This window comes from Phocoena sinus, chromosome X (genome assembly GCF_008692025.1).
Source record: "Phocoena sinus isolate mPhoSin1 chromosome X, mPhoSin1.pri, whole genome shotgun sequence".
Classification (NCBI taxonomy): domain Eukaryota; kingdom Metazoa; phylum Chordata; class Mammalia; order Artiodactyla; family Phocoenidae; genus Phocoena; species Phocoena sinus.
The window spans coordinates 63,545,844-63,690,022 of NC_045784.1; the positions used below are offsets into that span (position 1 = coordinate 63,545,844).

The 144,179-nt window shown below is 36.9% G+C and overlaps 2 long non-coding RNA genes and 1 pseudogene across 3 annotated transcripts; all 3 read left to right on the top strand.

Moving 5' to 3' along the window:
- Nucleotides 1-5,336: 5,336 nt before the first annotated feature.
- LOC116748070 lies at nt 5,337-66,388 on the top strand. Of its 2 annotated transcripts, XR_004348164.1 has the most exons (4): nt 5,337-5,454; nt 37,815-37,871; nt 45,860-45,917; nt 65,948-66,388. It is a non-coding gene; the product is annotated as an uncharacterized LOC116748070 (long non-coding RNA). The 2 variants fall into 2 exon arrangements; XR_004348163.1 differs by lacking the exon at nt 45,860-45,917.
- A 1,333-nt stretch (nt 66,389-67,721) lies between these two features.
- LOC116747900 lies at nt 67,722-101,318 on the top strand. The gene is made up of 4 exons (XR_004348134.1): nt 67,722-68,009; nt 69,376-69,433; nt 94,461-94,601; nt 100,897-101,318. It is a non-coding gene; the product is annotated as an uncharacterized LOC116747900 (long non-coding RNA).
- An 11,393-nt stretch (nt 101,319-112,711) lies between these two features.
- LOC116748076 lies at nt 112,712-119,921 on the top strand (annotated as a pseudogene).
- Nucleotides 119,922-144,179: the final 24,258 nt, after the last annotated feature.

Genomic DNA, 144,179 nt, shown 5'->3' on the forward strand with positions numbered 1-144,179 from the left:
GTGTAAATCTTCATGCCCTCAGGTTAGACAATGGTTTCTTTTTTTGGGGGGGGGGTACGCGGGCCTCTCACTGTTGTGGCCTCTCCCGTTGCGGAGCACAGGCTCCGGACGCGCAGGCTCAGCGGCCATGGCTCACGGGCCCAGTTGCTCCACGGTATGAGGGATCTGCCTGGACTGGGGCACGAACCTGTGTCCCCTGCATCAGCAGGGGGACTCTCAACCACTGCGCCACCAGGGAAGCCCCAACAATGGTTTCTTAAATACGTCATCAAAAGCCCAAGGATCAATAACACATACCAAAAAAACCAGATAAATTATACTTAATCAAAATTAAAATTTTTTGTCCTCTAGAGGACATATCAAGAAATTGAAAAACCCATAGAATCAGATTAAGTATTTGCAAACCATATAGCTGATAATGGACATGTATCCAGAATATATACAAAACTCTTATGACTCAATGGTAAAAGATCAATAACCTGATCGAAAAATGGGCAATGTATTTGAATAGACATTTCTCAGAAAAAGATATACAAATGACCAATAAGCACATAAAAATATGTTCTACATTATTAGCCGTCAGGGAAATGCAAATCAAAACTACAATGAGATGCTACTTCACACCTACTAGGCTGGCTATAATTAAAATGAAAAGGGCTTCCCTGGTGGCGCAGTGGCTGAGCGTCCGCCTGCCGATGCAGGGAACGCGGGTTCGTGCCCCGGTCCGGGAAGATCCCACATGCCGCGGAGCGGCTGGGCCCATGAGCCATGGCCGCTGAGCCTGCGCGTCCAGAGCCTGTGCTCCGCAACGGGAGAGGCCACAGCAGTGAGAGGCCCGCGTACCGCAAAAAAAAAAAAAAAAAAAAAAAAAAAAAATGAAAAATGTTAGCGAGGATATGGAAAAACTGGAACACTGTTCCATTGCTGGTGGGAATGTAAAATGATGCAGTACCTTGGAAAACAGTTTGGCAATTCTTCAAAGGGTTCAACATAGTGTTTCCATATTACCCAGCAGTTCCACTCCTAGGTATATTCCCTAGAGAATTGAAAATATATATCCACACAAAAACTCATACGTGAATGTTCATAGCAGCATTATTCATAATAGCTAAGAAGTAGAAACAACTCAAATATACATATTACTATGCTAAGTAAAAGAAGTCAGGCACAAAATGCCACCTATTGTATGATTTAATTTATATGAAATATTTGGCAGGGGTAAATCCATACAGACAGAAAAAAAATTAGTATTTGCCAGGGACTTGTTTTGGGAAAGAGGGAATAATTGATAATGGTTACGGAATTTCCTTTTGGGGTGATGAAAGTGTTTTGAAATTAGATAGTGGTAAGGATTACACAAGTCTATGAGTATACTAACAACCGCTGAATCATACTCTTTGAAATGTGAATTTTATGGTGTTTGAATTATATCTCAATAAAAAAGGAGTTTCAAATCATTAATCATCAGGGAAATGCAAATCAAAATCACAGTGAGATATCCCCTCACACCTGTCAGATGGCTTTTGTCCAAAAGATAACAAATAACAAGTGCTGGCAAGGATGTGGAGAAAAGGGAACCCTAGTACACTGTTGGTGGGAATGTAAATTGGTACAACTGCCATGGAAAACAGTATGGAGATTACTCAAAAAATTAAAAATAGAACTACCATACAATCCAGCAATTCCACTCCTGGTTATTTAGCCAAAGAAAATGAAAACACTAATTCAAAGAGATACATGCACCCCAAAGTTCATAGCAGCATTATTTACAATAGCCAAGATACGGAAGCAACCAGAGTGTCCATCAACAGATTAATGGATAGAGAAGATGTGGTATATATTTACAATGGACTATCACTCAGCCATAAAATGAAATGAAATCTTACCATTTGTGACAACATGGATGAACTTGGAGGATATTATGATTAGTGAAATAAGTCAGACAGGGAAAGATAAATACTGTGTGTTTTCACTTATATGTGGAATCTAAAAAATAAAACAAATGAACAAAAGTCACAAAACAGAAACAGACTCACAGATACAGAGAACAGACTGGTGGTTGCCACAAGGGAGAGAGGTGGGGGGAGGGGCAAAATGGGTGAGAGTGATTAAGAGGTACAAACTACTAGATATAAAATAGATATGTTACAAGGATGTAAAGCACAGCACAGGGAATGTAGCCAATATTTTATAATAACTTTTATGGAGTACAATCTATAAAAATATCGATTACTATGCTGTACACCTGAAACTAATATAATATTGTAAGTCAACTATATTTCAATTAAAAAAAATTTTAAAGCGCTTCAGGATAGGTCGACTTTACACATAACGTAAATAGTGTGATTTTTAGATGTCTCATGATATATTTTCCTTCTAATATATTGCCCTCATTGGTTTGCAGTATATTCATAGATTTCTTTTTGTTGTTGTTCTTCCCATTCGCTACATCACTTAGTACAGCCTTGCAAAATGTATGACTTTATAAATCGTCTTAGGTGTTGAAATGTGTGTATTAAATACTTTTCATCTCCTTGAGTCCCCTAATAAAAATATTACCCAACCTTCAGGTTTTATTTTTCCCCACTAGTCTGTATATTCCCTGAGGCTAACACACTCAAGCCTCACTTTTATTCCCACCTTGTACCTAGTACGGTGCCTGATACAAAGATACTGCTTATAATTCTTTAGAACTCCTCTTATTTTCCCCTCCCCAACTTGAATCTAATCTCCTTGAGGACCAATACTTGGTTTCATTCATATTTGTACTCTCTACTATCCTCTTGTGTAGCCCTATTCTTTACATGTAAGTTCTTAATGAATGAACTGTTATATCTGCTCTCCCATTTGCCACAACAAATTGTACTTTTTCCCAACTCATGTTTCAAATGAATGTATTCAAATCAAATGCAGAGTCTAACTTTGCATGCATCAATTATTTTGATTGTCATTTATAGATCCATTATTCATTTATTTGCCTTAGATTATGAATGCAAAGGTAACAGAAACTATTGTCCCAGAGGTCTGTGCAATTATCTTTGTAAATTCTCCAGCTTAGAGCCCTTTATAGGTAAGTGCCTGCTAAATGTGGCTGGATGATGGTGAAACCCCAACCCTTCTTTTGCCTATTTGGATTTTATATCCTTGCAGGAGACAGTTTTATTACTTTTGGAACAATTACTTATGAAAGAGGAAAATTGGCCTCTCATAGAGAATGGAACAGGTACTGACTGCACCAGTAGAGTCCAGGAAGCTAAGAGGATCAGCCTTGAGGAGCAAACAAATTTCTGTCTCTGGTGGAATTTTTCTTGGGTTGGAATCAAGGCAGGCAGACTAGGGGAAATGTGAGTGGGTGGAGGCAGGGCTATGAAGCTTCCACTTTGGCTGTAAATTAATAGGGCTTTTCTGCTCCTAGGTCTCTGGGTCCAGCACCTTTCAATTTGAAACACCACTAAATAAAACCAGTGCATCAGGGTTTTTTCCCCCTAAAATTGACTAGCAGTTTTACAAGCCTATTGTTCTACTAATGCTTCCTGCTGATTATTTATTTATATATATATTTCTTTAAATCCAGTCATTCTTCCAGACAGAAAACATCCTGAGAGTCATCAGCAAAACTGTAATAGGTTTCACTTATTTTTCTCCACCTTTCTACTTACCATTAAATCACTGCAGAGAGATGTTGTATACCTAGCTTAAAATAAATATATTTTGTAGTACAACCAAGAGATATGCCACTTGATGGGAAAAGATAGTTGAAGTCACAGATCTCCTGTAATACCCAGAATTGTCCCTCCATTTACAACCAGTTTCCAAACTGTGCTCAAACATGTATAAACCCCAGGAAATGTCATACTTTAAGCTAAGCTAAGTCCTTTTCACCTCACTACACAGATTACTGACAATACAGGTCGGCTCTATGCAGTATTTTACATAAAAATGGCCACACATCAAGGCCCAGATGTTTATACAATTCTCTACCATTACCTCCTATTTGAGGGTGACAATATCAACATAAAGAAAGAGAAAGTAATGATGTAAATGAATAGAATAAGAGGTGTTCTATGCTGGGTTCTTGTAGAAAACTAATGATAACTTTAGAATGTAGAAACTATTCCTTTGGAAAGGAATTAAGACCTCTAAATTGTCTTTTCCTTAACTGTGCAGCACGAACCTTCCCCCACTAACCTTCCACACCATTCACATGTAATTTTGCACAAACAAGTTTGAGTCTCAGTTTAAAAAAATGTTTTGGGGGCTGGCATCCAGCTAGTGTATTTTTCCTTACGGAGAGGGACCAGAAAAGATACACGTTTTGATTAATATAGAGGCTTCTTAGAGGAGTCAGAAGTTGAGCGAAGTCTAAAAGAAGGAATTTTGGGCTGGAGAGGAGCACCCCAACCACTCTTTTTTTTTTTTTTTTTTTTTGGTACACGGGCCTCTCACTGTTGTGGCCTCTCCTGTTGCGGAGCACAGGCTCTGGACGTGCAGGGTCAGCGGCCATGGCCCATGGGCCCAGCCGCTTCGCGACATATGGGATTTTCCTGAACCGGGGCACGAACCCGTGTCCCCTGCCTTGGCAGGCGGACTCTCAACCACTAGCGCCAACAGGGCAAGCCCCACCCAAACCCTTTTTAAAGACGCTTTCTGTTACAGAATTAAACAAGGAAGCATCTTGTTTTGAATCCAGTTTTGTCATTGACTTATTGTATGAATTTAGGCCTAAACCCTTCCCATCTCTGTACAGTTTTCTCATCTTTTCAATTATCTGGTTGAAGTAGACCATGATCTATAGGAGCACGGAGCTCAGTGGAATGAAAAGAATTAGGTTTTGTACACTCTAACACTCACTAGCTGTTGCAGCTTTTGGAAAATTGGTTCATCTTTCTAAGCCTTAGTTTCCTCATCTATAAAACAGGGAACATCAGTTCCCAGCTTACCTTATAATGTTGTGATAATTTGGTAAAATAACAGAAAGATAGGTTTGTCTATTAAAAAATGCTATACACATGTGAGGTAAATGAAAGTTGACTAGAACAAGAGATATCTAGAAATGTGGAAAGGAGTCGGGGCAAAGATAAAAGCAATTTGGTATGGAAAAAGAAGAAAGAAATGAAGGGAAAGAAAATGGGAAATAACGAGGGAATTTCAGCGGAGGTAAACGCTGTAACAGGAAGCGCAATTGGGCAGGAACACTGCGGGGGGGCCGCAGGGCGCCTGGGTCACGTTGCTGGGGGAGCCATTTGGGCAGTGCACGGCGGTTGGGCGCCGGCGCTATTTGGCTGTGACGCTCAACTCAGGTTTCTATCGCCCTATCCCTTAGGGCTCATCTAAGACCTAAGATGGCGGCGTTTCCATGGCGTGTAAGCGCTGCAGGCGTACCAGATATGGAAAGGCGGCCAAAGGACGAATCTACTAAGGAGTGTCCAAGAACTCGCCGATATTTGTGTTGTGGTGAGTGCTGAACCTCACATCGGGTAAAAGAGTGACCGTTAGCAAGGTTACACACTTCGGGATCGCGTGGCCTGCCTGAGTGGGGGAGGAGCCGGCCTGCATTTCATCTTTCTCTCTCTCCTCTCTTCAAAATATCGGAGAATAATTTCTCTCTCCTTAATCACCTTACTGTCACGGATGAGGATGGGTGGTTGCACAAACTAGGTCCTAGGAGCGATCCTGGGTCGTTTTCCTCTTTGTTTTACTTTTTTAAATGGGTTTTTATTGACACCATGACGCCCTAAAATGAAAGATTCTGTCTCCCTCGAGCGCTTTCAGGAACTGCCTAACCTGTTAGGCCTACCCGTCCTTAATTCCTTCGGGCTGCCTTTCATGTGCAAACTTAGTAGCTTTGATAAACCAGTCAGTTTGTAACATATTCATTGTGGGCTAGATTAAAATTTTTTTTTCTATGCCCTTTATATATACCCCAAATAAGGACTTTTGGGCATATAATACTTAACATTTGTTCTGGAAGCATGTCAGAGGTAGAGGTGTGTGTGTGTGTTTGTGTGTGTGTGTATAGATAATATTTGTGGAAGTTGCTACGTTATTTTGTGGATTGTTAGTTTGATTACTCACTGAGTAAGAAAAGAGCTAAATTTCCCGTGTTCAGATCTCTTGGTGAAAATAAATTTATGTTAAGCATAATATCATAACATGTTTACTATATGGGGAAGACAGTAAAACTGAATTTGATCTATTAAATGCTTATGTGGTTAAAAGAAATTGCACTCAAGAAATGCCCATATCTCACGCATACATTGCTGGAGAGTATGAATTGCTGTAACCTTTTGAAAAAATAATCTGCCAGTGTTTAGGGAAATAAAAAATACAGGTACCACTTGACTAAATACTGGAACCTAATAGTCTGACTTTTAAGAATACATCCTACAGAAATAAATGTACCATTGTATAAGGACATATGAACAAGGATGCCTTTGTAGCTTTGTGTTTGTGACAGGTAACTGGAAACAGCCTGTATATCCATCAATAGGAGGATGTTTGAATAAATTGTGGGACATTTGTATTATGAAATATTTTGAAGCTGTGGAAACAGATTTACCTCTTTACACTCTTTTGATTTAGAGAATGCTATAATGTATTATATTATGTGAGGAAAGTAAGTTGTAGAATACTCTGTCTAGTATGATTTAGTGTTTTTGTTTTTGGTGGTGATAGTGAGTGGTGAAGGAATGTTAGATTAACTTTCTTTTCTTTGTCTTTTTTGGGGGGCTTTCTATATATGTTATGAAATACTTAAGGCATATACAAACATATAAAGAATAATACAGTGAATCTCTTTTCTCACCAACCAAACATAAAAAATTAAACATTATCATTATAGTTGAAGTCCTCTGTGTACCCATCCCTGATTGCATCTCTCACCTCTTCCCCAGAGGTAACCATTATTTTAAAGTGATTCTTTTTCCCATGCATTTCTGAAACTTTTGTGACATAATGAACTTTTTCTAGCATGGGTTATTTTTTATACATTTTGAAGAGAAAATTTTAAAAGTCAATAAAAAAGATGAATTTTTAAGTGCCTGTTATCTGGGTAACAGTAACAGGGGCCAAGTGAAATTTCTTCTAAACTGAGGACACAGTCTAATTTATTAAAAAACCAAAACCAGGAAACAAGTGTTGGCAAGGAAATAGAGAAATTGGAACTCTCATACATTGTTGCTGGGATATAAAATGGTGCAGCCACTGTGGAAAACAGTTTGACAATTTCTCTATAAGTTAAACATAGAATTACCGTACCTCCTTGCCAACACTTGTTATCTCCTGTTTTTGTTTGTTTGTTTGCTTAATTTTAAAATTACAACCATTCTAGTGTGTTTGAGGTTATATGTCATTGTGGTTTAGATTTGCATTTCCCTAATCACTAATGATTTTGGGCATCTTCACGTACTTGTTGGCCATTTGTATATTTTCTTTGCAGAGATGTCTATTCAAGCCCTTTGCCCGTTTTTAAATTTGGGTGTTTGTTGTTGAGTTATACTTTATATATTACGGATAGTAGACTGATCATATATATAATTTGCAAATTTTTCCCCATTCTGTATACGTTTTTTACACGTTCTTGGTAATGTCCTTTGGTGTACAGATTTTTAAAGTCTGAAGTCCACTTAGTCTATTTTTTTTTCTTTTGTTGCTTGTACTTTTGGTGTCAAATCTAAGAATTCTTTGCCAAATTCAAGGTCATGAAGATTTATCCCTATTTATTCTTCTAAGTGTTCTATGGTTTTAGCTCTTATATTTATGTCATAGATCCATTTTAAGTTAATTTTTATATGTGATATGAGGTCCAACTTCGTTCTTTTACATGTGCATAGCCAATTGTCCCAGCACCATATGTTGAAGAGACTGTTCATTCCCCCATTGAATGGTCTTGGCACCCTTGTTGAAATCAGTTGGCCATAGATGTATGGGTTTGTTTTTGGTCTTTCAGACCCCACCTGTTTCTATCCTTATTCCAGTGCCACTTTTTTTTTTTTTTTTTTTTTTTTGCGGTACACGGGCCCCTCACCGCTGTGGCCTCTCCCGCCGCGGAGCACAGTCTCTGGATGCGCAGGCCCAGCAGCCATGGCCCACGGGCCCAGCCGCCCCGTGGCATGTGGGATCCTCCTGGACCAGGGCATGAACCCACGGACCCTCAACCGCTGCGCCACCAGGGAAGCCCTCAGTGCCACTCTTTTGATTGATGTAGATTGTGCTAATTTTTAAAATTGAGAAGTGTCAGTCCTCCAACTTTGTTCTTTTTTAATATTGTTTTGGCTATTCAGGGCCTCTTGCAATTCCATATGAATTTTAGAATCAGCCTGTCCATTTGTTTTTAAATCATATAGAAAAAAATAAGAGTTACAAACCAAAAGTACAATAATACTGGCTTTTATATTTACCTATGTAGTTACCTTTACCCATGTTCTTTAGTTTTTCATATACTTTTGAGTTACTGTCTACTATCCTTTCATTTTAGCCTGAAGAACTCCCTTTGGCAATTCTTGTAGGGTAAGTCTGTTAGCAGTGAACTCCCTAAGCTTTTGTTTATCTGAGAATGTCTTAATTTTTCCTTCAGTTCTCTTTTGACAGATTTATTGAAGTATAATTCATAGCATACAATCACCCATAGCATACAATCACCCATTTAAAGTATACAATTCAATAGTTTTTAGTATATGTGCAACCATCACCACAGTCAACTTTAGAACATTTTCATCACTCCAAGAGGAAGTCCATATGCTTTAGCCATAAACCCATACCCCCTTCAACCCCACCTGCCCATCCCTAGGTAACCACCAATCTACTTTTTATCTCTATAATTTCCCAGTTTTGAGCATTTCATATGAATAGAATCATATAATAAATGGCCTTTTGTGATTGGCTTTTTTCACTTAGCATAATGCTTCAAAGTTCATCCATGTTGTAGCATGTATCAGTACTTCATCCCATTTATGGCTGAATAATGTTCCATTCATAGTATGGATATACTACATTTTGTTTATCTGTTCATCCATCTGTGGACATTTGGGTTGTTTCCACCTTTAGGCTATCAAGAATAATTCTGCTAAAACGTTTGTGTACAAGTTTCTGTGTAGATACATGTTTTCATTTTTCTAGGTGTATACTTAAGAGTGTTATTGCTGGATCATTTGTTAACTCTGTGTTTAATAGTTTGAGACACTGTCAGACTTTTTTCCAAAGTGGCTGCATCATTTTACACTCATACCGGCAGTATGAGGGCTCTAACTTGTCCACATTCTCACCAACACTTGTCATTATCTGACTTTATCCAATTCTGGCCATCCTAGAGGGTGTGAAGTGGTATCTCATTGTAGTCTCCTTTCCCACAAGGTTAGTTCCCTGATGTTGCTCCTTGGGGAGGTGCAATTTGAATATACCCACCACCACCCTAGGATGATGGGTTTTGTTAGAGCTGACTGTCTCTGACCACACCCAGCAGCCACCCTCCACTTACTGTGAACTGATTGTTTAATTGTTTTCCATAATGCCCTAGGGCATAAACTATTCTGAAAACTAAGTCAGTCAAATAGTGGGTCATTTGAAGAAATAGTTGCTGAAGTTAGTGTTTGATATTTGTTCTGGCTGTAGGAGGGTTCCTCCCATTTGCCTTATTGCCCAGTTCTCACCTGCAAACTAGCTGACCTACAGTTTAGCCTATATTTTGAATCTTCTCCCAATTGCCTTTCTTTACAACCTCACTGTTTTTTCAGGGCTCCTCTAGGCTTGACTTTCTCCATGGTCTTGCAAATTAAGTCAGTTCAGTTCCTTTGAGAAGAGAATAGGTGCTCCGTTTTAATGTCTGCTTCTTCCCTCAAGCAAAAGCTCTGAGTCTGGTCTCTGGAGGTGGGGGTACGGACAATGGCAAGTTTCTCTCTGAGAGACAATTCTGCTCGGTTAGCTGAGCGCTTAGTGGAGGGGAGGGTGCCACCAGAGGTCCTCTCAGTTTGCCTTTCTCTCACAGCCCAGGGCAAGGATGTTCAGGGTCCCAGTAGTCTCCATGTACCACACCCAATTAGAGTCTACATTCCACCACCTGGGGTTAGGTGGCAGAAGGGAACCTGTTCCTCTAAACCACACTTGCTCAGGACTCAGCCCTAGCAACAGGCAGCTGGTGGCTGGATGGGAAACTCCAATGTCCTGTTCTTCCAGGGAAGAAAGCTCTCTAAATGGGACTGGGGGAGGGTGGAGAGGGAGCCCTGTGTTCTTGGCTTCAGGAGTCTTGAGTAGTCTCCCGTTCCTTGAGCTGGGATGGGAGAAGAAGGGTGGAAGGGAGAAAGTAGGCTTGGTTCAAATACCGTAGGCTTACCTTTCTTAGTGAATTTTAAAAGATGTTCTTGAATAGATGTTTCTTCATTTGTTGTTTGTCCTTAGAACCATTTCCAGAGGCTTTAAATGGTTGGGTTTCTTTTTTTAACAGTTTTCGTCAGTTTCAGCGGGGAGCAGGACAGTCAAGCTCCTCACGCTGTCATGCCATAAGTTGATTTCTTGCCCTTCTTTGTGAAAGATTGTTTTGTCAGAAATAGATTTGTTGATTCAGAGCTTTTTTTTTCTTTCTGGCTTCTTTTTTACTTTATTTATTATTATTATTTTTTTATTGGGGTTTAGCTGTTTTACAATGTTGTGTTAGTTTCTACTGTACAGTGAAGTGGAGTTCCCTGTGTTATACAGCAGGTTCTCATTAGTTATCTGTTTTATACATACTAGTGTATATATGTCAATCCCAATTCATCCCACCGCCCCCCTCCCCTCCTTGGTGTTTGGTGTCCATACATTTGTTCTCTACATCTGTGTCTCTTATTTCTGCCTTGAAAACTGGTTCATCTGTACCATTCAGAACTTTTTTTTTTGTTCCAGCATTTAAAATATGTCATTCCACTGCCTCTGGCCTTCATGGTTTCTGATGATGAGTTACTTCTATTTTCTTGCTTTTTTTTTTTGCTGCATCGGGTCTTAGTTGCGGCATGCGGGGTCTTTGTTGAGGCGTGCAGGATCTTTCGTTGTGGCGCGCGGGCTTCTCTCTAGTTGTGGTGTGTGGGTTTTCGCTCTCTAGTTGTGGCTCACGGGCTCCAGGGCACGTGGGCTCTATAGTTGTGGCGCGCAGGCTCCAGAGTGTGTGGGCTCTGTAGTTGTGGCACGTGGGCTCGCTTGTTGAGGCACGTGAGCTCAGTAGTTGTGGTGTGTGGGCTTAGTTGCCCCATGGCATGTGGGATCTTAGTTCCCCGACCAGGGATCGAACCCATGTCCCCTGCGTTGGAAGGCGGATTCTTTCCCACTGGGCCACCAGGAAAGTCCAAAAAGAGAATCTTAAAAGCAAGAAAGGAGGGACTTCCAATGCAGGGGACATGTGTTCGATCCCTGGTCCGAGAAGATCCCACATGCCATGGAGCAACTAAGCCCATGCACCACAACTACTGAGCCCACGCACCACAACTACAGAAGCCTGCATGCCTAGAGCCTGTGCTCCGCAACAAGAGAAGCAACCACAATGAGAAGCCTGTGCAACGCAGTGAAGAGTAGCTTCCGCTCGCCACAACTAGAGAAAGCCGGCGTGCAGCAATGAAGACCCAGTACAGCCAAAAATAAATAAATAAATGCATAAATTAAGAAAAAATGGGGGCTTCACTGGTGGCGCAGTGGTTGAGAATCCACCTGCCAATGCAGGGGACACGGATTTGAGCCCTGGTCTGGGAAGATCCCACATGCAGCAGAGCAACTAAGCCCGTGTGCCACAACTACTGAGCCTGCGTTCTAGAGCCTGTGCGCCACAACTACGGAAGCCTGTGTGCCTATAACCTGTGCTCCGCAACAAGAGAAGCCACCGCAGTGAGAAGCCCGCGCACCACAGTGAAGAGTAGCTCCTGCTCTCAGTAACTAGAGAAAGCCTGCACACAGCCGTGAAGACCCAATGCAGCCAAAAATAAATTAAAAAAAAAAAAAAGATTCTCTCTTTTTCTTGGGTTTCAAAATTTTGATTATACTACAGCTCAGTGTGGATCTTTTTTGAGTTTCTTCTATTTGGGATTCATTGAATTTCTTATGCTATGTAGATTGGGCATTCTTTCATCAAATATTCTTTTTTTGTAATTACCCTTTATTCATATTTGAAAACTGAATGGAAGGCATAGGGAATATTGCTTCCTTAGTTTTGGTCTGCATTATGGATAGCAAAATAGTATACAAAATATAATTTGGGGACCTGTGAAGAATATTGAAGGATTGGAGAGAACAGCTTTCATTAGAATAAATAAAGAGATTTCTGTTACCTTTTCACAGATTGATAGATTGAAGACAAAGATAACTGATATTTGGAGATCACTGAGAAAATTGAGAGGGGTCAGGCTGGGCCCGTCTTTCAATAAAGAAGTCTCGTGGCCCTCTGGCTTGTGCTTCTGAATTGTATTGATATGTCTTATACCTTATAATGAACACCTGAGTTGTACAGAGATGAGAGAGGTTACAACTGCAGATCCCAAGTTATATATGAAGCCTGTTTAGTCCTGCAGGATTCTGAGCATTGCTTCAAGGTTCTCTGTCATTTTAATAAAAATAGATCTACCACTTCTATTTATTTAGTATTTGGTACATAGGACGTACTTTACTCATCAACTCATTGGAACTTAAAAGTTCTAAATAAGTGTTGCTTAAAAGTTCTGAATAATTGTTAAACCATTTCACAGATGAGGAACTTGAGGTTTATATGGGGACTGATCCACCCATAGTCATGGTTGAATATTGACAGCTCAAGGATATTGTTTGCTTTATGATGTATCTGTAGGTGTATTTGAAATGGATGGGGAAGACAGTTTTGTTAATATGTTCTCAAAATTTATAACCTGTCTGGAAGTGAGAATTATGACTTGATTTGAACATTTCCAGGTTATTTTACACCATACCTCATGTGATATTTCTTTTCAGTAAATGTTGTTGTTCAGAATGTGTATATATCCCTGATTATGTCTAAAGGGCACTTGGAAAGTCAGCAGAGAGACACATATGCCTGAAACACCAAACTCTATACATATAGTCCCCTTCTCCAGCGCTGTCATGTCAACTACCCTCCCTTGGAACTTCTCCGGGAAGCTCTCTTGGAAGCAGAGTATCCATGATGTTTTAGAAAGCAGTGACCGGGGCTTCCCTGGTGGCGCGGTGGTTGAGAGTCGCCTGCCGATGCAGGGGACACGGGTTCGTGCCCCGGTCGGGAAGATCCCACATGCTGTGGAGTGACTAGGCCCATGAGCCATGGCTGCTGAGCCTGTGCGTCCGGAGCCTGTGCTCCGCAACGGGAGAGGCCACAGCAGTGAGAGGCCCGCGTACCGCAAAAAAAAAAAAAAAAAAAAAAAAGGAAAATTTAAATTAAAAAATAAAAGTTCTATATGCATATAGTAGAGTTGTGTAGTTTTATAAGTTTGTTTTTAAAAACCCCATGTCTTATTTCCCTTACTCCTTAATTTTCCATTCTCAAAGGTAACTAAATCACTTTGAACTTTGATTTTTCTGTTACTTAGATCCATATATCTAAATAATATGCTAGTATACCTTTTGTTTTCTTTTCTTTTTTTTTTTTTTTTTTGCGGTAGGCGGGCCTCTCACTGTTGTGGCCTTTCCCGTTGCGGAGCACAGGCTCCGGACGTGCAGGCTCAGCGGCCATGGCTCACGGGCCTAGCCGCTCCGCGGCATGTGGGATCTTCCCGGACTGGGGCACGAACCTGTGTCCCCTGCATTGGCAGGCAGACTCCCAACCACTGCGCCATCAGGGAAGCCCTAGTATAGCTTTTTTATTTTTAAGTTTTAGCCATTATCTATTGATTGTCCATCCTAGATGATGAGGATTTAACTCTCCTTCGTATATATACCTTTCTCACCCCCACCCTGAATTCAGGTATGTTATATACATACTCACTGATGGTCCTTTCCGTTATCTTAATATATCATGAGTTTGATTTTCTCACTATGTAGTGTCTGGTTTTTAAAATTTTTATTTAGGTTTTTTGAAGTGTAATTTAAATAATGTAAAATTCACTTTCTTTAGTTTACAGTTCTATGAGTTTTCACATTCCATAGTATAGACATCACTACAGTCAAAATATGGAATTGTTTCGTAACCTAAAACGTTTGCCGTATGCTCTTTTGAAGTCAGCCCATTCCTTCATCCTCTAATAATTCCAATACTGTTTTGTTGAATATATGTATGGGTTTATTTCTACATACCCTGTTCTGTTCCACTGAGCCACATGTCAGTCATTTTGCTGATACTGCATAATAAGTCTTGAAGTAAACCTTGAAAACAGGTGGTATGAGTGCTCCAGCTTTAACCTTTTTTTTCTTTTTTCTCAAATATTCTGGTTTCTTGGTTTTTCTACAACTGCCCTAAAAATCCTCTCTGCTCTGCCAGTTCATACTTCTTTCCCCTTTAGCCTCTGGCAACCATTGATCTTTTTACTGTCTCCATGGTTTTGTCTATTCCAGAATCTTAGATGTTGGAATCATACAATATGTAACCTCTTCATATTAGCTTCTTTCACTTAATAATATGCATTTAAGGTTCCTGCTTATCTTTTCATGGTTTGATAGCTCATTTCTTTTTAGCACTGAATAAGATTCCATTGTCTTATTCATTCATTCACTTACAAAGGGGCATCTTGGTTGCTTCCAAGTTTTGGCAATTAATGAATAAAACTGCTACAGACATCTGTGTGCAGGTTTTTGTGAGTATAAGTTTTCAACTCCTTTGGGTAAATACCAAGAAATGTGATTGCTGGATCATATTGTAAGAGTATGCTTAGTTTTGTAAAAGTCTACCAAACTCTTTTGCAAAGTGGCTGTATCATTTTACATTCCCACTAGCAGTGAATGAAAGTTGCTGTTGCTCTACATCCTTGCTAGCATTTGGTGTTATCAGTGTTCTGGATTTTGATCATTCTGATAGGTATATAGTGGTTTCTCATCATTAATTTAATTTGCATTTCCCTAATGACAAATGATGTGGAACATCTTTTTATATGCTTATTTGCCATCTGTATATCTTTGGTGAGGTGTGTCTGTTCGGGCATTTGCCCATTTTTAAAATTGGGTTGTTTCCTTATTGTTGAGTTTTAAGCATATTTGTATATTTTGGATGACAATCTTTTATCATATGTGTCTTTTATAAATATTTTCCTTCAGTCTGTATCTTCTCTCTTTTTGTGACAGTGTCTTTTGCAGAGCAGAAGTTTTTAATTTTAACGATGTCCAACTTACCAATTATTTTTGCATGAATCTTACCTGTGGTATTGTATCTAGGAGGTCATCACCATACCCAAGATCATCTAGATTCTCTCGTATGTTATCTTCTAAGAATTTCATAGTTTTGTATTTTACATTTATGTCTGTGATCCATTTTGAGTTAATTTTTGTAAAGGGTGTAAAGTCTGTGTCTAGATTCATTTTATTGCATGTGGGTGTCCAATTGTTCCATCACCATTTGTTGATTAAGACTGTCTTTTTTTTTCCCTATTATATTGTCTTTGCTTCTTTGTCAAAGATCAGTTGACTGTATTTATGGGGGTCTGTTTCTGGGCTTATGCTCTGTATTCTGTTCTACTGACCTGTTTGTCTATTCTTTCATCAATAGTACAGTGTCTTGATTACTATAGCTTTATAGTAAGTCTTGAAGTCAGAGAGTATCAGTCCCATGATGTTTTTCTTCAGTATTGTGCTGGCTGTTCTGGAATTTTGCCTCTCCATATAAAACTTAGAATCGGTTTTTGATATCCACAAAATAATTTGCTGGGATTTTAATTAGGATTGCATTGAGTCTATTGATTGAGTTTGGAAGAACTGACATGTTGACAGTATTTACTCTTCCTCTCCGTGAACATGGAATATATCTCTGCTTATTTAGTTATTTAATTTCTGTCATCAGAGTTTTGTAGTTTTCCTCATATAGATCTTGTACATATTTAGATTTATATCATCATTTTGGGAGGTGCAAATGTAAATAGTAGTATGTTTTTAACTTCAAATTCCACTTGTTTATTGCTGGTATATAGGAAAGCAGTTGACTTTTGTATATTCACCTTGTATCCTGCAACCTTGGTATAATTATTAGTTCCAAGTTTTTTTTGTTTTTGTTTTGGGGGGTCAATTCTTTAGGATTTTCTACAATGGTTGGGCATGTTATCTCTGAACAGAGACAGTTATATTTCTTCCTTCCCAATCTGTATTCCGTTTACTTCCTTTTCTTTATGTTTTCTTGCATTAACTAGGACTGTCAGTGCATTGTTGAAAAGGAATGGTGAGAGGAGCCATCTTTGCTGCCTTCTTGATCATTGTGTGAATTCTTCTAGTTTCTGACATTAACTATGTTAGTTGTATTCTTTTTGGTAGATGCTCTTTATCAAGTTGAGGAAGTTCCCCTATGTTCCTAGTTTGCTGAGAGTTTTTAGCATGAATGGGTTATTGGATTTTGTCAGATGCTTTTTCTGCATCTATTGATATGATCATGTGATTTTTCTTCTTTAGTTATTGATGCAGTGGTTAACATTTATTGATTTTCTAGTTGAACTAGCCTTGCATACTTGGAATAAACCCCACTTTGTCATGGTGTATAATTTGTTTCTTATATTGTTGGATTCAGATTGCTAATTTGTTGAGGATTTGTGTATCTATGTTAATGAGAGGTATTGGTGTATAGTTTTCTTGTAATGTCTTTGGTTTTGGTATCAGGGTAATGTTGGCCTCATAGAATTGAGGAAGTACTCCCTCTGCTTCTGTCTTCTGGAAAATATTGTAGAGAATTGTTAAAATATCTTAAATATTTGCTAGAATTCACTAGTGAACCCATCTGTGCTTGGTGCTTTCTGTTTTGGAAGATTATTAATTATTGATTCCATTTCTTTAATAGATATAGTCCTAATGAGATTGTCTGTTTCTCATTGTATGAGTTTTGGTAAATTGTTTCTTTCAAGAAATTGATCTATTTCATTTAGATTATCAAGTTTGTAGGCATAGTTACTCATAGTATTCCTCTATTATCCTTTTAATGTCCATGGAGTCTATACTGCCCCCTCATTCATTTCTGATATTAGTAATTTGTGTCTTCTCTTTGTTTAATTCATAGTTATCCTTGCTAGAGGCTTTTTGATTTTATTGCTATTTTGAAAGAATCAGCTTTAGGTTTTACTGATTTTGTCTATTTGCTGTTTTTAATTTGACTTCTGCTGTGGTTTTATTTTTTTTTTTTTTCAGCTTAATTTTGATTTAATTTGCTCTTCTTTTCTAGTTTCCTAAGGTGGAAGCTTAAGTTTTTGATTTGACTTTTATTCTCTTCTGATATATGTGTTCAATGTATAAATTTCCCTTTAAGCACTGCTTTCATTGTGTCCTGCAACTTTTGGCAAGTTGTATTTTCATTTAGCTCAAAATTTATTTTAAATTCTCTTGAGATTTCTTCTTTGATCCATGTGCTAGTTAGAAGTGTGTTATTTAAAATGCAAGTATTTCAGAATTTCCCAGTTATCTTTTTGTTGTTGATCTAGTTTAATTCCACTGTAATCTGAGAACATACAGACCTCAGGAGGGCTCTTCTATCTGTCTCTTTCTCTGGTCTCTGGTAAACTTCTAACTGGTGTTCCTTTAGTTTGTTGCTCTCGTGTAGTTACCAGTGTCCTCTTAATTGTTTACCACCAAAATTTCTGTTCTTTTTGGGAGTAGTTTTAGGATTGAACTTTCCCCAGTGTGTTCCAGATTAAGTTGGTTCCCTTGGGGATACCTCTGAGCTCTCTGTTATTACAGCCTACCTTTGCCCCTTGGCAAAACCTCTGCACTGCTGATCTGGAGCTGAGGGTAGAGGAAGTGGCTCGCATTTCTCAGAGTGACACCGCTTCTTAGTGAGCAGGGTTGCTGACCTAGGGTAGTAGCCTCTGGTTTTCCTAAGTGACTATGTCACCCTCAGGTTAAGTCTTCCCTTTGTGCTGTATCTCTGGAGAAGCTCTCTTCCCATTTTATTGTCCCACTCTTATCTGCAAAAATATCTTCTAAAAATCCACAAAAAGAGGTTGCTGAGATTTTGATTGGGATGGCTTTGAATCTATAGATGAGATTGGGGAGATTTAATATCTTACTGAATCTTCTGATTCATAGACATGGTATTTTTCCTATTTAGATCTTCTTTGGTTATTTCATTAATATTTTGTTGTTTCTAGCATATAGATGCTGCTTTGTTAGATTTATATATAAGAACTTAATTTTGGGGGATGTTATTATAAATTGAATTATTTTTATTGTTTAATTTCAAGCTCCAATTATTTGTAACTCTGTATAAGAATATGGTTGACTTTTGTTTATTGACCTTATATTCTGCAACCTTGCTAAACTCACTTTTTAGTTATAAGCGTTTTTTTTTTTTTTTTTTGGTAGATTGAGATTTTCCAGATGGACAATTATGTATTCTGCAAATAAAGGCCTTTAAAATTTATTTCTTCCCAACATGTGTGCCTTATAATTTTTTTTCTTGCTTTATTGAACTGGTAGGCCTTCCAATACAGTGTTGAGTAGGGTAGAGAGGGAGGGCATACTTTCCTTCTTTCCAGTATCTGTTACCTATAGGTCTTATATAGGTGCTCTGTATTAGGTTAAGCACTTCCCATTCTGTTTATAGTTTTGTGAGAGTTTTTACCATGAAAGTATGAATTTTTCAAGTTCCTTTTTCTAAATCTATTGAGATGACTGTGTGGTCTTTCTTATTTAAATTGTTGATATGGAATTTCATTGATTTTTGAATGTGGAACTAACCTTATATTCCTTAGATGAACTTGATTGTAATACAGTTTTTAAAATATTACTGGATTTGATTTGCTAACACTTTGTGGCAATTTTTACATCTATTATATTCATTAGATATATTGATTTGTAATTTTCTGGTAGTGTTTCTCTCTGGATTTGTGAGCAGGATAATACCGGTTTCATATTTGGACCATGTTCACTACTTTTCTTTTTAATGGAATTGATTGTATAGAATTGGTATTATTTCTTCCTTGATTGTTTGGTAGAATTTACCAGTGAAACCATCTAGGCTTGCAGTTTTCAGCTTTAGTAGGTTAGTAACATCCCAGTCCAATTTATTTAAAAGATATAGGGCTATTTGGGTTTTCTTGAGCAAGTTTTGGTAGTTAGTCTACGTCTTTTAAATAATTATTCCATTTCATGTAATTTATCAAGTTCATAAGCATAAAGTTGTTTGTAGTATTCCTTCATTTTCCTCTTGAAGTCTTTGGCATTATTTGTGATACTGATGATTTATAGTTTCTTTCTCTTCTGTGGGTTTTTGTTGTTGTTTGCTTGCTTTGGTCAGCCAACCCTAGGCACAGTTGAAAATCCATGTATAACTAACTTATAGACGGACTGTCTATATCCACAGGTCCTCCATATCTGTGGATTCAACCAACCGTGGATCATGTAGTATTGTAGTATTTACTATTGAGAAAAAAAAAAAAAAACTTTGTATAAGTGGAGCCATGCAGTTCAAACCTGTGTTGTTCAGTGTTTTCAATGTACCAAGTTTTGGTTTTATTGATTTTCTTGGTTTTTTTTTGTTTTGATATCTGTTCTAGATCTTCTTATTTCCTTCCTTTTGCTTGCTTTATTTGCTCTTCTTTCTCTAGTTTCTTTAATGCAAGCTTCGGTTACTGATTTTAGGTCTTTATTATTTTCCAATATAGTTATTTAGTGCTATAAATTTCCCCATTAGCACTGCTTTAGCTGCATCCCACAGATTTTGATGTATTATATTTTCTTTGTCTTTTAGTTCAGTGTCTTTAATTTTAATTTCCCTTTAGACTTTCTCTTTGATCTCTGCTATTTAGACATTTGTTGTTTACTTTTCAGTTATTTGGGAATTTTCCAGATATCTCTGTTATTGATTTCTAGTTTAATTTTATATTTTAGAGTGCACTTTATATTATTATTTTTTAAACTCAGTGAGATTTGTTTTATAGACCAGAACATGATCTGTCTTGGTAGTGTTACACATGTGTATTTTAGAAGAATATGTATTTTATTGTTATTGTTTGGTGTGTTCTATAATTATATCAAGTTGGTTGATAGTGTTGTTCATGCCTTCCATATTTGTTCTGGTTTTCTGACTGTATTATTAACTTTTTAGAGAGCAGTGTTGAAATCTCAAACTACTTTTGAATTTGCCTATATATCCTTTCACATCTATGATTTATTTATTTCACATCTATATATCCTTTCACACCTATGATTTATTATTAACTTTTTAGAGAGCAGTGTTGAAATCTCGAACTACTTTTGAATTTGCCTATATGTCCTTTCACATCTATGATTTATTTATTTCACATCTATATATCCTTTCACACCTATGATTTATTATTAACTTTTTAGAGAGCAGTGTTGAAATCTCGAACTACTTTTGAATTTGCCTATATGTCCTTTCACATCTATGATTTATTTATTTCACATCTATATATCCTTTCACACCTATGATTTATTATTAACTTTTTAGAGAGCAGTGTTGAAATCTCGAACTATTTTTGAATTTGCCTATATGTCTTTTCACATCTATGGTTTATTGTCTTCTGTATTTTGAGAATCTGTTGTCAGGTGCATATGCATATGGGATTATTATATCTTTTGGGGGCTGTCACCCCTTTATCTTTTCATAATGTTCCTCTTTATTCTCTGATAATCCTTCTTGTTCTGTTGTTTGATTCAAATTAGTATAGATTCTCATCTTTTTTCTTTGGTTAGTATTTCATGCTATGTCTTTCTTCATGTTTTACTTTTAATGTTTTTGTATATGTAAAGTTTGTGTGGCTGTGTGTTTCACAGTAAGTAGGTTGGTGGTTGGGTTTTTAGGTCAAATAGTTAGAGTAAATAGATAGGTGGGTTGGCTTGTGTTTTATCCCATATGACAATGTCTGTCTTCTTTTGGTGTTGTTTAGACCATTCCAATTTTAAAAATCAACTGTTTTTCAGATAAAACTTACATACCATTTAATTTGCTCATTTAAAGTATACAATTAAATAATTTTTAGTAAATTTAATGAGTTCTGCAACCATTACCATAATCCCGTTTTATAACATTTTCACTATCCCGGTAACATCCCTCATACTAGTTTACATTTAATCTCCATTTCCACCTTTAACCCCAGGCAAACACTAATCTACTTTTGCTTCTACAGATTTGCCTTTTCTGGATCTTTCATACAATTGGAATCATATAACTTGTAGTCTTTGTGTTTGATTTCTTTTACATAGGTTAATTATTTTGAAGTATTTCATTCAGTATCTCATTTGTTTGCACATAATGTTCAGTTGTATGAGTATACCAGTTTTTGTTTCTGTATTAAACACTTGAGAGTTTGGGTTGTTTCTGTTTTATTGGCTATTATAAATTATGCTTCTGTGAACGTTCACATGGAAATCTTTGTGTGAGTATGTTTTCATTTCTCTTATGTGTAAATTGTAGGATCATTTGGTAATTTATGTTTAACTTTCTAAGAAATTTCCAAATTCTCTTTCAAAGTAACTTTAGCATACTATATTCCCACCAGCAATGTAGGAGGGTTAATGATTTTTACATTTCTGTCTACATGTTACTGCATTCTATTGGAGTAAAATTGCATCTCATTGTGGTTTCAATTTGCATTTCCTTAATGACTAATGAATTAGGGAATTTTTCCTGTTTTTTTTTTTTTTTTTTTTGTCTGCGCCCTGTGGCTTGCAGGATATTAGTTCCCGGATCAGGGATTGAACCCACACACTCGGCAGTGAAAGCGTGGAGTCCTAACCACTGCACCGCCAGGAAATTCCCTCCATGTTTTTTTATTAGCTTTTCATATATCTGTTTTGATGAAATGTCTATTTAAATATTTTGTCTGATTTTTAAGTGGATGTTTGCCTTCTCATTATTGAGTTATAACAGCTTTTGGTGTATTCTGGACACGAGTCTCTTACCAGATACATGATTGGCAAGTACAGTTGACCCTTGAACAGTGCAAGAGTTAGGAGCACCAATCCTCCAGGCAGTCAAAAATCCACATATTAAACTTTTGACTCCTCAAGAACTTAACCAGAAGACTTACCAATAAAATAAATAGTTGATTAACACATGTCTTATGTGATATATGTATTATATACTGTATTTTTATAATAAAGTAAGCTAGAGAAAAGAAAATGTTACTAGGAAAATCATAAGAAAAATACATTTACAGTACTCTACTGGATTTATCGAGATCATAAGCTTATGTCATCTGTTTACTAGATGTCTATCAGTACCTCCATCAGTATTATATGATACAAAGCATGTAGATGTTATACATATTACTAACACTAGATACCAGAAATGAAAAGATAATGTGAAAAAAGAAATTAACATATAGTTACAGATGTAATCATTTACGCATTGACAATGAAGAAGCAGCAATATGATTGCATTATGGTAGCCTAGTGTAATCAATATGATAGCCTATACAATACTGAATGAAGTGTTATAAAAATTTTATGGCATATAGTATTACAGTCATATTCATTATACAGTATTTTTTTCATAATACAGTATTGGAAACATCGTTGCATTAAAAAAAACACCTGTGATGACAAACTGATGCACAGTTTCTCTAATTACAAGAGAGAGGTATTCCGTACGGTGATGTAGTTCTTTAAAAGCAGAGTTAGAAAACAGTAAGAAAAGTAACCCCAAAATCTAGAACTAATAAGCAAGGATAAGAAGGATGCAGGATACATTTAGAATATACAAAAGTCAATTATTTTCTTTTTTCTCTTTTTTCCTTTAAACCTTGTTTTGTTTTTTTAATTCTATTTTTTTAATATATAGCATGTTCTTATTAGTTATTTTATATATATTAGTGTATATGTGTCAATCCCAAGCTCCCAATTCATCCCACCACCACCATCACCACCCCTGCTTTTCCCCCTTGGCATCTATACATTTGTTCTCTACATCTGTGTCTCTAGCCTTGTAAACCAGTTGATCTGTACCATTTTTCTAGATTCCACATACATGCATTAATATACAATATTTGTTTTACTCTTTCTGACTTACTTCACTCTGTATGGCAGTCTCTAGGTCCATCCACGTCTCTACAAATGACCCAATTTTGTTCTTTTTTATGGCTGAGTAACATTCCATTGTATATATATACCACATCTTCTTTATCCATTCATCTGTCGATGGGCATTTAGGTTGCTTCCATGACCTGGCTATTGTAAATAGTGCTGCAGTGAACATTGGGGTGCATGTGTCTTTTTTTTTTTTTTTTTGCGATATGCGGGCCTCTCACTGTTGTGGCCTCTCCCGCCGCGGAGCACAGGCTCCAGACGCGCAGGCTCAGCGGCCATGGCTCACGGGTCCAGCCACTCCATGGCATGTGGGATCTTCCCGGACCGGGGCACGAACCCGCGTCCCCTGCATCGGCAGGCGGACTCTCAACCACTGCGCCACCAGGGAAGCCCACATGTGTCTTTTTGAATTATGGCTTTCTCTGGGTATATGCCCAGGCGTGGGATTGCTGGGTCATATGGTAATTCTATTTTTAGTTTTTTAAGGAACCTCCATACTGTTCTCCATAGTGGCTGTATCAATTTACATTCCCCCCAACGGTGCAGGAGGGTTCCCTATTCTCCACATGCTCTCCAGCATTTGTTGTTTGTAGATTTTCTGATGATGTCCATTCTAACTGGTGTGAGGTGATACCTCATTGTAGTTTTGATTTGCATTTCTCTAATAATTAGTTATGTTGAGCAGCTTTTCATGTGCCTCTTACAATTATTTTCTTATATGCCAGCAATGAACAATTGGAATTCGTAATAAAAAAAAAATACCATTTCCAGTTGCACCAAACGAAAATGAAGTACTTAGGTGTAAATTTAACAAAATAAGTACAGGGTCTGTTGATGAAAAATATGTACAGGGTCTGTTGAGGTCAAAGAAGATCTAAATAAATGGAGAGATACTTTCTGTTCATGGATTGGAAAGCTCAAGATTGTTAAAATGTCAAATTTTCCTACCTTGAGCTGTAGATTCAATGCAATTTACATCAAAATTCCACCAGAATATTTTGTCGATATTCATAAGCTGATTCTAAACCTTTTATGGAAAGGCAAATTATCTATAACAAGTAACAGTGCAGAAGAAGCACAGAGTTGGAGGGCTTATACCACTTGGTTTCAAGACTTACTGTAAAGCTATAGTTATGACAACAGCATGCTACTGGTAAAAGGATAGGCATATAGATCAATGGAACAGAATAGAGTTGAGAAACAACCCATACAAATATAGCAAACTAACCTTTGACAAAGGCAGAAAGGCTGTACAATGGTAAAAGGATAGTCTTTTCAACAAATGGTGCTAGAACAATTGTATGTCCACAGGTTAAAAAGTGAACCTATTTTGAGGCCCTCACCCTTCACAAAAATGAACTGAAAGTGGAACACAGACCTAAGTAGAAAATGGAAAACCGTAAGACTTCTAAAAGAAAATACGGGAGAATATGTGAATTCGGGTTTGGTGATGAGTTTTAGATATGACATCAAAAAAGAAATTGATAAGTAGGACTTTATTAAAATTAAAAATGTTTGCTCTGGAATTCCCTGGTGGTCCAGTGGTTAGGACTTGCACTTCCACTGCACGGGGCCTGGGTTCGATCCCTGGTCAGGGAACTAAGATCCCATAAGCCGTGCAGCGTGTCCCAAAAATTTAAAAAAATGTTTGCGCTCATAAAACACTGTCAAGAGAATGAAAAGACAAAAACCATAGACTAGGAGAAAATTTTGCAAACCCCATATCTAATAAAGGACTTTAATATACAAAGAGCTCTTAAAACTCAACAATAAGAAAACAAAAAAAACAATTAAAAATTGGCCAGAAGATCTGAACAAACACCTCACCAAAGAAAATACAGAGATGACAAATGAGCAAATGAAAAGATGCTCATTTGCAATTAGAGAAATTAAATGAAAAAAAAAAGATATCCCTATACCCATAATAGAATGATTAAAAAAATTTTAAACCTATAAATACCAATTGCTGGCAAGAGGAAACTCATTTTTAGTGTATTTTTTAGTTTATTTTAAAATTGTTGCTCAAGAGATTATAATATGCATATTAACTTGAAATCATCTACTTCAGATTAATACTAAGTTATGTCCAACATTGTATGGAATCTTCCAATAATTCTTTTTTTGCACGCTCTCTCCTTTGTGCTGTAGCCATACAAATGAGGCCTTTACATGTTGTAACCCAACAATGCTGTTTTATACTTGTTTTGTATTTGTATCTTTTATGCACTTCTCATTTTTTTTTAGCATCTTTATTGGAGTATAGTTGCTCCACAATGGTGTGTTAGTTTCTGCTTTATAACAAAGTGAATCAGTTATACATATACATATGTTCCCGTATCTCTTCCCTCTTGTGTTTCCCTCCCTCCCACCCTCCCTATCCCACCCCTCTGGGTGGTCACAAAGCACTGAGCTGATCTCCTTGTATGCATTTCTCTTTTAAATCATTTTAGAAGAAAAGGGTAAAAAATATATTCTATCATTTATATTTACCCATGTAATAAGTTTTCCTGGCCCTGTTTATTTCTTTGTATGGATTTGAGTTAGTCATTATTTTAAACAGACTTTACCTTTTTAGTGGAGTTTTAGGTTCATAGGAAAATTGAAAACAAGGTACAGAGATTTACCATATACCCCTTCCCCTACACATGCAATGTTTCCCCCATTATCAACATTTCCCACCAAAGTGGTACTTTTGCTACAACTGATGAACCTACATTAACACATCATCATCCAGGGACTTCCCTGGTCACACAGTGGTTAAGAATCTGCTTGCCAACGCAGGAGACACAGGTTCAAGCCCTGGTCCAGGAAGATCCCACGTGCCATGGAGCAACTAAGCCTGTGCACACAACTACTGAGCCTGTGCTCTAGAGTCTGTGAGCCACAACTATTGAGCCTACGTGCCACAAGTACTGAAGCCTGTGCACCTAGGGCCCATGCTCCACAACAAGAGAAACCTCCGCCATGAGAAGCCCGTGCACTGCAATGAAGAGTAGTAGCCCTCACTCGCCACAACTAGAGAAAGCCCGTGTGTAGCAATGAAGACTGAATGCAGCCAAAAATAAATAAATAATAAATTTATTAGGAAAAAAACCACATCATCATCCAAATCCATAGTTTACATTGGGATTCAGTGTACTGTTGTACATTATATGGGTTTGCACAAACTTATAATGACAATACATCCAAGATTAAACTACTATACAGAATCTCTGCCCTAAAAATCCACTGTACTTTCCCTGTTTATCTCTCCCATCCCCTAACCTCTGGCCACCACTGATCTTTTTACTGTCTCTATAGTTTTGTCTTGAATGATGGTTTTTTTCCCTTAGTTTTCCACCTTACTTTGGAGTTTCTGTCAACCTATGTTCGAGTTTCCTGATTAGTCATTTGTGTTGAGTCTACTTATGAGTCCATTAAAGGCATTCTTTGGGCTTCCCTGGTGGCTCAGTGGTTGAGAGTCCGCCTGCTGATGCAGGGGACATGGGTTCGTGCCCCGGTCCAGGAAGATCCCACATGCCGCGGAGTGGCTGGGCCCATGAGCCATGGCCGCTGAGCCTGCGTGTCCGGAGCCTGTGCGCCACAACGGAAGAGGCCACAACAGTGAGAGGCCCGTGTACTGCAAAAACAAACAAAAACAAATAAGCAAAAGGCATTCTTCATTTCTGCGTTTTAAATTTCTACCATTTTTATATGATTCCTTCTTATAGTTTCTATCTGTCTTCTGACATTACCTATGTGATCTCGTCTGTTGCCTACGTTTCAAACGTATTATCCTAGTTATTTAAAATTCTCTGTTAGTTCCCACATCTCATATCTGAGTCTGGTTTTGAAGATTGCACTTTTTCAGACTGTTTTTTATCACTTTATTTTTGTTTACATTATAATTTTTGTTGATAGACGTTATATAAGATAGTAGATGCTGAAGTATATATTTTTTATTCTTTGAGAAAAACATACCTTTCTTTTGTCTAGGCTATTAATGTGGAATTTTGTATCCAATTAGTGAGAATTGGGTTGGTTTTGAAGCTTGTTACTATGGTTTCCCTCAGTGCACCAGAGATTTTGAACCATGTAATGATACTTTGTTTTCATGTCCCTGCTTGGCTTTGGGTTTCTTTCTTTGCAATGCTTCCCAGAGAGGGTCTGTCTCCTTCAGTTTTCCCCTGTGTATTATTTTAATTTTAAGCCGGCACTGTGATTCTGGGTCTTAGAGTATGGCCTTCACAAGTCTTCTTGCACCTTCATATTTAATGCTGTTCCCAGCTTGTATTCCTGTTCCTCCTCCAGGGCTAAAGCTTTGTTTTTTCTCCCTTACCCAGATGTATTTGGTTTCCACCACTGGGTTTCCCCACGTTGTGCATTTAGGCTTTTGTTCCTTAGGGGAGATAGTCCTGGTATTAATTTTTGTCTGCCCTCTATTCCTCTACCCAGTTCTTCAGGCCACAAGTTTTAGTGATCTTACTTTGAGATTAAGTACTTTTTCTTTGGTAAGAGAGATAGGAGAGATGCTTCTGGGCAGGATTTCAGCCATAGTTGCTGCTCCCCTTCCCCAGATAGCACAGAGGGAATCTTTCTCTCTGATCTTCCTTGTGGCCATCTGTTGATAAAACTGCAGGCCAGTACAGCCTGACCCTTGTTTTTGAAACCTTGAGGGGCTTCTCCTTCTTGTGGAATCCCGTACTTGGCCATTAGCAGTTTATTATAATTTTTAGTTTAATATTCCTACCTGCTTTTATATGACTTTCTGTGGCATTCGTTCCAGTAATCAATTGCTCATTCTATCTTTCCCTGTAGGCACCTTCCTTTCTCTAAATTTCTTTATAATTCTTTGCCACAATGGCTTAACTTCTGAGGTCAAGAAAATCAAGTTGTCAAGATTTTGTCTTCTCTTAAGGAACATAGTGATGCTTTTTCTAACTTCCTACATGTCTGAGCTTTGTTGTCTTTGTTAATTTTGTTTGTTGATGTTTTTCATTTTTTTCTTTTGCATTATTTGACCATTTTTTTTAGTATTGCATTTTAAAGTTCTTTTTTAAACTTTTGGTTGCATCTCTTAAATTTGCTTTGCTGTTGTGGTTGCTGTAGGGATTACACTATACATACCTAGCAATCACCTAACAGTTTGTATAGATTTTATGTTTTACCACTTCAAGTAAAACACAGAAGCCTTAACATTCATATAGATCTCTTTATACTCCCCCAGTGGTTTTTTTAATAGTTGCCATGTGTCTTACATTTATATATTTTGAAGGCCCACCAGACTGTGTTATGATTCCTTTCGTATTTTAGAGTCTTACATATTTTAAAGAATTTAGGAGGAGAAAAATAATCTGTTAGTTATTTACCAGTTCCATTGTTCTTCCTTCATTCCTAAAGATCCTAGCTCCCTCTGGACATTATTTACCTTCAAGAGTAAATAGCTCTCTATCATTTCATCTCAATGCTGCTTGAGATGAATTCTCTTCATTTTCTTGCATCTAAGGATGTGTTCATTTCACCTTCATTCCTAAAGGACGTTTTCACTGGATAAAGAGGTGTTAGATAATGAAACCATTATTTACTTCTTCTTTCAGCACTTTAAATAAAGATGTTTTTCTACTATGTCCTCCATCGTTTCTGAAGAGAAATTTGCAGTTGTTTGAATCATTGTTTCCCCATAAGGAATGTGTTGTTTTTTGTAGCTGCTTGGAAATTTTTTCTTTATTTTTTAGCAGTTTGACTAATATTTTTGGGTGTGTTTTTCTTTCGGTTTATCTTGTTTGGGTTTGCTGAGGTGGTTGAATATGTGGATTTATCTTTCATCAAATTTGGAAAGTTTTTGGCTGATATTCCTATGAACATTATTTGCCTGCACAATATTTATCTCTTTCTGGCATTCTGAAGACTTGTATGCTAGGCATTTTTATAGTGCCCTATAGGTCCTGAGTGTATGTTTTGTTTCAACCTTTTTTGTTGTTGTTCTGTTGCTCAGAACAGTAATTTCTGTTGATCTGTCTTCAAATTCAGATTCAGTGACATTTTCTTCCTGTCTCTATTCTGCTATTGAGATCTCAAGTGAATTTTTTTTATTGTAGATGATGTATTTTTTAGTTAAAAATTTTCAATTTGTTTCTTTTTAAGCATTATTGAGGTATTATATCATACCATAAAAATTATTCATTGCATTTGCACAATTTACTTATTTTCAGTAAATTTGTATAGTGTGCAGCTGTCACCACAATCCAGCTTTAGGACATTTCACTGTTTCAAAAAATTCCCTCAAGCCTGTTTATATTCAGTCCTGTTCCTGTCCTCAGCCCCAGGCTACCACTGATCTGTCTAAAATTAACCTTTTCTGGATATTTCATATAAGTGAAATCATATAATATTTATTATACTGAGTTTGATCCCCCTTCACTTATTAAAATCTCTCTTCTTTTTTTTTGGCCGCGCTGCACAGCTTGCAAGGTCTTAGTTCCCCAACACCAGGGATTGAACCTGGGACCATGACAGTGAAAGCGCCGAGTCCTAACCACTGGACCACCAGGGAATTCCCAAAATCTTTCTGAGGTTTATCCTTGTGGTAGCATATATCAGTATTTTAGTCCTTTTTTAGAGCTGAATATTATTCAATTTTATAAATATACTACATTTTTATTTTTCCATTTAGCACTTGACAGAAAGTTAAATTGTTTCCCCTTTTTGTTTTTCTTTTGACTATTAATAAATGCTGCTGTGAACATTGATGTACATATTCTTGTATGTTTTCATTTCTCTTGTGTAGATTTTTTGGAGTGGATTACCTGGGTCATAGGGTAAGTATTTATTTAGCTTTTAAAGAAACTGCCAAATTGTTTTCCACAGTGGCTGTGCTATTTTACATTCCCACCTATAATATATGAGAGTTCACATTTCTCCACATCCTCATCGTCACTTGTTGCTCCCTGTCTTTTTGGTTATAGCCATTTTAGTTTGTGTGAAGTGGTATTTTGTTGTGGTTTTATTTTGCATTTCCTTAAACTCTAATGAGGTTGAGCATCTTTTCATTTGCTTATTGCTCATTCATATGTATTTGAAGGAATAACATTTAAATCTTTTCCATTTCTAATGTTTTTCTTATTGCATTGTAAGAGTTCTTTATATCTACAGAGTTTGGACACAAAGTTATCAAAAATATGATTTTCAAGTATTTTCTCCCACTGGGTGGCTTGTCTTTTCATTTCCTATAGTGTCTATCTGAAGCACTAAAATTTTTAATTTTGATGAAGTCCAATATATCAGTTATTTTCTGTATCTAATCTTTTATCAGTGTTGTACTGTCTTGATTACTGTAAATTTAAAGTAAGTTTTAAAATCTGGTAATGAAAGACCTAATACTTTTGTTTTTCAAAATTGTTTCTGGTATTCTGAATTCTTTGCCTTTAGGATCATTTGCCATTTTCCACACACACACACACACACACACACACACACACACAAAAGCCTGTTGGTATTTTGATATAGATTGCATTGACTTTATAGATCAGTGTGATGAGTGTTGTCTTCATAATAATATTGCATGTTCCAATCCATGAATGTAGATTTCCATAAATTTCTTTCCATTTATATATCTCAATTTCTCCAAGAAGTGTTTTGTAGTTTTTAATGTATAAATCTTTTCTTTTGTTAAATGTATTCCTAAATGTTTTATTCTTTTTGATGCTATTCAGAATGGAGGTCTCTTAATTTCATTTTTGGATGGTTTATTGTAGTGTAGAAATACAATTGATTTTTGGGTTTAAATCCTGTATCCTATTGCTTCCTAAACTTCTTTGTTAGTTGTGTAGTTTTATTATGGATTCCTTAGGATTTTCTACATATAGGATTATTTCACCTGCAAATAAGGGCAGTTTTACTTCTTTCTTTCTAATCTCATCTTCTTTAATTTTTTTCCCCTTATTTACTGCCTAGAACTCCCAATACAGTGTTGAATAGAAGTAGTAGGAATGGGCATTCAGTCTTTCACCATTAAGCATGGTAGTAACTATAGGTTTTTGTTTTGTAGATTTCCTTTATTAGGTTAAATCAGTTTCTTTTCATTCTTAGTTTTTTGAGTTTTAAAGTCTTGAATGAGCTTGGAATTTAGTCAAGTGCTATTTTTGTGTTCATTGAGATGATTATGTGGTTTTTCTTTTGGAATTCAATGTATTTAACTACATTTATTTTTGAATTATGAAACAGGCTTGTATTTCTGGGATAAACCTTTGTCAAGATACATTACCCTGTTTATATGTTGTTAGATTAGATTTGCTAAAATTTTGTTAATTGTTGCATTTACTTTCATGAGGGATATTAGTTTGTAGTTTTCTTATGTCTTTGTGAGGTTTTAGTATCAGCCTGATTGTGGCCTAATTCATTAAACTGAGTTGGAGTGTAATACTTCTTCAGTTTTCTGAAATAATGTTTGAAGAATCCATATTATTTCATCCTTACATGTTTAGTAGAATTCACCAGTGAATTCATCTTAGCCTGATGTTTTCTTTTGGGGAAGATTTTTAACATTTATTGTAATATCTTTAGGTTATATACATATATTTGAGTGAGCTTTGATAGTGTGCATCTTTTAAAGAATATGCCCATTTCACTTCAGTCATTGAATTTATTGACATGAAGTTCATAAAATTCACTTATCATTTTTTTATATCTATGTAACCGGGTGATGTCACCTTTCTCATTTGTGGTAATGCTGTCCTGCCTTCTCTTTTTCTCTCTGTTTTCTCATCAGCCTGGCTAGAGGTTTATCAATTTTATTAATCTTCTCAAAGATCTACATTTTGGCTTCATTTATTTTCTTTATTTTGTGTTATCAGTTTCATTGATTTTTATTTTTTTAGGCTGGTTTTTTTTTTTTTCCTGCTTATTACCTTTAGTTTAATTTGCTCTTTTTCTAGTTTCTTAAGGTCAGGTCACTGAGTCAAGACTTTTCTCTCTCACATAGGGATTTTATGCTGTTTTCTCCTATGTACATCTTTGGTGACTTCCCACAAATTTTGATATATTGTTTTAATTTTTATTATGTTCAAAATACTTTCTAATTTCCATATTGAATTCTTCTTCTTTTATCCATGAGTGTGCTATTTAGTTTGCATACATTTGGGAGATATTGGGGGATATTCCAGAGATCTTTCTGGATTATTATCTATTTTAATTCTCTTATAGTCAAAGAATTTGCTTTATATGATTTGCATTATTTTAAATTTACTTAAGATTGTTTTATGGCCCTGGTTATGATTTATCTTAAAAATGCTCAGTGTGTGCTTAAAAAAGAATGTGTGTCCGCTGTTGGCTGAAGTGTTATATAAACATCAGCCAGGTCAAGTTAGTTGATTGAGTTGTTCAGTCTCTATCTTTACTGATTTTCTATCCACTTTTTCTACCAATTATGGTGAGAAATATATTGAAATCTTTAAATATAATTGCAGTCAATCTGTTTCTCCTTGAAGTTCTATTAATTTTTGCTGAATTTATTTTGAGGCTCTGCATAGACTTTTGGCATTATGTCTTTCTTAACCCTTTTATCATTACAAGATGAACTTCATCTGTGGTAATATTCTTTGGTCAGAAATCTGCTTTGTCTGCCCCAAAAGGCCTTGGTTTATAGCAAATTAAGCCATGAAGAAAAAAAAACTTGGAGAAAATGAGAATATGATCCAAATGATTGTTGACACTAAACTTGTTCAGGCGAGGTTAAGAGTGCAAGAAGTAGGAGAGTTGATGAAAATGTGAGGACTTTAAATTTTTTAATATCTCTGAAAATTCACTTTCTTTTCACTTGAGAAAATTACAGCCTCCAACTAAGGCAGAAACTTTTGAATTCTTTTTAAAGATAAATTTAAGTTTTAAAATAACTTTTATGGTAAAATACACCACAAACAGAATTTGAAAGAAAACTAATTTGTATTGCACACAAAAGGTAAAGGGTTTCTATCTCTGCTATTCCAGAGAGTTAGTAAGAAAAATAGTAGATTAATGGATAAAAGATATGAATAGATAATTCCATGGAAATGCCTATCCGAATCAATAATAAGCATAGAAAATATACTGAAGGAAATGCAAGTTATAAGTGCAATATCCTTTCTTATCTGCTAGATTGGTATAAAACTAAATAGACAACTACTATTGGCAGTGATGGGCAAAGGATACTTTTGTATGTTGGTTGTGGAACTGGAACTGTGAATTGTCACTCTCTTTTTTGGATCTGTAGGGCCTTCCATACAGGAAGCCAAGCTCTTCTACTTTCTGGAGAGCACATTTCTTGCCTAGATATCACAGCAGTGGCCTTGAGTTCTGTCTTTGTTTCTGGTATCTGAGGAATTTCTTCTCTTCTCTTTGATCTTTCTTATGTACTTTTGTCAGTGTGTTCTATTTTATCCAGCATTTCTACTTTGAGTTGGGTGAGGGGAGGTTTCCCATAGCATTCTTAAGTTCACCATAGTGACTGGAATTCATCTAAAAAATTGTCACCAAATTTGTTACCATATCACTCAAAGAGAGAGGTTGTCTTTCAAGTATTAAGGAGACAGGCAGAAATAATCAAATATAAAATTACTCATGGAATTAGCATTCATGAACCTTTCTTGAAAAAGGTATTTAACAGTGAAATATAGTCAACCACGAAGTAAATAAAAATTCATATAAGGCAAGTCAAGGAAAATTTAAAACTAAAGCTTTTTCTCTGCCCTTTGGCCTCCTGTCTCCCCTCTATTGTGCATTGTGTATTTGCATTATGCATCGACCAAACCTCCCCGTCAGCAGAAATACCTGCTCAACCATAAAGAGCAACATTCTCCTAGCACCAACAAGACCACTCCTTAAAAGATAGCATTCCTTCTTAATCTTGTAAGGAGTCACAATGACCCACCATTTTGTACTTGCAGATCTGAATTGTGCAATCTATCTGTGGCATTTAATGTACAGCTTTCTGTCTCAGAAAAAACTGCTTTGACCTCTAATGGGTGGAACAGTTCTCAGATCTTTCTGAGAGGCTGTTCCTCGGTTATAATCCTCAATTTGGCTCGAATAAAATTTTCCTTTTCTTTCAATAGATTGTTGATTAATTTTTTGTCAATTACAGGAATAGAATTAACTGTTATAAAAGGGCTGGTGGTAAACATTGAATCCATGGTAAATGTTGAACTAGAGGAAAAACTGAGGGAGTAAGGTTACACAACAAAATGTGTTATAAGCCCTGAAAGTAGAAATACACCAGCCACAGAAATTTGTCATTTTATGAGTTGTAGAAGTAATTATCCTCATTCTTTTATTCTCATTCTTCATTGTATGGTGTCAATACTTTAAAATTAACATGTGGTAAGAATATATATAATGTTTTACATGCTAATGATTTTTCATCCAAAAAAACATTAGGGTGTCATTTTGTAAGTTATATTTCTTGTGAAATAGCATGTGCAATTCAGCAAGACCTTCACTGTCATTTTTCTTTCTCTCCTCTTTAAAACAAGTAAAATAAAATTGAACTATTTAAAATAAAAGTTCATATAATCCCGTTTTAAAACTTTGAGGTATAGTTCACATATATTAAAATGCATTATCGGGAAGAAAGAAATTTTCCTCTATCCTTACAGGAAGCCTTTCCTCTATCCTTACTAGACCTCTGCTGGTCTAGTAATTAGATTGACATGATTTACAGGAGATTAACAGAAGAAAAATCAAACAAAAGTTTAATAACATGTATACATGGGGCAGACCCAGGAATGTTGAGTAACTTGCCAAAATGGCTGAAGCCTTCACCTTAAATACCATCTTTAGCTAAAGACAAAAGAGGGTGTTGGGGGTAGTGGTTTGGGACTTCAAAGGGAAGGAAGGCAATTCACATGGAGATGGAAAAGCAAATGTCTGGTATATAAATGCAGAGACAACCTGACACAGAGTGGACTCTTGATCTCTAGGCCCTGCTAAGTTTCCTCCCACCACAGCTAGTTCATATTATTTGCAGATAATCTTTGGTGATAGCTCTATTCCAGGAACAGGCCCTTGATCTAAATTCTTTAGGTAGTTTCAGGGTAAGTATAATGACAGTCTTCCAGAGTCTTCTGTTATTTAAAAATAATCAGCCTAAATTAATCCTCATACCAAAGAGAAACATTTTGGGGTGGCAAATTTTGCACCCCTAAAGCATTGTAACCCTTCCATTTCCATCACCTGTGAAAGTTTCCTTGTGCCCCTTTCCAGTCAGTTCTGTAAGCAACGGCACCAAAAACGGAGGAGAGCTTAAACAAGCTTTATTTAGGAACGCTCCCGGCCGAGGTTCACTGGTCCGAGAGAAAGGGGCCAGAGAAGTCGCGCGCGGGTGCAGGCACGAACAAAATTTATAGGGGTGGACGCAGGGCAGGCGCTTGCTGTGTGAGGCAGCCCTTTTTTGGTAATCTCTCGGGTGTTGTGGCAATGTCAGGTGTCTGTTGCATCAGCCTCAGAGCCGTTGGTTCCGCCCCTCGGGGAGCGGGAAGACCGGGGCCGAGTGGGAAGTCCTGGGCCTGCAATGTCAGGTGTCGTCGGTTGCATCAGCCACTTTGGTGGGGGTTCCGTCTGGCTCCCTGGCCCCTTCCCTGGACCTGCTGGCCTTACAAGTTCACTACTCCTTAGCAGCCACTTTGTGATTTAATCTTAGGTTAATGAAATTGTTGGTAACTATGTTTTTAATCTACTTATTTTTTTCTTTTTAATTTTATTTTTTGTACATTTTTATTTTAGTTTTATTGAGAGATAATGGACATATAGCACTGTATAAGTTTAAGGCATACAACATAATGATTAGACTTAACATGCATCATTAAATGATTACCACAATAAGTTTACTGAATATCCATATTTCATATAGATGCAAAATTAAAGGAATAGAAAAAAAAGTTTTTCTTGTGATGAGGACTCTTAGGATTTACTCTTAACAACTTCCATCCATAACATACATCACTGTTAATTTATCACGTTGTACATTACATCCCTAGTACTTATTTATCTTATAATGAGAAGTTTGTAACTTTTGACTGTCTTCATCCAAACCCCACCCCCCGACCCCATCTCTCGTAACCACAAATCTGATGCATTTTTCTATGAGTTACTTTGTTTTTGAAGTATAATTGACCCACAGTACTATGTTAGTTCCTGTTGTACAACATACTGATTTGATATTTTTGTATATTTCAAAATGATCTTCATGATACATCTAGTTACCATCTATCACCATTCAAAGGTATTACATAATTATTGGCTATATTTCCCACACTGTACATTTTATAGCAGTGACTCATTTATCGTGCAACTCTTAATTCCCCTCACTGATTTCTCTCCTCTCACTCCCTCCCCTCTGGCAAACATCTGTTCTCTGTATTTATGTTTCTGTATTATGTTTGTTCATTTGTTTTGGTTTTTAGATTTCACTTAGAATAATACTCTCTAGGTCAAGATTTCATTCTTTTTTATGGCTAAGTAATATTCCACTGTGTGTGTGTGTGTGTGTGTGTGTGTGTGTGTGTGTGTGTGTATGTGTGTGTATCCCACATCTTCTTTATCCATTCATCTATTGAAGAGCCCAGGGTGTCCCAAACCTGGTGTCAGCCAGCTGGTGAGCAGGCTGGATCCTAGGGCAGCTGACTGAGGGGTCCACAGTGTCTCAGAGCTGGTGTTGGCCTGCTGGTGGGCGGGACCAGGTCCCAGGAATCCTGGGACTAGTGCCAGTCCATTGGTGGGCAGAGCTGGGTCCCGAGGTTTTTGACTACAGGGCCCTGGGGAATCCTGGAGCTGATGTCAGCCCCTCTGGTGGATGGGGCTGGGACCTAGGGTGTCCCTGGGTTGACACCAGCCTCCTGGTAGGTGTGGTGGGTCTTGACACTGGTAGGCCATGGGTCTGTGGTGGTCCTAGCGCTGGTGTCTGCCCACTGGTGGGCACCACCAGGGTCAAGGGGGTTCCGGGGTTGGTGCCCACCCACTGGTATGTGCAGCCAGGGCCCAGGGTGTCCTGGGGCTAATGCCAGCCTGCTGGTAGGCAGAGCCAGGTCCTGATGTCTCTGGCTGCAGGGCCCTGGGGGTCCCAGAGTTGGTGTCTGCCCACTGGTAGGCGGACTGGGTCTTAATGGCTGGCTGTAGGCCCTCAGAGGTCCCTGGGCTAGTGCCGGTGCACTGGTGGTAGCCCATGTCTGAGGGTGGCTGGTGCTCAAGGGGTCCTAAGGCAGCTGGTCTGCTGGTGGGTGGGTCTGTGTTCCCGTGTGAGTAGCTGCTTGACCTAAAGCATCCCAGAACTGATGCCAACAGGCTGGTGGGTGGGGCCAGTTCCATCCCTAATAAGCTAGAGGGAAGATTCCAAAATGGCATTTTCCAGCACCAGTATCCTCCTGATAGAATGAGCTCCCCAAAATGGCTGCTGCCAGCATCTGTGTCCTCAGGGTGAGCTCCAGTTGCCTCCTGCCTCTTGTAGAGCCTCTCCAAGATCAGCAGGAGGGTCTGATCCAGGCTCCTTTCAAATTACTGCTTCTTCCCAGGGTCTCAGAGTGTGTGAGATTTGGGGTGTGCCCTTAAAGAGTGGAGTCTCTTTTCTATCCTCTGGTTCTCCTGAAAGTAAGTCATCTAAATTTTTTAAATGAAATATTTCAAACGGAATATATTGGCAGTGAGAAACTGAGTGCTTGTTACTACTACCCTGCTTTAACAGATCTTAAATGTTATATTTGTTTCAGATTTTTAAAAACTTTAAGCAGTACAGTTGAAGCCCCCCTCTTCATCACATGCCACAAGTAAGTCCTATTCTGAAGTCATATATCCTTACCATGTGTTTTTTTTAATACTTTTACTGCTTAGTTATATAGTAATGGTTTTTCCATGCTATTAAACTTTATTAAAATTCTATCATATTTTATGTATTCTACAACTTTGGTTTTTTTCACTCATTTTTGAGATACGGGATATTCAGCCACTATGGAGTAGTATAGCCATAGTAGTTATTTACAATGTCTTTTCTGGTTGGTGCCATACTAGTTGTTAAATATTTTTAATATCTTACCCTGGGATTTATCTATATTGATAAATATATTAATCTAGCCAATTCATTTCAGTTACTGTACCATATTCCACTTGGTGAAAATACAATGGATATGTTAGCCTACTGATGGATGTTTAGGTTGTTTCCAGTTATTTACTATTAAATACAAAGCTGCAGTAAAATCTTTAGAGGACTTCTTATGCACATATGAGAATTTCTTTAGTGTTTTTATTAAAGTGAAATTATGTGTATGTAAAGTGAAATATGTGTTACTCTCCAGAGTGATTGTTCCAATTTACGCTCTCACCAAAGAGTATGAGAATATTGGTTTCTCAGTAACATTTTCTTTTCTCTCCTTATCCCTTTCCCCCGTGCTTATGCTTTTCAGCACTTTTGTTATTATTTCTTTAAAAAATTTGCCAACATGATGGATATGAAATTATATCTGGTGCTTTAATTTGCATTTCACTAATTATTGGTGATGTTGAAGATCTTTTCATAGGCTTATTAATGATTCTGGTTTCCTTTTCTTAAGTTTCTTTTCACATCATTTACTGTTATCTATTGGGTTGTTTTGTCTTTTAGTTTTGTTAATTGATTTGCGACAGTATTGTTTTTAATATTCTGGATAAAAATTTACAGTAGTTTTTTAAAAATGTTATGGATGTCATTCCTTTTTTAAAAATTTTTCATTCAAAAATATTTTTAAACTTATGGAAACTTACCAAAATAATATAAGGAACACATGTATTCTCTTATCAAGATTTGTCTATTGTTTACATTTTCCACTACTAGTTTTACCTTTTGTGCTCCTCCCTCTCCACTCTGTATAGTTTTTTTTTCTAGAACATTTGGCCCTTTACCCCTAAATACTTCAGTGGATACTTTCTAAGAATAGGGTTGTTTTTGTTTTTTTTTTATAACCATAATACATTTGTCTACCTCATTTGTCTAAACTATCCTTCATATTTCATAACAATGTTCTGTATAGCATTTTTACCCCATGTAGTCCTGGATCCAGCCTAGAGATAAATATTATACTTAGATGTGCCAGTTTATTTTCCTAGGAGGGGCTTATCCCATGTCACACATCATTTATTAAGATTCCCCCAACGTTGCTGCCACTCATTGATCCCTACCTTGCCTGAACTCTTACAACAGTCAGACTAAAAACTTTGTTTTAGCGTTTAACTATACAAGGTAGTGCCATGAAGAAAGCATAGGCTTTGCTGACAGCCAAGAGAATGCTGGAGTTCTCTCAGAGTAAATTGACCAGCTGAAGAAATCAGACCAGTATTTACAGTTGGGAATCTCCATTGAAATGACCCAACCATGTCATTCTACCATGAAGAACAAAGATTAACAAGCCCCACCTATATACCTAAAACTTCCAATCAGCTTTTCATTCCAGTCCCTTAGATATGAACAGACAACCATGGATCACTCCACATTTGAAGAAAATCTTTAAGCAGAAAGGCAGAGACCAAAATGAACAAACCAACAGCAAGCAATTAAAGACAAACAAACAATGCAGAGAACAGAAGAAAATGTTTTAATTATAATAAATTCCTTTAGAGAGATGAGAGAAAACTTTGCATCCATGAAACAATAAAATGCCAGGACTTCCTGGGTGGCGCAGTGGTTAAGAATCCACTTTCCCATGCAGGGGACACAGGTTTGATCCCTGGTCCGGGAAGATCCCACATGCTGCAGAGCAACTAAGCCCGTGTGCCGCAACTACTGAAGCCCACGCAGTCTAGGGCCCTTGCTCCGCAACAAGCGAAGCCACCGCAATGAGAAGCCCGTGCACTGCAACGAAGAGTAGCCCCCTCTCGCTGCAACTAGAGAAAGCCCGCACGCAGCAACAAAGACCCAACTCAGCCAAAAAAAAAAAAAAAAAAAGCCATGTAAAGGAATATTTAAAGGACCAAAATGAGCTCTTAGAAATTAAAAACATGATAACATAAATGAAAAAGTCCATAAGTGGATTGAAAGATAAACCAAGGAAATGTCCCAGATAGTAGAACAAAAAGACAAAGCTATGAAAATAAGAGGGAAAAGTTAAGAAAATTAGTGGATTAGAACAGGATATCTAACATCCAAATAAAGGAGAGAGAGCAGAGAATATGGAGGAAAGGAAAATATTAAAATAATTTAAAAAATTTTCTCAGAAATGTCAGATGTGCATTTTCAAACTGTATCAGCGCACTAAGTGCCCAGCATAGTGGAAAAGAAAGACCAACAGCAAGGGACATAATTGTGACATTTCAGAACAATGGGAATCAAAAGAAGATCATAATAACTTGCACAGGGGGTGCGGGGGGGAACCATGTTGCATGAAAAGGACAAGAATAAATATATCTTTGAACTTGCGAGTAAAAACACTGGAAGCTGAAGGATAATGGAGTAAACGATTTGAAAATATTTTTAACCTAGAATGTTATACTCAACCAAATAATCAAGTGTGAGAGCAAAACAGTTCATTTTCAGACACACAAGTTCAAAAAAATTGTATCTCTTACACACCCTTTCTCAGAAAGCAAATGGAGGCTGTGTCACACCAAAACAAGGCAGTTAATTACAAGAGAGCAACGTGGAATCTCGAAAACAGGAAACAAACATGGGGGTATTTTCCAAATGTCCAAAAGAGGACATTTCTGTTGGGAATGTGAAATGGTACAGCTACTGTAGAAAACTATATGGCAGTTCCTTAAAAAATTAAGCAGAATTGCCATATGATCCAGCAATTTCACTTCTAGGTATAGTTTCAGAATAAGTGAAAGCAGAGACAGGTATTTGCACACCAATATTCATAGCAGCATTATTCACAATAGCCAAAAGGTTGAAACAACCTAAAAATTCATCAACAGGTGAATGGATAAACAAAATGTCATGTATACATACAATGAAATATTAGTCTTAAAAAGGAATGAAATTCTGATACATACTACAACATGGGTAAACCTTGAAAATATTATGCTAAGTGAAACAAGCCAGCCACAAAATGGCAAATACTGTATGATTCTACTTATATGTGGTACCTAGAATAGTCAGATTTATAGATACAGAAGGTAGCATAGTGTTCTGGGGGTGGGGGGCTGGTGAGGGAGAATAAGAATCATTGTTTAATTGGTGCAGTGTTTCAATTTGGGATGATGAGATGGATGGTGGTGATGGTTGCCCAAAAATGTGAATGTACTTAATGCCACTGAATTGTACATTTTTAAATGGCTGAAATAATAACTTTTATGTTACGTTTTTTATACCAAAAAATATACTTAGTTGTCATGTCTTTGTAGCCTTCTTTAATCTGCAGCATTTCCACAGCCTTGTAAAACTGTAGTACAGTATGGCAACCAGAATATTCACATTGTTGATGATTCCATCACAGTGTAGTGAGGTATTTTGAGATCATGAAAATATCTTGCACCCTATCAAAATATCTCCCTGGACTTAGCCTTTATCCTTGCCCATTCTTTACTGTGAATGTTTTGCAACTCTAGCACTTCCTCCAGATTTACCAGTCAAGCCTCAGCATAATATTATAAGCACAAGACCTACCTTCTCTCTGATTTATTTATTATTATGAGGGATTGAAATTCTTAGCTTTTTTCCATGGTTAATATTTCATTTTGTTTCTTAATTATTTTTTTGCTCAAAATGTTCTAGATATGGCCCATGGGAACCCCTTAAAACTGTTTCTTATGTGCTTGTAATATGTCCCCAACATTTATTTGAACATTTCCTTACTTTTGTCATCATAAGACTCATACCTATCCTGCCTCATCCTGCAATTGTCTCTTTCTTCTAGGAGCCTTGGTTCCTTTTAGTGGAGGAATAGTATTTACAAACCAAGATCTCGGTGCTTGGTTGCTCATTGCTCCTGAGCTCTTTTCTTGTTAGCCCTTCCTACAGAGCTAGGAAGTACGTACATATATATACACAGATACACAGATATATATACACTAAACATATACATATTTTATTTCTGTGTGGGTTCATACTGTACCTTTAGTTCTAATCCATCCCTATAGTGTTCTTTCTTGATTTTCCCCATTCTATAATTATCTCTTCCTTCTATGCACAGTGAGAAAACTGGCTCCCAGCAACATCAAAAATATTTACGCAATTGTGCAGTCTTACAATGTACCTAAAGTATTTTCAAAATTGCTTCACCAAAAAGCCAATAAACAAACCCACTAAGAATAGTTAAGGGTTTATTTTCACTACTGCTCCTCGCCCCCTGACACCCCCGCATCCCCCAAGACTGAGGGTATACTGTCAGATATTGTGTTTATAAGATACTTGAATGCATCCTTTCTTCTTCCCTCCCTCCCTTCTTTCCATTCTTCCCCTTTCCTTGCCTATTTCCCTGCCCCTTCCTCTTTCTCTTTTTCCCATCCCATTTGCTTCCTTTTCTTCTCTCCATATGGTTATGGTGTAAACACAGAATGTAACTATGTTCATTTGTTTAGTTTTAGTTTTCCTTCCATCACGTTCTTACTGATATAATTTTATTTTTTGAATATTTAGAGTAGTAATGTGCTTTAATAAGTTAAGTGTACAAAAGATTACACTCAGAGAAGTGTCATTCTCTCCTATATCCGTTCTACCTCATTTGCTTCCCCATCCCTTATTGATGACTCAGTTCATTGTTTTCTGGTTTATTCTGCTGACACAGATATATGTTTTATTTTCCCTTCTCACACAATAGGTAGCATGATATATTTGTTCTTTAACATATTGTATTTTGAGTTTTCCTTTCAATACTACTTTTTGGAACCTACTCCATATCAGTTCATAATATTCCTTTTTTATTTTTTGAATGTATGAAGCATCTGTAGTGATGTTCCTTATTTAATTCCTGATATTAGAAATTAGTTTTATTCCTTTCTTTATCAATCTATCTAATTTATCAGTTTTGATATTTTTTTGTTTTCTCTATTTTTCAGTTTTTTATTTCAGAGATTTCTGCTCTTACCTTTATAATTTCCTTTTGCTTGCTTTGAGTTTAACTTGTCTTCCTTTCCTGCTTTCATAAGGTAGAAGTTTAGGTCAGGTGTAGGCAAAGTTTTTGTTAAATGGCAGCATAGTATTTTAGCTTTATGGACCGTATGGCCTCTCACAATTGCTCAGTGCTGCTGTTGTGGCAGAAGTCGGCCATAGATAATTTAAGTGAATGGATGTGGCTGTGTTCTGGTAAAACATTATTTACAAAGACAACACAGGCCTGGGGGCTGTAAATCAGTGAACCCCCCCCCCCCCCCACACCGGCTTAGATCATTGATTTGAGACCTTTTTTTTTTTTTGGCTGCGTTGGTTCTTCATTGGTACACGTGGGCTTTCTCTAGTTGCAGCGAGTGGGGGTTACTCTTCGTTGCAGTACGCTGGCTTCTCTTGTTGCAGAGCACAGGCTCTAGGCGCGCAGGCTTTAGTAGTTGCCACATGCGGGCTTAGTAGTTGCCGCACATGGGCTCTAGGGTACGCGGGCATCAGCAGTATGGCGCGCAGGCTCAGTAGTGGTGGCTCGTGGGCTTTAGAGCGCAGGCTCAGTAGTTGTGGTGCAATGGCTTAGTTGCTCTGCAGCATTTGGGATATCTTCCCAGATGAGGGATCAAACCCATGTCCCCTGCATTGGCAGGCGGATTCTTTTTTTTTTTTAACATCTTTATTGGAGTATAATTGCTTTACAATGGGGTGTTAGTTTCTGCTTTATAACAAAGTGAATCAGTTATACATATACATATATCCCCATATCTCTTCCCTCTTGCGTCTCCCTCCCTCCCACCCTCCCTATCCCACCCCTCTAGGTGGTCACAAAACACCGAGCTGATCTCCCTGTGCTATGCACCTGCTTCCCACTAGCTATTTTACGTTTGGTAGTGTACATTTGTGCGTGCCACCCTCTCACTTTGTCACAGCTTACCCTTCCCCTCTCACCGTATCCTCAAGTCCATTCTCTAGTAGGTCTGCATCTTTATTGCCATCTTGCCCCTAGGCTTTTCATGACCATTTTTTGTTTGTTTTTTAGATTCCATATATATGTGTTAGTATACGGTATTTGTTTTTCTCTTTCTGACTTCCTTCACTCTGTATGAGACTCTAGGTCCATCCACCTCACTACAAATAACTCAATTTCGTTTCTTTTTATGGCTGAGTAATATTCCATTGTATATATGTGCCACATCTTCTTTATCCATTCACCATTTTATGGACACTTAGGTTGCTTCCATGTCCTGGCTATTATAAATAGAGCTGCAGTGAACATTGTGGTACATGACTCTTTTTGAATTATGGTTTTCTCAGGGTATATGGCAGGCAGATTCTTAACCACTGCACCACCGGAGAAGTCCCAAGACCTTCCTTCTTTTCTAACATAGACATTTAAAGTCATAAATTTCTTTAGCTGCATCTCACAGATTTAAAACATATTTTAATTATTATTCAGTACAAAATGTCATCTGATCTTTCTTGTAGTTTTTTGACTGAGTCAATGTTCATTTAAAGGAATGTTTTATTTCTAAATATTTGGGGGTTTCCTAGTTACCTTATGGTTTGTGTTTAATTCTGTTGTGGTTAAAGAACATATTCTTTACAGTCTTAATGTTTTAGCTTGTTTTTTTTTTAATTTAGTTAATTTATTTTTGGCTACATTAGGTCTTTGTTGCTGCACACGCAGGCTTCCTCTTGTTGCAGCGAGTGGGGGATTACTCTTCGTTGCGGTGCGTGGGCTTCTCATTGTGGTGGCTTCTCTTTGTTGCAGAGCACGGGCTCTAGGCCTGTGGGCTTCAGTAGTTGTGGCTTGCGGGCTCCAGAGCACAGGCTCAGTAGCTGTGGTGCACGGGCTTAGTTGCTCCATGGCATGTGGGATCTTCCCAGACTGGGGCTCAAACCCATGTCCCCAGCATTAGCAGGTGGATTCTTAACCACTGTGCCACCAGGGAAGCCAATCTTAATGTTTTTATTTATATTTCTACTGTATTATGGTCCAGAATATTGTCCCTCTTGGTAAACCTACCTTGTGCAATTGAAAATAATGTGCGTTATGTCATTTTTGTTGTATTATCTAACAGTATCAATTGAATCTAGGTGATTGATAACGTTGTTCATATCTTTTATGCATGTATGCATTCCTGAATTTTTTTTTATGACTGTGAATTGCTGACAGAGGTTTAAAATTAGCAACCATGAGTGTAGAATTACCTTTTATTTTGTCAGTCTTTAGTTCATGTATTTTGATTTAGTTCATGTATTCTGTTACTGAGTGCAAATACGTTTATGATTGTTGTGTATTGTTGAATCAGTACTTTTTTTAGTCTTAGTCCTTCTTGCTTTCCAGTAATAAGTTTTGTTTTTAAATCTGTTTTATCTACTATTGATACAACTATTTTAGTGAACTTAGCTTATCATTTCCTTCTGATATTGTTTTTACACCCACTTCAGTCTATTTGTGTTTTATATTTAAAGTTCACCTCTGTATTTCATATTTAGTTTATGTTAGTTTTTAAATTGATTTTTAACAGTCTCTGCCTTTTAAGTGGAGCATTTATTCCATTAACATTTATTGGAATTATTGCTGTGTCTCTGCTGGGGTCTGCCATTTTATTTTTGGCTTTCTATTTGTTTCCTCCATTATTAGTTTCTTTGTTCCTCCTTTCTTGCTTTTCTGGGAGCAGTTGAATTGTTTTAGAATTTCATTTTAGTTTTCCTATTTAGCTTATGTTTTGTACATTATTTTTATAGTGGTCTTCCTATGAATTACAATGTTCATTCTTATGAAGAACCGAATTCCAACTCTAAGGTAAACCCAAATTATAAACTAGCATTTGAGAATTTTAAAGTGGGCACTTTTATTCTCAATGAAGTGAAACAACATATTTTCTTTTTAAAATATTTATTTATTTTTATTGGTGTATAGTTGCTTTACAATGTTGTGCTAGCTCCTGATGCACAGTGAAGTGAACCAGCCATATGTATACACATATCCCCCCCCCCCTTTTGGATTTCCCTCCCATCCAGGTTGCTACAGAGCACTGAGTAGATTTCCCTGTGCTATACAGCAGGTCCTTACTAGTTATCTGTTTTATACCTAGCAGCATATGTATGTCAATCCCAGTCTCCCAATTCATCCCAGCCCTCCTTCCCCCTGCAGTGTCCACACGTTGAAACAACATATTTTCAATGCATGAAAATCTCAGTAGAAAAATGGAAATTCTCCACAAGGAACTCATGAAAAGGAAATAAATGGAAATGCTGGAAAGCAACAATGTAATTTCTGAAGTGCAGAGTTCATTGAGGGGATTTAACTTCTGTATGTGTATAGACGTGACAGAAGAAAGAGTAAGTGAGCTTGGAGCCAGATCAATAAAAATTATCTTAGGTGAGGAAACGAGTAAAAAAAAGAATGAGAAAAACTGAACAGAGCCACGGAAACCTGTTAGATCACATCAGTCAAACATATGTGTAATTGGGATATCAGAAGAGATGAAAGAGACAAATGGGGAAAAACATTTTTTAAATGAAAAATTCTCAAACTCCATTAAATGTAAAAATTTGCAGACAGAAAATGCTAAATATGAAGCATGATAAAGGTAAAGAAGGCCACCTTAGGCACATCATAATTAAAGTGTCTGAAGCCAAACAAAAAGTGTAAGCTTAGCAACACAAAAATGACATATACATGGGCATAATGATCATATTACTTTCTGACTTCTCATCAGAAACCATTTCAGCCAAACTGCATGGAACAGCACCTTTAAAGTTGTGAGCGAAAAAAAAAGAAACAAACCTGTCAATCCTTAATGTATATCCAGTGAAAATACTCAAAAATGAAGATGGAATAAAGGCATTTTCAATAAAAGAAAACTAAGAGTATTTGTTGCAAATGGATCTGTATTACACCACAAGGTAAAGAAGTACTTAAGACAGAAGTAAATGAAACTTCTTGAAAACTTGGATCCTCAGAAAAGAATGAAGGGCATTAGAACTGGTAAATATCTGGGTAAGTAAAGAAGTACTTAAGACAGAAGTAAATGAAACTTCTTGAAAACTTGGATCCTCAGAAAAGAATGAAGGGCATTAGAACTGGTAAATATCTGGGTAAATGCAAAGTTTTTTTTTTTGCCTTTTCTCTCTTCATAGCTTTATAAAGCAAATACCTTATTAAAAATTTAAATTGTAACATCGTTGTATTAGGTCTATAACATACATGTATGTATTATATATAAAAAAGTAAAATAAAGAACAGGGGACTATGAGCTTATAACATTGCAAGATATTGTGAAGCAATACATTATTAACTGCAAATGGACTGTGATGTAGTAAGCTTTTACGTACAGTTGGGTCTGTTTTCTGGACTTTTCTGTTCCTTTCCATTGACCTCTCTATTCAGGGGCTAGTACCACACTCCTGATTATATAGGCTTTATAGTATATTATAATAATTTGTCAGGTTAGTTCACTCATGGAGCTCTTTTTTTTCTTCAGTGTTTTCCTAGAAATTTATGTGGGTTTATTTTTCCAGTTGAACTTCAGGATCAATTTGTGTAGCTCTGTAAAACTAATTTTTGGGGATTTTGGGGGGAGGATTTTATTAAATTTATAAAATTATGTTTATAAAATTTATAAACTTATAAGTGTTGTCTTGAAGATCTTGGGACATCCTAATCTAAACACAAGGGATGTCTTTTTATTTATTTAAGGCTCTTTTTGAATTTTTAATGTGTATTTTATAGTTACCTTCATATATATTTTAAACAGTTTTTGACCTGCTTATTCATAATATTTTATCCTTTTTGTTGCTGTTGTATTTGGGGCTTTACCATAATGCCCTCTAACACAGGGGTCAGAAAGTTTAAGGACCAAATCGAAGGTGTTTTATGCTTTTCAAGTCCTGGTCTTTCACACTACTTAACTCTGCCATTGTAGCACAGAAGTCACCTTAGACAATTAATAAATGAATGAGTGTGACTGTTTTCCAGTAAAACTTTATTTATAAAAACAGGCACCAGGACTTCTGTTTCAGAAAGTGTGACATAGATACATTTCTCCCTGTTCCTCCACTCTTAAGTACACTGTAATCCCTGGAAATAAGAGGCAACTCAAGGAGTACTCTGAAAAGTGGAAAGAGGAGCTCTGTTAATATGTTGGTAAGGTATGTGCGGAGAGGAGTAGCATTTATATCCCTGTGATTAAGTCTCAGTCTTTTAGTGAGCCTGTGCCCCTTGTCTGTGACCTTACCAAGTGATTCTTCGGTTTTTCCCACTTGAGGTGAGACAGGAAGGCTAGAAAGGGCTGGATTTGGGTACTTCCCTTTTTTCTGTCAGAGGCTCAAAGGGACTGGAGTTGGGTATTTTCTTTCCTCTATGTCAAAGGCTGTAGGGAACAGAAGTTGGGATTTCCCTTACCCGAGGTCTGTTTGACTGTGATAAAATGTTTCCCTTGACAGTGTGCCTTTTTTAAGGAGAACAGAATGCTCTGGGTGTATTTGAAAGTGGTCCAGTTCAGAACTGAAAGAGTAATTCAACATTTGGAAGTCAATCATGTAACTAAAAAAGAAAACATGTTATATCAATATGTACAAAAAGAAAAGCATTTGACATAATTTAAAACCTATTCATAACAAAAAATGCTTAGCAAATTTGAAATAGAAGGCAACCTTATTAATGTGATAAATTGAATCTCCTAAACACTGATAGTAACATCAGTATCAACCATTAAAGACTTAATGGTTTCCCCTTCTGTGAACAGGAAGTAGGCAAGTATGTTAGATTTCACCATGACTATTCAATTTTGCACTGGAAGTTCAACCCAATACCATAAGGCAATAAAAAACAATAAAGGGCATGCATTTCAGTATACTAGCTGTGAATATTTGGAAATCAAAATTTAATTAACAGTACCATTTACAATGGCACCCCACCCCCCAAAAAATCCCATGAAATATAGGCAAATCTTGCTTTACATAGTATTGTGGGACTGTAAAAATGACTGCTACCTGAAAGCAGTATTAATTAATGGAAAAATTACTGTTGCTCCATTACCTAAAAAATTTTTTGTCAAAACATTAAAAATTCTTACTGTCAATCACAAATGTATAGGAAATTTAAAGCATTAGTTAAGCTAACAGTTATTTACTATATTTTAATATGAAATGTTAGAAACATTTAAAATTAGAGTGTTTTATTTCATTATAAAAATTATCAATAGTAGATTTAACAGTGCTTACTTTCTTCTCGTATAATTTGTATATTAGGAATGAGCATCTTTTCTATAGTTTGCTGAATTGTCATTCTTCTTTCTAAATATGGATTTCCATCCAGCATTTCATCTTTCATGCTTTCAGTGTCATGAAATATTTCTGAAAGTTTCTTTAATATAAAAATTTTTGCTGGTATGTCATTCCCTATTGGACATCTTCATCCTTTTCAGCACAGTCACTGTTCTCATTTGTACTGGTAAGTTACTACAGGTGCATATCTAAAGGTCAAATGATATTGTCAACATTTCCATGGTCAGCCAATTATGTTATAACTATGTTTACATTAATTTCAAATTTCCCGTCAGTGTTAACACTTTTATTACTGCCCTTCTATTTTTTTTCTTGGCCATTTCCTTTTTTGATTATGTATTTTCGAAGATGTCATATGGGTTCATCCCTGGAAGACAAGGAGGCAACATAACTACATTTTTGCATGTAAACTGAATACCTGATATGCAGTGACTGATCACTAGTAGACTTCAAAAGAAGTAAGTGAGGTTTCTAGTTCCATAGGTAAGGAGCTTGGAGCCACTCCATCCAAAAGATAAGTAAAAAACTAAACAGACTGAAAAATCACCAGTGCTTCTTGTATCTGTAAAAGAGGAGAGGACACAGGGCAAACTATTGCCCACAAGATTGGAGAGAAGAGACAGGTGAATACAGGGAGTCATGGCTTACTGTAGTAGAGGAGCAGAAACCACTGCAGGAACCAGTGCCAGGATAGGAAAACCTGAACTGTAAGTTAAATTGCTGGAGCCTCAGTGTGGACAAGTCTGAGAGGTAAAAACTCCTTGGGAACCCAGTCATAGAGGGATCTCCACAATATTGTGAGATTTACCTCCAGGAGTACATACAGGAGAAAAATACCCTTGTACTTCTGTCAGGGGGAGAGAAAGGAGAATCATTTTGAAATAAGCCAGAGTACTCTGTTCTTAAGAAGACCTGACCTCAGAGGCAACTATTTAACCAGAGCCTAACCTGCTGGGGTATTATCATAGCCTAACTTAACCTGGGGAAGGGGAATACCCAACTCCAGCTTACTGTAGCCATCCTGTCCCACCCAAGGCAAGAAGAATAAAACTGAGAAGCTGTTGTGAAGTTACATAGTCCAGAGACATACGGTCACTGAGAGATCAAAATCTAATTATAGGACTGTAGAATGTTTCCCCTTCCCTCACGCTTCACCATCCCATTACTAAAGCCTTGTTATAGCAGTTCCTTTTACATTGTATGTCATGTCCAGCTATCAAGAAAAAATTACAAGGCATACCTAAAGGCAAAAAACCCAATTTGAAGATGCAGACCAAGGACCAGAACCAGAGATGGCAGGTATATTGGAGTTATCAGACCTGGAATTTAAAACAACTATGATTAATATTCTAGGGGCTCTAAATGGGTGAAGTAGACAGCATGCCAGAAGAGACGGACAGTGTAAGTAGAGAGATGGAAATCCTAAGAAAGAACCAAAAGAAGTGATAAATATAAAAAACACTATAACAGAAATGAAGAATGGTTTTGATGGGCCCCTTAGTAGACTAAACAAGGCTCAGGAAAGAATCTCTGAGCTCAAGGATATAGTAATAGAATTCTTGAAAACCAAAAGCAAAGGGAACAAAAGACTGAAGAAAAAAGTAGAATATTGAAGAACTGTGGCACAACCACGAAGTGTAACATACATGTAATGGGAATACAAGAAGAAGAAGTAAAGGAACCGAAGTTATATTTGAAGTAATAGTGACTGAAATTTTCCCCCAAATTAATGTTAGACACCACAGCACAGATCCAGGAAGCTCAGAGAACACCAAGATAAATGGGCCAAAAACTATACCTAGGAATATCATTTTATAAAACTACAGAAAATTAAAGCTAAAAAAAAATCCTGAAAGAAGCGAGAGGACTATGTTAAGGACTCTAGTGGGTGACGTAGACAGCATGTAGGAACAGATGGGCAATGTAAGCAGAGAGATGGAAATCCTAAGAACCAAAAGAAATGTTAAATATCAAAAACACCATAAAAGAAATGAGGACACCTTTATAGAGGAATAAAAATAAGAATCACATCTGACTTCTCAGAAATGATAGCAAGAAAAGCATGGAGTGAAATATTTAAAGTGGTTAGAGAAAAAAACCTGGAAACTAGAGTTCTGTACTTTGCAAAGTTATCCTTCATAAGCGAAGAAGAAATAAAGAAGAAATTGAAGGTCCATTTTTTGCCAGTAGACCTTTCAGGAAACGTTAAAAGAAGTGCTTAGAGAGGAGGAAAGTGATAAAGATTGGAAACTCGGATCTACATAAAGTATCGAAGAGCCTTGAAGAAGGAATGAGTGAAGGTGAATAAAAAACTTTTTTTCTTATTATGAATTGATCTAACAGGTAATAGTTTGTTAATAATAACACTGTGTTCAATCGTGTGTACTTTTATATATCATATGCATATATGTTTGTGCTTATGTATACTTACGTATAAGTGAAATTAGTGAAAGCAATGATATAAGGTACAGGAGGGAGGAATTAGGATTATTTTGTTATTAAAAGGTACTCACACTACCGGGAAGTGATATAATGTTGTTTGAAAGCAGACCTGGATTAATTGTAAATGTATATTGCATTGTGGCAAGCACTAAAAAAAAGTTACAAAAGAAGTATTAGCTGATATGCTAATAAAGGGGAGAAAATGGAATCTCATAAAATGCTCAGTTAAAACCACAAAAGGCCAAAAAAATTAAAAGACAAAAATAAGAACAGAGAAAAAGTGCAACAAATAGAAAACAGGAACAAATATGGTAGATGTTAAACCAGCTATATCAATAATCACTTTCAACATCAGTGTTCTAATTGCACAAATTTGGGTGTGTTCAGAGTAGGTCAGGTAACAAGAGCCAACTATTTGCTTCCTAAAAGAAGTGAATTATAAAGACACTTACAGATAAAAGTAAATGGGTGGGCTTCCCTTGTGGCACAGTGGTTGAGAGTCCACCTGCTGATGCAGGGGACATGGGTTCGTGCCACAGTCCAGGAAGATCCCGCATGCTGTGGAGCGGCTGGGCCCGTGAGCCATGGCCGCTGAGCCTGCATGTCCGGAGCCTGTGCTCCACAGCAGGAGAGGCCACAGCAGTGAGAGTCCCATGTACCGCAAAAAAAAAAAAAAAGTAAATGGGTGGAAAAGATATATCATGTTAACACTAGTGAAAAGAGAGTAGGAGTACCTCTATTAATTTCAGATGGAGGAGATTTCAAAGAAATTAAAGATGTCAGGGATAAAGAAGGTCATTACATAATGATAAAGGGGTCAATTCTCCAAAAAGATATAACAGTCCTTCCCGTGTATACACTTACCAACAGAACATCAAACTATTTGAGGCAAAACCTATGCAAACTACAAAGAGAAATAGACGAAACCATCTATTAGTTAGAGACTTCAACACCTCTCTTTCAGAAATGGACAAATCCAGCAGGCAGAAAATCAGTAAGGACATAGTTGAACTCAACACCACCATCAATCAGCTGGGTCTAATGAATATCTATAGACTACTTCATTGAACAACACTAAGATTACACATTCTTCTCAAGCTGACATGGAACATTCAGCAAAATGGAAAAAATTTTGGGCCATAAAACACACCTTAACAAATTTAAAAGAATAAAATCAATATATGCTCTCAGACTGCAATGGAATGAGATTACAAATCAATAATTTTCCTGATTAGAAATATCTGGAAAATCTCAAATGTGTTGAGATTAAAAACACTTCTAAATAACACATGTGTTAAAGAAGCAGTATCAAGTGAAATTTTAAAATATTTTTAATTAAATGAAAATGAAAACTCTACTTACCAAAATTTGTAGAATGTAATGAAAGCAGTGCTCAGAGAATAATTTATAGCACTGGATATGTATTTATAGAAAACAAGAAACAACTAAACTCAATCTAAGTTTCTACCTTAGGAAACTAGAAAAAAAGCAAATTAATCTAAAGAAGAAAAATAACAATTAGAGCAGAAATTAATAAAACTGAAAACAAGAAATACAAAAAGTAAATGAATCCAAAAGTTGGTTTTTTCAAAAGATCCATGAAATTCATAAGCCTCTAGACAGACTAAGAAAAATAAAACAGAGGACACAAATTACTCATATCAGAAATGAAAGGTGGGACATCACTACAGATCCTGTGGACACTGAAATGATAATAAAGGAATACTATAAACAATTCTGTGCCCACATATTTGATAATCTAAATGAAATGGACCAATTCCTCAAAAGACACAGTTTACCAAAACTTACACAATAAAAATAGACAATCTCAGGAATTCCCTGGTGGTCCAGTGGTTGGGACTGGGTTCTCTCACTGCCAGGGGCCCAGGATCAATCCCTTGTCAGGGAACTAAGAACCTGCAAGGTGCGTGGTGCAGCCAAAAAAAGAAAAAAGATGAGTATAGAAAAAGTTACATTTAAAAAAATAGACAAGCTCCTTAGTCCTATATCTATGAAGGAAATTGAATCAATATTTAATAACCTTCCAAAACAGAAAGCACCAGGCCCAGATGGGTTCACTAGTAAATTCTGTAAGACATTTAAGGAAGGAATCATCCCAGTACTCTACAATCATTTTCAGAGGATAGAGGCAGAGAAAATGTTTCCTAACTTATTCTGTGAGGCCAACATTACCCTAATAGGAAAATCAGACAAAGGCATTACAAGAAAACTGCAGACCAGTATCTTTCATGAACATAGATAAAAGTCCTCAACAAAATATTAGCAAATCAAATACAACAATGTATAAAGAATTATGCATCATGAATAAATGGAATATATAATTGGTATGCAAGGTTGTTTCAGCATTTGAAAATTAATTGTCAGATGCCAGTCCCTGCCCCTGCTGTCCTAGGAGTGTGTACAGGCCACCAGACCTGCACACCCCATATCAAGGGGATAATGGCTAGCACACACTGAGGAAAGAGACAGCAATCATCCAAACTAAAAGCAGCCCCTCCATTCTGGACAAGATGGCAGAGTAGAAGGACTTGTGCTCACCTCCTGTCATGAAAACACCAAAATCACGACTAACTGCTGAACAGCCATCAATAAGAAAGGCTGGAACCTATCAAAAACATATATTTTACATCCAAAGACAAGAATCCACAATGAGATGGTAGGAGGGGCACTTTCATGAAATAATCAAATCCCATACCTTCCAGGTGGGCAACCCACAAACTGGAAAATATATCAGGTTCTCCCACAGGAGTGAGAGTTCTGAGCCCTACGTCAGGCTCCCCCAGCCTGAGGGTTTGACATTGGGAGGAGAAGCCCCCAGAGCATTTGGCTTTGAAGGCTAGCAGGGCATGAGTGCAGGAGCTGCATAGCAGTGGGGGAAACAGACTCCACTCTTAGAGGGCACACACATGGCTTCATGTGCACTGGGACTCAGCACAAAGCAGTGACTCCATAGGAACCTGGGCTAGACGTACTGGCGGGTCTTGGAGGGTCTCCTGGGGAGGCAGGTGTTGGCTGTGGCTCACTGTGGGGGCAAGGACATTGGTGGCAGAAGCCCCAGGAAATATTAATTGGTGTGAGCTCTCATGGAGGTCACCATTTTGGCACTGAGACTTGGCCCCACCCAATGGCCTGCAGGCTCCAGTGCTGGGTTGCCTCAGGCCAATCAGCCAGCAGGCTGGGAACACAGCTCCACCCGTCAGCAGACAGGCTGCCTAAAGTTGTACTGAGCTCACAGCCACCTCTAAACCCACCCCTTGAAATGGCAGGTACCAGTCCCTTCCACCAGGAAGACTGCACAAGCCCCTGGACCAACTTTACCCACCCGGGTGGGAGACACCAGAAGCAAGAGGAACTATGACCCTGCAGCCTGTGGAAAGGGCACCACAAACACAGAAGGTTAGGACTTCCCTGGTGGTGCAGTGGTTAAGAATCACCTGCCAAGGCAGGGGACACGGGTTTGATCCCTGGTCTGGGAAGATCCCACATGCCACAGAACAGCTAAGTCTGTGTGCCACAACTACTGAGCCTGCACTCTAGAGCCCATGAGCCACAACTACTGAGCCCAAGTGCCACAATCACTGAAGCTGTGCGCCTAGAGCCTGTGCTCCGCAGCAAGAAGCCATTGCAATGAGAAGCCCGCTCACAGTAGTGAAGAGTAGCCCCAGCTTGCCACAACTAGAGAAAACCTGCACACAGCAACAAAGACCCAATGCAGCCCCAAGTAAAAATTTAAATGAATAAATTTATATAAAAACAAATGAAAAAAACCCACAGAAGGTTGGACAAAATGAGACGGTAGAGAAATGTGGTCCAGATGAAGGAACAAGATAAAAAGAACAGCTAAGTGAAGTGGAGATAGGCAATCTACCTGAAAAATAATTCATAGTAATGATAGTAAAGGTGATCCAGGATCTTGGAAAAAGAATGGAGGCACAGACCGAGAAGATGTAAGAAATGTTTAACAAAGAGAAGATTTTTTTTTGTTTTCAAATTTGCTTTATTATTATTTTTTAAACATCTTTATTGGAATACAGTTGCTTTACAATATTGTGTTAGTTTCTGCTATACAGCAAAGTAAATTAGCTGTATGTATATTTACATCCCCATATCCCCTCCCTCTAGAGCCTCCCTCCCACCCTCCCTATCCCACTCCTCTAGGTCATCACAAAGCATCGAGCTGATCTCCCGGGAGGTAGAGATATAAAGAACAAACTGTTAAACAGAGATGAACAATACAGTAGCTGAAATGAAAAGCACACTAGAAGGAATTAATGGCAGAATAAATGAGGCAGAACAGATAAGTGAGCTGGAAGACAGTGGTGGGAATCAGTGCCACAGGACAGAATAAAGAAAATGGAATGAAAAGAAATGAGGACAGTGTAAGAGACCTCTGGGACAACATTAAATGCACCAATATTCACATTGTAGGGGTCCCAGAAGGAGAAGGGAGAGAGAAAGGGCATGAGAACATATTTGAAGAGAAAATTAATTAATGTAAACTCTTATATCAACAGGCTAAAAAAAATCACACGATCATAGCAATAGATGCAGGAAAAGCATTTGACAAAATCCAGCACCCATTTGTGATTAAAAAAACCCAAAAACCTTGCAATAAACTAGAAATGCAGGGGGAACTAACTCAGACTGATAAAGATGATCTATCTACATAAAACCTACAGCTTGATACCTAATGGTGAGAAGCTAGCAGCTTTCACACCAAGATCAGATAAAAGGCAAAGATGTCCCCTGTCACCACTCCTTTTTAACATTGTACTGGATTCTAGCTAAAGCAAAGACAAGGAAATTAAAGGAACACATTTTGGATAGGAAAAAATATAACTGACTTTGGTTGGAAATGACATGTTTGTCTATGTAGAAAATATGAATTGACAAAACTAAAACCAAAAATACCTTCCCAGAACTGAAACAATTATAGAAAGGATTCAGGATACAAGGTTCTTCAGTCACTTTCTTAGACACCAGCAACAAGCAAGTGGAATTTGAAGTTAAAAACACAGGTCTGTTTACATTCATACTCTCCAAAATGAAATTGGTATAAATCTAACAAAATATGTACAAGATCTATATGGGGAAAACTATAAAATTCTGATAATAGAAATTAACTGATTTAGTGGAGATAGTATCAATACATGTTCATGGATAAAGAAGACTCAACATTTTCAAGATGTATGTTTTTCCCAATTTGATGAATAGCTTCAAGGTAGTCCTAATAAAAATTCCAGCAAGTTATTTTGTGGATATCAACAAACTGATTATAAAGTTTATATGGAGAGACAAAATACCCTGCATTACCAACATGTTATCTGAGGAGAGCAAAGTTGAAAGATTCACACTACTCTACTTCAAAACTTATTTTAAAGCTACAGACAGTAATCAAGATAGTGTTGTATTATTCCCCCCAATAGACAAATAGATTAATGAAACAGAATAGGTAGCCCAGAAATAGACCCAAGTGAAAATTGATATATATGACAAAAGAGCATATATATGATATATATGCCAGTATGGTACTGGCACAAAAACAGAAATATAGATCAATGGAACAGGATAGAAAGCCCAGAGATAAACCCACGCACATATGGTCACTTTATCTTTGACAAAGGAAGCAAGAAGATACAATGGAGAAAAGACAGCCTCTTCAGTAAGTGTGCTGGGAAAACTGGACAGCTAAATGTAAAAGAAGGAAATTAGCACACTCTCTAACATCATACACAAAAATAAACTCAGTGTTGATTAAAGACCTAAATGTAAGGCTGAATACTATAAAACTCTTAGAGAAATATATAGCAGAACACTCTTTGACATAAGTCACAGCAACATCTTTTTTGACCCACTGCCTAGAGTAATGAAAATAAAAACAAAAATAATGGGACCTAATTAAACTTAAAAGCTTTAGCACAGCAAAGGAAACCATAAACAAAATGAAAAGACAACCCTCAGAATGGGAGAAAACATTTGCAAATGAAGCGACCCACAAGGGATTAATTTCCAAAATATACAAACAGCTCATGCAGCTCAATATCAAAATAAAAAACAACAAACCCAATCTTAAATGGGCAGATGATCTAAATAGACATATCTCCAAAGAAGACATACCGATGGCCACGAGACACATGAAAAGATGCTCAACATCACTAATTATTAGAGAAATGCTATCAAAATTACAATGAGGTATCACCTCACACCAGTCAGAAAGGCCATCATCAAAAAATCTACAAACAACAAATGCTGGAGAGAGTGTGGAGAAAAGGGAACCCTCTTGCACTGTTGGTGGGGATGTAAATTGGTATAGCCACTATGGAGAACAGTATGGAGGTTCCTTAAAAAACTAAAAATAGAGCTGCCATTTGATCTAGCAATCGCACTCCTGGGCGTATATCTGGAGAATACCATAATTTGAAAAGATACATGCACTCAATGTTCATTGCAGCACTATTTACAATAGCCAAGACATGGAAGCAACCTAAATGTCCATTGATGGATGAATGGATAAAGGTGTGGTACATGTATACAAAATAATGCCATTTGCAGCAACATGGATGGACCTAGAGATTGTCATACTGAGTGAAGTAAGTGAAACATAGACAAGTATCATATGATATTGCTTATATGTGGAATCTGTAAAAAAGGTTACAGATGAACTCATTTACAAAACAGAAGTAGAGTCACCAATGTAGAAAACAAACTTATGGTTACCAGGGGATAAAGGGGGGGAGGGATAAATTGGGAGATACACACTACTATATATAAAATAGATAACTAATTAGAACCTGCTGTATAGCACAGGGAACTCAACTCTGTACTGTGTAATGGCCTGTATGGGAAAAGGATATAAGAAAAAAAGGAGTGGATATATGTATATGTATAACTCATTCACTTTGCTGTACACCTGAAACTAACACAACATTGTATTAATAAAAATAATTTTTAAATAATAAATAATTTAAAAAAACAACCCAATTTAAATAAATGGGTCAAAGATGTTAATAGACCCCTCACCAAAGAAAATATACAGATCAAAATAAACATATGATAAGACTTAATGTAAAAAACAAATGCAAATTTAACCATCACTGTGATACCTCTGCACACCTATTAGAATGGCCAACTTCTGAAACACTGACCATACCATATTTTGGCAAGGATGTGGGGCAACAGTAACTCTCCTTCATCACTGGTGGGGATTCAAAATGTTGTAGCCACTTTAGAAGACAGTTGGCAATTTCTTAAAAAGTAAACATACTCTTACCATAAAATCCAGCAGTTGTGCACTTTGACATTTACCTGAAGAGTTGAAAACTTAAGTTCACACAAAAATCTGCACACGGATGTTTATAGCAGCTTTATTCATAATTGACCAAATGTGGAAGAATTAAGATGTCTTTCAGTAGGTGAAGGAATAAATAAGCTGTGGTACATTCAGAGAATGGAATATTTAATTCTAAAATGAAATGATATATGAAGCCATGAAAAGACATGAAATGATTCCTTCATATGTGCATATTATAAAGTGAAAGAAGCCAGTCTGAAAAGGCTATATAATGTATGATTCCAACTATATGACATTGTAGAAAAGAGAATACTATGGAGAACGTGAAAGGATCAGTGGTTCTCAGAGGTTGGGGTGGGGTGGAATGAAAAGTACAGCACAAAAGATTTTTAGGGCAATGAAAATACTCTATGATATGTTAACGATGGATATATGTCACTATACATTCTATGTACCCATAGAATATACAACACTGAGAGTGAACCATAATGTAATCTGTGGATTTGGGTGATTAAGATAGCTCAGCGTAGATTTGTCACTTGTAACAAATGTGCCGTTCTGTTGGGGGACATTGATAATAAGGGAGGATATACATGTGGTGCAGCTTGTATATGGGAAATCTCTACTCTCCTAAATTTTGCTGTGATCCTGAAGCAGCTCAAAAAAATAAAATCAACCATAGGGGAAGAAACAAAAAGAAGAACAGAGACCTACAAAATCAAAAAGGAAACAAGTAATAAAATGGCAATAAGTACATACCTATCAATAATTACTTTAAATGTCAACAGACTAAATGCCCCAATCAAAACACATAGGGTGGGACTTCCTTGGTGGTCCAGTGGTTAAGACTCTGTGCTTCCACTGCAGGGGATGTGGGTTTGATCCCTTGTTGGGGAACTAAGATCCCCCATGCTACGTGGCACGGAAAGGAAAGGAAACCATCAACAAAACAAAACGATGACCTACTGAGTGGGAGAAAATATTTGCAAATGATATGACCAACAAGGGGTTAGTATCCAAATTATATAAACAGCTCATACAACTCCATATCTAAAAAGCAACCCAATTTAAAAATGGGCAGAAGACCTGAACAGACATTTTTCCAGAGAAGATCTACAGATAGTTAATAGGCAGATGAAAAGATGCTCAAGATTGTTAATTATTAGACAAAGGCGAATCAAAACGAGATACCACCTCACATCTATCAGAATGGCTAACCTCAAAATGTCTGCAAATAACAAACGTTGGCATGGATGTAGAGAAAAGGGAATACTAGTACACTGTTGGTGGGAATGTAAATTGGTGCAGCCACTGTGGAAAACAGTATGGAGGTTCCTCAAGAAACTAAAAATAGAACCACCATATGATTCAGCAATTCCAGTCTTGGGTGTATATCCAGAGAAAATGAAAACACTAATTCAAAAAGATACATGCACCCTAGTGTTCATAGCAGTCCCATGTACAATAGCCAAGATATGGAAGCAACCCAAGTGTCCATCAATAGATGAATGGATAAAGAAGAGGTATATATACATATGTGTGTGTGTATATTATACACACACACATATGCCTACACACAATGGAATATTAGCCATAAAAAAGAATGAAATTCTACCATTTGCAGCAATGTGGATGGACATTATGCTTACTGAAATAAGTCAGACTGAGAAAGACAAATACTGTATGGAATCACTTATATGTGGAATCTAAAGATCAAAACAAATGTACATAGCAGACCAGAAACAAACTCATAGATGTCGAAAACAAACCAGTGGTTATCGGTGCGGAAATGGAAGTGAGGAGGTGCAAGGTAGGGGTTAAGAGATATGGGATTAAGGGGTTAAGAGATATGGGATTAAGAGATACGAACTCCTATGTATAAAATATAGAAGCAACAAGACATATTGTATAACACAGTGTATATAGCCATTATTTGGTAATAACTTTTAATGGAATATAATTCATAAAAATACTGAATCACTTTGAAAATTTGAAGAGATCTATATAAATAAAGGGACTGAACAAGTAACCAAAATATAAAACCTGTCAGTAAAGACCTCTGTCATATGCCTGCACTGGTACATTCTACCAAATATTGGGTTGATAGTAATCACTCAGATTCTTTAAAAAAAAATGGAGGGGCTTCCCTGGTGGCACGGTGGTTGAGAGTCTGCCTGCCGATGCAGGGGGCACGGGTTCGTGCCCCAGTCCGGGAAGATCCCACATGCTGCGGAGTGGCTGGGCCCATGAGCCATGGCTGCTGGGCCTGTGCGTCCAGAGCCTGTGCTCTGCAACGGGAGAGGCCACAACAGTGAGAGGCCCGCGTACTGCAAAAAAAAAAAAAAAAAAAAAAAAAAGGAAAGCAGGGAATACTTAGTTATTCTCTGTGTCCACATTACTCTGACACCAAAGCCAAGTAAAACCATCACAAGAGGAGAAAATTAATTACCAGTATGTCTTAGAATATAGATTCCAAATTTTTCCAAAAAACTCTACAAGAATCCAACATCATATTATCAGAATTATACGCCACAAATAGAATTATTGCCAGTAATACAAGGATAATACATCTCATTAATGTAATGAGGGAAGGAAACCAAAGGATCATCTCAGTTGATACAGAGCAAGAATTTGATAAAAACCAACAAACCTTTCATGATTTCAGAAAAGAAAAAAATGTGAATTAGGAATAGGAAATTTCTGAACATGATAAATAGCATTTATGTAAAACATATAGCTAATATCAGTGTCAAATGACTGAATGCTTTTCTGCTAAGATCATCAGCAAGACGAATGTACCTGATTTCACCATTGCTGTTATATATTGTACTGGATATTGTAGCTACAGCAACTAGGCTGGAAGAAGGAATGGAAGGCATAGTAATTGGAAAGTAAGAATTAAAACTCTTTTTATACTCCTATTATGTAGAAAATTCCAAGGAATTCACAGAAAGTTTCTAGAGATAATAAGATCAGCAAAATTAAACCATCAGCACTCAAAATTATTTGTATTTCTGTAGCTAATTGCAATCTGAAAAGGAAATTTTAAAATTATTTTAAAAATCCATGAACCGGGCTTCCCTGGTGGCGCAGTGGTTGAGAGTCCACCTGCCGATGCAGGGGACATGGGTTCATGCCGCGGTTGGGGAGGATCCCGCATGCCGCGGAACAACTGGGCCCGTGAGCCATGGCTGCTGAGCCTGCACTTCCAGAGCCTTGCTCTGCAACAGAAGAGGCCACAACAGTGAGAGGCCCGCATACCACAAAAAAAAAAAAAAAAAAATCCATGTACCATAGTATTCAATAGAATAAAATGCCTAGGAATAAATTTAGCCTGGAGTTGAAGTATTTGTTCAGTGCAAACTGCAAAACTTTGCTGGAATAAATTAAGGAACATGTAAATAGATGGAAAGACATCCTGTGTAAATGTATTGTAATACAGTATTCTTAAGATGTCATACAACCCATAGTGATCAACAGTTTCAGTGCAATTCCTTTCAAAATATGCATAGCCTTTTATGCAGAAATGGAAAAGCTGGTCCTCAAATTCATACGTAATTGCTAAGGTTTGTGAGTAACCAAATCAGTCTTGAAAAAGAGCGAAGTCCAAAGACTTGAATTCTGATTTCAAAAGTTACTGCATAGCTTCATTAATCAAAAATGATACAGTCCTGGCATAAGTTATATACATATTGACCAATGAAATAGAATCGAGTTTCTAGAAATAAACCCATATACCTATACCCAGTTGCTTATTGATAGTTTTCCAAGATCATTTAGAGGAATGAGTAGTCCCTTCAACAAATGGTGCTTGACAGCTGGATTTCCACATGCAGAGGAATGAAGCTGAACCCCTACCAACAAATGGAGCTTGGACAAATGGACTCAGCAATGAAGATGTACCATATACAAAATTAACTCAATGTGCATCAACATCCCAAATGTAAGAGCTAAATCTCTGTAACTTTTAGTAGAAAACATAGGAATAAATCTTCATGACCTTGGATTTGGCAATGGAATATTAGATGTGATATCTAAAGTCTAAGTAAATAAATAATAAATATATTAGATGCTATCAAAAATCAACACTTTTGTGCATGATAGAACATTACCAAGGAGGAAAAAGGCAACATGCAGAAGATGAGAAAATAGAAAGCATATGCCCAATACGGGTCGAGTATCAAGGATGTGTTATGTATTAAAAACAAAAAAACAAAACTCTTACATCTCCACAAGTAGACAACCCAATTAAAGAATGGGCAAAAACTTGAAAAGACATGTCTTCAAAGAAAATGTATAAATGGACAAAAAGCACATGAAAGATGCTTCATAATATTTGACATAAGTGAGGTAAAAGCAGAGCCATGAGATAATTTCATATCCACTAATGCGTTTGTAATTTTAAAAGCATGAAAAAGAAAAGTGTTGGCAAGAATATACATAAATTGAATCTTGTCCACATAGCTGGTATTTAAAATGGTTCAGTTGCTGTGGAATACAGTGCAAATGTCCACAGAGACAATGAAATTTTGGTATATGCCTACAGTGGAGTATTATTAAGCCACAGAAGTCATGAGGTACTGACAAAATGATAAATTTGGATGAACCTACAAAGCATTATGCTAAGTGAGTGAAACCAGACACAAAAAGTCACATGTTATATGATTTTATACATATAGACATTACTTTGAGAAAGAATTTTGATTATTTGCTGCCAGGAACTAGGAATAGAGGGAATGTGGAGAAACCGCTTAATGACTATAGGGCTTTACTTTGTAGTGATGAAAATGTTTCCTACTAAATCATGTGAATGTGCTAAATGCCACTAATGTGTTCACTTTAAATTGTTATTTTTAAGTTATGTGAACGTCATCTCAAGAAATTATATTTTTTAAAATCTGCCAATAAAGAAGCCCAGTACTAAGTGGTTTCACTGGTGAATTCTTCCAGATGTTAAGGAAGAATTAATACCACTTTTCAGCCTCTCTCCAAAAATACAATTGAGGGAACGTTTTAAAATTCATTTTATGAGATAACATTTCAATGATACCAGTGTCAGACAAACACAAAGACAAATCTATGGGTCAGTATACCTTATGAATATAAATGCCAAAAACCTTAAAGTACTAGTTAAAAATTGTGACAACATGCTAAAAGGGATTATACACCATGAGCAAAATGGAATTTTTTTTCCAGAATTGCAAAGATGATTCACCATACATAAATCAATGTTACATACCATATTAATAGTAGAAAGGAAAAAAATAACACGTGATAATTTATTTCAAAGAAAGCATTAGACAAAATACATACCCGTTCATGATATACAAAGCTCTACAAACTAGGAATAGAATTGAACTTCCTCAACATGATGAAAGGCATTTATGAATACCATGTAACATAGTTAAAGGGGAAAGATGGCTGTCTCCTTATGACCAGAAATAAAACTAGGATGCCTCTTGTATTCAACTTTGTACTAGAAGTTTCAGCCAGAACAATTAGCCAAGAAAAAGAATAAAATATATCGAACTTGGAAATGAAGATGTAAAATTGTCTCTATTCTCATGATATTGTCATATATACAGAAAATCCTAAAGAATACATGCAAAAAACTATTAGATCTTATAAGAAATTCAGCAGTATTTCAGAGTATACAGAAAAATCGGTTATATTTTTGTGTACTAGCAACGGACAATAAATAAAGGCAAATAAGCAATTCCATTTACAATATCATAAATAATAAAATATGTAGGGTACATTTATTCAGATAGATGTGAGACTTGTAAATTGAAATCTACACAACATTGCTGAAAGAAATTAAACAAATGGAAAGACATCCTGTGTTCATTTATTGGAAAGCATATTTAACATGCCATCAGCCCATAAAGCAATATACAGATTTAATGTGATCCTTATCAAAATCTCAACTGCCTTTTTTACAAAAATGGAAAAGTTGAACCTAAAATAGGTATGAAATTGCAAATAACCTGAATAGCCTAAACAATCTTGAAAACTATAAATTTGGATGATTTACACTTTTTTCAAACCGTAACAAGCAATAGTAATCTTGAACAGTATGGTATTTGTGTAAGGATAGACATATAAGCCAATGTCATAGAAATGAGAGTTCAGAAATACAACTTATGGCTAACTGATTGTCCAGAAGATTGCCAAGACCATTCAATTATGAAAGAGTAGCGTTAGCAGATGGTCCTTTGACAAATGGGGATCAACATATAAAAGAATGTAATTGGACTTTTAACTCATAACCTTTACAGAAATTAACTCAAAATCTATCAAAAGCTAAATATACAAGCTAATACTGCAAAAATCCATAACTGAAAATGTATAGTAAAATTTTCTTGATCTTTAATTTGGCGATCAATTCTTAGATATGACACTGAAAGTAAAATCATCAAAAGAAATAATAAATTACAGTATACCTCATTGCAGTTGGTTTTATTGCACTTTGGGTACATTGTGTTTCTTACAAATTTAAAGTTTGTAGCAACCCAGCATTGAGCAAGTGTATTGATACCATTTTTCCAACAGCATTTCCTCACTTTATATCTCTGTGTCATATTTTGGTAATTCTTGCAATATTTCAAAAATTTTCATCATTTTATTTGTTATGGTGATCTGTGATCAGTGATCTTTGATGTTACTATTGTAATTGTTTTAGAAAACCACATACCACATCCATATAAGATGGTGAGCTTAATCAATGTTGTATGTGTTCTGAATGCTCCACTGACATGCCATTTTCCTGTTTCTTTCCCTCTCCTCAGGCCTGTCTATTCCCTGAGAAACAACAACAATGAAGTTAGGCCAGTGGATATCCCTACAGTGGCCTCTTAAGTGTTCAAGTGAAAGGAAGACTCGCACATCTCTCACTTTAAATCAAAAGCTAGAAATGATTAAGCTTAGTGGGGAAGGCATGTTGAATGCCTACACAGGCCAAAAACTAGGCCTTTTGTGCCAGTTAGCCAAATTGTGAATACAAAGGAAAAATTCTTGAAGGAAATGAAAAGTGCTTCTCCAGTGAACACGTAAATGATAAGAAAGCAAAACAGCCTTATTGCTGATACTGAGACAGTTTTAGCAGTCTGGATAGACGAATAGACCAGCCTCAACATTCCCTTAAGCCAAAGCCTAATCCAGGGCAAGGCCCTAGCTCTCTTCAATTCTGTGAAGGTTGACAGAGATGAGGAAGCTGCAGAAGAAAAGTTTGAAGCTAGCAGAGGTTCGTTCATGAAGTTTAAGGAAAGAAGCCATCTCCATAACATAAAAATGCAAGGTGAAGCAATAAGTGCTGATGTAGAAGCTGCAGCAAATTATTCAGAAGATCTGACTAAGATAATTAATGAAGGTGGCCACACTAAACAACAGATCTTCAATGTAGACAAAACAGCCTTCTATTGGAAGAAGTACATCTAGGATATTCATAGCTACAGAGGAGAAGCCAATTCCTGGCTTCAGAGGACAGGCTGACTCTCTTGTCAGGCTAATGCAACTGGTAACTTTGAGTTCAAGCCGGTTGTCATTTACCATTCTGAAAATTCTAGGGTTCTTAATAATTATGCTAAATCTACTCTGCCTGTGCTCCGCAAATGGAACAACAAAGCCTGGATGAGAGCACAGCTGTTTACAACATGGTTTACTGAATATTTTCAGCCTACTGTTGATACCCACTGCTCAGCAAAAAGAGATTCCTTTCAAAATATTGCTGCTCATTGACAATGAACCTGGTCACTTAAGAGCCCTGGTGGAGATGTACAATGAAATTAATGTTTTTTTAATGCCTGCTAACATATCATCCATTCTGCATCCTGTCAGTTAAGGAGCAATTTCGACTTTCAATTTTTATTATTTAACAAGTACATTTTGTAAGACAATACCTGCTGTAGATAGTGTTTTCTTTGATGTTTTGGGCAAAGTAAATTGAAAACCTTCTGGAATGGATTCACCATTCCAGATGTCATTAAGAACATTCGTGATTCATGGGAAGAGGTCAGAGTATCAACATTAACAGGAGTTTGGAGGACATTGATTCCAGCCCTCATGGATGACTTTGAGAGGTTCAAGACGTCAGTGGAGGAGGTAACTCCAAATGTGGAAATTGGAAGAGAACCAAAAATTAGGAGTGGAGCCCGAAGATGTGACTGAATTGCTGCAATCTCATCACAGAACTTTAATGGGTGAGGAGATGCTTGTTATGGATGAACTAAGAAAGTGATTTCTTGATATGGAGTCTACACCCATTAAAGATGCTTTTGAATATTGTCCAAATGACAAGAAAGGATTTAGAGTATTACACAAACTTAGTTGATAAAGTAGTGGAAGAGTTCGAGAGGACTGACTCCAATTTTTTTTTTTTTTTTTTTTTTTTTTTTTTCGGTATGCGGGCCTCTCACTGTTGTGGCCTCTCCTGTTGCGGAGCACAGGCTCCGGACGCGCAGGCTCAGCGGCCATGGCTCATGGGCCCAGCCGCTCCGCGGCATGTGGGATCCTCCCGGACGGGGGCACGAACCCATGTCTCCTGCATCGGCAGGCAGACTCTCAACCACTGCGCCACCAGGGAAGCCCCTGACTCCAATTTTAAAGTTCCACTGTGGGTAAAATGCTACCAAACAGCATTGCATGTTACAGCGAAGTTGTTCGTGAAACGAAGAGTCAATTGACGTGGCAGACTTCACTGCTGTCTTATTTTAAGAAATTGCCATAGCCGTCTCAATCTTTAGCAACCACCAACCTCATCAGTCAGCAGCCATCAACATCAAGGCAATATCCTCCACAAGCAGAAAGATAACTACTCACTGAAGGCTCAGGTGACAGTATTTTTTAGTTAAGGTATGTACATTGTTTTTTAGGCATAATGCCACTGCATACTTAATAGACTACAATGTAGAGTAAATATAACTTATTTTCACTGGGGAACCTAAAAATTCATTTGACTCAACTCACTTTACTGTGATATTTGCTGGAACAATACAGTCACTATCTCAGAGGTATGCCCGTAGTTGGACTTTATCCAACTTACAAACGTGCACCATAGCACACTCTGAGGGAAGTGAAAAGACAGTTCACAGAACGGGAGAAAATACTTGGAAATCATGTATTTGAGAACTTACTAGCATGGAGAATATATAAAGAACACTTCCAAATAAAAAACGGAAGAAAAGTACAATTTAGAAATGCACCAAGGATGTAAATATTTCTCAAAAGTTAATATACCAGGAGCCGTAGTACATGAAAAGAATTTTAATATTTTTACTTGAGAAATTCAATTCAAAATAATCATGAGATATCACTTCACATTTTGGGTATAAAATGAAAAATGAGAAATAATAAATGTTGCTAAGGATGTGGAGAAGTTGGGATTTTTGTTCTTTGCTATGGGGGGATGTCAAATAGTGAAGCTACTGTGCAAAACACTATGGTGGTCCCCCAACAATTTATAGAATCTCTGTGACCCACCAATTCCACACAAAGGTATATTTCTCAGTTAAAGGAATATTAATGTTCAAGTAGAAATTTTGTAAGGAAATATGTAAAGGAATATTAATGTTCAAGTAGAAATTTTGTATGGAAATATGTATAGCCACACTGCTTGCCATAGTCAAAGGGTGTGTAAATGGAATAAGACCCTTATGTATCTGGTTTCTTTAACTTAGCACAATGATTAAGAGGAACATACATGTCATACTGTGTATCCATAATTCATTCCTGTTTATAGATGAATGATATTGCAGTATATGGACATACTACTTTCTTTACCCATCCACCACCTCATGGTGATTGGCACAGAAAACATTTGAAGAAATAATAATAATGTTTGGTGAAAGACATATATGTGCAGATTTAATAAGCATTGTGACCTTGAAGAGAATAAACCCAAATGCATACTGATAACACAATGTAATCAAACTGATGAAAGCCAATGATGAAGAAAAAATTTTGAAAGTTCCTACCAAAAATCAGTTTATTATATATAGGGTAGTGGTAATTTGAATAAATAACTGTATTTCTTACCAGATACTACAGAGTCCAGAAAATAGAACATCTTTAAAGTGCTGAAGGTAAAATTAACCCAGAAGTCTATAACTAGGAAAAATGTCCTTTTAAATGAATTGGAGATTATTCTCAAATGAAGGTAAACCTAGATAATTTTGTATCACAAAAATGCTCTAAAAGAAATGATAATGGTTTTCTTCAGATAGTGACACCAGAGAGAAACTTGATACTTCAAAGGGATAAAGTTTGAGCAAGTAATGGTAAGTATCTGGGGATATACAATAACTGTTTTTCTCCTAAACTCTTTAAAAAGTACATGACTCTTGGAAACAAGATTATAACATTGTCTGAGAGGAATTTCAATATATTTAGATGTTAAATTATGGTAACATAAAGTAGGTGTTGGTAGGTAATTTTAGCACAGGGCAGGTTTTTTGTTTTTTGTTTTCTTTTTAGGTATTTTTAATTTATTTTATTTTTATTTATTTTTGGCTGTGTTGGGTCTTTGTTGCTGCGTGTGGGCTTTCTCTAGTTGCAGCAAGTGGGGGCTGCTTTTCATTGTGGTGCATGGGCTTCTCATTGTGGTGGCTTCTCTTGTTGCAGAGCACGGGCTCTAGACGTGTGGGCTCAGTTGTGGCACACGGGCTCACTATTGGTGGTTTGCAGGCTCTAGGGTGCAGACTCAGTAGTTGTGGTGCACGGACTTAGTTGCTCTGCGGCATGTGGGATCTTCCCGGGCCAGGGCTCGAATCTGTGTCCCCTGCATTGGCAGGTGGATTCTTAACTGCTGTGCCACCACTGAATCCCACAGGGCTGGTTTTTAAATGTATTGTTTTGCTCTACCCAAATAATAATGTTTCCTTCTGTCATGCCAGAGGTTGACATGACACTTTGCAATCTCTTAAAACATTTAGAATATCCATTTAGAGAAAAAAGGCCCAACAAGCCTATTTGTCAGATGAAATTAGTACTTTTTAATAATACAGAAACATTAGCCCCAGGGTAATCTCATCTTCACTTTGAAATGTTGCAGCTTTCCCTCTCTGGGAATCTTTATCTCCTGCTCCACAACCTGAAGCAAAGCTTCAGTGAAAGCTGACTCCATGGGGCGCTTAATTCATTAAGGTTCCTCTACCTATTCCTTGAATGCAGTCAAGTCAGCTTCATCTCATTGGCCAGAGTTTGTTTTAGATTATAGAATTGCCCTAGAGTTACAACTTGCAAGCAAAGGCAGAGCCTCTGCAATCACTAATACATCCTGTGGTACCTGGATTAATCCTTTGGGCCTTTTCCTATTGGAAAAGTTAATATACAGAGAATCCAAAATATTCAGGTTTCTTAAACTTGGGATTCCTTACCTCTGATGCAAACCCATTACATGGACAGAATCCACCTAGACCATTTTTCATTGCCTCCTTGAAATAAGGTGGAAGGCTTGAAGAACCAATGTGAACTCATGAAATCAATGTGAAGATGCTCGTGCTGCTTGCCATGTCATGAGTTATAAAATCTTCTGTCACTGAGGCATGATTTTCATGTCTTCTGCCAGAATTCATAAAACTAACAGGCTTACTTTGAGCTTGTATGTATGACAAAATCACAGGACTATAGTTCATGACAAAGCAGATGGTAATGGGACCTATATGGTCCTAAGATTTATAGATTTTATTTAAAGTAGTAAAATTTAAAGTTTAGTAGATGGGAAAATATCACCCATGTACATTTTAATCCTTAGGGAAACCTCTGAAATATATGAAAACCTACTAAAAATTATTAAATAAATTAAAATGGAATACTATAAAATATTCAAATCAAATGGAATAGAGGAAAGAAGGAAAAGTAGAATTTTAAAAAGAGAGGAGAGACATAATAAAAAGATAGACATAAATGCATACAAATAAATATCTTAATTTTATATGGCCTAGGATTTTGGGCTCAAGATCAGGGGAATAGAATCACTTTCATATTTGCCAAAAACCCTGGATATTATATATAAAAGAAATATAAGAAGAATAAAAAGGGATGGAGATCAGCAAGAGACACTGGCACCCAAGAAAAGACATTACATTGAGGTTTTTTTCTTTTGCCTAATATATCTCAGGTTAAGTGCTAAAGTGTCTGGCAAATAGAAAGACCTGTGCGCACAGACCAAAAATCAAAACAGAACAAATCCCTAGGAAAAGGATTCTCTAGCCAGTAGCAACCCATCAAATAAGACAACTTTTAGAAAGTATTGCCCTACTACTTCCAAACCTAAGGGTAAAAATCACTGCTCCATCCACACCTTCATCAGCAAAGGCTGAGTGGCATCATAGCCTTCTCTGTTGCCAATCTACAATGAGACTCTCAACCACCCTCAACCAATGTCAGGGTAGTATGAGAGAAAGCCTGTTGGACAGCAAAGCCTTTACTGCACAGTGGCAGCACTAATCCCCATGGCATAAATAGAGGCCTTGTGGGCATCATGGATTCATATCCACATCCAGCAGTAACAAAGAGCACTTCCCTCTCTACATGGGGCTTGTCAGATGAGGCCATGTGGTAAGCTAGTACTTTAATCACTCTCCAGCCCTATTGAGTACTGTCCCAACCACCCATTCTGATATCTGTGGAGGACATGTGGTGAGGAGCATTGATATAATATGCTGTTCCCTCACACGTACATATGATCCGCAGTAATGAGCTTCCTCTCCTTCCTGGAGTTTAAAGAATGTCAAGGGGAGAACCTGTACATTCACTGTTACCTGGTACTTAGATGGCAGAATCTCCATCCCTCACCAGAGCTGACTCATAGGAGGTCTGTAAAAAGAAGATTCAAATGAATTCCAGAATCATATGCCCAAAATGTCTAGTGTAAAAAAAAATCATAATCATGGGCCAGGAAATTTTCAACTTTAATGAGAAAAGACAATAAATAGCTGCCAACATAGAGATGATACAGATGTTGGAATTACCTATTGAAGCCTATAAAGCAACCCCCACAGGAATGTTTTAACAAGCAATTAAAAACACATTTGAAATAGAATATCAGAAAATCTCAGTAAGGAAAGAAGATATGAAGGACCAAGTGTTTAATTTCAGAACTGGAAAACATAAATGAAGTAACTAAACAGATGGTTTTAACAGCACAATGGAGATGACAGAGAAAAGACCCAGTGAGCTGAAAGATAGAACAATTAAAATTATTCACAGCAAATAGACTAAACATTTTTTTAAGCCTCAATGGTCTTTGGGACAATAACAGAAGTTCCACTATTCCTGTCACTGGGGTCCCAGAAGAAGGTAAGAAAGAAGGTAAGTCCAAACTGTGTTTGACAATGACTGAAGACTCCTCCAATGTTTTAAAACACATAGATTCACAAAGCTTAATGAACCCCAAATAGTAGAAACCCAAAGAAATCCATTCTGAGGCACACAGTAGTCAAACTATTAAAAACAAAAGATACTTATGAAAGCAGCCAGAGGGGGCCAAAAAGAAACAAACAAAAACTATTATAGAAAAAAACACAAATGATAGTAGACTTGTCCTCAGAAAATGTGGAAGCAAGAAAGAGGTGACTTTACATTTTTCAAGTCATAAAGGAACTGTCACCTAGATTTTTATAGTGGGCAAAGTTATCCTTTAGGAATGAAGAAGAAATAAACACATTTTCAAACAAATTAAACACAGGATAAATTGATGCTTCCAGACCTATTCTATAAGAATGGTTAAAGAACATTTTCCAAACAAGTGAAATGATAAATATTGGAACACTAGGAGGGATGAAAGAACAGTAGAAGGTGAAGACTGTTTAACACTGAGCATGGTTCTCAAAGCATGTGGTGAAAATATTTAAAACTATTATAAATAGGAGAGGGAAAAGAGACAAAAGTTCTCTACACTTATTACCAAGAGCAACTACAAATCTCTAAGAAGAGATATACTTAAAAACACTAGATAGGGCTTCCTGGTGGCGCAGTGGTTGAGAGCCCGCCTGCTGATGCAGGGGACACGGGTTCGTGCCCCGGTCTGGGAAGATCCCACGTGCCACGGAGCTACTGGGCCCGTGAGCCATGGCCGCTGAGCCTGCGCATCCGGAGCCTGTGCTCCGCAACGGGAGAGGCCACAACAGTGACAGGCCCACACACCGGGGGAAAAAAAAAAAAAACACTAGATAAATCAATATGATATCCTAATACACACTCAAGTAAAAAATAGTAAGGTAGGAAAGATAAACATAAATGAAAAACAGAAGGAGCAAGCAAACAGCAATATAAATTGTGGAGTTAACCCTACCATGTCAAAAGTTATGTAAATTTCTAATTATGAAACAATTATAATGTATATAATATACAATAATATATATAACAAATTATAATATGGGTACAATTATAAGACAGTGGCATAGAGGACAAATTTACGTGGCCAGTTATACATGCTATATATCAGTAAATCACTCAAAATATGGTGATATATATGGCTTGGAAGTAGAAACATGGAAAAAGCTAACCATGCAAATATGAACCTGAATAAATTAGGAGTTCCTGTAAATTTCACCACAAAAAATCACAAGGGCCAGGAAGAGACAAAACATAATAAAAGAGTCAACTAAGAATGTATAACAATCCTAAATTTTATGCATCAAACAGCAGAGATTGAAAATACAAAAAGTGGTAATGGATACAAAAATAATAAATAGAGTTGGCAAACACTCCTCTCAATAGTGGATAGAATTAGACAGAAAATTAGTAAGGGTAGAGAACTGATCAAAACTATGAATTACCCAGACTTAATTGACAGAAGAAACAGGCCATCCATATAATACCAAAGTAAATGTTCTCTTCAAATGAACATTTGAAATAAACAAATGTAGAAATGATACCATATTTTGTGCCACAAAGCAAATCTGAATGTGTTTAAAAGCATTTCAACCATAGAGTGTTTTCTGACCACAATAGTAAAGTAGAAATGCATAAGTGAAAGGTAACAGGAAATTTTATGAACACTTGGAAACTAAAAAACTTACTTTTTCTTTTTTTGGTGGGGGTACACAGGCCTCTCACTGTTGTGGCCTCTCCCGTTGCGGAGCACAGGCTTTGGACGCACAGGCCCAGCGGCCATGGCTCACGGGCCTAGCCGCTCCACGGCATGTGGGATCTTCCCGGACCGGGGCATGAACCCACATCCCCTGCATCAGCAGGCGGACTCCCAACCACTGCACCACCAGGGAAGCCCAAAACATACTTTTAAATAACCCACTGATGAAAGAAAATGTCTTTCAAGAAATACAAATACCTAAAAATGACAAAAAATATTAAATATGTAAGATACAGCTCAATCAATGCTGCAAGAAACATATCATTGAATACACACATCAGAAAACACAAAAACCACAAAATCAGTAAACACCTTAAGAAACTAGGAAAAGAATGGCAAATTAAATACAAAACAAGAAGAAGAGAATGAAAAAAGATAAGACCAGAAACTGATGAAACAATGCACAAAACAATAGAGAAAATGAAACATAAGCTGTTTCATTGAAAGGCTTGTTGAAATTAACAAACCTCTACCAAGACTGGGAAAAAAGTGAAGCCACAAATAGTTCAATAACACAAGAGAAACAAGATATAACAATAAACTATGAAGACCTTAAAGAAATGAGAAAATACGAATAACTTGCCATGCTTGAGTTAGACACATTAAATGAAATGGACCAATACCTCAAAGAACACAAATTACTGTTACTTGCTAAAAGAAGTAAAATGAATAGTCCAATAGCAACTTATTTACATTTATAATTTTAAAACTCCTGGAAAAAAGATCTCCAGGCCCACTTTGTTTTATTGCAAAAACGAACTAAATATTTTCAGATTTATCACCAATTTGCATGTGATCTCTTTCAGAAAATAAAAAAGAAAAGCACTTCTTAACTCATTCTGTAAGACTAGGTTGTTGCCTTTATATCAAAGGCAAATGAACTTAAAAAATAAATAAAATAAGTAAACTACAGACTAATATCAGTTTAATATAGATGTACAATTCCTTAACAAATAGACAATTTTTTTTTTTTTTGGCAGTATGCGGACCTCTCACTGTTGTGGCTTCTCCCGCTGCAGAGCACAGGCTCAGCGGCCATGGCTCACGGGCCCAGCTGCTCCACAACATGTGGGATCCTCCCAGACCGGGGCACGAACCCGTGTCCCCTGCATCAGCAGGTGGACTCTCAACCACTGCGCCACCAGGGAAGCCCAACAAATAGACAATTTGAATAAGCCCTTATTATTACAGAAATTAAATCGATAAATAACAACCTTCAATAAGGGAAAGCATAAGGCCTAGATGGATTCACTGGGGAATTCTATCAACAATTTATGGAAGAAACTATATCAATATTCTGCAAAGTCTTCCAGAAGACAGAAGCAGTAGGAATATTTCCTAACTCATACAATTGGACCACAATTAACCATATATCAAAAAGACACTAAAAGGGGCTTCCCTGGTGGCGCAGTGGTTGAGAGTCTGCCTACTGATGCAGGGGACACGGGTTCGTGCCCCCGTCCGGGAAGATCCCACATGCCGTGTAGCAGCTGGGCCCGTGAGCCATGGTCGCTGAGCCTGCGCGTCCGGAGCCTGTGCTCCGCAACAGGAGAGGCCACAACAGTGAGAGAGGCCCGCGTACCACAAAAAAAAAAAAAAAAAAGACACTAAAAGAATACTACAAACCTGTATTTCATGAACACAGATGTAAAAATACTTAACAAAATATATCAAATCCAAATATGTATGAAAATTTTTAAGCCGTGAACTTATGGAATTTATCCCATGTATGGAACATGGTTTCAACATTCAAATATCAGTTTCTGTAATCCATCACATCAACAGGCTAAAAAAAGAAAAATCATATGGTCATATAAATAGATGCAGTAAAAATCATTTGACAAAATCCAAAACCCATACATGATTTGTAAAAAAATAATAAAGAGTAACATCCTTAACCTGATAAAAACTTATTCAAAAAACCTACAGCTAATATCATTTTTTTAATTGTATTTTTTTTTTTTTTTTTGCGGTATACGGGCCTCTCACTGTTGTGGCCTCTCGTGTTGCGGAGCACAGGCTCCAGACGCGCAGGCTCAGCGGCCATGGCTCACGGGCCCAGCCGCTTCGCGACATATGGGATTTTCCTGAACCGGGGCACGAACCCGTGTCCCCTGCATCGGCAGGCGGACTCTCAACCACTGCGCCACCAGGGAAGCCCTAATTGTATTTTTAAAATGTTTTATTGAAATATAGTTGATTTAAATGTGTTAGTTTCAGTTGTACAGCAAAGTGATTGATATATATATTTTTAAGATTATTTTCCATTATAGGTTATTACAAGATATTGACTATAGTCCCCTGTGCTATACAGTAGGTCCTTGTTGGTTATCTATTTTATATAGAGTACTGTGTATATTTTAATCCCAAACCCCTAATTTATTCCTCCCTCCCTCTTTCCCCTTTGGTAGCCATAAGGTTCTGTTCTGTGAGTCTGTTTCTGTTTTGCAAATAAGTTCATTTGTATCATTTTTTAGATTCCACAAATAAGTGATATATGTCTTCCTCTGATTTACTTCACTTAGTATGATAATTTCTAGGTCCATCCATGTTGCTGAAAATCGTGTTATTTCATTCTTTTTTCTAGCTGAGTACTATTCCATGGTATATATGTACCACATTTTCTTTATCAATTCATCTGTCCATGGAATCTGAGATTGCTTTCATGCCTTGGCTACCAGAAATAGTGCTGCAAGAACATTGGGGAACATGTATCTTTTCGAATTAAGGGTTTTCTCTGAATATATGCCAAGGAGTGGGATCACTGGATCATATACTAACTCTGTTTTTAGTATTATAAGGAACTTCCATACTGTTCTCCATAGTGGCTGCACCAATTTACATTCCCACCAACAGTGTACTAGGGTTCCCTTTTCTCCACATCCTCGCCAACATTTGTTATTCATAGACTTTTTGGTGATAGCCATTCTGAAAGGTGTGAGGTGATGTCTAATTCTGGTCTTGATTTGCATTTCCCTGATGATTAGTGATGTTGAGCATCCTTTCATGTGCCTGTTGGTGACCTGCATTTTCTCTTTGGAAAAATGTCTATTTGGTTCTTCTGCCCATTTTTAAATTAGGTTGTTGTTTTTCTGTTGAGTTGTATGAGCTGTTTATATATGCTGGATATTAATCTCTTATCCGTCATATCATTTGCAAATATTTTCTCCCATTCTCTAGGCTGTCTGTTCATTTTGTTGATAGTTTCCTTTGCTATGCAAAAGCTTTTTAGTTTAATTAGGTCCCATTTGTTTATTTTTGTTTTTATTTCCTTTGCTTTGGGAGAGAGGCCCCAAAAGATATTTCTACTATTGATTTATCTCAAAAAGTGTTCTGCCTGTATTTTCCTTTAGGAGTTTTGTGGTTTCTGCTCTTATATTTAGGTCTTTAGTCCATTTTGATATTATTTTTGTATGTGGTGTTCGAGGATGTTCTAATTTTATTCCTTTACATGTAGGTATCTAGTGTTCCCAGCACACTTATTGAAGAGAGTGTCTTTTCTCCATTGTATATCCTTGCCTCCTTTGTCATAGATTAATTGACCATAAGTGCATAGGTTTATTTCTGTTTTTTTTAATTGAAAAATACTTGATTTATAATGTCATGTTAGTTTCAGGTGTACAGCACAGTTGATTCAGTTTTACATACATACATACATACATGTATGTATGTATAACTGAATGTATATTCTTTTTCAGATTCTTTTTTCTTATAGGTTATTACAAAATATTGAATATAGTTCCCTGTGCTATACAGTAGGTCCTTGTTGTTTATCTGTTTTATATATAGTAGTGTGTATATGTTAATCCTAATCTCCTAATTATCCATTCACTCCCCTTCCCTTTGGTAACCATAAGTTTGTTTTCTACATCTGTGACTCTATTTCTGTTTTGTAAATAGGTTCATTTGTACCACTTTTTTAGATTCTGCATATAAGTGTATCACTTGATATTTGTCTTTCTCTGACTAACTTCACTCAGTATGTCAATCTCTAGGTTCATCTAAGTCACAGCAAATGGCATTATTTCATTCTTTTTTATGGCTGAGTAGTAGTCCATTGTATTTATGTTCCTCATTTTATATATCCATTCCTCTGTCAATGGACATTTACGTTGCTTCCATTTCTTGGCTATTGTAAATAGTGCTGATATGAACATTGGGGTGCATGTACCTTTTCAGATTATGGTTTTCTCTGAGTATATGCCCAGGAGTGGGACTGGTGGATCATACGGTAGCTCTATTTTTAGTTTTTTAACAAACCTCCACACTGTTCTCCATAGTGGCTGTACCAATTTACATTCCTACCAACAGTGTAGGAAGGTTCACTTTTCTCCACACCCTCTCCAGCATTTATTGTTTGTCGATGTTTGGATGATGGCCATTCTGACCAGTGTGAAGTGATACCTCCTTGTTGTTTTGATTGCTTTTCTCTGATAATTAGCGATGCTGAGCATTTTTTCTTGTTCCTGTTGGCCATCTCTATGTCCTCTTTGGAGAAATGTCTATTTAGATCTTCTGCCCATTTTTTAATTTGGTTGGTTGTTCTTTTGTTGTTGAGTTGTACGAGCTGTTTGTATATTTTGGAAATTAATTCCTCTTGGTCAAATCGTTTGCAAATATTTTCTCCCATTCTGTAGGTTATCTTTTCGTTTTGTTTATGGTTTCCTTTGCTGTGCAAAAGCTTTTAAGTTTAATTATGTCCCATTTGTTTATTTTTATTTTTATTTCCACTATTCTAGGAGACAGGTCCAAAAAGATACTGCTGTGACTTATTTCAAAGAGTGTTCTGCCTGTGTTTTCCTCAAGGTGTTCTGTGGTATCCAGTCTTACATTTAGGTCTTTAATTCATGTTGAATTTACTTTTGTGTATGGTGTTTGAGTGGTGTTTGAGAATATTCTACTTTCATTCTTTTACAAGTAGCTGTCCAGTTTCCCCAGCACCACCTATTGAAGAGACTGTCTTTTCTCTGTTGTATATTATTGCCTCCTTTGTCATAGATTAATTGACCATAAATGTGTGGGTTTATTTCTGGGCTTTCTATCCTTTTCCACTGATGTACATGCCTGTTTTTGTGCCAGTACCATACTGTTTTTATTACTATAGCTTTGTAGTATAGTCTGAAGACAGGGAGCCTGATTCCTCTAGCTCCATTCTTCTTTTTCAAAATTGCTTTCACTATTTGTGGTCTTTTGTGTTTTCATACAAATTTAAAATATTTTGTTCTAGTTCTGTGAAAAGTGCCATTGGTAATTTGATAGGGATTGCATTGAATCTATAAATTGCCTTGGGTAGTATGGTCATTTTAACAATATTGATTCTTCTAATCCAAGAACACTGTATATCTTTCCACCTGTTTGTGTCATCTTCAATTTCTTTAATAAGCATCTTATAATTTTTGTAATATAGTTCTTTTTACCTCCTTAGGTAGGTTTATACCTCCTAGGTATTTTATTCTTTTTTTTTTTTTTTTTTTATTCTTTTTGATGCAATGGTAAGTGGGATTGTTTCCTTAATTTCTCTTTCTGATAGTTCATCGTTAGTGTATAGGAGTGCCACAAATTTCTGTATATTTTATATCCTGCAACTTTGCAACTTCATTGACAAGGTCTAAGAATGTTCTGCTGTCATCTTTAGGATTTTCTATGTATAGTATCCTGTCACCTGCAAAGAGTGGCAATTTTACTACTTTTCAAATTTGGGTTCCTTTTACTTCTTTTTCTTCTTTGATTCCTGTGGTTAGGGCTTCCAAAACTATGTTGAATAAAAGTGGTGAGTGTGGGCATCCTTGTCTTGTTCCTGATCTTAGGGGAAATGCTTTCAGCTTTTCACCATTGATTGTGATGTTAACTATGGAGTTGTCACATATGGCCTTTATTATGTCAAGGTATGTTTCCTCTATGCCCACTTTCTGGAGAGTTTTTATCATAAATGGATGTTGAAGGGCAATATCATTCTTAAGTAGTTAAATAGCCAATTTTCTGCTAAGATTGAAACAAGGCAAGGATGTCTCATCTCACCGCTCCTTTTATATGTCATTCTGGAAGTCCTAACTCAAACAATAGTACAAGAAAAGGAAATAATGTATAAACAGATTGGTTAGGAAGAAATTTGTCTTTTTCAGAGATGATATAAATGTCTATGCAGAAAATCCTAAAGTATCAAGAAAAAACATCCTGGAGCTAAGTGATTATAGCAAAGTTGTATGATATAAAGTTAATATACAGAAGTCAATTGATTTTTTATTTATAAGTGATTAACGAGTACAATTTGAAATTAAAAATCCAATACTTTTTATATTAGCACTTCTCCCCCTGGAAATGAAATACTTAGATATAAATCTAACAAAATATATACAAGGTCTTTTTGAGGAAAACCAGAAACGTTTGATGAATGTAATCCAAAACTAAATAAATGGATAGACATTATCAAGTTGTTAGTTCTTCCCTACTTGACCTATGGATTAAATAAAATCCCAAATAAAATCTTAGCAGACATTTTGTGGATATTGAGCAACTGAGTTTGAAGTTCATATGGAGAGGCAAAAGACTCAGAATTACCAGCACAAACATTGATGGAAAAGAGCAAAGTCAGAGAACTGAATCTACTCATCTTTAACGTTTTCTATCAAGACAGTGTGGCATTGTCAAAGAATAGACAACTAGGTCAATAGTATAGAATATAGAGCTCAGAAATATATCTGCATAAATATAGTCAACTGATCTTTGACAAAGGAGGTAAGGCAATATAATGGAGCTAAGATGGTATCTGTGACAAGTGTTGCTGGAACAACCAGACTTACACATGTAAAAAAAAAAAAAAATCTAGACCCAGATCTTACACTCGTCACAAAAATCAACTACAAATTGGTCATAGACCTAAATGTGAAACTATAAGACTCCTAGAAGGTTACATAGGAGAAAACCTTTGGTCATCTTTGGTCTGGCAATGACTCTTTTGATACAACACCAAAGTCATGTCCATGAAATAAATAATTGAAAAGCTGGATTTTGTTAAAAAGTTTTGTTTCATAAAAGTCAATGTCAAGAGAATAGGAAGACAAGCCAGAGACTGGTAGAAAATATTTGCAAAAGATACATCTGATAAGAAACTATTATCTACAATATGCAAAGAACTCTAAAAGTTCAATAATAAGAATGCAATCTGATTAAAAAGTAAATGGAGGAACTAACATACATCCCACCAAAGAAGATATACAGATGGGAAATATGCATATGAAAGATTCTCCACATCATACGTTATCAGGGAAATGCAAATGAACATAAAAAGAAGATACCACTGTACACCTATTAGAATGGTCACAATCCAGGCCACATAAAAACCACCTTCTGGTGGGGGTCTGGAGTAACAGGAACTCTTGTACATTGCTGGTGGGAACACACAACAGTATAGCCACTTTGGAATATAGTTCAGTGGCTTCTTACAAAAGTAAGCATACTGTTACAATGTAATCTGCCAATTGTGCTTATTGGTATTTACCCATAGAAGTTGAAAATTTATGTCCCCACAAACACCTGCACATGTATACTTGTAGCAGCTTAATTCATTAATGCCCAAATTTGGAAGCAACTAAGATGTCCCTCAGCAGGAAAGAAAATGCAACTAGAATGGATTAAACAATTTATTAAAAGAATTATATAGTGACTGTTAACTCTCTACCTGGTTTTTAAAATTTATTTCATTTTTATTTTATTGAAGTATAGTTGACTTACAGTGATTCAGGATTATAGCAAAGTGATTCTGTTATGTTTGTGTGTGTGTGTGTGTGTGTGTGTGTGTGTATATATATGTATATATACACATACATACATATATGTTCTTTTTCATATTTTCCATTATTGGTTATTACAAGGTATTGAATATAGCTCCCTGTGCTATACGGTAGATCCTTGTTGGATATTTTATATGTAGTAGTATGTATTTGTTAATCCCAAATTCACAGTTCATCCCTCCACCCCTTTCCCCTTTGGTAACCATAACTTAGTTTTCTATGTCTGTGACTATTTCTGTTTCGCAAATAAGATCACTTGTATCATTTTTTTTACATTCCACATATAAGTGATATCATATGATATTTGTCTTTCTTTGTCTGACTTACTTCACTTACTATGATAATCTCTAGGTCAATATGTGTTGCTGCAAGTGGCATTATAATATTCTTTTTTATGGCTGAGTAATATTCTATTGTACATATGTTCCACATCTTCTTTATCCATTCATCTGTTGATGGACATTTAGGTTGCTTCCATATCTTAGCTATTGTAAATAGTGCTGCTATGAACATTGGGGTGCATGTATCTTTTTGAATTAAGAGTTTTTGTTTTTTCTGAATATATGTCCAGGAGTGGGATTGCTGGTTCATAAGAAACCTTCATACTGTTTTCCATAGGGGCTACACCAATTTACATTCCCATCAACAGTTCTCTACCTGATTTTAAAGCATTAGGTTGTTACCATTATCAAGTCTGCATGGTTTTGATGGAGGGAAAGAGACATATATCAATAAAACAGAATAGAGAACCCAGAAATTGATTTGCAGAAATATGCCCAGCCTATTTTTCATAAATTCCTAAAATCAATTTAATGAAAGAAAGACAGTTTTTGTTTTGTTTTTACCACAGTCTTTTTTATACTAGGTTCTGGATCAGTTAAACACGCATACATTTTAAAAGCAAACCTTGAGCTAAACCTCATATCTACCCAGATTAAGTCAAAATGGATCATGGATTTAAATGTAAAATGCAAAACTATAAAACATTTAGTCCTAACTATAGGAGAAAATTTGTTTGACTTAGCTCTTGGCAAATTGTTCTTAATGATGAGAGCCAAAACAAAATCCATTTAAGAAAATGAATTGATAAATTGGATGACATTAAAATTTTACACTTTTGCTCTGCATAACTGCCTATGATGAAAATGGAAAGATAATTTGCATTGTCAGAGAAAAAACTCATGAACCACTAATATGTCATTGGGCATGTTCCTGTTTATATATTCTATACTCAACAATAAAAATACAAACCATATAGGTAGAAATTGGGCAAAAGGTATGCAGGAGAATTTTACTGACGAGGCTGGAGAAATGTCACTAAGGACATGCAAAGATATTGCAAATCGCTAGTAATTAGAGAAATGCAAGTTAATAGCAGGATGAGATACTATTACGTACTTGTTGCAAGAGATAAAATACGTAACATTGACCATAAAAAATCCTGAGGAAAATGTGGAGAAACTGAAATTCTCATACATTCCTAATGGGTAAATCAAATTTGTATCCATTTTTGAAAATATTTTTTTTAAGGTTGGCTAGTTTATTTTTTTTTAAGCTGGTTATTAATTTTTTATTGAAGTATAGTTGATTTACAATGTACAGCAAATGGATTCAGTTTTATATATATATATATTATATACACACACACTTTTAAAAAATATTCCTTTCCATTATGGTTTATCATAGGATATTGAATATAGTTCTCTATGTTATACAGTAGTACCTTGTTGTCTACCCATTCCATATATAATAGTCTGCATCTGGTAACCCCAACCTCCCACTCCATCCCTCCCCCAACCCCCTCACCCTTGGCAACCACCAGTCTGTTTTCTATGTCTATGATTCTGTTTCTGTTTCATAGATAGGTTCATTTGTGTCATATTTTAGATTCCACATGTAAGAGATGTCATATGGTATTTGTCTGACTTACTTCACTTATAGTGATAATCTCTAGTTGCATCCATGTTGCTGTGAATGGCATTATTTCATTCTTTTTATAGCTGAGTAATATTCCTTTGTATATATGTACCACATCTTCTTTATCCATTCTTACGTTGACGGACATTTAGTTTGTTTCATGTCTTTGCTGTTGTGAATAATGCTGCTATGAAGATAGACGTGTATGTATCTTTTAATTTTTTTAGCTGTACGTGGGCCTCTCACTGCCGTGGCCCCTCCCGCTGCAGAGCACAGGCTCCGGACGCGCAGGCTTAGCGGCCATGGCTCATGGCCCCAGCCGCTCCACGGCATGTGGGATCTTCCTGGACCGGGGCACGAACCCGTGTTCCCTGCATTGGCAGGTGGACTCCCAACCACTGCGCCACCAGGGAAGCCCCATGTATCTTTTTGAATTATAGTTTTCTCGATATATGCCCAGGAGTGGGATTGCTGGGTCATATGGTAATTAATTCTATTTTTACTTTTCTTAGGAACCTTCATACTCTTTTCAACAGTGGCTGCATCAATGTACATTCCCACCAACTGTGTAGGAGGGTTCTCTTTTCTCCACACCCTCTTCAGCATTTGTTATTTGTAGACTTTTTAATGATGCCCATTCTGACTGGTGTGAGGGGGTACCTCGTTGTAGTTTTCATTTGCATTTCTCTAATAATTAGCAATTTTGAGCATCTTTTCATGTACCTATTGGGCATCTGTATATCTTCCTTGGAGAAATATCTATTTAGGTCTTCCACCCATTTTTGGATTGGTTTGTTTGTTTTTTTGTTGTTGAGTTGTATGAGCCGTTTGTATATTTTGGAAATTAAGCCCTTGTCAGTCTCATTGTTTGCAGATATTTTCTCCTATCCTGTAGATTGTCTTTTTCTTTTATTTATGTTTTCTTTGGCTGCGCAAAAGCTTGTAAGTTTGATTAGGTCCTTTTTTGTCTTTTTTTTTTTTTTTTCTGCTGCGTTGTGCTGCTTGTGTGATCTTAGTTCCCTAATCAGGGATTGAACCCACACCTTCAGCAGTGAAAGCATGGCATCCTAACCACTGGACCACCAGGGAATTCCCCGGTTTGTTTACTTTTTTGCTTTTATTTTTATTGCCTTGGGAGACTGACCTAAGAAAATATTTGTATGATTTATGTCAGAGAATGTTTTGCTTATGTTCTCCTCTAGGAGTTTTGTGGTGTCATGTCTTATATTTAACTCTTTAAGCCCTTTTCAGTTTATTTTTGTTTATGGTGAGAGGGTGTGTTCTAACTTCATTGATTTACATGCAGCTGTCCACCTTTCCCAACACCACTTGCTGAAGAGGCGGTCTTTTTCCCATTGTATATTGTTGCCTCCTTTGTCTAAGATTAATTGACCATAATTGTGTGGGTGTATTTCTGGGTTCTCTGTTCAGTTCTCTGTGCCAATAACATGTTGTTTTGATTACTGTAGCTTTGTAGTATTGTCTGATGTTTAGGAGGGACATGCCTTCTGCTTTGTTCTTTTTCTTCAGGATTGCTTTGGCAATTCTGGGTCTTTTATGATTCCATATAAACTTTAGGATTATTTGTTCTAGTCCTGTGAAAAATCTCATGGGTAATTTGATAGGGATCACATTTACTCTGTATATTGCTTTGGGTAGTATGGCCATTTTAGCAATATTAATTCTTTCAATCCAAGAGCATGGGATATCTTTCCATTTCTTTGAATCATCTTCAACTTCCTTTATTAATGTTTTATAGTTCTCAGCATATAAATCTTTCATCTCCTTGGTCAGGTTTATTCCTAAGTATTTTGTTCTTGGTGGTATGATTTTAAAAGATATTGTTTCTTTACATTCACTTTCTGATATTTCATTGTTGATATAAAGAAATGCAATCTTTGTATGTTAATCTTGTAACCTGCTACTTTGCTGAATTTGTTTATGAGTTCTAGTAGTTTTTGTGTGGAGTCTAGGGTTTTCTATGTATAGTATCATATCATCTATATGTAATGACAATTTTACCTCTTCCCTTCCAATTTGGATACCATTTTTTCTTCTTTTTCTCGTCTGATTGCTGTGGTGAGGACTTCCAATACTATGTTGAATAGAAGAGGTGAGAGTGGACATCATTGTCTTCTTCCAGATTTTAGTGGGAAGTCTTTCAGCTTTTCAGTACTGAGTATTATATTGACTATGGGTTTGCCATAAATAGCTTTTATTATCTTGAAATATGTTCCCTCTATACCCAGATTGGTAATAGTATTTATCATGAATGGATGTTGAATGTTGTCAAATGCTTTTTCTGCGACTATTGAGATGATCATATATATATATTTTTTTTTTTTTAATATTTATTTGGCTGCACCGGGTCTTAGTTGCAGCACGCGGGATCTAGTTCCCTGACCAGGGATCGAACCCAGGCCCCCTGCATTGGGGGCGCGGAGTCTTAACCGCTGGGCCACCAGGGAAGTCCCAATCATATATTTTTTGTCTTTTGTTTATGTGGTGTATCACACCGATTGATTTGCATATTTTGAACCATCATTGTGAACTTGGGATGAATTCCACTTGCTTCTGGTCTGTGATCTTTTTTATGTGTTGTTGGTTTCAGTTTGCTAGTATTTTGTTGAGAATTTTTGCATATGTTTTCATCAAAGGTATTGGCTTGTAATTTTCTTTATTGGTGGGGTCTTTGTTTTGTTTCAGTATCAGGGTGATGGTGACTTCATAGAATGTCTTTGTGAGTTTTCCCTCCTCTTCAGTTTTTTGGAAGAGTTTGAAAATAATTGGTATAAGTTCTTTGTATGTTTGGTTACAATTCATCTGTGAAGACATCTGGTCCTGGGCTTTTGTTTGTAGGAAGTTTTTAAATTACAGATTCTGTTTCACTTCTACTGATCATTCTGTTCAAATTATCTCTTTACTCTTGATTCAGTTTTGGTGGACTGCATGTTTCTAGAAGCTTTGTTCATTTCTTCTAGGTTGTTGAATTTGTTGGCATAAAATTGTTCATAGTATTTCCTTATGTTTATTTAAAAAATATTTTAATAGTTTCTTTTAAAACTGAACACATGATAAGACTCAGCAATTGCACTCATGCGATTTTTTATGTCAGAGAAATGAACTTTACATCTGTACACAAAGCCCTGCATCTAAATATTCACATCATTTTTATTTGGAATAGCCACAAACTGAAATCAACCCATATGTGCTTCAGTAGATGAATGGTTAAAAATTTTGTGCTATATCCGTACCATGAAATACTACCAATCAATAAAAAGGAATGAACTATTGTTATACACAAAATCTTGCATGGGTCTCACAGGTAGTATGGTGAAGGAAAAACTAATTTCAGATTGTCATATATGCATCATTCCTTAACAAAATTATTCAGATGGAAAAAGATTATTGCTTGTCACATTTTAGGTGTGTCATAAGGTGGGAGTGATGATAAAGGAGTAGCACAATGGATATCTTTGTAATGATGGAATAGTTCTGACTTAGATTGTTGTGTTACACTAAACTACATATGTGATAAAATAGCATGGAATTATACACACACTTAGTAATGATGTTGATTTTCTGGTTTTGATATGCTACTATAGTTGCATTAAAATATTACCTTTGTAGAAAAATAGGTGAGAGGTCTCAGCAAACTTCTATTACTGTCTTTGCAATGTCTTGTGGCTCCATAATTATAATTTTTTTACATCTTTATTGGAGTATAATTACTTTACAATGGTGTGTTAGTTTCTGCTTTATAACAAAGTGAATCAGTTATACATATACATATGTTCCCTTATCTCTTCCCTCTTGCGTCTCCTTCCCTCCCACCCTCCCTATCCCACCCCTTCAGGTGGTCACAAAGCACTGAGCTGATCTCCCTGAGCTATGCGGCTACTTCCCACTAGCTATGTAACTTACATTTGGTACTGTATATATGTCCATGCCTCTCTCTCGCTTTGTCAAGAGAGCTTACCCTTCCCCCTACCCACATCCTCAAGTCCATTCTCTAGTAGGTCTGTGTCTTTATTCTTGTCTTACCCCTAGGTTCTTCATGACATTTTTTTCTTAAATTCCATATATATGTGTTAGCATACGGTATTTGTCCTTCTCTTTCTGACTTACTTCACTCTGTATGACAGACTCTAGATCTATCCACCTTATTACAAATAGCTCAATTTCGTTTCCTTTTATGGCTGAGTAATATTCCATTGTATATATGTGCCACATCTTCTTTATCCATTCATCCAATGACAGACACTTAGGTTGTTTCCATCTCTGGGCTATTGTAAACAGAGCTGCAATGAATATTTTGGTACATGACTCTTTTTGAATTATGGTTTTCTCAGGGTATATGCCCAGTAGTGGGATTGCTGGGTCATATGGTAGTTCTATTTGTAGTTTTTTTTTTTTTTTTAACATCTTTATTCGAGTATAATTGCTTTACAATGGTGTGTTAGTTTCTGCTTTGCAACAAAATGAATCAGTTATATACATATGTTCCCATATCTCTTCCCTCTTGCGTCTCCCTCCTTCCCACCCTCCCTATCCCACCCCTCCAGGGGGTCACAAAGCACCGAGCTGATCTCCCTGTGCTATGTGGCTGCTTCTCACTAGCTATCTACCTTATGTTTGATAGTGTATATATGTCCATGCCTCTCTCTCGCTTTGTCACAGTTTACCCTTCCCCCTCCCCATATCCTCAAGTCCATTCTCTAGTACGTCTCTGTATTTATTCCTATCTTACCCCTAGGCTCTTCATGACATTTTTTATCCCTTAAATTCCATATATATGTGTTAGCATACGGTATTTGTTTTTCTCTTTCTGACTTACTTCACTCTGTATGACAGACTCTAGGTCTATCCACCTCATAACAAATACTTCATTTTCGTTTCTTTTTATGGCTGAGTAATATTCCATTGTATATATGTGCCACATCTTCTTTATCCATTCATCCAATGATGGACACTTAGGTTGTTTCCATCTCTGGGCTATTGTAAATAGAGCTGCAATGAACATTTTGGTACATGACACTTTTTGAATTATGGTTTTCTCAGGGTGTATACCCAGTAGTGCAATTGCTGGGTCATATGGTAGTTCTATTTGTAGTTCTTTAAGGAACCTCCATACTGTTCTCCACAGTGGCTGTATCAATTTACATTCCCACCAACAGCGCAGGAGGGTACCTTTTCTGCACACCCTCTCCAGCATTTATTGTTTCTAGTTTTTTTTGATGATGGCCATTCTGACTGGTGTGAGATGATATCTCATTGTAGTTTTGGTTTGCATTTCTCTAATGATTAGTGTTGTTGAGCATTCTTTCATGTGTTTGTTGGCAGTCTGTATATATTCTTTGGAGAAATGTCTATTTAGGTCTTCTGCCCATTTTTGGATTGGGTTGTTTGTTTTTATGTTATTGAGCTGCATGAGCTGCTTGTATATTTAGGAGATTAATCCTTTGTCAGTTGCTTCATTTGCAAATATTTCCTCCCATTCTGAGGGTTGTCTTTTGGACTCGTTTATGGTTTCCTTTGCTGTGCAAAAGTGTTGAAGTTTCATTAGGTCCCATTTGTTTATTTTTGTTTTTATTTCCATTTCTCTAGGACGTGGGTCAAAAAGGATCTTCTGTGATTTGTGTCATAGAGTGTTCTGCCTAGGTTTTCCTCTAAGAGTTTGATAGTTTCTGGCCTTACATGTAGGTCTTTAATCCATTTTGAGCTTATTTTTGTATATGGTGTTAGGGAGTGATCTAATCTCATACTTTAACATGTACCTGTTCAGTTTTCCCAGCACCACTTATGGAAGAGGATGTCCTTTCTCCATTGTACATTCCTGCCTCCTTTATCAAAGATATGTTGACCATATGTGCGTGGGTTTATCTTTGGGCTTTCTATCCTTTTCCATTGATCTATCTTTCTGTTTTTGTGCCAGTACCATACTGTCTTGATTACTGTAGCTTTGTAATATAGTCTGAAGTCAGGGAGGCTGATTCCTTCAGCTCCACTTCTCGTTCTCAATATTGCTTTGACTATTCGGAGTGTTTTGTGTTTCCATACAAATTGTGAACTTTTTTGTTCTAGTTCTGTGAAAAATGCCAGTGGTAGTTTGATAGGGGTTGCATTGAATCTGTAGGTTGCTTTGGGTAGTAGATTCATTTTCACAATGTTGATTCTTCCAATCCAAGAACATGGTATATCTCTCCATCTATTTGTATCATCTTTATTTTCTTTCATCAGTGTCTTATAATTTTCTGCATACAGGTCTTTTGTCTCCTTAGGTAGGTTTATTCCTAGATATTTCATTCTTTTTGTTGCAGTGGTAAATGGGAGTGTTTTCTTGATTTCACTTTCAGAGTTTTCATCATTAGTGTATAGGAATGCCACAGATTTCTGTGTATTAATTTTGTATCCTGCTACTTTACCAAATTCATTGATTAGCTCTAATAGTTTTCTGGAAGCATCTTTAGGTTTCTCTATGTATAGTGTCATGTCATCTGCAAACAGTGACGGCTTTATTTCTTCTTTTCCTATTTGGTTTCCTTTTATTTCCTTTTCTCCTCTGATTGCTGTGGCTAAAACTTCCAAAACTATGTTGAGTAAGAGTGGTGAGAGTGGGCAACCTTGTCTTGTTCCTGATCTTAGTGGAAATGCTTTCAGTTTTTCACCACTGAGGATGATGTTGGCTGTGGGATTGTCATATATGACCTTCATTATGTTGAGGAAAGTTTCCTCTATGCCTACTTTCTGCAGGGTTTTTATCATAAATGGGTGTTGAATTGTGTCGAAAGCTTTCCCTGCATCGACTGAGATGATCATGTGGCTTTTCTCCTTCAATTTGTTAATATGGTGTATCACGTTGATTGATTTGCGTATATTGAAAAGTCCTTGCATTCCTGGAATAAACCCCACTTGATCATGATGTATGATCCTTTTAATGTGCTGTTGGATTCTGTTTGCTAGTATTTTGTCGAGGATTTTTGCATCTATGTTCATCAGTGATATTGGCCTGTAGTTTTCTTTCTTTGTGACATCCTTGTCTGGTCTTGGTATCAAGGTGATGGTGGCCTCGTAGAATGAGCTTGGGAGTGTTCCTCCCTCTGCTATATTTTGGAAGAGTTTGAGAAGGATAGGTGTTATTAGCTCTTCTCTAAATGTTTGATAGAATTCCCCTGTGAAGCCATCTGATCCTGAGCTTTTGTTTGTTGGAAGATTTTTAATCAGTTTCAAGTTCAGTGCTTGTGATTGGTCTGTTTATATTTTCTATTTCTTCCTGATTCAGTCTTGGCAGGTTGTGCATTTCTAAGAATTTGTCCATTTCTTCCAGGTTGTCCATTTTATTGGCATAGAGTTGCTTGTAGTAATCTCTCATGATCTTTGTATTTCTGCAGTGTCAGTTGTTACTTCTCTTTTTTCATTTCTAATTCTATTGATTTGAGTCTTCTTCCTTTTTTTCTTGATGAGTCTGGCTAATGGTTTATCAATTTTGTTTATCTTCTCAAAGAACCAGCTTTTAGTTTTATTGATGTTTGCTCTCATTTCCTTCATTTCTTTTTCATTTTTTTCTGATCTGGTTTTTATGATTTCTTTCCTTCTGCTACCTTTGGGACTTTTTTGTTCTTCTTTCTCTAATTGCTTTAGATGCAAGGTTAGGTTGTTTATTCGAGATGTTTCCTGTTTATTAAAGTAGGATTTTATTGCTATAAACTTCCCTCTTGGAACTGCTTTTGCCGCATCCCGTAAGTTTTGGGTCGTCGTGTCTCCATTCTCATTTGTTTCTAGGTATTTTTTTATTTCCTCTTTCTTTAGTGATCACTTCGTTATTAAGTAGTGTATTGTTTAGCCTCCATGCGTTTGTATTTTTTACAGATCTTTTCCTGTAATTGATATCTAGTCTCATGGCGTTGTGGTCAGAAAAGATACTTGATACAATTTCAATTTTCTTAAATTTACCAAGGCTTGATTTGTGACCTAAGATATGATCTATCCTGGAGAATGTTCCATGAGCAGTTGAGAAAAATGTGTATTTTGTTGTTTTTGTATGGAATGTCCTATAAATATCAATTAAATCCATCTTGTTTAATGTATCATTTAAAGCTTGTGTTTCCTTATTTATTTTCATTTTGGATGATCTGTCTGTTGGTGAAAGTGGGGTGTTAAAGTCCCCTACTATGAATGTGTTACTGTCCATTTCCCCTTTTGTGGCTGTTAGTGTTTCCCTTATATATTGGGCTGCTCCTATATTGGGTGCATAAACATTTACAATTGTTATATCTTCTTCATGGATCGATCCCTTGATTATTATGTAGTGTCCTTCTTTGTCTCTTGTAATAGTCTTTCTTTTCAAGTCTATTTTGTCTGATATGAGAATTGCTACTCCAGCTATGTTTTGGTTTCCATTTGCATTGAATATCTTTTTCCATCCCCTTACTTTCAGTCTATATGTGTCTCTAGGTCTGAGGTGAGTCTCTTGTAGACAGCATATATATGGATCTTGTTTTTGTATCCATTCAGCCAATCTGTGTCTCTTGGTGGGAGCATTTAGTCCATTTACATTTAAGGTAATTATCGATATGTATGTTCCTTTTCCCATTTTCCTAATTGTTTTGGGTTCGTTATTGTAGGTCTTTTCCTTCTCTTGTGTTTCTTGCCTAGAGAAGATTCTTTAGCATTTGTTGTAAAGCTGGTTTGGTGGTGCTGAACTGTCTCAGCTTTTGCCTGTCTGTGAAGATTTTAATTTCTCCATCAAATCTGAATGAGATCCTTGCTGGGTAGAGTAATCTTGGTTGCAGGTTTTTCTCCTTCATCACTTTAAATATGTCCTGCCTGTCCCTTCTGGCTTGCAGAGTTTCTGCTGAAAGATCAGCTGTTAACCTTCAGGGGATTCCCTTGTGTGTTATTTTTTGTTTTTCCCTTGCTGCTTTTAATATGTTTTCTTTGTACTTAATTTTTGAAAGTTTGATTAATATGTGTCTTGGCATGTTTCTCCTTGGATTTATCCTCTATGGGACTCTCTGTGCTTCCTGGACTTGATTAACTATTTCCTTTCCCATAGTAGGGAAGTTTTCAACTATAATCTCTTCAAATATTTTCTCAGTCCCTTTTTCTCTTCTTCTTCTGGAACCCCTATAATTCGAATGTTGGTGCGTTTAAAGTTGTCCCAGAGGTCTCTAAGACTGTCCTCAGTTTTTTTCATTCTTTTTTCTTTATTCTGTTCTGCAGTAGTTTTTTCCACTATTTTATCTTCCAGGTCACTTAACCGTTCTTCTGCCTCAGTTATTCTGCTATTGATCCCATCTAGAGTATTTTTAATTTCATTTATTGTTTTTTTCATCATTTCTTGTTTCATCTTTAGTTCTTGTAGGTCCTTTTTAAATGTTTCTTGCATTTTGTCTATTCTGTTTCCAAGAGTTTGGATCATCTTTACTATCATTCTGAATTCTTTTTCAGGTATACTGCCTATTTCTGCTTCATTTGTTAGGTCTGGTGGGTTGTTATCTTGCTTGTTCAACTGCTGGGTGTTTTTCTGTCTTCTCATCTTGCTTATGTTACCGTGTTTGGTGTCTCCTTTTTGCAGTCTGCAGGTTCGTAGTTCCCGTTGTTTTTGTTCTCTGTCCTCAGTGGCTAAGGTTGGTTCAGTGGGTTTTGTAGGCTTTCTGGTGGAGGGGACTAGTGCCTGTGTTCTGGTGGATGAGGCTGGATCTTTGCTTTTGGTGGGCAAGTCCACGTCTGTTGGTGTGTTTTGGGGTGTCTGTGATCTTTCGATTTTAGGCAGTCTCTCTGCTAATGGGTGGGGTTGTGTTCCTGTCTTGGTAGTTGTTTGGCATAGGTTGTCCAGCAGTGTAGCTTGCTGGTCATTGAGTGAAGCTGGGTGCTGGTGTTGAGTTGGAGATCTCTGGGAGATTTTCACCATTTGATATTACGTGGAGCTGGGAGGTCTCTTGTGGACCAGTGTCCTGAAGTTGGCTCTCCCTCCTCAGAGGCACAGCACTGACTCATGACTGCAGCACCAAGAGCCTTTCATCCACATGATTCAGAATAAAAGGGAAAAAAAGTTGAAAGAAAGAATTAGTGAATTAGTAGAAAGAAAGAAAGGAGGGATGGAGGGAGGGAAGGAGGGAAGGAAGGAAGGAAAGAAAGATGAAAAAATAAAATATGATAAAGTAAGATAAAATTAAACATTAAAATAAAAAATAATTAGTAAGAAAAAATATTTAAAAAGCAAACAAAAACAGACGGATAGAACCCTAGGACAAACTGTGGAAGCAAAGCTATACAGACAAAATCTCACACAAAAGCATACACATACACACTCACAAAAAGAGGAATGGGGAAAAATATCATAAATCTTGCTCTCAAAGTCCACCTCCTCAATTTGGGATGATTTGTTGTCTATTCCGGTTTTCCACAAATGCAGGGTACATCAAGTTGATTGTGGAGCTTAAATCCAATGATTTTGAGGCTGCTTGGAGAGGTTTCCTTTTCTCTTCTTTTTTCTCACAGCTCCCAGGGATCAGCTTTGGATTTGGCCCCGCCTCTGCATGTACATCGCCAGAGGGCATCTGTTCTTCGCTCAGACAGGACGGGGTTAAAGGAGCAGCTGCTTCGGGGACTCTGGCTCACTCACGCTGGGGCGAAGGAAGGGTAAGGAGTGCGGGGCAAGCCTGCAGCGGTAGAGGCCAGCATGACATTGCACCAGCCTGAGGTGCGCCGTGCGTTTTCCCGGAGAAGTTGTCCCTGGATCCTGGGACCCTGGCAGTGGCAAAATGCCCAGGCTCCCCAGAAGGTGGATGTGGATAGTGACCTGTGCTTGCACACAGGCTTCTTGGTGGCTGCAGCTACAGCCTTAGCGTCTTATGCTCGTCTCTGTCGTCCACGCTTTTAGCCGCAGCTTGCGCCCGTCTCTGGAGCTCCTTTAAGCAGTGCTCTTAATCCCCTCTCTTCGCACACCAGGAAACAAAGGGGGAAGAAAAAGTCTCTTGCCTCTTCGGCAGCTCCAGTATTTTCCCCGGACTCCCTCCTGGCTAGCTGTGGTGCACTAACCGTCTGCAGGCTGTATTCACGCCGCCAACCCCAGTCCTCTCCCGGAGCTCCGACCAAAGCCCGAGCCTCAGCTCCCAGCCCCGCCTGCCCCAGCAGGTGAGCAGGCAAGCCTCTCAGGCTGGTGAGTGCCATTCGTCACCAATCCTCTGTGTGGAAATCTTCCCGCTTTGCCCTCTGCACCCCTGTTGCTGTGCTCTCCTCCACGCCTCCGAAGCTTCCCCCTCCACCACCTGCAGTCTCTGCCCACGAAGGGGCTTCCTAGTGTGTGGAAACCTTTCCTCCTTCCAGCTCCCTCCCACTGGTGCAGTTCCCATCCCTATCCTTTTGTCTCTCTTTATTCTTTTTTCTTTTGTGCTACCCAGGTATGTGGGGAGTTTCTTGCCTTTTGGGAGGTCTGAGGTCTTCTGCCAGCATTCAGTAAGTGTTCTGTAGGAGTTGTTCCACGTGTAGATGTATTTCTGGTGTATCTGTGGGGAGGAAGGTGATCTCCGTGTCTTACTCTTCCGCCATCTTCCCAGAAGCCCTAAATATAATTTTTAAAAAATACATCACCTAGAAAAATCCCAAAGAACACCCACTTTAAATAGAGTAACTAAGATATGTAATGAGTAACAGGAATAAAATGATAAACTATGTGAAATGGGTAGAATGGTAAGACTACAGAATGGAGAAAATTATCTGGATTATTCTTTTTTTTTCTTTTTAATATCTTTACTGGAGTATAATTGCTTTACAATTATACAGTAATGTTTTTTCAGATTCCATATTTGTGCGTTAGCATATGGCATTTGTTTTTCTCTTTCTGACTTCACTCTGTGTGACAGGCTCTAGGTCTATCCACCTCATTACAAATAACTCAATTTCATTCCTTTCTATGGCTAAGTAATATTCCATTGTATATATCTGCCACATCTTCTTTATCCATTCATCTGTTAATGGACATTTACATTGATTCCATGTCTTGGCTCTTATAAATAGTGCTGCAAATTTGTGTTCAATGCTGGTTACATGTATCTTTTTGAATTATGGTTTTCTCAAGGTATATGCCCAGTAGTGGGATTGCTGGGTCATATGGTAGTTCTATTTTTATTTTTTAAGGAACCTCCGTACTGTTCTCCATAGCAGCTGTATCAATTTACATTCCCACCAACAGTGCAGGAGTGTTCCCTTTTCTCCATACCCTCTCCAGCATTTGTTGGCTCTAGATTTTTTGATGATGACCATTCTGACCAGTGTGAGAGGATACCTCATTGTGTTTTTGATTTGCATTTCTCTAATGATTAGTGATGTTGAGCATCTTGTCATGTGTTTGTTGGCAATCTGTATATCTACTTTGGAGAAATGTCTATTTAGGCCTTCTGTCCATTTTTGGATTGGGTTGTCTGTTTTTTTGATATTGAGCTGTGAGCTGCTCGTATATTTTGCAGATTAATCCTTTGTCAGTCAGTACGTTTGTAAATACTTTCTCCCATTCCGAGGGTTGTCTTTTCATCTTGTTTATGGTTTCATTTGCTGTGTAAAAGCTTTTAAGTTTCATTAGATCCCATTTGTTGATTTTTTAAAATTTTCATTACTGTAGGAGGTGGGTCAAAAAGGATCTTGCTGTGATTTATGTCATAGAGTGTTCTGCCTATGTTTTCCTCTAAGAGTTTTATAGTGTCTGGCCTTACATTTAGGTCTTTAATCCATTTTGCTTTTTTTTGTGTGTATGGTGTTAGGAAGTGTTCTACTTTCATTCTTTTACATGTAGCTCTCCAGTTTTCCCAGCACCACTTATTGAAGGGACTGTCTTTTGTCCGTTGTATACTCTTGCCTCCTTTGTCAAAGATAAGGTTACCGTATGTGCATGGGTTTATCTCTGGGCTTTCTATCTTGTTCCATTGATCTATACTTCTGTTTCTGTGCCAGTTTCATACTGTGTCTTTTCTCTTGGATTAGCAGGGCCGTGTCAGGTGGTGTGTTTTGTGTTGTCTGAACTAAGTATGACCTTAGGTAGTTTGTGTGCTGCTGGGTGGGTTTGTATTCCTGTCTTGTTTGGTGTGAGGCATCCAGCGCTGGGAGCTGCTGCAAGTTGGGTGGAGCCGGGTCTTGGCTTCAGATAGAGTCCTCTGTGCGATCTCTCAGCAGTTAATCTTCCCTGGGGCTGGGAATTCTCTAGTGGTGCAGCGTCCTGGACTTGATGCTCCCACCCCAGAGCCTCAGGCCCAACTTCTGGTCAAGGGACCAAGACCTTGCATGTCGCTTATCCCAGAAATAAAGGGGATTAAAGAAACAAAAGACTAACAAGACACCAGAGAAATGGTAAAAAGTAAAATCAAGCAAACAGAAACAGAAACAAGGAAACACGCACACACACAAAAGAAATAAAATCAGAACGAAACAAATCAAATAGGAAGAGAACAACCAGACAAAAGAACCCAAGAACAAAATCAAACAATTAAAAGAAAACTGACAGAAACACAAAACCAGAAAACAAAACCAAAGCAGAGTTCCAACTGACGAATGAAGCAAGGAAATAAAACGAACTGACAAAAATGATTAAAAGAAAAAGAAAACGAGATAGGGGAAAGAAGATAGAACAACAGAATAACAATGTTGAAATGTAAATATAAAAAAGAAAAAATAGAAAATACATTAAAGAAAAAATAAGTCAACCAATCCCCAGAGAAATGTTAAAAACAAAATCAAACAGACAAAAACAGAAACAAGGAAACACACACACATAAAAGAAACAGAAACAGAGCAAAATAAAATGAACAGCAAGAGAACAACCAAAAAGCCGAACTCAGAACGAAATCAAACAATTAGGATTAAATCTAACAAAAACACATAACCTAAAAACAAAACCAAAACAGTGTCCCAACTGAAGAAAAAACAAGGAAACAGAACAAACTGATACAAGTGATTAAAAATAATAAAACAAAAGTAAAATAAAAAGGGAAAATACACAGGACAATAGAAAAGCAAAGTAGAAATGGAAATATTTTAAAAAATTAAAAGCTATATTATAAAACATGGAGATCCCAAAAGAGTAAATAAATACTAAAACAACAGCTAACAACAAAATAAGACAAAACAAAAAAGCCAGAACAAACAACACAATGAATCAAAACATAATGAAATTAATAGTAGTAATTATGTTTCCCTGGGGTCTCTGCTATAAGTGTCCTTGCACACACTGTGAGTCACAGCCTACCTCTGCCTCCCCAGGGTCTCTCCTCTGCCTCTGGGCTCATCTCTGGACCTCCTGTTGGCCCTGTGGGGACCACTCAGACTCTGATCTGGCCCAATTCCTTTGCGCACTTGCCCCCAAAGTCCACAGTTGCCAGAGCTTGACCATTTTCATTTGTGGGAACACTCATTGTCTACTCAGATATTCCATAGATGCACAGTCTAACTAGCTGATCACAGGGATTTAATCTTCAGCTTGTGCAAGTGATAGAAAGATATTCAGTTCTCTTCCTTAGTCGCCCCATCCCTGGGGTTCAGCTTTTCTTTTATCCCCATCTCTGTGTGTGGTCCACCCACAGGAGTCTGGTCCTGTGGATGCCTTGGAGCTCTTGGGTCTGCCACTGAGAGGACCGTGCACAGAGATGGTATGACTGCTTGGATTGCATGAGCCCCATTAGCACCAAATGCGTAGGGAAGCAGGCAGCCACGGGCGGAAGAGATATGGCCCTCTCTGGATTATTCTTAACTTAGGATGCAACTAACTATATTTTTCAAAATAAGTGAAACAAAAAGTGAAAAGAGATATAGAAAGATCCACAATTATTCTTGGAGAATTTAACTTTTCTCTCTCGTTATTCATCAATTATTATTATTAATTCATTATTTTATTCATATATGAAATCACGTAGACAGAAAATATCATGGATGTAGAAGTCTGAATACTATAAATCAACTTGACTTAGATGACATTTATGGAACACTCCACCTAACAACTGTAGATTGCAAGTTCACTTGAAACATTCAGCAGTATTCACCATATGCTCAGCCAAAAGGAAATTTGATCAAATGTACTATGATCATAATCATAGAAAGTGTTATTTGTCGCAATAATGGAATTAAACCAGAAATCAGTAACAGAAACATCTGATACGTCCTCTACTCTTTGGAAATTAAGCGACAACCTCTCCAAATCTAATTGGTATAAGAAATTAGATTTGTATAAGAATTAGATTAGAAAATATTTTGAACTGAATAAAACAGACATACAGCATATCAAAACTGGGATGTTTCTACACAGAACTTGAAATTTTTAACGTTAAATTCTTACATTGGTATTCAAGAAAGACTTTAAATCATTAGAAATTTCCCCTTGAAGCAGGTAGAAAAAGAACAAATTAAACTGAAAGCAAGCAGTAGTAATGAATAATAAATATGGGAGCTAAAATCAGTGAAATTGAAAAAAGAAAATAAGTAAAATTAGCAAAAGCAAACCTTTCTAAAATCAATAAATTTGATAAGCTACCTGCTGTAACCTCCAAGAAAAAAAGAGACATAACAAAATTATCATTATCATAAATAAAAGATGTTATTACAAACCCTAAAGGCATTAAAAGATATTAAAACACCAACTACTATAATTACCCCAAGAACAGATAATTTGAATAGGCCCATATTTATTAAAGAATTATATAATTTGTATTTAAATAACCTTTCAACTTCAAAATTTTGGTGGAAGAAATCAATGACCTAAATTAATTGAGAGACATACTGTGTTCATGGGTTTGAAGACTCATCATAGTAAGGATGCCAATTCTCCTCAAATTTATCTGTAGAATTAATAGTTTTCCAAACATGATCATAGCAGTTAGTAGTATACTGTCTACCTACTAAATAAATATTTTCAATAAATATTTTTGTATGATCGAGTGATGAAATAAGTGACCAAAAAATACATTACAAATAAACTTTTTGTAGAACTTAATTTTCAGCTTGAGACTCTTCTGTATATCAGTTTTCCATTAGTCAAATTAGTGTAACAATTGTGGGATCTTAGTTTTTTAAAGTGATTCAGTGCAAGGTGTATGGATATAAAATATATTTAATTGAACTCAGTATGATGAATTACATCATGATATTTCCTATATTTTAAAACATTCATATATGATATTCTGTTATACATTTTCTTATTTGGTTCCCCAGAACTTTTGTATTTCTCCATATTCCTACTTTTTGCATATTTTTAAAATGGAAAATGGATGAGAAGTAGTATTATGTAGTTGACTACTGTGAGGATTAATTTTATGTGTTGTTGAGAATTTAAACTACTCCATAATATTGCTGCCTTGGCATCCATTTTGTATGTTTAAGTACCCTGCAGGGGCCTTAACTTGACACTAGCCCCTTCAAAGAATGCATGCCCTATATAACAGCAGGGGCACAAGTAAATGTAAGGTCCTGATATGACTCCGCAAACTACCCTTGTAGTAAGCATTCTCGTCCAAAGCCTCCCCCTTGTGCACCTTTTATATTAGACTCAAGAAGCTTTCCAAAGTCCGATTCTTTTTGGTTTGAATTGACCAATTCAGCCCTAGCCTGGGATCTCTTGCGGTCTTTTGTTGAACTGTGACTTGCCATCTGACATCCTGAGGCTCTACTTGACAAATGATAATTTAACAAGTTACAACATGTGTCAGTTTGACTGCACTAAGTGATGCCCTAGATAGCCGGTAAAGAATTATTTCTGGGTGTATCTGTGAGAGTCTATCCAGAAGATTTGTATTTGAATCAGTAGACTGAGTAAAGAATATCCACCCTCACCAATGTGCCGGAATAGAACAAAAAGGCAAAGGAAGAGTGAATTCTTTCCTGCTGTCAGACATTAGAGCTCCTGGTTCTCAGGCTTTCAGACTCCAGGATTTACACCACCACCTCTCTTCTCCCCTAGAGTTTCAGTCTTGGAATGGGAGTTACATCATTGGTTCCCCTGGTTCCCAGGACTTCAGACTTGGACTGAATTATACCACCAGCTTTCCTGAGCCTCCAGCTTGCTGACAGCAGATCATGGGACTTCTCATCCTGTGTTGCTACATGGGCCAATTCCTATAATAAATCTCTTCATATATTTGTTTTATATCCTTCTGGTTCTGTTTCTAAGGGGAACCCTGACTAATATAACTAGTTTATATGAATGTGTAAAGTGAAGGAGTAGAAAAAACACCACTTTGAAATTTAAATCTCAGAATTAGGATGCTCAAATTAATTTTTAAAGACATACTTTCAAGTATTAGATTCAAAATTCTCATGTCTATTTCATAATATCTTCAAAAGTTAACCTTAGGGGCTTCCCTGGTGGCGCAGTGGTTGAGAGTCCGCCTGCCGATGCAGGGGACATGGGTTCGTTCCCTAGTCCGGGAAGATCCCACATGCCGCGGAGTGGCTAGGCCTGTGAGCCATGGCCGCTGAGCCTGAGCGTCTGGAGCCTGTGCTCCGCAGTGGGAGAGGCCACAACAGTGAGAGGCCCACGTACTGCAAAAAAAAAAGAGTTAACCTTAAAATGTTACAGCAATTATAATTAGAAAAATATACCAGTAGAGCAATTATACCTCAGTATGGGAAATTTACTTGAGAACCATTATAACCACTTGTCAGCGTTTTTAAGCTGAGCCATATTCATGATAACTTATTCCAAAAATAATATATTTTCAAATGTATTTACAAGTGTCTGTCATCAAGATTTTTGTAGACTATTAGAACTAAAGTTAATGTTTTGGTTTTTACTGTAACAGTGTTAAACATGCCAATTATAGAAGAGTAAATTGCAGGCATTAATAAAAATATTGAAAAGTAAGTAAAGATAAACTATTATACATATATATGTAGTAGTTGGGTATCTTCTTAGGTCTGGGAAATATCAATTCTAAATAACAACAACTCTTGGTCCTGTTTTTAAAATAGGTTTGTGGCAGACAAACCATAAGGTAACCCCCAATATTTTCTTGTCTACTAGTGTTTGCACCTTTGTCTATTCCCCTCCCCTTCTGTGCACACAGTACCTGTGACTTCCAACCAATAGCAAACTCTAAACAATGGCAGAGGTGATGGAATGTCATTCACTTGATTAGTTTATGTTATGTGACCAAAAGTCACTTCTATGATTATATCATGTTATATAAGACTCTATCCTATATCAGACTGGAGGAAGAAACTCATTGCTGGTTTGACAATGTAAGCAGTTATGTTGGGGAGACACATGGGAAACAGGAACTGTGTGCATCATTTAGGACCTGAGGACAGTCTCCTGCTGGCAGGCAGCAAAATGTCTGAAAATTTGGTTATATAGCCACAAGAACATGAATTATGCCAACAACCTGAATGAACTTGGAAGTATATTCTTTTCCTAACTATTCCTCCAGATGAGAACCCAGCCCAGCCAACACCTTGATTACAGTCTTGTGAGACCCTAAGCAGAGGAGGCAGCTAAGTTGTCCCAGATCGTTGGCTAACACATAACACGATATAAAAAATGTGTGTTATTTAAAGCTGTTAACTTCATGGTAATTTTTAGCCAGGAATAGAAAATGAATATAAAGTTTAATCTATTTGAATAGTCTTTAACCTGTTCTTCTACAAATATATTTTTTGATTAGCTTTGGAAAGGATTATCATCTAGTATATTTTTCAGGATTGCTCCTAAAATTTTAAAACTTTTGTTTTCTTTACAAGTAGGTTTATGAGCTATCTACTGTTGTGTAAAAAATTGGCCCAAAATATGAAGGCTTAAAACTACAAACATTAATTACCTCACAGTTTGTAGGAGTTAGAAATTCAGGTATAGCTTAGCTAATAGTTCTGGCACAGCATTTCTCAGAATATTGGAGCCAGGGAGTCTGTTGAGACTGGAACCATCTGAAGGTTTGACTGGGTTGTGGGATTCACTTATAAGATTGCTCAGTCACATTGCTTTTGGTAGGAATATTTCATTCCTTCTATGCGGGCCTCAGCATATAGCAGTTGGCTTTTCCCAGAGTGAACAATCCAAGAGAGAGAGCAAGGGAGAAGCCTCCAATGCCTTTTGTGATATAGTCCTCCTGAGTCGTGTACCATCACTTGTATTTTGTAGCCACCTCCTATTGCTATTGTGGTGAGAGCAAGTGTTGGGAGGATCTACTTGAAATACTGTGTGATGTTAATCATCTTTGTGTGAGTGGTTTGTCCCCAGTAAATTGCATAACAGTAAAAAGTGATTTCTGCTTGTTTTTGTGTTTTTTTGTTTGTTTGTGGTACACGGGCCTCTCCCGCTGAGGAGCACAGGCTCCAGACGCACAGGCTTAGCGGCCATGGCTCATGGGCCCAGCCACTCTGCGGCATGTGGGGTCCTCCCAGACCAGGGCACGAACCCGTGTCCCCTGCATTGGCAGGTGGCCTCTCAACCACTGCGCCACCAGGGAAGCCCTGTTTTTGTGTATTTTTCATGTTTAGTGCAATACAGTAAACCTTGTATAACATCATGGGACCCATTCGAAGTGCCACTAGTGATGCTGGAAGTGCTCCCAAGAAGCAAAAAAAAGTTGTGACATTACAAGAAAAAGTTGAATTGCTTGACATGCACCTGCCATTTCAAGATAAATCCAGTATAAAGACCATTGTAAGAAAAGAAAAGAAAACGAAATTCATAACGTCCTTGCTGTGGCTAGCAACAGACCTAAAAACCTTGCACTTTTTGTGAAATAACTTTTTATCTCCTATTGAAAATGCAGCTTCTATGTGGGTGCAGGATTGGTATAAGAAAGTCATGCCTATAGACTCTAATATGATTCAAGATAAAGCAAAGTCACTATATGGCAAAGCAAAAGGAAGGTGAAGGATCTAAAGCTGGAGAATTTAATGCCAGAAAAGGATGGTTTGATCATTTTTAGAAAGAGGTTTGGCTTTAAAAATGTCAGGATAGGGGCTTCCCTGGTGGCCCAGTGGTTGAGAGTCAGCCTGCCGACGCAGGGGACACGGGTTCGTGCCCCGGTCTGGGAGGATCCCACATACCACAGAGTGGCTGGGCCCGTGAGCCATGGCCGCTGGGCCTGCGCATCCGGAGCCTGTGCTCCGCCACGGGACAGGCCACAACAGTGAGAGGCCCGTGTACCGCAAAAAAAACCCAAAAAAGTCAGGATAGCAAGAGAACCAACTTCTGCTAATGAAGAGGCAGCAGACAAGTTCCCAGATACCATTAAGAAAATCACTGAGGAGAAAGGATGTCTTTTTTAAAAATATGTATTTTATTGATTTTTAATTAATTTTATTGGAGTATAGTTGCTTTACAATGTTGTGTTAGTTCCTCCTGTACAGCAAAGTGAATCAGTTATACATATACATATATCCCCTCTTTTTTAGATTTCATTCCCACTTAGGTCACCACACAGCACTGAGTAGAGTTCCCTGTGCTATACAGTAGGTTCTCATTAGTTATCTATTTTATTCATAATAGTGTATATATGTCAGTCCCAATCTCCCAATTCATCCCACCCCCGTTCCCCCCTTGGTATCCATAAGTTCTTTACATCTGTGTCTCTATTTCTGCTTTGCAAGTAAGTTCATCTGTACCATTTTCTTTTTTTTTCATCTGTACCATTTTCTAGATTCCACATATAAGTGATATTATATGATATTTGTTTTTCTCTTTCTGACTTCATTCTGTATGACAGTCTCTAGGTCCATCCACGTCTCTGCAAATGATCCAATTTCGTTCCTTTTAATGGCTGAGTAATACATTGTATATATGTATCACATCTTTATCCATTCCTCAGTTGATGGATGTTTAGATTGCTTCCATGTCCTGTCTATTGTAAATAGTGCTGCAATGAACATCTGGGTGCATGCATCATTTCAAATTATGGTTTTCTCTGGGTATGTGCCCGGTAATGAGATTGCTGTGTCATATGGTAGTTCTATTTTTAGTTTTTTAGGAACCCATAGTGGCTGTACCAATTTACATTCCTACCAACAGAGTAGGAGGGTTCCCTTTTCTCCACATCCTCTCCAGCATTTATGGTTTGTAGATTTTTTTGATGATGGCCGTTCTGACTGGTGTGAGGTGATATTTCATTGTAGTTTTGATTTACATCTCTCTAGTACTTAGTGATGTTGAGCTTCTTTTCACGTGTTTGTTGGTCATTGCGACAGTCAGGTATGGGCCCAACTCTCCAGCGTCATCCATTTTCAGGGCTAGTTAATTTGGCAGGTGAGTTGTTACACACTCCTTAGCAGATTCCAACATCCATGGCCACTGTCCTGCTGAAAGGATATATTCTTGAACAGGTTTTTAACGCAGACAAAAGTGCCCTATTCTGGGGGGAAAATGCCACAAAGGACTTCTATTAGTAAGGAAGAGAGGCAACCATCAGAATTTAAGGCAGGAAGGGGTAGGATAACTCTACTGTTTTGTGCAAATGGAGTCGGGTTTATGAACAGGAGTGCCTTTACCTATAGAGCAGCTAACACCCGAGCCTTGAAGGGAAAAGGTAAACACCAACTGCCAGTCTTTTGGTTGTACAACAAGAAGGACTGGACGACAACCCTTTTTTCTGGATTGGTTCCATTAATGCTTTGTCCCTGAAGTCAGGAAATACTTTGCCAGTAAGGGATGGCCTTCTGAGGTTCTTTTGATATTGGACAATGCCCCTGGCCATCCAGAACCCCATGAGTCCAATACTGAGGGCGTCAAAGTGGTTTATGCCCCCAAATACACGTCTGTAATTCAGCCTCTAGGTCAGAGGGTCATAAGGACCTTTAAGGCTCATGTATAGCCTTATATAGATTGTCAATGCTATAGAAGAGAACCACGATAGAGAGAACATCATGAAAGTCTGGAAGGAGTACACCATTGAAGATGCCATCTTTGTTATAGAAAAAGCCATGAAAGGCATCAAGCCCAAAACAATAAATTCCTGCTGGAAAAAAACTGTCCAGATGTTGTGCATGACTTCACAGGATTTATGACAGAGCTATCAAAGAAATCATGAAATAGATTGTGGATATGGCCAAAAAGATGGGGGGAGTGAGTGATTCAAGATATGGATCTATGGAGAAATTCAAGAGCTAACAGACACCACACCAGAGGAATTAACAGATGACAACTTGATGGAGATGAGTGCTTCTGAACCAGTGCCAGACGACAAGTAAGAAGACTTAGAAGCAGCGCCAGAAAACAAATTGACGTTAGACAATCTAGCAGTGTTCCAGTTATTCAAGACTGCTTTTGACTTCTTTTATGACAGGGATCCTTATATGATACAGGTGCTGAAACTAAAGCAAATCTTGGAAGAAGGATAGTACCATATAGAAACAGTTTTAGAGTAATGGAAAGACAAAAAAGTCAGACAGAAATTGTGATGTATTTCTGTAAAGTTGCACCGAGTGTGCCTGCCTCTCCTGCCTCCCCTCTGCCTCTGCCATCCCTGAGACTGCAAGACCAAACCCTCCTCATCCTCCTCAGTCTAGTCAATTTGAAGATGATGAAGATGAAGAATTTACGGTGATCCACTTCCACTTAACGATAGTAAATAATCATCATGCCCTACAGTTTAGAAACTTATCTGTTGTGTATGTCTGTGAATGTCTTCATATGAAAATCTAATAAACTTGTAGCAAAAACTCTATGGGACCGTTTTTGTCACCATCGTCATCATCATCCCCTAAGTATTCATTGTATATTCCATCCCGTACAAGACTTGTATTGAGCTGGGTAACCTATCCTTACATAGGCATAATGTGAATGACATTTAATATAAAATTAATAGTGGGTTAGTTTTCTTACTGTTTTATAACTTTACTTTCAAAGAATTACATTACAGTATGCCTCTCGTTATTAGAGAAACTGTGCATCAGCCTTATCATCACAGGTAAGTGGTTTTTTAAGTGTAATAACATTTCCAATACTGTATTATGAATGTGACTGTAATATTGCATACCATAAAATTTTTATAACATTTCATTCATTAGTGTATAGGCTATCATTATTGATTACACTAGGCTACCATAAAGCAATCTTTGTTATCAATGCATGAATCATTATACCTGTAAATAAATATTAATTTCTTTTTTCACATTGTTTCATTTTTGATGTCTAGTGTTAATAATATGTATAACATCTAAAGTGTTTTGTATCATATAAGACTGTTGTGGGTACTCACAGATGATTCATCTTGTAAACAGATGATGTAAATTTATGGTATCAATTAATATATTACAGTACTGTAAATGTATTTTCTCTTATGATTTTCTTAACATTTTCTTTTCTTTAGCTTACTTTATGGTAAGAATGTAATAATATAATGCATATAGCATACAAATATGTGTTAATTGACTGTTTATGTTATCAGTAAGACTTCTGGTCAACAGTTGGCTATTAGTAAAGTTTTTAGGGAGTCAGTTATATGCAGGTATTTGACTGAATGAGGGTTTGGTGCCCCTAGCCCCCACATTGTTCAGGAGTCAACTGCATTTATGTAATAATGAGACCTCTATAAAAAGAAATGTGTAAAATGAAAGGAATATTGAAATAATTATGCAGCTATGCAAGTAACTACTCTGTCTCTTTTCCCTTTCTCACACACACACACACACACACACACACACACACACACACACACACATTCATGCCCTTATTCAGTTTTGCTAGTATATTTTTAGTGGTTATTTATATTATTATTTTAAACTCAACAAACTGTGGGATAATAGTTTTAATTGATGGGAAAGAATAGCATGCTTGGTGTAAATTTAAAAAGCATCTCATTATTTATTTAAGTGGTATGCAGGTTATAGCTTAGTTAGGTAATTGAGTAACTTGGTCATTCTAATGTTTTTTCCATTCCAGCTTCAGTTTAAAAGTTTGGAGATTAATAGCAGACTTGTTATAAGTAACAGCTTACCACATACATTAGTAATGTGGTTTGTAAAGTCATTAAAAGATTGTGGTAGCTGAAGTAAAACAGTCATGTTGTTATACAGAGTGGTGTTTTTTATCTTCTTTCTCTAAGCATCTCAGCTTTGAGTCATTCCTGAAGAAGGGTTTAATCACGTTCCAGCAAGTCTCTTCATCTTTGACATCCATCTGCACTGCTGAGCTCTGTGGACCTGGTCTTATACTTGGTTTGGTTTCTGTAGCATCTTTATTAAGCTATAAAAAAGGAGAATGAATATTAACAAATCCATTAAAATATTATAGAGGGTTGATAAAAATACAAGTAGACTAAAATGCAAGGACAGAATCCTTCAGGAAAGAACCATGCATGTTAATATCTATGAAGTAAAAGAACCACAAGTAGATAGATTCAAATAACTGTTGAGAGGAACTGGGGGAAATACAACAATAATGCAGAAAATGGCTTAAGGACAGTGATCTAAAAACATTCACTTGCATGTGATTTAGTAAGAAGAAACAACATTATTAAGAAAGCTTAAATTAACTAAGTGAAGTAATTTAGGAAGAGAAAGACAAATACCATATGATATCACTTATATGTGGAATCTAAAATATGACACAAATGAACATATCTATGAAACAGAAACAGACTCACAGACATAGAGAACAGACTTGTGGTTGCCAATGAGGAGGGGAGTAGGGGAGGGAAGTATTGGGAGTTTGGGATTAGCAGATGTAAACTATTATGTATAGGATGGATAAACAACAAGGTCCTACTGTATAGCACAGGGAACTATATTCAGTATATTGTGATAAACCATAATGGAAAAGAATATGAAAAAGAACATATATATATGTATAACTGAGTCACTTTGCTCTACAGCAGAAATTAACACAACATTGTAAATTAACTATACTTCAATAAAATTTAAGAGAAAAAGAATGCTTGTATTAAAAGGCTACCATTTAAAATGAATTTGAGGATTTTTTTTCAAAAAAAAAAACTCACCAAAAGATCAGTAGGCAGCATTAATAAAAAAAATCCTGGGGAGAGGTGAGAATCTAATTTCTATAGCTGCCATATTATAATATGGGCATCCTCAAAATGTCCACTTTTCAAGAAAAATCTAACAGACATTTTAATAAAAGAAAATATGGGACTTCCCTGGTGGCACAGTGGTTAAGAATCTGCCTGCCAATGCAGGGGACACGGGTTTGAGCCCTAGTCCAGGAAGATCCCACATGCCATGCAGCAACTAAGCCCATGTGCCACAACTACTGAGCCTGTGCTTTAGAGCCTGCAGGCCACAACTACTGAGCCTGCGTGCCACAACTACTGAAACCTGCACACCTACAGCCCATGCTGCACAACAAAGAGAAGCCACCTCAATGAGAAGCCCACACACCACGATGAAGAGTAGCCCCTGCTCACCACAACTAGAGAAAGCCCGCCTGCAGCAATGAAGACCCAATGCAGCCAAAGATAAATTTATATAAAAAAAGAAAATATGGCATATTAACAAGAGAAAAATCAATGCAAACATGCTTGAGGAAGCACAAATGATGTATTTCTAGACAAAGACTTTAAGTTGGTTGTTTTAAATGAGTTTAATAGAATGAGTTTTGAAGTGTTCAAAGAGCTAAAGGAAACTATTATCTAACAAACTAAAGAAAAGTATGAGAAAATGTCTCACCAAAGTGAGAATACCAATAAAAAGATGGAAATTATATAAAGAGCAACTAAATAGAATATTTAAACTTGAAAAGTATAGTAACTTGAATTCCTTTTATTTCTTTTTCTTGTCTGATTGCTATGACTAGGACTTCTGGTACTATGGTGAATAAAAGTGGTGAGAGTGGGTGTCCTTGTCTTGTTCCCAATCTTAGAGGAAATGCGTTCAAATTTTCACTGTTGAGTATGATGTCTGCTGTGGGTTTCTCATAAATGGCCTTTATTATGTTGAGGTATGTTCCTTGTATGCCCACATTCTGGATAGTTTTTATCCTAAATGGATGTTGAATTTTGTTAAAAGCTTTTTTTTGCATCAATTGATATAATCATATGGTTTTTTTGTTTTGTTTTGTTTTTTGTTTTTTTTGCAGTATGCGGGCTTCTCACTGCTCTGGCCTCTCCCATTGTGGAGCACAGGCTCTGGATGCGCAGGCTCAGCAGCCATGGCTCATGGGCCCAGCTGCTCCACAGCATGTGGGATCCTCCCGGACTGGGGCACGAACCCGTGTCCCCTGCATTGGCAGGCGGACTCTCAACCACTGCGCCACCAGGGAAGCCCAATCATACGGTTTTTATTCTTCAATTTGTTAATGTGGTGTATCACATTGATTTGTGGATGTTGAAAAATCCTTGCATCCCTGGGATAAATCCCACTTGGTCATGGTGTAATGTAATGTATTGATCCTTGTAATGTATTGTTGGATTCGGTTTGCTAATATTTTGTTGAGGATTTTTACATCTGTGTCTGTTAGTTATATTTGTCCGTAATTTTCTTTTTCTTGTGATACCTTTGTCTCGTTTTGGTATCAGGGTGATGCTGGCTTCATAGAATGAGTTTTGAAGTGTTCCTTCATCTGCAGTTTTTTGGAATACTTTAAGAAGTGTAGGTGTTAACTCTTAGTTAACTGTTTGGTAGTATTCACCTGTGCAGCCATCTGGTCCTGGACTTTTGTTTGTTCTGCATTTTTAAATTACTGATTCAGTTGCATTACTGCTAACTGGTCTGTTCATATTTTGTATTTCTTACTGGTTCAGTCTTGGAAGATTGTATATTTCTAAGAATTTGTCCATTTCTTCTTGGTTGTTCATTTTATTGGCATATAGTTGTTTGTAGTAGTCTCTTTTGATCCTTGGTGTTTCTGTGGCGTCGGTTGTAACTTCTCCTTTTTCATTTCTTCCTTTATTGATTTGGACCCTCTCCCTTTTTTTCTTGATGAGTCTGGCTAAAGGTTTATCAATTTTGTTTATCTTAAAAAAAACCAGCTTTTAGTTTCATTGATCTTTTCTATTTTTTTTAGTCTCTATTTCATTTATTTCTGCTCTGATCTTTATGATTTCTTTACTTCTTTTTTTTTAAAACATCTTTACTGGAGTATAATTGCTTTACAATGGTATGTTAGTTTCTGCTTTATAACAAAGTGAATCAGCTATACATATACATATATACCCATATCTCTTCCCTCTTGCGTCTCCCTCCCAACCACCACTCTAGGTGGTCACAAAGCACCAAGCTGCTCTCCCTGTGCTATGCAGCTGCTTCCCACTAGCTATTTTATATTTGGTAGCATATATTAGTCCATGCCACTCTCTCACTTCGTCCCAGCTTACCCTTCCCCCTCCCAGTGTCCTCAAGTCCATTGTCTTCATCTGCATCTTTATTCCTGTCCTGCTCCTAGGTTCTTCATAAACTTTTTTTTTGGTTTGTTTTTAGACTCCATATATATGTGTTAGCATATGATATTTGTTTTTCTCTTTCTGACTTCACTCTGTACGACAGACTGTAGGTCCATCCACCTCACTACAAATAACTCAATTTCGTTTCTTTTTCTGACTGAGTAATATTCCATTGTATATATGTGTCACATCTTCTTTATCCATTCATCTGTCAATGGACACTTAGGTTGCTTCCATGTCCTGGCTATTGTAAATAGAGCTGCAATGAACATTTGGTTACATGTATCTTTTTGAATTATGGTTTTCTCAGGGTATATGCCCAGTAGTGGGATTGCTGGGTCACATGGTAGTTCTATTTTTATTTTTTTAAGGAACCTCCATACTGTTCTCCATAGTGGCTGTATCAATTTACATTCCTACCAACAGTGCAAGAGGGTTCACTGTTCTCCACACCCTCTCCAGAATTTATTGTTTCTAGTTTTTTTGATGATGGCTACTCTGGTGTGAGGTGATACCTCATACTTCTTTTTTTTAATTAGTTAATTTTTGGCTGCATTGGTTCTTTGTTGCTGCATGTGGGCTTTCTCTAGGTGCAGTGAGTGCGGGCTACTCTTCATTGTGGTGTGCAGGCTTCTCATTGCAGTGGCTTCTCTTGTTGTGGAGCTTGGGCTCTAGGCACGTGGGCTACAGTAGTTGTGGCATGTGGTCTCAGTAGTTGTGGCTCACAGGCTCTAGAATGCAGGCTCAGTAGTTGTGGCACATGGGCATAGTTGCTGCATGGCATGTGGGATCTTCCCTGACCAGTGATTGAGCCCATGTCCCCTGCATTGGCAGGTAGATTCCCAGCCACTGCTCCACCAGGGAAGTCCCGATTTCTTTACTTCTAATTTTGGGTTTTATTTGTTTTTCTTTCTCTAGTTCCTTTAGGTATAATTTTATGTTGTTTGATGTTTTTCTTGTTTCCTGAGGTAAGCTTGTGTCACTATAAACTTCTCTCTTAAAACTTTTTTTGTTGCATCCCATAGGTTTTGGACTGTTGTGTTTTCATTTTCATTTGTCTGTAGGTAGTTTTTACGTTTCCATTTTCATTTCTTCAGTGATCCATTGGTTGTTTAGTCCATATAGTTTTGCCTTCACATGTTTGTGCTTTTTGCAGTTTTTTTTCTTGTAGTTGATGTCTAGTCTCATAGCATTGTGGTCGGAAAAGACGCTTCATATGATTCCAATTTTCTTAAGTTTACTGAGGCTTGTTTTGTGGCCTAGCATGTGATCTATCCTGGAGAATGTTCCATGCACACTTGAAAAGAATGTGTATTCTGCTGCTTTCAGATGGAATGCTTTATATATATATTAATTAAGTACAACTTGTCTAATATGTCATTTAAGCCCAGTATTTTATTGTTTATTTTTTGTCTGGATTATCTATCCATTTATGTAAGGGGGTTGTTAAAGTCCCCCACTTTTATTGTGTTACTGTCAATAAGAAAAATGAGCACAAGCATACTACAAAAGGAAATCATCAAACGAAATGGGGAGAAACTAAAAGAAAAAGAAAAGAACAGGGAAAACTGACAAAAATAATCAGAAAACAGGTATAAGTACATACCTATCAATAATTACTTTAAATGTTAGTGGACTAAATGCTCCAATCAAAAGACATAGGGTGGCTGTATAAAAAAAACAAGACCCATCTATATGATGCTTACAAGAGACTCACTTCAGAACTAAATACACATGCATACTGAAAATGAGGGGATGGAAAAAGATATTTTATGCAGATGGAAATGATAAGAAAGGGGTGGTACCAATAATATCAGAAAAAATCTTTAAAGCAAAGTCTTAACAACAGACAAAGAAGGACATTATATTATGATAAAGGGATGAATACAAGAAGTGTATATTTTACTTTTTAACATTTATGGATCCAATGTAGGAGCACCTAAGTATATAAAGCAAATACAGATATAAAGGGGAAATTTGACAATACAATAATGGCAGGGTACTTTAGCACCCCAATTTCATCAAAGGACAGATCATCAAGCTCTAAAGACTTTACCAAAAAACTATTATAAATAAGAGATGAATTCAGTAAAGTTGCAGAACAGAAAATTAATACACAGAAATATGTTAAATTTCTATACAGTAATAATGAGCTGTCAGAAAGAGAAGTGAAGAAAACTATCCCATTTACAGTTGTATCAAAAAGAATAATACACCCAGGAACAAATTTAACGAGGTGAAATACCTGTACTCTGAAGAGTAGAAGATATTGTTGAAGAAGACACAAATAAATGGAAAGATATTTCCTGCTCATTGATTGGAAGAATTCACATTGTTTAAATGTCCATATTATTTAAAAGAATCTATGCATTCAGTGCAATTCCTGTCTGAATCTTAAGGACATTTTTCATAGAAATAGAACAAAAAAATTCCAAAATTTATGTGGAACCACAAAATACCCCAAATAGTCAAAGCAACCCTGAGAAAAAAGATCAAATCTGGAGGTGTAACACTCTGTAGTTTCAAAGTGTATTACAAAGGTATAGTAATCAAAACAGCATGGTATTGGCAGAAACTCAGACATATGTGGGCAATTAATTTATGATAAAGTAGCAAAGAACATACAGTGGAGAAACAATACTCTTTTCAGTAAATGATGTTGGGGAAACTTGACAGTCACATGCAAAGCAAAAAGAAAAATGAAACTAGATTGATCACCTTGTTTCACCATAAAGAAAAATCACCTGAAAATGTATTGTATGTAAGCTTTGAATGTAAGAACTGGAACCATAAAACTAGAATAAAACATAGGCAGTATGCTCTTTGAAATCAGTCTCAGCATTATCTTTCTGGATGTCTCCTCAGGCATGGGGACCAAAACAAAAACAAATGAGACTACATTAAACTAAATAGTTTCTGCCTATCAAAGGAAATCATCAACAAAACAAAAAGAGAACCTACTGAATGGGAGAAGATATTTGCAAATCATATATCCAATAAGGGGTTAATATCCAAAATATATAAAGAATTCATAGAACTCAAAAACAAAAGCAAACAACCTGATTAAAAAGGGGGGCAGAGGAAATGAATAGACATTTTCCAAAGAAGACATACAGATAGCCAACAGGCACATGAGAAAATATTCAACATCGGTAATTATTAGTGAAATAAATATCTGGTAAAGATAAATACGTGGGGAATTGTGTAATGCCAATTTTTATTTTCTACATGATTGAAAAGATAAATGCATTAAAATTATCATTCTATTGGGCACACAATTTATAAATATGTAGTCTATGTCATCAATGATAGAAAGAGGGAAGGACAAGAGCTCTACTGGAGCAGGGGTTTTGTATGATATTGAAGTTAAGGTGGTATACATTTTTTTTGTTTTTTAATTGAAGTGTAGTTGATTTACAATGTTGCAACAATCTCTGCTGTACAGCAAAGTGACAGTTATACACATATAGACATTCTTTTTTAAAATATTTTTTTCCATTTTGTTTTATCCCAGGACATTGGATATAGTACCCCTTGCTATACAGTAGGACCTTTTTGTTTATCCATTCTAAATGTAATAGTTTGCATCTACCAACCCCAAACTTCCAGTCCATCCCTCTCCCTCCCCCCATCCCCCTTGGCAACCACAAGTCTGATCTCTAGGTCTGTGAGTGTGTTTCTGTTTTGTAGATAGGTTCATTTGTGCTGTATTTTAGATTCCACATATAAGTGATGTCATATGGTATTTTTCTATTTCTGACTTGCTTCACTTAGTATGATAATATCTGTTTGCATTCAGGTTGCCACAAATGGCATTACTTTGTTCTTTTTTATGGCTGAGTAGTATGCCATTGTTTATATGTACCGCATCTTCTTTATCCATTTTCTGTCAATAGACATTTAGGTTGTTTTGATATTTTGGCTATTGTTAATAGTGCTGCTGTGAACATTGGGGTGCATGTATCTTTTTGAATTATAGTTTTGTCCGGTTATATGCCCAGGAGTGGGATTGCTGGATCATATGGTAATTCTATTTTTAGTTTTCTGAGGAACTTCCATACTGTTTTCCATAGTGGCTGCACCAACTTACACTCAAGGGTGGTATACATTCTAATTAGACTGTTATAACTTTAAGGTGCTAAATGTAATGATCAGTGTACCCACAAAGTACCTATGTATAGAATATACACTAAAAGTAATAAGAAGGGAATCAAAATGTTTCACTAGGAAAAAAATCAAACACAAAAGATGTCAGTAAAATGGTAGGAAATGAGTTACAAAAATGCCATAAGGCATATAGTAAACAGATAGCAAAATGGCAGAAGTACCTCCTGATTAATAACTACTTGGAATGTAAAAAATCTTTAATCAAAAGACATAGCTTGGCAGAATAGATAAAATATGATCAAACTATATTGTATCTAAAAGAGACTCATGGGGACTTCCCTGGTGGCACAATGGTTAAGAATCCGCCTGCCAATGCAGGGGACACGGGTTCGATCCCTGGTCCAGGAAGATCCCACATGCTGCAGAGCAACTGGGCCTGTGTGCCACAACAACTGAGCCCGCGAGCCACAACTGCTGAAGCCCGCATGCCTAGAGCCTGTGCTCTGCAGCAAGAGAAGCCACCGCAATAAGAAGCACACACACCACAGGGAAGAGTAGCCCCCACTTGCCGCAACTAGAGAAAGCCCACGCACAGCAACAAAGACCCAATGCAGCCAAAAATAAAATAAATAAATTTGTTTAAAAAAATTTTTTAAACAGACATATTTTAGATCTAACACACAAATATATTGACAGTGAAGAAGACTCCATGCAAATAGTAACTGAAAGAGATCAGGGGTGTCTATACTAATATGAAATAAAGTAGATTTTAAATCAAGAAGTTTATAGTAGGTGGAAGAATTATATATTAATAAAATATTCAATTCAACAAGAAGACGTAACAATTGTAAACATTTACAAACCTAATAACAGATCCTCAAAATATATGAAGGAAACTGGACAGAATTGAAGGAAGAAATAGATAGTTCTTCATAAGAGTGAGAGGCTTCAATACTTCTCTTTCTATAATGGAAATAGCAACCAAACAGAAAATAAGTAAGGAATTAGAGGACTTGAACAACTCTGAACCAAATACACCTAACAGACATATATAAAGTACATTCTACACCAAAACAACAGATTACACATTCTCTCACGTGCACATGGAACTTTCTCCAGGACAGAGTATATTTTAAGCTACAAAACAAGTCTCAATAGATGTAAAAAGATGGTTAGCATACAAAGTATCTTCACTGACCACAACAGGATGAAGTTAGATATCAACAACAGAAGGAACTAATAAAATCACAAATATATTAAAATTAAACAACACACTCAAACAGACAATTGGTCAAAGAAGAAATTGTAATGGAAATTAGAAAATACTTAGAGACAAGTGCAAACAAAAACACATTAAAATTATGCTATGCAGTGAAAACAGTTGTTAGAGGAAAATGTATATCTGTAATTATGTACATCTAAAAAGAATAAAGGTCTCAGATCAGTAACCTAACTTCACACCTGAAGGAACCAGAAAAAGAAGAAGAAACTATCCCAAAGGTAACAGAAAGAAGGAAATAATGAAGATCAAAGTAGTGATAAAATAGAGACTAAGCAAACAATAGAGAAAATTAATTAAATCAGAAGACGGTTCCTTGGAAAGATAAACAAAATCACCAAATGTTTAGTAAGACTAAGAAAAAACAGGGAAAGAGAGTACATACAAATAACTAAGATGAGAAATGTAAATGATGACACAACAACTGACCTTAACAAAATTAAATTAATTGTAAGAAAATAGTATGAAAAATTGTACAGCAAATTAGATAACTTAGAAGAAATGGATAAATTCCTTGAAATACACAATTCACCTAAACTGACTCAAGAAGAAATAGAAAATCTCAACAGACCTAACAAGTAAAGAGAATGAATCACTAACATAACACCTGACAACAAAATTAAGTCCTGAATTAATTTTGGTGATTTCCAACAAACATTTAAACAAGAGATAAAAACAATACTTTTAGTACTCTTTCAAAAAATTAAAGTACTTCCTAACTCATTCGATGAGAACAGCATTGCTCTGCTACAAAACCAAATAAAGACATAACAAGGAAGAAAATTATAGATCAATATCCCTTATTAATATAGATGCAAAAGTCCTCAACAAAATATTAGAAAAGCAAATCCAGTTGCATATTAAATGGATTACTCACCATGACCAAGTCAAATTTATTCCAGGAATGCAAGGGTGGTTCAACATAAGGAAAGCAATCAATGTAATACATGATGTGAATAGAGCAAAGGGAAAAAACCCTCATGATCATCTCAATTTATGCAGGAAAGGCATTTGACAAAATCCAACATCCTTTCTTGATAAATACTCTGAAAACTGGGAATAAAGGGAAAATTCTGTGACATGATACAGGACATTTATGAAAAACCCACAGTTAACATCATACTCATTGATGAAAGACTGCAAATTTTACCCCTAAGATCACTAACAAGACAAGGATACCCATTTTTATCATTTGCCATTCATGTCTTACTGGAAGTACTAGCAATAGCTATTATACAAGAAAAGGGGCATCCGCATTGGAAATGAAGGGGTAAAGCTACCTCTATTCACAGATTATGTGATCTAATCTTTAGAAAATCCAAAGGAATCCACAAGAAAGCTAGTAGAACTAAAAAGCGAGTTCTTCATAATTGCAGGGTACAAATGAAAACAAAAATCAGATGTATTTCTGTACACCACCAACAATCTAAAAATGAAATTAAGAATGGAATTCCATTTATAATAATATCTAAAAGTTTAAATCCAAGGAGAGAAAGGAAATCTTGGGGAGCTGCCGTCTGCACCTCCATGACCAGCACAGCCATGCAAGAGTCAACAGGAGACCCAGGCCATCACCCCATCGCTGCTGCTTCTATCCACCTGCTTCCACGTCCTTGAATTCCTTCCAACAGCTTGCTAAAACATGATGGATTACTATGAAGTTCTATGCATGCAAAGACATGCTTCAGCCAAGGATATTAAAAAGGCTTATTGGAAACTGGCATCACCATAGTACCCAGATAAAAATCTTGAGAAGAAAAAGGGGAGAGAAAATTCAAATAGCCAAGGTGTTTGAGGTGTTATCACATATTAAAAAAATGGGACATCTATGACAGATATGCTAAAAAACAATTAAATGATGGAGGTGGAAGTCATTTTGACAGGCCATTTGAGTTTGGCTTCAGATTCCTTAATCCAGATGTCTTCAGGGAATATTTTGGTGGAAGAGACTTTTTTTATTTAACCTCTTTGAAGACCCACTTGAGAACATATTTGGTCATTGCAGGGGCCCCATGGAAACAAAAGCTGGGTCACAGGGTCATTTTTCTCTGCCTTAAGTGGATTTCCATCTTTTGGAGGTGGATTTTCTTCTTTTGACCCAAATTTACATTGTTCAGTTCACTACGTCATGGGGGCCTCACTTCATTCTCTTCCATGTCATTTGGTGGTAGTGGGATGGGCAACTTCAAATCTATGTCAACTTCTACTAAATTAATTAATGGCAGAAAAATCACTACAAAGAGAATTGTCAAGAATGGTGAAGAAAGATTAGAAGTTGAAAAAGATGGCCAGTTAAAGTCCTTAACAATAAAATGCAAGGAGCAGCAGCTATGCTTGGATAAGGACTAATTGCATGCATTTAACTGAAATATTAAACTATAAATATAGGAACATTTGTTGAAGATTTGAAATGAATTCAACTTCTAGTATAACTGTACCTAATGTAAAGTATTTATAAACAGTTCACTGGAGCCCCTATTTGTCATATGCTTTCGAGTTTATTGTTGGGACCACATAACAGTTCCATAACTTTTTGTCTTTAAAATTGTTGTAAATCTGTATATGCACATTGCTTTTCTATTAAATGTAATCTAAGGTGGCTTTGATTCTTTTGTACACTAACACCAGCAAAGACCTTCTTTTGCATTGTGTTTGAAACATGAGCCAAGTAGTGTCAGTCTGCTGTAAAGTCAGTATTGCCAGGATGAATCTTACACACACACACACAAATTCAATTTTTTTCAGTATTTAGTAGTGAAAGACATTAATGCATTAATAGTAACACTTTTGATTTAATATAAATTGAGGATGTTTTCTACTTGTGCATGAATGCTGGCAACTTAGTACATTTTGACAATTGTTTAAACGTAATTACAAGCTTAGGTTTAAAAAAGTAAAGCTGGTAAGCTGGGTCTTTGTCATTTGCTTTAAAAAAAGAATGGAAATGTGAATGTGTTTAATGCATTCCTTCCTCAGTGGGACCTGTAAAAACTTAATTAATTTATGAATTAAATTCTCAGTAATAAATTTAGGCAAAAGGCTAGTACACCAAAAATTATAAAACATTTTGCTGAGAGAATCCTTGTGCATTTCTGGTGGGAATGTAAAAAGGTGTAATTGCTATGAAAAACAGTTTGGCAATTTTTCAAAAGGTTCAGTATAGAACTACCAAATGACACGGCAATTCCACTCCTAGGTTTATATCCTAAAGAACTCAAAACAGGAACTCAGATATTTGTAACAAGTTTCATAGCAGCATTATTCACAATAATCAAAAGGTGGAAACAACCGAAGTGTCAATCAACAGGTGAATGGATAAACTATATGTGGTATATTCATACAATGGAATATCATTCTGTCATAAAAAGGAATTACATTTTGATATAGGATATACCATGGGTAAACCTTGAAAACTATGCTTAGTGAAATAAGCCAGATACAGATGAAAATATAATATTGTATCCTTTCACCTTTATGACATGCCTAGAATAGGCAAATTCATAGAGACAGAAAGTAGAACAGAGATTACCAGAGGCTGGGGGCAAGGGATGGGGTTAGAAGCTCAGGTTTTTGTTTAATGTGCATGGGGGTTTGGTTGGGATGATGGAAACGTTTTGGGTATTGATTTAGTAGTGATGTTTACAAAACATTGTATATTTAATGCCACTTACAAATGATTAAAAAATTATGTATATTTTACCACAATAAAAATGAAAAAGAAATTAAGGCATTTCCAGATCTACAAAAACTGAGGGTTTTTTTTACTAGCAGACCTGCCCTTCAACAAATGCTAAAGAGAGTCTTTTAGTTTGAAATATATGGATACTAGACAGTAACTCAACTCGACATGAAGAAATAAAGAACAGCAGGAAAGGTAACTAAATAGGTAAATGTAAAAGCCAGTATTATTGTATTTTTGGCTTATAACTCCTTTTTCCCTATATGATTTAAAAGACAGTTGCAAAACGCAGTAATTATAAATCTGCATTAATGGGAACACAGCATGTAAAGATGTATTCTGTGGCAATAGAAGCATACAGATTGGAAGAGGAATGGAGATATAAAGAAGCAAAATGTATACTATTGAAATTATGTCAGTGTTACTCTGAACTAGATTGTTATAAATTAAGATGTTAATTGTAATCCTAAGGCAACCAGTAAGATAATGACTAAAGATATAGTAAAGCAAATAAGGGAATGAAAATAATACACTAGAAAATATCTATTTAATACTAAAAAAGGAAATAAAATAAGTATGGAGAAACCAAAAAGACATAAGATATGGAACATTAATATCCAAATGCTACAAATAAGTCCTTCCTTATCCATAATTACATTAGATGTAAGTGGATTAACCTCTCGAATTAAAAGGCAGAGACTGGCAGAATGGATTTTTTAAAAAAAGATCCAACTAAATGCTGTCTACAGATACTTTAGTTTTAATGACACAAATTGTTTGAAAGTAAAAATATAGTGTATGGAAACAGTACTCACAAGAGAGCTGAAGTTCATATGCTAATATCAGACAAAATAGACTTTGAAATAAAATTGTCACTAGAGAGAAAGGACATTTTTTTTGGCTGCGTTGGGTCTTCATTGCTGCACGCAGGCTTTCTCTAGTTGCGGTGAGTGGGGACTACTCTTCGTTGTGGTGCATGGGCTTCTCATTGCGGTGGCTTCTCGTTGCAGAGCACGGGCTCTAGGTTCACGGGCTTCAGTAGTTGCAGCACTCAGGCCCTAGAGTGCACAGGCTTCAGTAGTTGCAGCACATGGGCTCAGTAGTTGTGCGTGGGCTCTATGGCACACAGGCTTCAGTAGTTCTGGTGTGCAGGCTCCATAGTTGTGGCTCACAGGCTCTAGAGTGCAGGCTTAGTAGTTGTGGCACACAGGCTAGTTGCTCCATGGCATGTGGAATCTTCTGGGACCAGGGATTGAACCTATGTCCCCTGCATTGGTAGGCGGATTCTTAAACACCGCACCACCAGGGAAATCCTGAGAAAGGACATTGTATAATGATGAAATCATCAATCCCTGGAAAAAATATAATAATTTAAGCACCTCACAACAGAGCACCTCACAACAGAGCTCCAAAATATATAAAGTAAAAACGGAGAGAATGGAAGGGAGAAATAGGTAATTTAATAATAAGAGTGGGATATGTCAATACCCTACTTTCAATAATGGACAGAAAAAGTAGATGGAAGATCAGCAAGGAAATGGAAGACTTGAACATCCCTAATTACCAAGCAGACCTAATAGTTACCTATAGAACACTTCACCCAATTTCATCAGAATATTATTCTCAAGGGAACCTGGAACATTGTGCATGATAGATTGTATCTTAAGCCATTAACATGTGTTAATAAATTTTAAAAGGATTTAAATCATACAAAGTAAGTGTTGTAATTAAAGTGAAATGAAATATGAAATTAGTAACAGAAGGAAATTTAGAAAAACCACAAAATGTGGAAATCAAACAACACACTACCAAATAAGGAATGGGTTAAAAAAGAAATCATAAGGGAATGTAAAATGGTGCATTTGCTGTGGAAAATAAGTTTGGCAGTTGCTCAAAAAGGTAAAATAAAGTTACTTTATGACACAGGAATTCCTCTCCTAGGTATATACCCAAGAGAAATGAAAACATATGTCCATACAATACTTGTACATGACTGGTTATAAGAGCATTATTCATAATAGCCAAAAAAATGAAAATAACCCAAATGTATTCAATACATTAAATGTTGGGTGGACAAATAAAATGGATGTGGACAAATAAAATGTGGCATAACCATCCAAAGGAATATTATACAGAAATAAAATGAAATGAACTGATATATGCTGCAAGATGGATAAACATTGAAAATATGCTAAGTGAAAGAAGCCATATACAAGAGGCTACATATTCTATGATTCCATTTATATGAAATAATCAGAATAGAAAAATCTATAGAGACAAATCTATAGAGATGGAAATCTGTAGAGTAGTTATTGCTATCATATGGGAGGAAAGACAAACTAGGACTAACTACTAATAGGTATGGCTTGGTTTTGGGGGTGGGGGTATCAATAGAAATATTCTGGAATTAGATAGTGGAGATGGTTGCAGAACCTAGTGAATGTCCCCAAAACCACAGAAATGTACCCTTTAAAGTGGTGAATTTTACCTCATGTAAAGTACATGTGAATTTTAAAACCCTCTAGGTCCCCCATGTGGCCACAAATTATTTACAATCCTCCCACATGCAAAATACACTTACCCACTACAAAGGCCCACAAAAGTCTCATCTCACTATACCATCAGCTCAAAGTCCGTGAAATCCTCATCTAAATCAGATCCATGCACAGATGAAGTTTTCTCAGGTATACTTTCTTAAGTAAATCACCTCAAGTATAGTTCTTGATCTGAGTTATGTGCACTCCATTTGCCCAACATACAGGGTCGAGACTGATAAAACCCCTATGGGTATTCCTCTTCAAATAGGGAGAAAATGTGAAGCACAAAGAAGTACATAGAAATTCTGAAATCCAGACAGGAAAATTTTGGAAGTTTCTTCATTAAGGACTCAGCCCCATTCCTGCCCAGGAATGGCTCAGTCCTTACCCATTGTTCTTGGTTCCACACTTTGAGTCATCCTTCCTTTGATTTGCTAGGTAAGCTATATTTTCAACTACGTAGCTTTTGTGGTTTGCTCCCTGCTAGTAGGTTTCGGAGGTTCAAAGTCCTTTTTTCCTTTTTGTAGTGTTTTTGTCCCTGTCAGTGAAAGTTGGTGGTATGTCTGGAAATGTAATTCTTTTAAAATCATTTTGGTCTCCTATGAATAAACACCACACCCTGAATTTCTTCCAATTAAACCTTTCTTCACCCTGGTCTTATGTCAGGAGGGTTGTATAATAAAGTTTTTATGTTTCTTAGATACTCTTTTTTGATGAAGATACTCTTAGGTACACCCTTAAACTCTAAAGTGCTACTTTTGTCCAACTTAATATTCTAAAGCAGAACATTGTATCTTTTTGATGCCTTAACAAAGGATTTTAGAGCTATAACTTCAGCTTCACCTTGAGAGCATACAGTATTTTTCTGGCAGGACCCTGGGTTTGATTGTTACTTGGAAGCCATTTCTTAACTTCAACATAGTTTGCCTTCAGGAGAGAAAGAATTTTCCAAACCGTTAGGTCTAAACTTGTTCGTGTTTAATACTCCTTCTTTTTTTTTTTTTTTAGTTTTTTAAGGAACCTCCATACGGTTCTCCATAGTGACTGTATCAGTTTACATTCCCACCAACAGTGCAAGAGGGTTCCCTTTTCCCCACACCCTCTCCAGCATTTATTATTTGTAGATTTTTTTGATGATGGCCATTCGGATCGGTGTGAAGTGATATCTCATTGTAGTTTTGATTTGTGTTTCTCTAAAGATTAATGATGTTGAGCATTCTTTCATGTGTTTGTTGGCAATCTGTATATCTTCTTTGGAGAAATGACTATTTAGGTCTTCTGCCCAGTTTTGGATTGGGTTGTTTGTTTTTTAGATACTGAGCTGCATGAGCTGCTTGTAAATTTTGGAGATTAATGCTTTGTCAGTTGCTACCTTTGCAAATATTTTCTCCCATTCTGAGGGTTGTCTTTTGGTCTTGTTTATGGTTTCCTTTGCTGTGCAAAAGCTTTTACGTTTCATTAGGTCCCAATTGTTTATTTTTATTTCCATTTCTCTAGGAGGTGGGTCAAAAAGGATCTTGCTGTGATTTATATCATAGAGTGTTTTACCTATGTTTTCCTCTAAGAGTTTGATATTGTCTGGCCTTACATTTAGGTCTTTTATCCATTTTGAGCTTATTTTTGTGTATGGTGTTAGGGAGTGTTCTAATTTCATACTTCTACATGTAGGTGTCCAGTTTTCCCAGCACCACTTATTGAACAGGCTGTCTTTTCTCCACTGTATATTCTTGCCTCCTTTATCAAAGATAAGGTGACAATATGTGCATGGGTTTATCTCAGGGCTTTCTATCCTGTTCCATTGATCTATATTTCTGGTTTTGTGCCAGCACCATACTGTCTTGATAACTGTAGCTTTGTAGTACAGTCTATTCGGAGTCTTATGTGTTTACATACAAATTGTGAAATTTTTTGTTCTAGTACGACCCAGCAATCCCACTACTGGGCATATACCCTGAGAAAACCATAATTCAAAAAGAGTCATGTACCAAAATGTTCATTGCAGCTCTATTTACAATAGCCAGGACATGGAAGCAACCTAAGTGTCCATCAACAGACGAATGGATAAAGAAGATGTGGCACACATATACTATGGAATATTACTCAGCCATAAAAAGAAACGAAATTGAGTTATTTGTAGTGAGGTGGATGGACCTAGAGTCTGTCATACAGAGTGAAGTAAGTCAGAAAGAGAAAAACAAGTATCTTATGCTAACACATATATATGGAATCTCAGGGGGAAAAAAAGGTCATGAAGAACCTATGGGTAAGACAAGAATAAAAACACAGACCTACTAGAGCATGGACTGAGGATATGGGGAGGGGGAGGGGTAGGCTGTGATGAGGTGAGAGAGTGGTATGGACATATATACACTACCAAGCGTAAAGTGGATAGCTAGTGGGAAGCAGCCGCATAGCACAGGGAGATCAGCTAGGTGGTTTGTGACTGCCTAGTGGGGTGAGAGAGGGAGGGTGGGAGACGCAGGAGGGAAGAGATATGGGAACATGTGTATATGTATAACTGATTCACTTTGTTACAAAGCAGAAACTAACACACCATTGTAAAGCAATTATACTCCAATAAAGATGTTAATAAATAAATATATATATATGTAAAATGCTAAATAGAACCACAAAGCACAGTTTAGAGCAACTAAGATTAACCTTTGCCTCCAATTCTTGAGGTGCCTCTTTCACTATAAATTCTGTAACAGCTATTCTTAAAATTGTTTAAAATTTAAACTATGCTAAATACAGGTACATGATTTATTTAACTAACCCTATTATTGCACAAGATTCTAGAAAATTTCTGTAGATCTATTATTTTGAATAATTTATTCCTATTGAATTATAATTTTTTTTAAATAATTGTATGAATTTCTTGTGGGGCTGGAGCTGTGGGGAATGGAAATTGGGTAAAACTTGGAATTTTTTTTTTTAAACATCTTTATTGGGGTATAATTGCTTTACAATGGTGTGTTAGTTTCTGCTTTATAACAAAGTGAATCAGCTATACATATACATATGTTCCCATATGTCTTCCTCTTGCGCCTCCCTCCCTCCCACTCTCCCCATCCCACCCCTCCAGGCTGTCACAAAGCACCGAGCTAATATCCCTGTGCCTTGCGGCTGCTTCCCCCTAGCTATCTACCTTACTACGTTTGTTAGTGTGTATATGTCCATGACTCTCTCTCGCCCTGTCAAAACTCACCCTTCCCCCTCCCCATATCCTCAAGTCCGTTCTCCAGTAGGTCTGCGTCTTTATTCCTGTCTTACCCTAGGTTCTTCATGACATTTTTGCCCCTTAAATTCCATATATATGTGTTAGCATACGATATTTGTCTTTTTCTTTCTGACTTCACTCTGTATGACAGACTCTAGGTCTATCCATCTCATTACAAATAGCTCAATTTCATTTCTTTTTAAGGCTGAGTAATATTCCATTGTGTATATGTGCCACATCTTCTTTATCCATTCATCCGATGATGGGCGCTTAGGTTGTTTCCATGTCCTGGCTATTGTAAATAGAGCTGCAATGAACATTTTGGTACATGACTCTTTTTGAATTTTGGTTTTCTCAGGGTATATGCCCAGTAGTGGGATTGCTGGGTCATATGGTAATTCTATTTGTAGTTTTTTAAGGAACCTCCATACTGTTCTCCATAGTGGCTGAACCAATTCACATTCCCACCAGCAGTGCAAGAGTGTCCGCTTTTCTCCACACCCTCTCCAGCATTTATTGTTTCTAGATTTTTTGATGATGGCCATTCTGACTGGTGTGAGATGATATCTCATTGTAGTTTTGATTTGCATTTCTCTAATGATTAATGATGTTGAGCATTCTTTCATGTGTTTGTTGGCATTCTGTATATCTTCTTTGGAGAAATGTCTATTTAGGTCTTCTGCCCAATTTTGGATGGGGTTGTTTGTTTTTTTGTTATTGAGCTGCATGAGCTGCTTGTAAATTTTGGAGACTAATCCTTTGTCAGTTGCTTCATTTGCAAATGTTTTCTCCCATTCTGACCGTTGTCTTTTGGTCTTGATTATGGTTTCCTTTGCTGTGCAAAAGCTTTGAAGTTTCATTAGGTCCCATTTGTTTATTTTTGTTTTTATTTCCATTACTCTAGGAGGTGGGTCAGAAAGGATCTTGCTGTGATTTATGTCATAGAGTGTTCTTCCTATGTTTTCCTCTAAGAGTTTGATAGTTTCTGGCCTTACATTTAGGTCTTTAATCCATTTTGAGCTTATTTTTGTGTATGATGTTAGGGAGTGATCTAATCTCATACTTTTACATGTACCTGTCCAGTTTTCCCAGCACCATTTATTGAAGAGGCTGTCCTTTCTCCACTGTACATTCCTGCCTCCTTTATCAAAGATAAGGTGTCCATATGTGCGTGGGTTTATCTCTGGGCTTTCTATCCTGTTCCACTGATCTATCTTTCTGGTTTTGTGCCAGTACCATACTGTCTTGATTACTGTTGCTTTGTAGTATAGTCTGAAGTCAGGGAGCCTGATTCCTCCAGCTCCTTTTTTCGTTCTCAAGATTGCTTTGGCTATTCGGGGTCTTTTGTGTTTCCATACAAATTGCGAAATTTTTTGTTCTAGTTCTGTGAAAAATGCCAGTGGTAGTTTGATAGGGATTGCATTGAATCTGTAGATTGCTTTGGGTAGTAGAGTCATTTTCACAATGTTGATTCTTCCCATCCAAGAACATGGTATATCTCTCCATCTATTTGTATCATCTTTAATTTCTTTCATCAGTGTCATAATTTTCTGCATACAGGTCTTTCGTCTCCTTAGGTAGGTTTATTCCTAGATATTTTGTTCTTTTTGTTGCAATGGTAAATGGGAGTGTTTTCTTGATTTCACTTTCAGATTTTTCATCATTAGTATATAGGAATGCCAGAGATTTCTGTGCATTAATTTTGTATCCTGCTACTTTACCAAATTCATTGATTAGCTCTAGTAGTTTTCTGGTAGCATCTTTAGGATTCTCTATGTATAGTATCATGTCATCTGCAAACAGTGACAGCTTTACTTCTTCTTTTCCGGGAAATTGGGTAAAACTTGGAATTTTTTATAGGACTTATAAAATTTTAGTTTGTAATACAATCTGACATGATACTTTCTTCTTAGATGAAAGTCCTGAGGCTTGGGCTACATTCAAATGGAAATAAAGATTTGAAACAGTCAAAAAAAAAAAAGATGTGGCACATATATACAATGGAATATTACTCAGCCATAAAAAGAAACAAAATCGAGTTATTTGTAGTGAGGTGGATGGACCTAGAGTCTGTCATACAGAGTGAAGTAAGTCAGAAAGAGAAAAATAAATACCGTATGCTAACACATATATATGGAATCTAAGAAAAATATGGTCATGAAGAACCTAGGGGCAAGACGGGAATAAAGACACAGACCTACTAGAGAATGAACTTGAGGATATGGGGAGGGAGAAGGGTAAGCTGTGACCAAGTGAGAGAGTGGCACCAACATATGTACACTACCAGATGTAAAATAGATAGTGGGAAGCAGCCGCACAGCACAGGGAGATCAGCTTGGTGCTTTGTGACCACCTAGAGGGGTGGGATAGGGAGGGTGGGAGGGAGATCGACGCAAGAGGGAAGAGATATGGGAACTTATGTATATGTATAACTGATTCACTTTGTTATGAAGCAGAAACTAACACACCATTGTAAAGCAATTATACTCCAATAAAGATGTTTAAAAAAATACAAAAAAAAAAAAGAATGATGTTGGCTGTAGTGGATTTTTAAATTTTTTTTAAATCAAATTGAGAAAGTCCTTCTCTATTCCTAGCTTTCTGAGAGTTTCTGTCATGAATGGCTGGTGGATTTTGTCAAGTGTTTTCTTCTGCATCTATTGATATAATCATATGATTTTTCTTCTCTACTCTGTTAATGTGAGAGTTTACATTATTTGACTTTCGAATGTTGAACTAGCCTTACATAGATGGAAGAAATCTCACTTGGTCATGGTGTATATCCTTTTTATATATTTTTGAATTCTGTTTACTAATATATTGTTGAATACTTTTGCATATACACTTATGAGGGATGTCATTCTCTGCTTTTTGTTTCTTATCATAGTTTGGGCAATTTTTGATGCTGCATCTTCAGTTCATAAATTTTTTACCTGTTCTCTCCAATCTCTTGAGCCCACCTATTGAGCTTTTAAATTTTTACTCACTCTATGCTTTACTTCTAAAATTTCATTTGGTCTTTTTTATTTCTTCTGTTTCCTTGCTGGTGCTTTCTAAATCCTTAATGAGACTTTCTGTTTTTGTTTCAGTTGTGTTTTTAATTCCTCACTGATGCTTTTTTATAAAAGTTGATTGAAAATCATTTTCAAATAATTTTATCATCTGTATCATCTCAGTGTTGACACACTTCGATTTTCTTTTTTCATTCAGTTTAAGATCCTCCTTGTTCTTGGTATAAGTGACTTTCAGTTGAAACCTGAAAATTTTAATATTATGTTATTAGACTCTGGGTGTTATTTAAATCTTCTGCTTCATCTGGTTTTCTCTGACAGTGCTTTGGCAGGGTAAAGAGTATCACCACCTTGTTACTTCCAGGTGTAAGTAGAATTCTAGATTCCCCACTTGACCTCATTACCACCTAAAGATGGGAGCTTATTTGCTTATTTTTACTGCTGGGCAAGAATCAGAATTCTGGCTTCCCTCACAGTCTCCAGTGATACTGTAATGGGGGTGCTTTGGTACCATTAGGATATAGTGAAGTTCCTTACTCTCCATTTCTCCTTTGATATTTCCCCAGTAGGTAAAAAAATAATGTGCTGCATGGGGCTGAAGTCTACAGTTTCTACGTGGTCTCCACTGATATCGTGGGGATGAATGGTTTCATTGCTGACGAAGGGGGATGAGAGTCCAAGTTATCTACTTGGACCTCTTGAACATCACCCACGCATGAATGTTGTGATGCTCTGCTACAACCTCATGGGAATTCTGTGGTACCCACCTGGATTTTTCTGGTATGGATAGGGGTGAGGAGCCACAGTTCTTTTCTGTAATGTTTGACTGGAGTACAGCCATTATTATATAAAAGTTTTCTGCCTTGTTAAGATGCTCCTTTCCTGATCTGTTGCTAGGGAAACCAGGATTTATTGGGCCCTTTACAGCAGTAATTGGCAATTTGAGGTTTCTACCTTCTTCAGTTCCAAGTCTGGGATATATTAGGCAAAGAGAAACCCCACAGAACTCATAAACATCTCTTCCTTTTGGTCCCAAGGACCCTAGCTGTCTGCCTTCTCTCCACCTTTCATATTCTTATTTTATATATAGTGTCCAGGGTTCTTATTTGTAAGAATGAATAGTGAGAAGAATAGGGAAAAGTATGTCTACTTCATCTTACTAGGAGCTTCTTTTTGGGGAAGGAATCTTCTCTCTACATCAAGTTCTTATGTATTTATTTGGTTTGTTTTATATGTTTATGTGTGTGCATGTTAAACCAACATGGAGCAAACCATTTAACATACCGAGATTTAGTCTCTTTGAGTAAGTACATAAAGCTTTATTCAACTGCTTTGCTAATAGAGAAGAAAGAGAACACTATTAAATAAATTGATGAGTATAAGCATTATGGTTTTGCTTCCCTTCAACTCCATTTTCAAACTTTCTCAAGGGCAGCTAATAAAGAACAGAATTTGCTTATTTGAATTATACCTTGTTCCTTTAGTTGCCTAACTTCTGTTATTAATACAATGAAATTTCTAAATGATAAGTTGGGAGTGGAAGAAAGGCTCAAATTATATTCCAGGCAGATAATCAGCCCCTTTATACTTGAGACTTAGTTATACTTATAAGCATTATTCATTCTAAAATAAAGGAGTAATATTAAAAATGTTTGTATTAATAAGATACAGATACAGATTCATAATTTGGGGGAAAAGTATTTTCCCCTTAATATAGTACCAAGTAACTCATATTTTTAAAAAGGTTTTCTCCCTTTCAAACCCCTTTTTTATATTAATTAGTTTGGCAACATCAGCTATTGAAATGTCATTTTAAAGAGACTTTTCTTCTTTTTTTCCCTTCATTATTTATTTCAATTTTTTACTTGTTTTTATTTTTTTTTTTTTGGTTGTGCCACGTGGCATGTGGGATCTTAGTTCCCCAACCAGGGATCAAACCTGCACCCCCTGCATTGGAAGCGCAGGGTCTTAACCACTGGACCGCCAGGAAAGTCCCAAAGATACTTTATTTTTGTTGTCCATAGTGAGAAAATGTCTTAGCATACATGATCCAACTGTAGAACAAGAGACAAATTTTTATTTGGGTTTGGATATTTTCTTGACAAATCACTTAAAATTTTATTACAGAATAAAATAAAACCCTCTTTGGAAATGGTTATATTACACTCAAACTTGCTGTGAGCTCATCTCCAGACTCTTACAAAGTAACCGGCTACAGCCTTAAAAAATAATGTGTTGATGAAAAATTAATCAATAGTCCATCTATGAAAGAGATGGAAAATTGTATTAGAGCCAACCTGAGGATTATAACCCAGGAGACAGATTATAACCCAGAGAGCCCTGAGAACTGTTCTGCCCATTAGAGGTCAAAGAACAGTTATATACACTTTTGAGACAGAAGGTTATATATCACAGTATGTATTGACAGTGTACACAATCTAGAATTGCACTTACAAAGTAATGGGTCATCCTGACCCCTTGCAGGATTAAGAAGGAATGTTATCTCCTAAGGAATGATCTTGCTAGCACTGGGAGTATATTGCTCTATATGGTGGAGCAGGTATTTCTGCCATGGGGGAGGTCTGGTCAATGCATAATGCAGATACACAATGCACAGCAGAAGGGAGAGAGGAGGCCGAAGGGCAGAGAAACTTTTTATGTTTAAATTTTTAGAGAGTTGCCTTAAATTATGAATTTTTATTTCATCAATCTCCCCCTTTTTATCATAAATATTTTGATAAAAAGCATAAGGTGATCAATTATTTCATCCCTCAATGCAGGTTGCTTACCTGCCCTAGGTTCATCATGTCCCTTGATGGCTGGGACCTAGTAGCCTGGTTCTCTATTTTTGGGAAGGGGGTTGGTTATACTAATAGGATGTTCGGCAAGGACTGAAGGTCAATTCCAGGTTGTCCAATAAGATTTATGCCAGTTTTGCCTCGCATATGCATTGTGCATGTCCATTATTTTATAAAGAACTATAGATGTAATCAATAATTTCAAGTTGTTTAGACATCATTATCTTAGTAGGAGTAGGTAATATATGGCATGAAAGGCAAGAAACTATCACCTTACAAGTTAGACAAACTAATTAAAATTGCCAGGTGGAGTAAACAACATTATTAGTAAAGTTTTAAGCCAAGATCCTCCTAAACCACACCATTTTCCTAGTATTTCCCCTAAACTGGGAAAAGGATTATTCAGACCAGAAATTTGAGTCTTCATATGTATTAAGAATGAGTTACATTAGAAGACTTGTCAGGTATAAAGACACAGCATTCAGTATGTATTATAGCACAATTCCCCCTTGAGAAGCAGTTAGAATATCAAGGGCTATGCAATTCTGTAGGACCACTTTTCTCATCATGGAGACTTCTGAATTGAGCAAGCTAATGGCTTAATTACTATCATTCAAAGCTTGCTGAGTAATTTTTAGTAAAGCTTCTATGTGAGTAATGATATCTTCTATTCCATGCGCAGGAACAGATATCACGACCAAATGATCATATCACTGAAAAACTAATCAAACCCAGTGTGCCCACATTAAAGGCAGATTGGCAGGGGCTATTTCCAAGGTTACCGGTAAGTGACCTTGAACCCAAGGGAAAACAATTGTGCATCTCCCTAACCAACCTGAGGAAAACCAAGGCCAAAAACTTGTTCCACAAATCCATTGGATCCCATTAGAAGCTACCCAGTATATCCCTGGTCCTCTTAACCAATTAGTTCCAAACCAATCACTGGTCCTCAAAGTTATAGTATACTGACAACTTTCAGGTGGCATCCACCATAACTTATAAGTATTGCTAGGTTGACTATCTTTGGTATGATTGGTTTGTCCCCATCAGAGAGGGTCCCTCCTATTCAGGTTGCCATAGGCTGGCATCAGATAAATTCATCCCATAACTGGGGAATAATGCCACCAAAAAGACGGGTTGTTACATTTTTAGGTTTAGCCTTAGCATACTGCTCTGGTTGGGATTGGGTAACATCTAGTGAAAAGGAGTATTTATGGCCAGGTTCAGAACAGGTGTCATTAATTAACCAGGTAAGAGGGTCCCACTTAGTGATATCATTGGTGGCTTGCATGGTACTAAAATTTCTTTCTTCTAAGATAAAATGCCTAAGGTCTAGCCAGTCTGAACCCTGAAGAGGTTAAACCCGCCAGTGTAATCCAGAAGTTCTGGACATGGGTAATTGGCCACAAACCCAGCAATTGGATTGATTTTTCAAGTTTTCAAATGATTGAGCCCAAGAAATAAATACATTTGGTCCATAAGCAAACGTGAGTGATTATCAAGACCTGGTCCAGCATCTTGGGTCATCTGTTTACTTTGGATTTCATCTTCTCCTCCTGGTCTGGTAGTGCTGGTTTTAGTTAGTCAAAGCTGGGTGTCAGAAACAGGAGTTGCAGTCCATTTAGGAGAGGAGGATTTTTAAGGTGAGCAATGTGAATCCAAGAGCTTACTCCTTTTAAGTTTTGCAGCACAGATTTGTTAGTAATATCTGATATGGTCTCTTCCAATTTGGTTGTTAAGAGTCCTTTATTTGATATCTTGTCCTATAGACAAAATCTCCAGGCTGTAACCCGTGGTCCTTAGAGTCTTTGTCTCCCAGGAGCTCGCTGTGAAAGGAATTAGTAACTTTTCATTTTCTTTAAGTGCTTTAATAAGTCCTTGGCAATAATATGATACGGCACCCTTAAGTAATGCTGGTTCTTACATGCCTTCATCTAAGCACATAGGTCACCCAGTGATTATTTCAAAAGGAAACAGTTGATGTTTACCAAAAGGGATAGACCTGAGGTTGAGAAGCACCAATGGGAAAGGTTTTCACCATGAAAGACTAAAAGTCTCTGAGAATTTTGCCAATTGAGTTTTGCTGTTGTTGTTATCTTCATGATTTTTTTTTGTTTTTTTGAATTTATGAATTTTATTATGTTTATTTTTTATACAGCAAGCTCTTATTAGTTATACATTTTATATGTCAATCCCAATCTCCCAATTCATCACACCACCACCACCAACCCCCGCCGCTTTCCCCCCTTGGTGTCCATACGTTTGTTCTCTACATCTGTGTCTCAATTTCTGCCCTGCAAGCTGGTTCATCTGTACCATTTTTCAAGGTCCCACATATATGCGTTAATATACGATAATGTTACTCTCTTTCTGACTTACTTCACTTTGTATGACAGTCTCTAGATTCATCCACGTCTCTACAAATGACCCAAATTCGATCCTTTTTATGGCTGAGTAATATTCCATTGTATATACGTACCACATCTCATCTGTCGATGAGAATTTAGGTTGCTTCCATGACCTGGCTATTGTAAATAGTGCTGCAATGAACATTGGAGTGCATGTGTCTTTTTGAATTATGGTTTTCTCTGGGTATATGCCCAGTAGTGGGATTGCTGGGTCATATGGTAATTCTATTTTTAGTTTTTTAAGGAACCACCATATTGTTCTCCATAGAGGCTGTATCAATTTATGTTCCCACCAAAAGAGCAAGAGGGTTCCCTTTTCTCCACACCCTCTCCAGCATTTGTTATTTGTAGATTTTCTGATGATGCCCATTGTAACTGGTGTAGGTGATACCTCATTGTAGTTTTGATTTCCATTTCTCTAATAATTAGTGGTGTTCAGCAGCTTTTCATGTGTTTCTTGGCCATCTGTATTTCTTCTTTGGAGAAATGTCTATTTCGGTCTTCTGCCCATTTTTTGATTGGGTTGTTTGTTTTATAAATATTGAGCTGCATGAGCTGTTTATATATTTTGGAGATTAATCCTTTGTCCATTGATTCATTTGCAAATATTTTCTCCCATTCTGAGGATTGTTTTCTCGTCTTGTTTGTAGTTTCCTTTGCTTTGCAAAAGCTTTTAAGTTTCATTAGGTCCCATTTGTTTATTTTTGTTTTTATTTCCATTACTTGAGGAGGTGGATAAAAAAAATCTTACTGTGATTTATGTCAAAGAGTGTTCTTCCTATGTTTTCCTCTAAGAGTTTTATAGTGTCTCGTCTTACATTTAGGTCTCTAATCCATTTTGAGTTTATTTTTGTGTATGATGTTAGGGAGTGTTCTAATTTCATTCTTTTACATGTAGCTGTCCAGTTTTCCCAGCACCACTTATTGAAGAGACTGTCTTTTCTCCATTGTATATTCTTGCCTCCTTTGTCATAGAATAGTTAATCATAGGTGCATGGGTTTATCTCTGGGCTTTCTATCCTTTTCCATTGATCTATGTGTATGTTTTTGTACCAGTACCATATTATCTTGATTACTGTAGCTTTGTAGTATAGGCTGAAGTCGGGGAGTCTAATTTCTCCAACTCCGTTTTTTTCCCCTCAAGACTGATTTGGCTATTTGGGGTCTTTTTTGTCTCCATACAAATTTTAAGATTTTTTGTCCTAGTTTTGTGAAAAATGCCAGTGGTAGTTTAATAGGGATTGCATTGAATCTGTAGATTGCTTTGTGTAGTATAGTCATTTTCACAATATTGATTCTTCCAATCCAAAAACATGGTATATGTCTCCATCTGTTTGTATCATATTTAATTTCTTTCATCAGTGTCTTACAGTTTTCTGCATACAGGTCTTTTGTCTCCCTAGGTAGGTTTATTCCTAGGTATTTTATTCTTTTTGTTGCAATGGTAAATGGGAGTGTTTCCTTAATTTCTCTTTCAGATTTTTCATCATTAGTGTATAGGAATGCAAGAGATTTCTGTGCATTAATTTTGTATCCTACAAATTTACCAAGTTCATTGATTAGCTCTAGTAGTTTTCTGGTGGCATCTTTAGGATTCTCTATGTATAGTATCATGTCATCTGCAAACAGTGACCGTTTTACTTCTCCTTTTCCAATTTGTATTCCTTTTATTTATTTTTCTTTTCTGATTGCCATGGCTAGGATTTCCATAATTATGTTGAATAATAGTGGTGAGAGTGGACATCCTTGTCTTGTTACTCGTCTTAGAGGATATGCTTTCAGTTTTTCACCATTGAGAATGATGTTTGCTGTGGATTTGTCATATATGGCCTTTATTATATTGAGGTAGGTTCCCTCTATGCCCACTTTCTGGAGAGTTTTTATCATAAATTGGTGTTGAATTTTGTCAAAAGCTTTTCCTGCATCTATTGAGATGATCATATGGTTTTTATTCTTCAATTTGTTAATATGGTATATCACATTGATTGACTTGCAAATATTGAAGAATCCTTGCATCCCTGGGATAATCCCACTTGATCATGTTGTATGATCCTTTTAATGTGTTGTTGGACTCTGTTTGCTAGTGTTTTGTTGAGGATTTTTGCATCTATATTCAAATTGATATTGGTCTGTAATTTTCTTTTATTGTAGTATCTTTGTCTGGTTTTGGTATCAGGGTGATGGTGGCCTTATAGAATGAGTTTGGGAGTGTTCCTTCCTCTGCAAATTTTTGGAAGATTTTGAGAAGGATGGGTGTTAGCTCTTCTCTAAATGTTTGATAGAATTCGCCAGTGAAGCCATCTGGTCCTGGACTTTTGTTTGTTGGAAGACCTTTAATCACAGTTTCTATTTCATTACTTGTGATTGGTCTGTTCATATTTTCTATTTCTTCCTGGTTCAATCTTGGAAGGTTATACCTTTCTAAGAATTTGTTCATTTCTTCCAGCTTGTCCACTTTATTGGTGTAGAGTTGCTTGTACTAGTCTCTTAGGATGCTTTGTATTTCTGTGAAGTCTGTTGTAACTTCTCCTTTTTCATTTCTGATTTTATTGTTTGAGTCCTATCCCTCTTTTTCTTGATGAGTCTGGCTAATGGTTTATCAATATTGTTTATCTTCTCAAAGAACCAGCTTTTAGTTTTATTGATCTTTGCTATTGTTTTCTTTGTTTCTGTTTCATTTATTTCTGCTCTGATCTTTATGATTTCTTTCCTTCTACTGACTTTGGGTTATTTGTTCTTCTTTTTCTAGTTCCTTTAGGTGTAAGTTTAGATTGTTTATTTGAGATTTTTCTTGTTTCTTTTTTTTTTTTTTCTTGTTTCTTGAGGTAGGCTTGTATTGCTATAAACTTCCCACTTAGAACTGCTTTTGCTGCATCCCACAGGTTCTGGATTGTCGTGTTTTCATTGTAATTTGGCTCTAGGTATTTTTTGATTTCCTCTTTTATTTCTTCAGTGATCTCCTGGTTACTTAGTAACATACTGTTTAGCCTCCTTGTGTTTGTGTTTTTTTATGTTTCTTTCCCCTGTAATTGATTTCTAATCTCATAGCATTGTGGACAGAAAAGATGCTTGATACGATTTCAGTTTTCTTAAATTGACTGAGGCTTGATTTGTGACCCAAGATGTGATCTATCCTGGAGAATGTTCCATGCGCACTTGAGAAGAAAGAGTAATCTGCTGTTTTTGGATGGAATGTCCTATAAATATCAATTAAATCTATCTGGTCTACTGTGTCATTTAACGCTTGTGTTTTCTTATTAATTTTCTGTTTGGATGATCTGTCCATTGGTGTAAGCGAGGCGTTAACGTCCCCCGCTATTATTGTGTTACTGTCGATTTCCTCTTTTATAGCTGTTAGCAGTTGACTTATGTAGTGAGGTGCTCCTTTGTTGGGTGCATATATATTTATAATTGTTATATCTTCTTCTTGGATCGATCCCTTGATCATTATGTAGTGTCCTACTTTGTCTCTTGTAACATTCTTTATTTTAAAGTCTATTTTATTTGATATGAGTATTGCTACCCCAGTTTTTTTTTTTCTTACATCTTTATTGGAGTATAATGGCTTTACAATGGTGTGTTAGTTTCTGCTTTATAACAAAGTGAATCAGTTATACATATACATATGTTCCCATATCTCTTCCCTCTTGCATCTCTCTCCCTCCCACCCTCCCTACCTTACCCCTCCAGGTGGTCACAAAGCACCGAGCTGATCTCCCTGTGCTATGCGGCTGCTTCCCACTAGCTATCTACCTTACGTTTGGTAGTGTATATATGTCCATGCCTCTCTCTCGCTTTGTCACAGCTTACCCTTCCCCCTCCCCATATCCCCAAGTCCATTCTCTAGTACGTCTGTGTCTTTATTCCAGTCTTACCCCTAGGTTCTTCATGACATTTTTTTTCTTAAATTCCATATATATGTTTTAGCATACAGTATTTGTCCTTCTCTTTCTGACTTACTTCATTCTGTATGACAGACTCTAGGTCTATCCACCTCATTACAAATAGCTCAATTTTGTTTCTTTTTATGGCTGAGTAATATTCCATTGTATATATGTGCCACATCTTCTTTATCCATTCATCCGATGATGGACACTTAGGTTGTTTTCATCTCCGGGCTATTGTAAATAGAGCTGCAATGAACATTTTGGTACATGACTCTTTTTGAATTATGGTTTTCTTGGGGTATATGCCAAGTAGTGAGATTGCTGGGTCATATGGTAGTTCTATTTGTAGTTTTTTAAGGAACCTCCATACTGTTCTCCATAGTGGCTGAACCAATTCACATTCCCACCAGCATTGCAAGAGTGTTCCCTTTTCTCCACACCCTCTGCTGCATTTATTGTTTCTAGATTTTTTGATGATGGCCATTCTGACTGGTGTGAGATGATATCTCATTGTAGTTTTGATTTGCATTTCTCTAATGATTAATGATGTTGAGTATTCTTTCATGTGTTTGTTGGCAGTGTGTATATCTTCTTTGGAGAAATGTCTGTTTAGGTCTTCTGCCCATTTTTGGATTGGGTTGTTTATTTTTTTGTTATTGAGCTGCATGTGCTGCTTATAAATTTTAGAGATTAATCCTTTGTCAGTTGCTTCATTTTAAACTATTTTCTCCCATTCTGAGGGTTGTCTTTTGGTCTTGTTTATGGTTTCCTTTGCTGTGCAAAAGCTTTGAAGTTTCATTTGGTCCCATTTGTTTATCTTTTTTTATTTCCATTTCTCTAGGAGGTGGGTCAAAAAGGATCTTGCTGTGATTTATGTCATAGAGTGTTCTACCTATGTTTTCCTCTAAGAATTGGATAGTTTCTGGCCTTACATTTAGGTCTTTAATCCATTTTGAGCTTATTTTTGTGTATGGTGTTAGGGAGTGATCTAATCTCATACTTTTACATGTACCTGTCCAGTTTTCCCAGCACCACTTATTGAAGAGGCTGTCCTTTCTCCACTGTACATTCCTGCCTCCTTTATCAACGATAAGGTGACCATATGGGCATGGGTTTATCTCTGGGCTATCTATCTTGTTCCATTGATCTATATTTCTGTTTTTGTGCCAGTACCATACTGTCTTGATTACTGTCCAGCTTTCTTTTTATTCCCATTTGCATGGAGTATCTTTTTCCATCCCCTCACTTTCAGTCTGTATGTGTCCCTAGGTCTGAAGTGGGTCTCTTGTAGTCAGCATATATATGGGTCTTGTTTGTTTGTCCATTGTGTAAATCCGTTGCTTTTAGTTGGAGCATTTAATCCATTCACGTTTAAGGTAATTATCGATATGTATGTTCCTATTACCATTTTCTTAATTGTTTTGGGTTTGTTTTTGTAGGCCCTTTTCTTCTCATGTGCTTCCTGCCTAGAGAAGTTCCTTTAGCATTTTTGGTAGAGCTGGTTCGGTGGGACTGAATTCTCTTTGCTTTTGCTTGTCTGTAAAGCTTTTGATTTCTGCATTGAATCTGAATGAGATCCTTGCCAGGTAGAATAATCTTCATTTTTGGTTCTTCCCTTTCATCACTTTAAATATGTCATGCCACTCCCTTCTCGCTTGTAGAGTTTCTGCTGAGAAATCAGCTCTTAACCTGATAGGAGTTCCCTTGTATGTTATTTGTCATTTTTCCCTTTCTGCTTTCAGTAATTTTTCTTTGTCTTTAATTTTTGCCAGTTTGATTACTATGTGTCTTGGCATGTTTCTCCTTGGGTTTCTCCTGTATGGGACTCTCTGCACTTCCTGGACTTGGGTCGCTATTTCCTTTCCCAAGTTAGGGACGTTTTCAAGTATAATCTTTTCAAATATTTTCTCGGGTCCTGTCTTTCTCTGTTCTCCTTCTGGGACCCCTGTAATGTGAATGTTTTTGCATTTCATATTGTTCCCCTCGTCTCTTAGGCTTTCTTCATTTCTTTTCATTCTTTTTTTATTCTGTTCCACAGCAGTGAATTCCACCATTCTGTCTTACATGTCACCTATCTGTTCTTCTGCCTCAGTTATTCTGCTATTGATTCCTTCTAGTGTAGTTTTCATTTCAGTTACTGTATTGTTCATCTCTGTTTGTTTGTTCTTTAATTTTTCTAGATCTTTGTTAAACATTTCTTGAATCTTCTCCATCTTTGCCTCCATTCTTTTTCCTAAGTCCTGGATCATCTTCACTCTCATTATTCTGAATTCTTTTTCTGGAAGGTTGCCTATCTCCACTTCATTTAGGTGTTTTTCTGTTGTTTTATCTTGTTCCTTCATCTGGTACGTAGCCCTCTGCCTTTTCATCTTTTCTGTCTTTCTGTGAATATGGTTTTTGTTCCACAGGCTGCAGGATTGTAGTTCTTCTTGCTTCTGCTGTCTGCCCTCTGGTAGATGAGGCTATCTGTCAATTGAGTTTTGATAATACTGTTTATTCTTTCTACCAATCCTGAAGATTGGAGGTGGTAAGCGCACTATTGGCCAAGTATGGATTTTATTATTTTCCCAGTAAAGTGAGTCCCTTGGTCGTGGTGCAACTCAAAAGGGATCCTCCAAACAGGAGTTATTCTTTCCAATAGTAATTTACCTACTGTTAAAGCTGTTGCTGTTCTGCACGGAAAAGCTTCAACCCAGTGTGAAATCATACAGATCATTACCAAAATATATTCATATCCTTGAGATTGTGGCATTTGGATGAAGCCCAATTGCCATACCTCAAAGGGTCCCCTAGGAATGGGAAAGTGACCTTGTGACCAATGGAGTCATTTTCTGGGATTATATTTAAGGCAAATAATACATCCAGTATATGCCTTTTTGGCTACCATTGAGGAGCGCTTCGAAATATACTCTTTTCTCCATAGAGTTATTTTTTCAGGAGCCTATTGGGTCAGGGAATGCATGTGCTGGAGTAAGGGTAGCTGAGCCCCCATGGGCACTATAAGCCTCTTATTATTTTCCAAATCATATTCGTGAGGTGGGATCAAAGAATCTTGTTTTCTTCTTCCATATTTCTTTTTCATCTTTTGGGGCTAATTCTTGAACCTGTAGGGGAAATTTCTTAACAGTTAAATTGGGGTCAAGTTTAAGTAGTGGACATTCTCAGAGCTGGACAGAAATAGAACTTAAAGCAGCTTGTTTAGCTGCCGAGTCTGTGAATTGATTCCGTTTAGCCTCTATTGAATCAGATTTGGAATGTCCAGGTATTTTGATAATGGCCAATTGTTTGGGTAATTATGGAGTCTAGTAATTCTGAGACTAGTTTCCCATTTTTTTATGAGCTTCCCTGAGGAAGTAAGAAATCCTCTTTCAGGGCTTCTCTGGTGGCGCAGTGGTTGAGTGTCTGCCTGCCGATGCATGGGACGCGGGTTCGTGCCCCGGTTTGGGAGGGCCCCACATGCCACAGAGCGGCTGGGCCCATGAGCCATGGCCGCTGAGCCTGCGCTTCCGGAAGCTGTGCTCCACAACAGGAGAGGCCACAACAGTGAGAGGCCCGTGTACCGCAAAAAAAAAGAAATCCTCTTTCCTTCCAGAGCATTCCAAAATCATGAGCCACTCCAAAATCATAGCGACTATCAGTATAAATATTTGCTATTTGATCCTTGGCTAGCTGAGAAGCCCTGATTAGAGCAATTAATTCAGCTTGTTGTGCCAACTTTGGTTCTGGTAAGTAAGAAGTTTCAGTTATGTCCACAGTGGATGTTATTGCATTTTCAGCTCAGTAATGTCCGTGTTCATCTTTTAAGTAAGATCCATCTGTAAACAAACTTAAGTCAGCATTATCAATAGGATTTCTTGTAAATCATTCCTAGGAGTAAGAAAAAAATCCATTAGTGAAATAAGGATGTGGCTGTTTTCTTCCTGTGGCACTGGAAGCAAAATTGTGGGGTTAAGATTATCACATTGAGCCAAAGTATAATAATATTAGACAAAGAAAGCAACAATGCCTTGTAAGAAGTGAGTCTACTCACCGAATAGTGCTGAGTATAATGAGAATTTAGAAGAGATTCCACTGAATGTGAAACATAGACAGTCAAAGTAGACCCCATTATGAGCTCTTCAGTAACTTTGAACAAGAGAGCTGTTGTTGAAACAACCTTCATATAGGGTGGGATTCCTTTTGCCACTGAATCTAGGTGGTGGCTATACTATCCTATGGGTTGATGCTGGTCACCACGCTTCTGAGTTAACACACCCCTAGGGCATTTCCTTTATCTTCATGCACAAAGAGAAAAAATGGTAATTTATAATTAGGATGGCCTAATGCCAGAGCCTGAGTCAGTGAAGATTTTTAAGGCATCTGTAGCCTTTTCTCCTTTTATTGTCCTTTCAATTGGGCCTGATCAGTCGTACTTAAGTAACACATAGAGGAGTTGGGAAATTAGGGGAAAAGTAGGTACTTAATTCCTACAGTATTCAGTCAAACCTAGAAATCCTCTTAGCTATTTCTTTGTTTTGGGTAGCAAGAAAGCCAGGATTCCCTTAATTCTTTCAGAATCAATTAACAATCCTTCCTTGGATATCAAATGACCCAAATATTTCACAATTGGTAAACAGAATTGCAGTCTGTTTTTAGACACTGTATGTCCCTTAGAGGCTAATTATTACAGACAGATAGTTTCTGTTTGAAAGTCCTGTTTGGGGACTTCCATGGTGGTCCAGTGGTTAGCACTCTATGCTCCCAGTGCAGGGGGGCTGGGTTCAATCCCTGGCCAGGGAACTAGATCCCACATGCATGCCACAACTAAGAGCCCACATGCTGCAACTATAAGATCCTGCATGCCAAAACAAAGGTACCATGTGCCTCAACTAAGACCCAGCGCAGCCAAATAAGTAAATAAATAAATAAATATAAAATAAAGAAAGTCTTGTCCAGTTCTTGAACACAAAAGCAAATCAGCTACATATTGAATCAAAACAGAGCCATTAAGGAAGTGAACAGCTAAATCAGCTTTAAGTATTTGAGAAAAATAAGTGGGTCCTTCAGTATAGTCTTGCAGCATAACTCTCCAAGTATACTGATGATCTTCCCACATAAAGGCAAAGAGGTATTGGTTTTCATCTTCCACTGGAATACTAAAAAATGCACTACATAGGTCTATTACTGAGAAATAACAGGTGTCTGCTGGAACGGCTGAGAGCAGGGTGTGAGGATTAGGAACCACAGTGTAGCAAGGGATCACAATGGTATTTATACCTCTCAGATCCTGAACAAACCTTCAGCCTTCCTCATTTAACTTTCTTACTGGTAAAATAGGGCTATTACAAGGACTGGTACAAGGAATTATAAGTCCTTTATTGAGGAATTCCTGAATAATAGGAATTCCATTTGATGCCTCTGATCTAAGTGGATATTGTCAAATATTGGGTAGAGGCTTGGAATTATCAATAGTTACTTTAATGGGAGTAGCTGACTTGATTTTCCCAATGTCTGAGGAGGAGGATGACCGTAATTCCTCAGGCACTTGTAACAGTAGTTAACTTCCTCTCCATCTGTCCAAACTCTTGTTTTCATTACCATCAATTTCTTGGTAATTATGTTCTTGTCTGCATCTAAGTTTTATAAATCTAAAATAATTTCACCCTTTGGTGGAAAGATAATATGGCTGTTGTATGCCTATGAAAGTCTCATCCTATTAAATGAATTGGAGCACATTTTACCAAAAGGAAAACATGTCTTCCAATGATAGTTCCTAGCTGAAAATTTATTGGTGCTGGTTTAAAAACTTGTATAGGTAAATTAGAAACCCCTATCATTTGAATCGACTGTTTACTCTGAGGGAGAGGGCAATGAATAAGGGTAGGGTTAAGAACAGACAATGTAGCCCCTGTGTCTACAAGGGCCTTAGAAGTTTTCCCTCTGATTTTTATTTCAATTTCCCCGAAGGTAGTTAGTGAGAAGGAGGGGGAATGCCTTCTCATA